Source organism: Oncorhynchus masou, chromosome 12 (assembly GCF_036934945.1).
Source record: "Oncorhynchus masou masou isolate Uvic2021 chromosome 12, UVic_Omas_1.1, whole genome shotgun sequence".
In the NCBI taxonomy this organism is placed as follows: domain Eukaryota; kingdom Metazoa; phylum Chordata; class Actinopteri; order Salmoniformes; family Salmonidae; genus Oncorhynchus; species Oncorhynchus masou.
Window position 1 is genome coordinate 27,681,236 of NC_088223.1, and position 105,886 is coordinate 27,787,121.

The following is a 105,886-nucleotide window of genomic DNA, read 5'->3' on the forward strand; positions in this document are numbered from 1 at the left end:
GTGTTGTTTTATAGAAAGTGGAAGGACTAAGGAAGGAAAGGGTGTGGTTGACACAGATCAGTTTAATTTTTCCCTGAGATGTGTTGTTTTTTCAAAAGCCGTAGAATGAGATCCTCAATTATGCTGTAGTGGTGTTTCGTAGTGATGTTTTAGCTTGATTTCAAAAAGGTCAGAGTTCAATTTAATAGAAATAAAAAACAAATGTTAAATTTACGTAAGTATTCAGACCCTTTACTCCATACCTTGTTGAAGCACCTTTGGCAGCGATCACAGCCTTGAGTCTTCTTGGGTATGACGCTACAAGCTTGGCACACCTGTTTTCACACCGGAATTTCTCCCATTCTTCTCTGCAGATCCTCTCAAGCTCTGTCAGGTTGGATGGCGAGCATCACTGCACAGCTTTATTCAGGTCTCTACAGAAATGTTTGATCTGGTTCACATCCGGGCTCTGGCTGGGCCACTCAAGGACATTCAGAGACTTGTGGTTGTCCTTCTGAAAGGTTCTCCCATCTCCACAGAGGAGCTCTGTCAGAGTGAACATCGGGTTCTTGGTCACCACCCTGACCAAGGCCCTTCTCCCCCGATTGCTCAGTTTGGCTGGGCGGCCAGCTCTAGGAAGAGTCTTGATGGTTCCAAAAATTATGGAGGCCACTGTGTTCTTGGGGACTTTCAATGCTGCAAAAATATTTTGGTACCCTTCCCCATATCTGTGCCTTGACACAATCCTGTCTCGGAGCTCTACGAACAATTCATTTGACCTCATGGCTTGGTATTTTCTCTGACATGAACAGTCAATAAAGCTACATTTTGTTCAGTGGTTAATTTTCTATAAAAGGACAGACACAGACAGCTACAGGATCAAAGATTCTCCTTGTATCTGCTGTCTGTAAAAAAAAAAACTATTCTGTCGGTTGGTTTTAAGAGCAACACTGCTCTCTGCTGGTGGAAGGTTGTACCAGGCCCAGGGACGATGGCGTCATTCTGGCGGGGTTGCATTAAATTATTAATTACGTTCAATTCAATAATTCGATTTTGTACTTGAATTGTTAAAAGCTAACTCTGCTAGTAAAGTAAGTGTGAGAATTGCTATCAAGAGAAGTGCAATAAAAAGTCTTGATTCCTTTTTATAGCTATAACCAGTTTTCCATCCAACATTGAAAGTAAAGTAGGCTACATGTCATGGCAGGCCTGATGGAAACATCTCATTTGTAGGTAAACTTTACAAATGTCAACAAAATACGCTAGACAATGTCTTTTTGTGTCAGTAAAATGTAATATACGCGAAATGGCGGTGGAAATGCTTATATGAAAGTAAACTTGGAGTCAGTTGCGCGGTCCTCCCACTACGACTCGTGAAAGCATGCAGTTTATTAGGCTACAGATTAAATAATGTATGAATTTCACAGGATGATGAAAAAGAAAGGTGATGAACTTGATGCTCCTTTCCAATATATAGCGTTTTATTATGGTGTTATTATGATCGATGCTTGGCTGCCATTTAATAAATAAAAATAATCTTGCTCTTTTGTCCATATTCATCTCATCCACTATATCTAAGAGTTGTTGGCTAAAGCGCATGTGCCAATACCAGATTGGGCACATTCGTTATATATCACAATTTTTGGGGTGACAAAACCACCAGCCGAGTAGAAAATGCGTTGGATAACCAAACTTGTACATTTGTTGATCTAACTCACTCCATAAAAGTTATTTTTTGTGCACTATGCCCCGAATTCCGATCCGGAGTTAAACGTTCGGGGTGGAGATCTAAGAAATTAAGGTGTGGCTAAGGTTTCATATTATGACCTTTCTTTAATTCCCTCATAATTCAACCACTTTATGCACGACAAAACCGTGAATAAGGTCTAGCGATCCTGCCTGTTGCAAGTGGGAAAAGCATCTTTTCCCCATAGAAATAACAGAATTCTCCATGCACTGTAATTTATAAATGGATAAGAGCTATTGATAAGGCGGAGGTAAATTACTAATCAGTTTATACACTACGCCCTCCGACGAACCATCAAACAGGCAAAGCGGAAATAAAGGACAAAGATTGAATCCTACTACACCGGCTCTGATGCTCGTTGGATGTGGCAGGGCTTAAAAAATTTACAAAAGGAAACCCCGCCGCTGCCCAGTAATGCGAGCCTACCAGACGAGGTAAATGCCTTTTATGCTCCCTTCGAGGCAAGCAACACTGAAGCATGCATGTGAGCACCAGCTGTTATGGACGACTGTGTGATCACGCTCTCCGTTGCCTATGTGAGCATTAACAAGGCCGCTGGGCCAGACGGATAACCAGGACGTGTACTCAGAACTTGCACAGACCAACTCCAAATTGCATACCGCCCCAACAGATTCACAGATGACGCAATCTCAATCGCACTCCACACTGCCGTTTTCCACCTGGACAAAAGGAACATCTATGTGAGAATGCTGTTTATTGAGTACAGCTCAGTGTTCAACACCATAGTGCCCATAAAGCTCATCAATAAGCTAAGGACCCTGGGACGAAACACCTCCCTCTGCAACTGGGATCCTGGACGGGCCGCCCCAAGGTGGTAAGGGTAGACATCAACACACCTGTCACGCTGATCCTCAACACTGGGTTCTCTCAGGGGTGCGTGCTTAGTCCCCCCCTGTACACCCTGTTCACCCATGACTGCATGGCCAAGCACGACTGGCTTCCCGGACTATTTGCATTGTGTGTGCCCCCCCCAACCCCTCTTTTTAAGCTGCTGCTACTCTGTTTATCATATGCATAGTCACTTTAACTATACATTCATGTACATACTACCTCAATTAGGCCGACCAACCAGTGCTCCTGCACATTGGCTAAGAGGGCTATCTGCATTGTGTCCCGCCACCCGCCAACCCCTCTTTTACACTACTGCTACTCTCTGTTCATCATATATGGGGCGGCAGTGTAGCCTAGTGGTTAGAGCATTGGACTAGTAACTGAAAGGTTGCAAGTTCAAATCCCCAAGCTGAGAAGGTACAAAATCTGTTGTTCTGCCCCTGAACAGGCAGTTAACCCACTGTTCCTAGGCCGTCATTGAAAATAAGAATTTGTTCTTAACTGACTTGCCTAGTAAAATATACATAGTCACTTTAACCATATCTACATGTACATACTACCTCAATCAGCCTGACTAACCAGTGTCTGTATGTAGCCTCGCTACTGTATATAGCATGTCTTCTTACAGTTTTATTTACTTACCTATTGTTCACCTAACACATTTTTTGCACTATTGGTTAGAGCCTGTAAGTAAGCATTTCACCGTAAGGTTGACACCTGTTGTATTCGGCGCAAATGACAAATAAACTTTGATTTGACTCCAACACCATCATTAAATTTGCTGATGACAGAACGCATCTCTTTCCTGAGCAGTAATGACAGCTGTGTGGTCCCATGGTGTTTATACTTGCGTACTATTGTTTGTACAGATGAACGTGGTACCTTCAGGCGTTTGAAAATTGCTCCCAAGGTTGAACCAGACTTGTGGATGTCTACAATTTTTTATTTCTTGGCTAATTTTTGATTTACCCATGATGTCAAGCGAAGAGGCACAGAGTTTGAAGGTAGGCCTTGAAATACATCCACAGGTACACCTCCAATTGACTAGTTTTAATGACTCCAACATAAGTGTATATAATCTTCCGACAGTATCTCATGTTTCCAGTAATGTCTTTCTCTCCCTGCTGAAAGTTGAACAAACTCAAAACTATTTTTCAATTATGGTTGAGTGTGTGTATCCTGAATAGAACTTCTAAGAATCAAGCTCTTCAAGTGAAAGTCAACGGAACTGGATCTGTGAAGGACTCACGCTTGTCAAGTTTCCTGATCATTCTTGGACTTTGGAGAAAAATCCACTGCAAAGGAATGACAACACTATACAGATATACATATAAATGCTTTCAGAGAGGAAAAACAGACTGACAGACCACAGGGCAGGTCAGCGATGAAACTTGATTGACAGAACAGAAGCCCTGAAGATGAAGAGCAGGCGAGTTGGTAGAGAAATTAGGGGTCCGAACTCAATCAACCTAATAAGGGGAATTCCTGCAAGTCAATTGATTACAGGCCGTGCAGACTCTTGCTGTTATTTACAGTCATACTGTATTTGAGTAGAATCCACCTATTTACATTACTTCATGACTATCTGTAGTTTGTGTGTACAGATTTGTAAAAGTATGGTAGAGGACAAAAGCATCAATCTATTCAAGTTTAGTGGTCCTCTGTTGAAACATTTGAGACAGTGGTATGTATAAGAATCCAACTGAATGACAAAAACATTCCTACAATGTTTCTCTCCCTTCTCACAACCACCGACTGACCCTGCAGCAACATGACAAGTCTGCATAGCCTCCATGTGTTTTTGTGTAATGATTGATTTGTTTTTCTTTCTAAGTCGTACACCAATTGGTGCCCAGCCTGAATGGGCTTCGAAGACACGATATCAAGTATGTGCGCACAAAACAACATTTTTACAGTAAACAAATTAAATGCATAATTAGCAATCAAAGTACAGTTTTCACCTGTAAAATCAAACCACATGTTTTGATTTAACAATTTGCACCAAAATGAAAAATATGAAATGGGTATAACAAGTGTAAAATAAAATGTCTCCTTTTGACATGGAAATAACACAAACGTCTCCAAGTGGAGATGCGTTGATAGGTTATACTGGTTAGCAACGTTAACCTTTGGCAGTTTGAATAACCTCCATGTATTTGACTTCCTGTCTGTTTGCTCCCCTATTCTTCAAATGGGAGGTCTATCACAATACACTATAATGATTAAGTGACGGGAACACGTCTGTCAATGATGGACTTCAGTTAGTTCATAACCCAACATCATTACCTACAAGAACATTTCATGATTTACAACATAACCCCCTCTGGAAAATGATAGCGTGTAAAACATATACACCAAAGGATGTTGCTGAGGGGAGGACAGTTCACAATAATGTCCAGAACGGGAGCGAATGGAATGGCATCAAACACATGGCCATCCTCCCCAATTAAGGTGCCACCAACTGTCTGTGATATACACACATACAACTGCTGCACCATCAACTCAAACTGTAAACTTGAAATAAGAGATTGCTCTCAACAACAAATAAAGACATTCAAAGCTCTTCCTCAGGTGACTAGCTAAGGTCACACAGACAGATGTGAAGTAGCAGCGTTTACCCTGATTACATAGGTCTACCTATGCTTTTACCACATTCCCCTTGTCTCAACACAGTTTAAATAGGAGACTTAACACTTCTCTGTGGTCATTCATTGTCAGTTTCCTTTGATTTAGAATCACCCTCTCTTTAGGCAGTAAGCACAACATCCTTTAGGATTAGTCTGCCTAAATAAACCACAGACATACACCCAAGGTGTAGAACGGGGCTCTCTAATCCTGTTCTTGGAGAACTAGCTTCCTGTAGGTTCTAACACCAACCCCAGTTGGATCTAACCTGATTCAGTTTATCAACCAGCTAATTGTTAGAATCAAGTGTGCTAGATAAGGGTTGGAGTTAAAACATACAGGAGGGTATCTCTCCGGGAACAGGGTTGGAGGGTATCTCTCCAGGAACAGGATTGGAGTGGCGCAGCGATCTAAGGCACTGCATCTCAGTGCTAGACGTGTCACTACAGACACCCTGAATCGAATCCAGGCTATATCACAACCAGCCGAGATTGGGAGTCCCATAGGGCGGCGCACAATTGGCCTAGCGTCGTCCGGGTTTGGCCGGTGTAGGCCGTCATTGTAAATAAGAATTTGTTCTTAACTGGCTTGACTAGTTAAATAAAGGTTCAATTAATAAAAACCTACAGAAGGTTAGCTCTTCGGGAACAGGGTTAGGGAGCCTGCTGTAGAAAAGCTAAACAAAAAGTCTAAATAGTCAGTCACATATAATGCACAAACGATGCAAAAATGCACATTACACAATGTTAATAAAAGGTTATTCTCTAAGAAGAGTTGTACAGTGGCAAATGTGTCCTGCACACACAGAAACAAGACAACATTACACATCCATCTTCTGCTTGCGTCTGAACGTTTGCGTTCATGGTTATTACTTCAACAATAAAGGCCTTTTAGCCTCACAGTACGATAACTTTTAAGTCTTAAGCCTCCCTCCCCTGTAACCGTGACACATTTGCCCACTAGTTCAACTTGTTTGTGAAGGAAAAAGATCACGTGAAGTGAGTGGCAGAATAAGAGGGTTCTCTTGGGAGGTCAGGGTTCATAGTTCATTGGGAAAGCTGGTCGAGTTGTGTCAGGGTGGGTGGATAAATGGGCTTTGTGGTCTTCAGGCCTAGTGTCCATGCTCATATTCATTAGGGTACACCTTAGCAAAAGGTTTTGCAATGGGGGGTGGGACGACGACAACGACAAGCATTTCTTATTGGACAAGTTCAGGTAGTACCTCCCCATTTCAGTAAATGTTCTTCCATTTGGTGCCTAATGAATACACCCCCGGTTCTGACCTTAGTTCTGGTCTAGGGATGGACCTTGAAGGCCAGCAGCTGCTCAGAGTGCATGTTATTGAGGGAGTGGAGGTCGGGCAGTCTGAGGAGCAGCTTGGTGAATATGGCCGACTCGCTAGGGTGGTTCTTAGTGATGAGGCCCCTCAGGTGCCGGATCAGAGTCTCCTGAAGAGCCTCCACAGAGTTTACGTTCTCAATCCCTGAGCGATCTAGAACACAAAAATCACAGTAGAGCGTTAGACTTGGTTCCTATACTTTTCTCTGATCACCATGCATCCTGTATGTCTCTATGACATGAAGCTCGACCAACTGATATGGATAGAAGATGTAAGTAAGGAAACACTCGCTATAATACAATGCATGCTTTCCAACACAACAAACATAGATAGTTACACTACTCTCTTGGTAGGAAGCCCTACACAGCACCATAACAACTCACAGTATTAAGTCCGTTTTTATGGGACCTATAAGAAAGTCTATAAAAGGGACAGGAAGTGCGAAACCTGTGAGTGGGGTCACAATGTCACAGTTCGTGAGCCTACCGGCAGAGATGAGGACGACAGCGGTGAACAGGCTCATTTCCTCCTCGCTGAGGCCGAGCGCCATCAGCTTGTCGCTGAAGTCCATCATGGAGGTCAGGAAGTCGCCGGCGCCCATAGCTTGTAACGTCTCCACGCTGTACTTGTTACCACCCAGAAACGTCACTGTGCGGTCTTTCACGTCAAACAGGGACGCAAAGCGAACCACTAGCACCTGGTGAAGTGACAGCAGACACTGGGATAAGTCTGGGTGAAGTGACTGCAGACACTGGGATAAGTCTGGGTGAAGTGACTGCAGACGCTGGGTAAGTCTGGGTGAAGTGACTGCAGACACTGGGATAAGTCTGGGTGAAGTGACTGCAGACGCTGGGTAAGTCTGGGTGAAGTGACTGCAGACGCTGGGTAAGTCTGGGTGAAGTGACTGCAGACGCTGGGTAAGTCTGGGTGAAGTGACTGCAGACGCTGGGTAAGTCTGGGTGAAGTGACTGCAGACGCTGGGTAAGTCTGGGTGAAGTGACTGCAGACGCTGGGTAAGTCTGGGTGAAGTGACTGCAGACGCTGGGTAAGTCTGGGTGAAGTGACTGCAGACGCTGGGTAAGTCTGGGTGAAGTGACTGCAGACGCTGGGTAAGTCTGGGTGAAGTGACTGCAGACGCTGGGTAAGTCTGGGTGAAGTGACTGCAGACGCTGGGTAAGTCTGGGTGAAGTGACTGCAGACGCTGGGTAAGTCTGGGTGAAGTGACTGCAGACGCTGGGTAAGTCTGGGTGAAGTGACTGCAGACGCTGGGTAAGTCTGGGTGAAGTGACTGCAGACGCTGGGTAAGTCTGGGTGAAGTGACTGCAGACGCTGGGTAAGTCTGGGTGAAGTGACTGCAGACGCTGGGTAGGTCTGGGTGAAGTGACTGCAGACGCTGGGTAGGTCTGGGTGAAGTGACTGCAGACACTGGGTAAGTCTGGGTGAAGTGACAGCAGACACTAAGTAAGTCAGTGGATCAACTGCATTTCAATGATGGCCTTATCAGTTCGGTTTTTCTACTGTTTTCATTCACATACACGTGAGACAAAGGGGTAGAGAAGAGAATACAATAAAATATTGCAAGTGAGTGTTCTGAGGGTGGTCTTTACCTCAAAGGTACCAGCCTTGAGCAGGCTGACCTGGTCAAGTTGGGAAAGGTCTCTGAAGCCTGGGATCCGCTTGGCAAATTCCACTACCTCCCTGACAGCTGGGCTGAAACTGTGGCTGAACTCCTCCCAGATCCCATGGCCTGAATTATGGGGGTTCACATGGGGAGACGTGTTCATGGGACACAGCTGAGGACGGAGAGAGAAGGGAAAGAAGGACTTGGGTTAGGAGGAGGCATACGCGACATATCATTCGCATACTTATTAAATGGTAGATAAGGCGAGTACCCCAAATACAATGTGTTTTGTTAACCCAATCTAAAAGGTGTGAACACGCCCCCTCTAGAGATCAACTGTGGTGTTCCACAGGGATCGACTCAGACTCTTATTTGATGTCAAATGCATCAACACTGCTTTCTCAAGTGCTTTGAGAATAAAGTGTTATATAAATCTAGTTGATCATTATATGACACATCATAACATGTATATTAAATTAATTATAATATATCATACACTCCTTCTCCATCTGTCTGTCTTGGACTCACCAGATGCATCCTGTTGCCCCTGTTCCACAGTAGTCCACTGAATCCTCCATGGGAATTGGAGGTGGCCTGGCAAGTGCTGTTGTTGCCTCCTCTCAGGCCATGTTGGGCGTAGGATGGGCAGTGGCTACTAGGGGAGCAGGTGGGCAGTCTGTCCCTGCTGTTGGAGCAGTGGTTCTCGCTAAGGCTGGTGGTGTGGTCCTCCTGGCGATGGTGGCTGTCAGTACCCTGAGGCCCAGTGTTGGTGGGCCTCTCCTGAGCCTGGTAATGTGCCTGAGCGACTGTGTATGAGGCCAGGTCATTTTGGTGGTTCTGGTTCTTAATCTGCTGGTTCCCGGCCTCCTGTTGGTTCCGGTTCCTCTCGTCTATCCTCTTTCCAGTGTCACTGACATGTTGCTCCGCCCCCGGGGAGGTCAGCTGGGCGTAGGCCTGGGACTGGGTGGAGGGGCTACCTTGCTCCTGGTTGTAAATTAAAGTCTCCTGGTGGGCTCGGGTCACTGAGCCAATCACCTCCTCTGACCCGCAGTCTGAAGCACTCGATGGAGACACAGAGTTGGGGCTGGGGCTTTTATTCTTGGTGACCGCAAGCTTGCGGTCAGAGCCGGTCTCCTCAGATTGGTTGGACCTGGGGGAAACGGCGGGAGAGGTGGAGGAGGGGACGGAGCCTAGGCCAGAATCAACATATTGGGGGCGGGGCTCCACGGGGCAGGCTGGCGACTGAAGCTGATTGGCCAGGGGGAAGGGTGTGTTGCAGTGGAACTGGCTGTGTAGCTGGCTGTTGTTCATCATGTTGTTCACGGCACTCTGCATCTCTAGCAGCATGCGCTGCTTCTCACGCTTTGGGATGCGGCCGAAACGCACAGCTAAGGAGAAGAGAACATTTCAAAAGGGTCCTTGCCAAAATATATGCTTGTCTACGGATGATCAAATACTGTAAATCCCTGTTTGACATTATCAAACCAACTCTTTTCTTCATCTACTTCTTTCTCAATCATATATTTATCTAACCCATGACAACCAACAATAACGGTAATACACCATGTATTATTGTAACTGAAGAGGGGATGTAGTTATAGAAGGTAATAGAAACATACAGTCCTTGGACATGCCGACAAGCAGACACTTCTTGAAGCGACACTGCTGGCAGCGGTTCCTGTTGATCCTCATGATGGCGCAGCTCTCGTTCTTCAGGCACTTCTTATACTGGATGTTCTGCTGGAAGTTCTGCTGGATGCTCCGACGGAAGAAGCCCTACCGACAGACAGACGGACACACTGGTTAAGTCAGAGTTTTCATAAATGTTTTACAAGTGGGCCTTTTTCTAGAGTTACATCTGTGTTGGGGGGTTTTTGCACTTTGTCGATTTGTATGCTGAAATCTAGAAGATATTATTTATATGAATTAATTATTTGACATCAAATTTGGCCAAAGAAAAACGAGCCCCCTAAAACAGAGTGTATTAGGGTGCATGACGCCTCAGCTTTAGAGGTAGAAGGGGAGTACATGTATTTTTTTAGTGGGTAGATCAGCTTTAATATTGCAGATTAGTTGTGGCTTCCATCAATGTAATTGTCTGCATAATTTCCAATCCTCCATATTTATTATTTTGTAAATAAATCATTTATTTTGTATGTATATATATATATATATATATATTCCTTTGTTATTTTCCCCAAACCCTACCACCCCTAATAGGAGTAAACTAATGGAAAACAATACTTAAGCTTCTACTTTTAGCTTATACATACTATAAACATTTTACGGACACAGTATATTTTACAATAGTTATATATTGTTTGTTTTTAGTCCCGTCCTTCAGCTCCACTCAAACCCTCCCATCTTTCTCTGAAGAACATGACTTTTTGATTTCTATTTGCCATATATTTTTCAACTGTGCTGTGATGTTTTACAAAAGTTATGAACCTCTCTCTTCTACAGATTGTAAATTAAAGATAAACATTTTTTGCTAAGAGTATTATTATATTATTGATCAATTGACTATAGCTGTGTTAAAATACCCATACTAACATACTGTATAATACATACTTAATGAGTATATACTACATACTATTAGTTAGTTTTAGTATACTGTAAACAAACTATCATTTCAGTTGAGTGTACTAGCGCCTCGCCTGTCTACTGGAAGTTGATGCTCTTGCTATGCTACCTCTTACTAGCTTAACAAATGACTAGATAGTCATAAAATGTCTTCGGAAGAAATTTCAACTAACTTTCTATGGCTTGTTTTAAAATTAGCAATATGAGATTATTTCATTTTCAAATAACCGAAAATGAGATGTTGTAATCAGAATAAAGGGAAAAAGACCATTCTAGAACATGGGTGAGACATTCATACTAATCTGCTACAGAACCAGTTCAGATTTAAGTACAACTTTTGTATGACTGAAGCCTTTAGTGAGAGGTCTAATGCTTTAATCATTTCTGCCCTCCAAAATCATATTCATTATATAAATAGGCTAGTTTAATTTAGTCTGGCTTGCTGTTCCAAATAAAATGTAATATATTTTCCTCATATAATTTGAAAAACAAATCTCTAGGTGTAGGTAAGGCCATAAGCAAATAGGTAAACTGGAATTTGACTAAAGAGTTAATAAGGGTGATTTTTCTACAAATAAACAGGTTTTATTTTCCTTTCCATGGCAGCAAGATCTTATCTATTTTTGCAAACTAGGGGTGACAGGGTAGCCTCGTGGTTAGAGAGTCGGACTAGTAACCAAAAGGTTGCAAGATCAAATCCCCGAGCTGACATGCTAAAAATCTGTCGTTCTTGGCCAACATTGAAAATAAGACTTTGTTCTTAACTGACATGCCTAGTTAAATAAAGGTAAAAATAATGTTAAAATGTATTGTAGCAAGATTGTGGTTTTTCTTTTGGATATGAATACTGAGTATATCCACTTCACCATTAGACCATTTTTAAAAGCTGTATATTTTTGTGATCCAATACGTAATATTGCATTTATCATAATTTGGTTGTATTCTAGAGAGGTTAGAAAAAGAATCTAGATCCGCTAGAGGAGGGGGTGGCAGGGAGACCTTTGCTTGTCCCAGTGCTCTGACAGCAGAACTAGGTCATTAAGAGAGGAAAGAGTTAGGGGCTATGGATAAAAATAAGACAGAACTACTTAAAGCTGTATGGGTTCGTTGAGGATGGCTGCTGTGATGATTTGACCCAGTTAGGCTACCATACCATTATGTCACCATGCCCTCTCTCTCACGTAACTATGATATTGAGGAACAACATGATGCAACATTGATTAGGTGTGTGTGTGTGTTCTCACCTTGCAGCCCTCACAGGCATGAACCCCATAGTGGAATCCAGATGCAATGTCTCCGCACACCTTACACAGCAGCACCAGGCCGTTGATTTCTGCAAAAACATCAGCACCCACTGAGGAATTACCTCTACAAAAATGTAATAGACTTTATTCATCCACAAATGATATAAGAAAATAGTAATTGAATAGACATTCAAGTTATTACACATCAGAGAAACCACTCACTAGTAATGTCGCATTTTGCAGTGGAGGCCGAGCGTCCGGTCTTTGCGATAGTGTGGGCCAGCGGGAGGGTGAGGCCTGCCATGTTTAGGGGCTTGTTCACCACGTTGTCCTGGCGACAGCTGTGGGAGGAGTTATAGCTGCAGTCATTTGAGTCACTATGACATGACTCAGGGCTAGAGGAGCTGATGTAGGCTATTACACCCCCTAAGTGGAGAGAGAGACATGAAGATTAGGCTAATAGTTTGACAGGATTAAATCTCTATGGACAGGGTTGCCTACTGGGGTAGCAGAGGTTCAAGTTACACAAAGAAAAAAGCATTTACATGATCTTATAAATAGAGTGAGTGTTTGAAAGGAATTGAATAAATGTGGTTTCTGAACATTTTTGCAGATCGAAGGATCTGGAAATGGTACAGTACAAAACTATTCTTAGCATTGTATTATTCCATCTATAAAATACTGCCGCCCCTATTCAATACAACTATCAGAACCACCTCACTCCAAACTATCATTAACAGCCCCCATTTTACAAGCACTCAGTTTCCCTGATTCACATATAGCAATCAAGTGACACTGATGTAACATGTTTCTCCTATAGAAACCAAATCTGATCCTGATTGAACCATAGCATAAAGAGTCTGTTTTATATTCGTAGCCTAGTGCCTACCCATAATTCCCTGGTGCTAGTAGCTCTGAGCCAGGAAGAGAGGCTGAGCACCCACCCAGTCAGACAGCCTTGTTTTTTTATTCCCCTTTTCCAGATCAGACTGACCTGGTTTCTCTCCCTCCATTCTGGTTAGATAACGCTCCTGTTACATATTGTCAGCAGGGTGTGTGGAGAATAGCCTGGCGATACGGCAATTGTTAGATTAATTGTTAGATATTGCTGCACTATCGGAACTAGAAGCACAACCATTTCGCTACACTCGCAATAACATCTGCTAACCATGTGTATGTGACCAATAACATCTGCTAACCATGTGTATGTGACCAATAAAATGTGATTTGTTTGAACACACACACGGCTCAAGATGGAAGCTCATCATCATTCAATCAAGAGGCAGGGCCAACATGGACGGATTGCGATTAATGCCTGACAAATATTGTGGTCTAATGGAAGTATAACCTAATGTGATGTGTTCATGAGTTGGTCCTCTGCATGTTCCTTGTTGATCGAATTGCATTACAGAAGTAGTTTAGGCAAAATTCTAAAACAATCTCAAAAGGCACAACTGCCCTATTTTCAACAACCAATGTAAAGTTGGTTTTATAGTAACACATTCGGACATTCGCCAAAAGCCATTTAAAAATGTAAAAATCAATAACTAAATCACTGTGTCACAGAAACATCAAACTATGTATGATTTATTCTATAAATGTCTAGCATACCTTTGTTTTGAGGTAAAATTCCAGTTGAATTGATTGAAATAAATAATACATACACTGCTCAAAAATATAAAGGGAACACTTAAACAACACAATGTAACTCCAAGTCAATCACTTCTGTGAAATCAAACTGTCCACTTAGGAAGCAACACTGATTGACAATAAATTGCACATGCTGTTGTGCAAATGGAATAGACAACAGGTGGAAATATGCAATTAGCAAGACACCCCCAATAAAGGAGTGGTTCTGCAGGTGGTGACCACAGACCACTTCACAGTTCCTATGCTTCCTGGCTGATGTTTTGGTCACTTTTGAATGCTGGCGGTGCTTTCACTCTAGTGGTAGCATGAGACGGAGTCTACAACCCACACAAGTGGCTCAGGTAGTGCAGCTCATCCAGGATGGCACATCAATGCGAGCTGTGGCAAGAAAGTTTGCTGTGTCTGTCAGCGTAGTGTCCAGAGCATGGAGGCGCTACCAGGAGACAGGCCAGTACATCAGGAGACGTGGAGGAGGCCGTAGGAGGGCAACAACCCAGCAGCAGGACCACTACCTCCACCTTTGTACAAGGAGGAGCACAAATGGGTTACCAGGTGCACATAGAAGCGCCAGGAGCCAGAGTCCAGAGAGAGAGTGGGCATTCGGACTAAGGAAGGTGGGTACCAGGCAGAAAAGTACCACTGGCACTTGGTAACCCAATGGCCCAAGAGAGAGTGGGCAACCCAGAGTCCGATAGCCCAAAAAGAGAGTGGGCAATCGAACTAAGGAAGGTGGGTACCAGGAGGAGCACTGCCAGAGCCCTGCAAAATGACCTCCAGCAGGCCACAAATGTGCATGTGTCTGCTCAAACGGTCAGAAACAGACTCTATAAGGGTGGTATGAGGGCCCGACGTTCACAGGTGGGGGTTGTGCTTACAGCCCAACACTGTGCAGGACGTTTGGCATTTGCCAGAGAACACCAAGATTGGCAAATTCGCCACTGGCGCCCTGTGCTCTTCACAGATGAAAGCAGGTTCACACTGAGCACATGTGACAGACTTGACAGTCTGGAGATGCCATGGAGAACGTTCTGCTGCCTGCAACATCCTCCAGCATGACTGGTTTGGCGGTGGGTCAGTCATGGTGTGGGGTGGCATTCCTTTGGGGGGGGGGGGGGGGGGCACACAGCCCTCCATGTGCTTGCCAGAGGTAGCCTGACTGCCATTAGGTACCGAGATGAGATGCTCAGACCCCTTGTGAAACCATATGCTGGTGCGGTTGGCCCTGGGTTCCTCCTAATGCAAGACAATGCTCATGTGGCTAGAGTGTGTCAGCAGTTCCTGCAAGAGGAAGGCATTGGTGCTACGGACTGGCCCGCCCGTTCCCCAGACCTGAATCCAATTGAGCACATCTGGGACATCATGTCTCGCTCAATCCACCAACGCCACGTTGCACCACAGACTGTCCAGGAGTTGGCGGATGCTTTAGTCCTGGTCTGGACTAAGGATCCCTCAGGAGACCATCCGCCACCTCATCAGGAGCATGCCCAGGAATTGTAGGGAGGTCATACAGGCACGTGGAGGCCACACACACTACTGAGCCTCATTTTGACTTGTTTTAAGGACAATACATCGAAGTTGGATCAGCCTGTAGTGTGGTTTGCCACTTTAATTTTGAGTGTGTGACTCCAAATCCAGACCTCCATGGGTTGATAAATTTGATTTCCATTGATAATTTGTGTGATTTTGTTGTCAGCACATTCAACTATGTAAAGAAAAAAGTATTTAATAAGAATATTTCATTCATTCAGATCTAGGATGTGTTATTTTAGTGTTCCCTTTATTTTTTTGAGCAGTGTAAAATGCCATTTAAAACTGTTTAATTAAATCAATAACTAATTTCCACTTGAAATTAACATATAAGAGTCACTTACATTTTCTTATTTTACTAGGTAAGTCAGTTAAGAACAAATTTTTATTTTCAATGTCGGCCTAGGAACAGTGGGCAGAACGACAGATTTGCACCTTGTCAGCTCGGGGTTTGAACTTGAAACCTTCTGGTTACTTGTCCAACGCTCTAACCACTAGGCTACCCTGCCACCCCATAGTGGATAGTTGATTAGGTTGTGAACGTTTTGGCCTAATGATCAACTATAATTAACTTGGCTCATTGATGACGTTTTTGGAACATCATTGGAACCCACCCCCACGTGGAACAGGCATTCTCGAAATACCTATGGTACGCCGTTTGGGTCTTTGCAAGTTAACACTATTTGACGTGTCAAAATAACGATATGCAAATGTTGGCCAATCACTGTATGAAAAACTTGTCATTCATCATCACCAACAAACTATGAAAAATGGGTCAGTTTACATTGCTGCAACCCTATAACTGCATGCAGTTTCACGTGTATCTACACCAGCTCCCAGGGCAGGATCTTAGGCAGAATTATGCAATGTTAACGTCACATCGCTTCTTCGCCAACCAGAGGACGCAAGGGGAGCGTACGTCACAGCGCTCCTCAACCAATCAAAGAAAGCGTATACAGAGTCGCACATGGCTAGCGACCGGTCCATGTGAGAAAAGGGACCTGCAACACTGTCCCAGCCTATTGATTCTGAAATAATACACTCACTGGCACTCCTAACCCACTTTAACCCCGTTTGCATTAAGGCTGATTACAGTAAGAAAGATCGGACATTAATGAGCAGGTTATTGCAAACCATTAGCTTATGTTTTGATTCAGAATATCACGCAACCCTTTAAAATCAGGATACTGACAAGTAGACTTGAAGTTGTAACATTCATATAGGTCACAAAAAAAGGCCTACAAATACATCTTTATAAATCTATTGAGCATAAAATGAAATGAAAATGAATAAAATGATCTTACCTGCTTTTGTAGATTCCATGTCCTCTGAATGAAATCCCCGTCTAGTAACCTGAAGTCTGATGACGTGTTAGCTTGTTTTCAGCAACTTTTTCGGTCGCTGGTTGATACTATGATCAATTCATTGAAGCGTTCAGAAAATAGTCCGCAAACGCATTTAGGCCTACTAGTTCCGCAACATCTATAGCGCAACAGCTGTTGCCAATCAGACTGATTTCGCACCGTGATATTTGACTACAACCATGTCAAAACTAATCACATAAATTCAAATGTATTCGTTTTTTTTTTTTTTTAAACGCCCCGAATCAAACTGAATTGTAGCCAATTCTTTCGTTTTCGAATGAATCAAACGTTCGGAATTCCGTATCTTTGTCTTTCCGTAGAGCGCTCCAAAAAGCTGTCCGTCTGGATGTTTTTTTCTGTAGGCTAAAGATAGGCCTAAGCGAATGAATGTCTATAGCATACAAAATATGTATTTTCTTGAAGGAAACGATAGCAAGGAGTAGAAAGTTATCCTCTGCCAGAGAGATTCGTTGGATGACTGTGTCGATGAGAGCTCTCGACTCAAACTGCTATGCTACCATGTGATCAATTACAGCGGCTCCTCCTTCCCTAGCCTCGCGCTGGTGTCAATGGGTAGATTAGTTTTGCATGGCCCGGTTCCCCGGGGGCCTGGCGATTTCGCTTAAGGGGAAATGGAATTGTCTCACCCGGGCACCGGACCATGCAAAATGAACAAGCCCAATGTAACCCACTGACACACTTTTTACAGTTCAAAGTGGGGTGTGGCTATCCCAGCTTTGATGCACCTGTACTGGCCTCGCCTTCTGGATGGAAGTGGGGTGAACAGGTAGTGTCTCGGGTGGCTATTGTCCTTGATTTACCTTCCTGTGATATCAGGAGTTGTAGGTGTCCTGGAGGGCAGGTAGTTTGGTCCCAGTGATGCGTTGTACAGAACGCACCACCCTCTGTGGTTGTGGGCGGTGCAGTTGCCTTACCAGGCGGCGATACAGCCCAATAGGATGCTCTCAATTGTGCACATGTAAAAGTTAAATGAGGATTTTCGGTGACAAGCCATATTATTTCAGCCTTCTGAGGGTGACAAGGCGCTATTGCGCCTTCTTCACCACACTGCACGTGTGCGTAGACCGTTTCAGTTTGTCGTTGATATGTACACGGAGGAACTTAAAACTTTCCACCTTCACCGCTGCTGTCCAGTTGATGTGGATATGGGGGTGCTCCCTTTGATGTTTCCTGAAGTCCACGATCATCTCTTTTGTTTTGCTGACATTAAGTGAGAGGTTATTTTCCTGACACCAACACTCCGAGGGGCCTCACCTCCTCCCCTTAGACTGTCTCCTCGTTGTTGGTAATCAAGCCTACCATTGCAGTGTCGTCTGCAAACGTAAATATTGAGTTGGCGCGATCATGACCATGCAGTCGTGGGTGAACATATATTGCTGATGGGTTCAAGTAGTATATCGTATAGCATCAAAACACATGATAACATTTCTCCAACATATTGAATGCACTGAGGCATAAAATCAGAAATGATTATAACAAGATTTTTCCCACATATATTGAGCTCTCAGGATTTTAAGAACGAATAAAAGAAGAATAAATATATCAAGCAGTTTATATTTATTCTAAATGGCATATATTATTATTATATTATAACATGCATTGGCATGGCAGCAAAGGCTTCTTCACACAGTCCAATATAAATATATATATATATTTTCATTATTAAAAAGAATTAAACAATTTAATGTGCGTAATAGAGCATGCCAGCTTGTAGTCCTAAAACCCGGAAATGAGTTACCTCTGGTTCGTTCAGCCTTTCCTATGGGAAAATTAGATGGGAAAGAATAGTTTGGGATAAATGGCGAAAATAAGGTTTGAGATTTTTTTATACGTTTTGTTCTTTGTGCTAATATCAGTCAGTTAACACGGCCTTTATTAATTATGAAGACTTTATGTGCTTTTTATTTTATTTTTTACATAAGTGCTTAAAAATTCACAGAAAGTGACATTAGCTGATGAAGATTATCTCATAGAACCACAGACCTTATTTTCAGTAAAGCTGTTTTGATACTGTAACAATTCTTCTAACAGTCTCTTCTGTAACCTACACTCTCACTGTGCCCCCAGATAGGGCATATTAGGATAAAAGTGGTCCTACTGTCCAAGAGGTGAGGCAGAGGCCACAGAGAGGGCGGACACATGCAGAATGACACACACAGGTAACAGCTTGGTTCTTTACTCAGGAACGAGGGCAAAATGTAGATATCTGGGTGTAGGTCTGCATGTGCATTCGAAACACATGCAGCAAAGTAGATGTCACATGTAGCAAAGCACAGCAATCACAGATAAGTACACCAGTGTTTTCACATAGCTAACCAAGGAGGAAAATAATTAAGTAGTTGTTTATCAGGATATTGAGTAGCTGGTTGACTTTACTGCAGCATCCTCTGGATATATTGGAGGTATTATGTTCAACCACGCAAGGGACAAATGGAACCCAAAAGGTTGTTGAAAACCTCTCATTTCTTCACACACTTTGTTCCTGAATCCATGCACCTTGGTTGAAATGGGATGAACCACATCATTTCTCCATCAGCACCCTCTGTCCCAGAACAGGTCAAACTGACTCTGACATGAGCTGTTTCACTAGATCTCCCACTTTCTTGTCATATTGTTCAACAAGAATAAGGTGTCTACCTTATCAACCAAGGTCAGCACAATAACGAGGAGCAAATTTGAAGATAAGTAAAACAAGGATTTTTCAACAACTCAGAGGACATTGGAAGTTCACTTCAAATACGACAGCTTTATAGAGTCCCTGCAACTCAGTTGCCTGACAGACATGCAAACCACCACCTCATGGTATCGAGCTTCCTTGATGGGTTTGGAAGTCCCATAGGGCAGCAGACAATTGGCCGAGCGTCGTACGGGTTTGGCCGTCATTGTAATTAAGAATTTGTTCTTAACTGACTTACCTAGTTAAATAAAGGTTAAAAAAGAGGCAGGGAGAAATGAGAAAGTTCTATAAATAACCACATTGTTCTCCAACTCAAGACCCTTGCTGCTCGAGCTTGAGTCCTTTCAAAGTGTCGTCTTTGAAGCTTGCGTCTTTACGTTGAACTGAGTAGTGATGCAACAGGTTAGGGGAAAGAGGGCAGTGCTTCACATCATGTTACTTTACCATTTATCTGAAAACCTGTGCTTAACGTTGAGCAATTTATGATATTAAGGCGTTATCTTAAAACGTGATTTTTTTTTTCCAGTTTAGATGAATTAAACTGACATTTAGCCCATATGTCAATTGAGCGAAAAATATATTTTATTCAATGAGAAGGCAACTATACTTTTTCATCTTTGAAAATACATTTTCCCTTCTGACCTGGGACTTGAACCAACCACCCTCCAGATGCTGTCCCACTTCTTTAACCTCTATATCAGGAATCTTCAACAGTTCCTGGAATGCTACCCTTCTGTAGGTTCACTCCAACCCGTTACCACCAACTTGATTCAGCTCAACCAGCTAATTATTAGTCAGTGTTAAAGAGAATCTATAGGACAGTAGCACCCCCGAATCGTGTTGAGTGCTCTGCTCTAGTACACTCACAGGGTCACTTACTATAATCCCTAAAAACGCTTTTAACCCATCCTGGGGATAACCTAGATGATGACAAAAATCCATGTGTGCACTGTAGATGCTGGTTCAAATCTGTTCCACTCAGTCATATTGGTCAATTGTTTTTACAGGGTGCCTTTTCATGAATCACATTTCACAAGTTTGTGAAAACGCTAGTATGTCAACGTTGCTTATCATAGTTACTAACCACTATATGTATCACTTCCTCACCTAAGACATCAAATAGCAGCTTCCACCCAAAATGAATAGCCCTTACAAATACAACACATCAGACCAACAATTTGTCACCATAAAAAGGCATATGTTTATTTCTTTAAATGTACAGACACCCTCTAGCGGTAGCGGTGCAGCTGCAGGGTATTGCGTCTCTTCCAGGCTGCCCGGCGGGAACCACCCATGGTCAGATGGAACTTGTGGCCCTTGCCCAGGCCGCGGCTCTTCTTGCCCGCGGACGTCAGGCCTCGCATCTCCCTGTGCTTGTGCACAGGCCTGGTGATCCATTGGGTGTCGGGGTTGCGTCTGATAGTCTTGTGGAAGGTGTCGATCAGGATCACCTCGAAGAACTTGTAGGTGGAGTCCTCTCCTACCCAGTAGGAGGCCAGCACCCTCAGGCCTCCACAGTGACGGCCAGCACGCTCCTGTTGGGGAGATCGAAGACCAAACAGGTCAGACAAGTCACATCCAGAAACATAGGTATAAATGTAAATCACTGATATGCAGAGATGTTACACAACCACAATAAAAGCAGGTCAAACCACTCAACAGATAGAACGTTATACCAGGGGCTGGTCTAATGATGACACTGCTGACCCCAGACTGCCCACGCCCCCTAGGGCGGTAGGGTTGTTATCCCCACTTACAGCACCTTCAAGTCTGTCTACCTCATCCATACTATACCATCCGTTGAGAAATTCTAGCTGTATGCTTTAATCTAAACTGCATGGGAAAGATCTGAAATTATGAAATCAGTGGCCAATGTCACATTAATTTGAGAGTGAGGCATATAAAAGATAAAGTCCAATGTGAAGAGAATATTATTCACTTAGTTCCCAATACAGTTTTAAATACAACCAATTTTTTTTTGTGAATGATGCATTATTTTCTGTGGTTTCAGACAAATTGGCTTATTTCAGACAGGTTTCACCATAGTCGATAAGATGGGGAAAAAAGTTGAGCATCATTAACCACATTGAGAGAATGCATTATTGGTGTTGAAGAAAGGGGTACCATTTGGAATATGAGCCTTGTTTCAGAAAAGAAACTAAGCAAAAAAATGGCAAATTCCAACATGCCTATCAGAGGGTAATAGGGCCAATATGAAATTACTTGTACTTATCCTATGAACTAATATCTGCACAAATGCCGAGAAGCAGGGGGAATGGTAGATTTGGAAATTAGCATAAATTTGTTAAAATGAAGACAGATCAGTGACATACTTATGCAGTTCTTAGTAACCTCCCCGAAGTGTGCAATCATTCACTACCCTCATGGATTTAAAATAAATACAGAGTAAAATTGTATAGAAAAATTAACTGTAGCCCAAGTTCACACCAATCCTATGCTTTAAGTCCTAGAACAAAGTGAGCAAGTACAACATTGGGGAGAGAGATGAGAATCAGACCACAACCTGGGAGATGCACCTGTACAGGAGCTCTTACCTCAGCAGTGGACTGGAGGCTGCGGGCGAACTTGATCTGATTGACACCATGGTGGACGGGCTTGCCGTAGGTGGCACCCTTGGGCACGGGGCGCTTGCGGCCTCCACGGCGAACGCGGACACGGTAGATGACGTAGCCTGTTATATGGAGAGAAGTCAGGAAGAGAACAATGATGTAAATAACAATCTGGCATAAGAGATCAGCAACATGTCAAAGAATAAAATACAATATAAATGGCACAACCACTTGGTCCACCTTTAATGTGAATAAACATTTATAAACAGATAAGTGACTCACAGGTAGTAATGAAATCATAAACAAGCGATCAGAATACCATTACTGCCTAATCATATCAATAGGGCTACAACACTTTACATATTTAACTTATCACACCATTGCATCTGACATCTTATGCCCTGCCTCAGACATGTGGCAAACTTTAAGAGCAAAGGTGACATGAGAAACGATCAACTATGAAGCACAAGCATGCAACAGATTTGAATGGAACTGACACCCACCTTGTTTGCACTTGTACCCTAGTCTGCGGGCCTTATCGGGTCTGGTGGGTCTAGGCGCACGGTGGAGACCAGAGAGCTGACGGTACTGCCAGCAACGGACGCGCAGGAGGAAGCGCATCACGTCGGACTGCTTCTTGCGCCATAGCTCCTGCATATATTTGTACGCTCCCATGTTAGACTAACTGTGAGAAAAGGCAAAGCGAAATATGTAACCAATGACCACCATTCAATGTTGCGATTTAGCAGTTAGTTGGAGAGAAATAAGGCACTGACAAGTAACATTTGGTAGTTAGCTAATCTTCATTAAAAGCCATGATTTGGCCAAGTTGGCTAGCCAGCCATCCAGCACGTTTAGTTTGTTTACAACGTACCTTGAACTATTCAAGTCATGAATGACATCTTCGGGATACATTTCATTTAGCGGGTATTAAATTGGAGTCTACGGGGAAGTGCTTTTGGGCTAATTTCTGTTAAATTCCAGACCCGCTGGAAATCTGTCTTCTGGAAGCAGGAGGCTCGCAGTAGGCCCCGATGCTAACAGTCCTACACACTGGATAGATGGCCAACACTACATAGTAGGCAATCACTTACCACAACAAAAACACACCAAATAGACACAAGAAAAACCTCTTAACGCACAAAATACACACATCTTAGAAACACAGAATGTCAATAACTATCAACTTTCTAACCTCGCTCCGTGGCAGTACATAGAAGACAGATAGGAGACCCGTGCACAATGCAATATTCAAATTTTCATCAATTCAAATGTAGAAATTGAGGTACTGTGTTATTAACGACGAACCCCACCAACTAAATCCACAACTATACAACCTGATGGTAATGATTTAATTCAGATTTTTGATGGATTGTACATTCTGAAAAACCACAAAAATACTCGCTTACATGATGGCGTACCAGCCGGAAAGAAAGAGAAAACGTACCCAGCATGCTTTATGAAAACGTCAGTGACACCGTTCAGGTCAGACACGCCTGGGTATTGTAGTTTATTCCAATGACGTTAATATTTTTCATATACATTTCACCTAACTTCATAACCTGGGATTTTGATGCTTTATACATTTTAGAATTGAAAATCACCATCAGATTGAAAGAAAATAAGCTACTTTTGTACATTGTGCGTTGAAATTTGGTCCACTACACTTTTATCAATTTTACCATTATCATTGGCAGCTGGTAATATACCCTTTTCTTTTACATGTATCTATGCATATTACAAATAACGTGTATATATTTTATTTATACCGTGCATTTTTTCCTCAAAGTTTGACCCCCACCCCTTGCCTCTGCACAAGCGCAGAGAATCATTGGGATTTCCTTGTTGTCAAAACACAGAATGGATGCTGTGATTTTAGCTAACGTTAGCTAGCTAAATCACTTCAAAGTTACGTAGATACTCAGTTTATTGCAATAATAATTGTAATCTCTCCATTTGTCCAACTCTGTCAGCTTTTAAACCAAGGTACTTATTTTATTGCATCAAGCTAACGTTAGCTAGGTAACTTTGGATGCGATGTTTACGAAGATGCTTCCATAGATAGAACAATGAGCAAATATTTTATGCTTCCCGCTAGTAGTTAGCCAGCTCATCTTCTAGCTATTTTACGTTTCATTTTCTGCTATTGCAGGTTTTTGCGTTATCGAAATGGGGAAAGGTTGCAAAGTTGTGGTGTGTGGTTTGGCATCTGTAGGAAAAACAGCCATTCTTGAACAGCTGTTGTATGGCAATCACGCTGTTGGTAAGTTGATGACTGTAAACTTGAACTTGCCTGTGGTTGTGAGAGATGAACACTGTAAAATGTGCTTGTAGTGTTCAAAGGGAATTAGCATTGTATTGGAAAATGTAGCCTGTAATGTCCAGTTATTTGGAGCAAGACAGCGTTCTACTTTTCTTTCACTATGCAACTTTAGCAGATTAAATCTGTGACTAAGTATATGCATGGCTTCATATGAAGGTGAATTGAAGACCATGATCTGGGGTGAAGCAAGATTTATAGCTAGCTAGCTATAACTGGCATGTTCACGTATCGCCAACCAGGATCAAACTGACCATGACCTAACCATTTCCACCATTATTTGCAAGTAAATTAATTAAAAATCCTACAATGTGATTTTCTGGATTTTTTTTTCTCATTTTGTCTGTCATAGTTGAAGTGTACCTATGATGAAAATTACAGGCCTCTCTCATCTTTTTAAGTGGTAGAATTTGCACAATTTGTGGCTGACTAAATACTTTTTTTGCCCCACTGTATGTGTATGCGACCAATACAATTTTATTTGGATTGGCCATGCAGCGCCTTTTAAGAGTTGAATAATCCTGCTATAGAATATAAATACTATATTTTACCGAGAGTTGAATGAGCACTGCCTACCTACACTACCTACTAGACTGTTGTGTTGAACACAACCATTGAATGATCCATTGTCTCCTGTCTGTTGCAGGTTCAGAGTCCACTGAGACCCAGGAGGATGTGTATGTGGCATCGGTGGAAACGGATCGTGGCGTAAAGGAACAGTTACGTCTCTATGACACCAGGGGGCTCCACGACGGCCTGGACCTTCCCAAGCACTACTACTCTGTGGCAGACGGCTTTGTGCTGGTCTACAGTGTGGACAGCCTGGAGTCCTTTAAGAGGGTGGACGTCCTCAAGAAGGAAATAGACAAGTCCAGAGACAAGAAAGAGGTACTAGGATTGTGAATGATTGAAACTCTCTGTACGGCAAGGATTGATAAGTGTGTGTGGTTTTAACATTTTAGTCAAATGAGCCAGGTTTCATTTATTGTTTTGGTCACAAACAGCTAATCAATCAAATGTATTCATAAAGCCCTATTTACATCAACAGTTGTCACAGTGGTTTTATTCTAACCCGGCGTAGCCTCCAAAAGGCAAGCAGGAGCACAATGTCCAGGAAACCCCCAACTGTAAACCAAAACACAAACCAGAACATCATACTATTGTTGTTGAGTTTAGTTGGAGTGTCCCCTCTTCCGCCGTCTTCCTCCAGGTGATGGTGATCGTGTTAGGGAACAAGACAGACCTGCGTGAGCGTCGTCAGGTGGAGCAGGAGGCAGCGCAGCAGTGGGCGCGGGGGGAGAAGGTCAAGCTCTGGGAGGTCAGCGTTACTGAGAGGAACTCTCTCATCGAACCCTTCACCATGCTCACCAGCCGCCTCACACAGCCTCAGAGCAAGTCTGCCTTCCCTCTTCCAGGACGCAAGAGCAAGGGCACGGCGTCCAACGACATATGAACTGAACTCAACCTCAAGAGCACCTAAGTTCCAAGTACTTCAGGGGGGAGATGTTACAGAGTAGGGTTGATGAGTTAGCCAGCCAACTTCAATTAATATTCTGACTTCATATCACCATTACATTCCATAGACAACCAACAACCCATATTAAGTGCTTTTTTTTTTTATTGACTAGCAAATCAAGAGATGTATCTTAATGTTTATCAAAGTGAGCTGGCTAAATGAGTGAGCCTGCTTTGTGGTGTCATACACCCCTCTGGTTTCAGTGTGTCCCATCCTATGGGATGGCTATAGTAGCCGCTGTACAGCAAGGTCTAGGCCCATCTAATGCACCTTTAGAGTGAGGCATATTACCTAGTGTATGGCCTTCTACCATATAGTGTACGGCATATTACTAGATACTACGCAGTGTATGGCCTACTACCATATAGTGTACGGCATATTACTAGATACTACCCAGTGTATGGCCTACTACCATATAGTGTACGGCATATTACTAGATACTACCCAGTGTATGGCCTACCACCATATAGTGTACGGCATATTACTAGATACTACCCAGTGTGTGGCCTACCACCATATAGTGTACGGCATATTACTAGATACTACCCAGTGTATGGCCTACCACCATATAGTGTACGGCATATTACTAGATACTACCTAATGTATGGTCTACTACCATCTAGTGTACGGCATATTACTAGATACTACCTAGTGTATGGCCTACTACCATCTAGTGTACGGCATATTACGAGATACTACCTAGTGTATGGCCTACTACCTAGTGTATGGCATATTACTAGATACTACCTAGTGTATGGCATATTACTAGATACTACCTAGTGTATGGCCCGGTAGCAATATAAAAAAAAATGGTACAACCTTAATCAGGTATGTTGCTCATGTCTGATTATTAAATGTCTGTAAATGGTTGTTTTTGTGTATTTGTTAATACAAAAGCTGTGTAGTTTATTAGCTTTGTACATGTTTTATTTACCTAATTTATTTGTCACTTTACTAAAAACTTCATTCCTAGCGGGTAGGAATGGGATGAAATGTGGCTTCTGTCATGTGCCCAAATAACATCCTCTCTCCTGAAGTGTACACTCGTTCAGTACTACAAACGTAGAAGCATTGGATTGGTTGAGGCATGGGCCAGGAGTTTCCACCATTTTTCTGAAAGTAATTTTCTTTAAATTCAGTGAATTGAAGTGAACACTGAGGATGGAGGGATAATTTGAACATTGCCTGTGTCCTTCATGTCTTGTGTGAGACCTAGCTAAATAAATGTAATATTTTATGCTGCTACTTAGTTGGTTTTGTTTGTTGCTGTCCATCTGCTTCCTGACATATGCACATTTCAGTTTGACCGCCATTGAACAATGACTATATCAGCAACACACCTAGACATTATGTGCTGTATAGGCTAAATACCAATGTTTCAGCAATATGTTATAGCAGATGAAATGATAGATATGCAAGAGCGCTTACACCAACGGTTACTTTATTATGTGAAATTCACGTTGACATGAGATTAGGAATTCTCCCAGAAAACCATTGTGTCACACCTTTATACAAGCAGTCCAACAATTTCAAATTAATTTCATTTCGTAGTACAATTAGCAAAAAAATCATTTACAGAACGTTAAGGAAACATTGAAAAGCATTATTACCAAAATCTTCATTATAATATACGGGCCGAGAACTTAAAGACCATGAACAAAATATCAGGAGATAAAACAAATTCCAAGAAAAATCCTTCCCCAGTCTCCAAGCTCCCGTTTCCCCCAACCTGACAGTCCCCGAGTCATCCCAGAAAGACGACACCTCACCCTCATGTTGCCCCGGACTGTAGTCATTAGGGCATGCAACAGAAAATGTTTTGCAATAGGAAACAGAAATGAAGGCTTCTTATTGGACAATTCCAAGTAGTTCCTCCCTGTTTCAGTCCCTAATGAATACGACCCAGTCCTGTGTGTCTATGTGGCGTATCTCTTGGTCCACTGTTTGGCTATCCTGTCGTGCTCTGGTCTGTTGGTTGTGTACTGGGTGGCGATGCTTCCTACCAGAGGGTCAGCTGTGAGGGGTGGAGATAACACAGAGTTATAGATAAGGCATCAACTATAGCTTTGACTAGCCAGCACTTACACACAGAATTCCACATATGACAATGTTTGAAATAAGACTACAATGCCCGTCAAATCAGCCACTGTAATTAATTCATTTCAATTGAACACGCATTACAGTAGTATATGGTGTCTTAAGTCTCACCAGGGTTGCAGTCAGTGAGCAGGGAGCAGATGGACAGCAGCACCTTGGAGATGGTGAGGGCGGGGCTCCAGTTGTCCTTCAGGATGTCCAGACAGATCACACCCTGACTGTTGATGTTACAGTGGTAGATCCTGGTACGGAACGTCACCTAGGAAACAACAATGTTTCTCTAGAAATCAATACACCCGACTGTCATTGATGTTACACTGGTAAATCCTGGTACGGAACGTCACCTCAGATACAACAAAGTTAATCTACAGTTGAAGTCAGAAGTTTACATACACATAGTCATTAAAACTCCTTTTTCATCCACTCCACAAATTTCTTGTTAACTATAGTTTTGGCAAGTGAGTTAGGACATCTACTTGACAAGTCATTTTTCCAACAATTGTTTACAGACAGATTATTTCACTGTATCACAATTCCAGTGGGTCAGAAGTTTACATATATTAAGTTGACTGTGCCTATAAACAGCTTGGAAAAGTCCAGAAAATTATGTCTGGCTTTAGAAGCTTCTGATAGGCTAATTGACATAATTTGAGTCAATTGGAGGTGTACCTGTGGATGTATTTCAAGGCCTACCTTCAAACTCAGTGCCTCTTTGCTTGACATCATGGGAAAGTCAAAAGAAATCAGCCAAAACCTCAGAAAAAAATTATAGACCTCCACAAGTCTGGTTCATTCTTGGGAGCAATTTCCAAATGCCTGAAGGTACCACGTTCATCTGTACAAACAATAGTACGCAAGCATAAACACCATGGGACCATGCAACCGTCATACCGCTCAGGAAGGAGACGTGTTCTGTCTCCTAGAGATGAACGTACTTAGGTGCGAAAAGTGCAAATCAATCCCAGAACAACAGCAAAGGACCTTGTGAAGATTCTGGAGGAAACAGGTACAAAAGTATCTATATCCACAGTAAAACGAGTCCTATGTCGACATAACCTGAAAGGCCGCTCAGCAAGGAAGATGCCACTGCTCCAAAACCGCCATAAAAAGCCAGACTACGGTTTGCAACTGCACATGGGGACAAAGATCAGACTTTTTGGAGAAATGTCCACTGGTCTGATGAAACAAAAATAGAAATGTTTGGACATAATGATCATCGTTACGTTTGGAGGAAATAGGGGGAGGCTTGCAAGCCGAAGAACATCATCCCAACAGTGAAACACGAGGGTGGCAGCATCATGTTGTGGGGGTGCTTTGCTGCAGGAGGGACTGGTGCACTTTACAAAATAGGATGGCATCATGAGGTAGAAATATTATGTGGATATATTGAAGCAACATCTTGACATCAGTCAGGAAGTTAAAGCTTGGTCGCAAATGGGTCTTCCAAATGGACAATGGCCCCAAGCATAATTCCAAAGTTGTGGCAAAATGGCTTAAGGACAACAAAGTCAAGGTATTGGAGTTGCCATCACAATGCCCTGACCTCAATCCCATAGAAAATGTGTGGGCAGAACTGAATAAGCGTGTGCAAACAAGGAGGGCTACAAACTTGACTCAGTTACACAAGCTCTGTCAGGAGGAATGGGACAAAATTCACCCAACTTATTGTGGGAAGCTTGTGGAAGGCTACCCGTAAGATTTGACCCAAGTTAAACAATTTAAAGGCAATGCTACCAAATACTAATTGAGTGTATGTAAACTTTTGACCCACTCGGAATGTGATGAAAGAAATAAAAGCTGAAATGAATCATTCTCTGTACTATTATTCTGACATTTCACATTCTTAAAATAAAGTGGTGATCCTAACTGACCTAAGACAGGAATTTTTACTAGGATTAAATGTCATGAATTGTGAAAAACTGAGTTTAAATGTATTTGGCTAAGGAGCATGTAAACCTCCGACTAACTGTAGATCAATGCACCCTGTGGTTTATGTGCTTTTTCCAGTCCTTCGGGAGCTGAGCATCTCTTTGTGCCAGTAACACAGAAGAAGAGGAGCGAAACATTAGGAAGACAAGAGACTAAACATCATTAGGGAGCCACCTCTGACCTCCGGGCTGCCTGCCTGAACAGTGGAGGGATCAGAGTGGGAGTGACATTGGAGACGCACCCTTTGACTCAATCACACTCTGCCCCTCTATTTCCCGAGCTGACTCACTCTCTCTCAATCACTTCACGAGTGACTAACCATGCTGGCCTGCTTGTGGAAACTGTGCTCCATAACTGTGCTCCCAGGCTATTCCAAGGTGTGGAGGGGATCTGCTAGTCTAGTCTGTGGTGTTTGTGTACCCTGTTCTCAGACAGCAGCTATAGGAGTGTGTGTGTGTCTGTCTGTCTGTCTGTCTGTCTGTATGAAGCCCTGTGCAAAGCCAGGCAGTAAAAAGAAGGAAACAACTAAGTTTCTCTCTACTGTTATTGATGTTACACTGGTAGATCCTGAAAGAAACACCAAAATAATCTGCTCAACAAAGCTTGGAGGATGGAAACTCAGTCTTATCATGGAAGCCACATTTCTATTCAAGCCTTTTGAGTCTGGTTTGGTTGGTTGGTTTGGTTAAATTGACCATTAACTGTTTGCAATTTGCAGAAAGAACTAGAGGCCCTGCATTTCAATAAAATCCAAGTGCAATCGCTCCCTCCAGCGGTCAACATTGCAATAACAAGTTCCCTTCTCTAGTGAGAAAGTGGTAGCCTACAAAGCTGTGTAATCGAGGAGTGTTCTATTCATTGTTTGAGTTGTTTTGACTGGAGTCTTTACCTTGGGTGGTTTGAAGGGATAGTCTGGTGTGAAGGCGATATCTAGGAAGAAGACTCCTCCCTCGTATACAGAGCCTGGTGGTCCCAGGATGGTGGATCTCCACTCATAGATGTTGTCTCCTTTTGGACCCGCACTGCAAACACACAAACAGGCAACATAGGTACATTGCACTGTTTCATGGCATTGGAGAAATGAAGGGTGAAAGACAAGATGACAGAATGTGATGAAGGAATGCAATAATATAGTGCTTTACACTTGGTTTCTCTGTAGAACATACAAACACACAGGCTATATGATTTATAGAGATTGAGGCTTTCTAAAATATCTGATCTCAAACTAATAACTAGCTCACAAAAGTGAAGGTTAACTAACACATTAAAATGCTAATACTTCTGTATCAGATAACAGAAATGTAGGCATCATTGTAATAATAATTCCGTATATATATATATATATATATACGGAATTATTATATATATAAAATTCACTATCATTCACAGCTTTATCGATGTAGCTCATTACTAGCGCAACCTGCCACGAGTCAGGTCATCGCCTCGTAGTAAAACCAAAACAAAGCTATAGTGCTCTGCAGTTTATTTGCTCAGTGACATAAGACAAGTTGACAGGGGTTGAATGGAGCTTCTGATAGTCCCCTGGATTAACGCCACCCACCAGTATTGAGTAATGTAAACACAGAAATGGTCTACGACGAAAAACGCCTTGTCATTACTCATCGACCAAAATGCATGCTTTGCATTGATGCTAACAGCAAAGCTAATTAGAAATCAATGTGAAAACATAACACTTAATTTTATGCCTATCACCCCCCAAAAAAATACTTTGATGCCAAAAACACAGGACAGTCTCTGTAGAAAATACAGTACTTAATTCTATGCCAAAAACACAGGATAGTGTCAGCCTAAAATACAGTTCCTAATTCTATGCCAAAAATCTGTATATAGAAGTATTGTATCATTTCACATGAAAACATCCAGCCTGTGTGGTTTCTCTGCCTGACAACAGATGTGTGCGATACACAGCAGAGCCACAGAAGAGAGTCTGTTCTCCACCCCAACAGACAAATGTCACGTCGTGTTCCCGGCAGGGGTGATATGGCATGCTGCAGTCAATGTAGTCGTTCAGTTCAATATGCCACACTCATAGTCACTGTTGTGTTGTCATTCAGTTCAATAACAGGCAGGGGCTTCTTTTCTGACCTCAGAAAGGATACAGACAGAGAGAAAGGAAAGGTGGGGCAAGATCAGTCAACATTTCAGCTGGGAGACTGTGTTTGTGAAGAAGAACCATCAAAATGTCTCCACTCAATGCATCAGTCAGGTAACAAGTGGAATAACAGATTTTTCTGTTTCTCCAAAACGCTTTTGTTTACTTCTGTGATACTGTTGCTTGTTTGTTTATTTTGAATCTTTTTGCAAACAACAGGGGATAATCTTCCAAGTGCAAATAGAAATGGTCATCCCTGTGAGAGTAGAGGCCAGTTGTATCAGGGGCCAGCATAATGCATGCAACTCCTGACTTCAGTCTATATCTCAACTCTCACTTGACACCTTGGCTTGCCAGGAATATGTCTAAGTGCAGATACTGTCCTCTTTGTGTCATCACATCATCTCGAACCCATTAGCAGCTGCTAGCACTACCTCTTTTTATAGCACTAACCAGAAACACAGTGTAATGTACACTAGGCTGTCATAACAAAATAGATGGCATAATGACGCCACTTCAACAGAGTGGCTGAAAGACTGAAGACACACTACCCATTCCAGATAATGGCAATCGCACAGAGATGCAGTATACATAGAATCATTTATCTCAGATTTTTTTGGGGGGGTAATCGGCCTGTGAGTGAACCTTCTTTTCAGTAACGTAAAGATAATATTTACCAAGCATTCCAGGAGTAATGGGAATGCTTCAAGGCTGTTTTCTTCATTCAGAGATTTTATAGGAATATGTCATGCATTTCATTAAATAGGAGAATATAAATCATTCAGTCGACATTCATATCATTATAGACTATGGGGATATTGTGTATAGGATTATGAATACAGCTGCCACTGTATTGAAGCCAATGGACAGTTTATCATAGCGCACTACATTTTATTACGGGCAATAGGCTGGCCCTCTTTGAAGTCTTGTAGATCGATGCATTGCACTCTAGTTTATAAAGCCCTCCTGCATAAACTTCCTCAGTATCTTACTTCATTGTTAACTTATAGAAGTATGAGATACAAGACCCGGCCTCAGGGATGGCCATCTCTGGAGATCCCTTCCAGTTCCACTGAGTTGGGTCCAACTGCTTTTAGGTTTTTTTGCACCTTACATGTGGAATGATCGCCAATGCCCTTTAAAATTGGAGGAATTGGTGCCTCGAGGGCAGGGGTATACAACTTGAGACTGAGGGCCCCCTATGGGTCTATATATATATATACTGAAGAAAAATATCAAATGCAACATCTAATGTGTTGGTCTCATGTTTCATGAGCTGAAGTAAAATATCCCAGATGCTTAAAAAGCTTATTTCTCTCAAATTGTGCATAAATGTGTTTACATCCCTGTTAGTGAGCATTTCTCATTTGCCAAAATCATCCATCCACCTGACAGGTGTGTCATATCAAGAAGCTGATTAAACAGCATGATCATCACACAGATGCACCTTGTGCTGGGTACAAAAAAAGTCCACTCTTAAAATGTGCAGATTTGTCACACTACACAATGCCACAGATATCTATATTGAGGGACTGCACAATGGCATGCTGACGACAGGAATGTTCATTAGCGCTGTTGCCAGAGAATTGAATGTTAATTTCTCTACAATAAGCCTCCAACGTTGTTTTAGAGAATTTGGCAGTACGTTCAACCGGCCTCACAACCCCAGACCACGTGTATGGTGTTGCGTGGGCGAGAGGTTTAATGATGTCAACGTTGTGAACGAGTGCCCCATGGTGGCGGTGGGGTTATGGTATGGGTAGGCATAAGCAACGGGCAACGAACACAATTGCATTTTATTGATGGACATTTTAATGGCAACTGTCGTGCCAGTCATCTGCCACCATCACCTTATGTTTCAGCATGATAATGCACGGCCCCATGTCACAAGGGTCGGTACACAATTCCTAGAAGCTAAAAATGTCACAGTTCTTCCATGGCCTGCATACATACTCACCAGACTTGTCACCCATTGATTATGTTTGGAATGCTCTGGATCGATGTGTACAACACCGTGTTCCAGTTACCGCCAATATCCAGCAACTTGGCACAGCCATTGAAGAGTTGGACAACATTCCACAGGCCACAATCAACAGCCTGATCAACTCTATGCGAAGGAGATGTGTCGCACTGCATGATGGTGGTCACACCAGATACTGACTGGTTTTCTAATCCATGCCCCTACCTTTTATTATTATTATTATTTTATTTTTTTTAATCTGTGACCAACAGATGCATATCTGTGTTACTAGTCATGTGAAATCCATAGATTGGGGCCGAATGAATTAATTTCAATTATCAGAGTTCCTTATATGAATTGTAACTCAGTAAAATATTTGAAATTGTTTCATGTAGCATTTATATTTTTTTCCAGTATTGTACTAAAGCGATTAAAAAACAACTAATGTGTATATTGTGTTTTAATGTGTTGTTGTGCTAAACAGGGCTCTTCTGGAAAACAGACCTTGGTCTTAGTATTGACTCCCTGTCAAAAAAAAAGGTTAACTAAATAAAATAAGGCAACACTTTCCCAACGGACCATGAACACAGCAAGCAAAACAGCCTCCATTATCCCAACACTGGGTCCCACTCCAATGATCACGACTCCCGAATAAACACAACTCCTTTCAGAAATACCAGCTCAGAGGTACAGTAGGTAGCAGCAGTACTTTGGGTTTTTAAACGCTCGCTAACAACACAGCATGGGCTAGACACTTCCTCCCCAGTGGGGAGTCCTTTTTATAGATATGAAAAGCTTTACAGAGACTTAAGAAAGCAGCCATCACAGTCACACATACAACAACTTCAACACTCTGGAACAGTAACACTCCATTTTGTGTCAAGAGGAGAAAAAAAATCCTTGGCTCGCAATCTCTCACTCTAAACATTAGCTCAGAGTACACTAGAGGGAGTAAACAAAGAATCACAAGCACCTCAGATGGCTTACAATAACTACTGGCACGCTTCCTGGAGTGAAAACACCTTTAGAAGCACAGACACAACACTCATTAGCCAGCAGTCAATGCTGGGGCTACACGGTGAGGGGGGTGAGAGTGAGGGGGGTGAGTAAGAGGCAGTAAGAACACAGTTGGAACCCACTGTTTTCCCTTCTCATCTGATCTAGGAAGGTAAACAGGGTCGGGACTGGTTAGTACTTGGATGGAAAACTGCCTGGGAATACCAGGTTCTGCAAGCTTAGGGCGGCAGGTAGCCTAGCGGTGAGAGCGTTGGGCCAGTAACCAAAAGGTCACTGGCTCAAATACCCGAGCCAACAAGGTGAAAAAGCTGTCTATGTGCCCTTGAGCAAGGCGCTTAACCCTAGTTTGCGCCAGGGGTGCCGTACTACTATGGCTGACCTTGTAAAACAACATTTCATATTTATTTTTTTGACCACTATCCCAGTCACAGAGCAGTTACACACACACACACACACACACACACACACACACACACACACACACACACACACACACACACACACACACACACACACACACACACACACACACACACACACACACACACACACACACACACACACACACACACCCCAAGCTTTAAATGTTCAATTACCATCATGAGCCTTAACTCTGAGAATGTCAAGAATCCAATGAGACGCCACCGCAAGGCCAGACACCCAGGGGCTACATCCTGAAGGGAGGGACAGGGAGGGAGGGGGAGTGTGTTTGTCAAAGAAATGAAAACAAGTGCTAGAAAAAAAAGTGCAAGGGAGTAGTAGCCAAAGAGCAGCTAAGGAAACGAATGAAGGTGATAGAGAACATGTGAGGGGGGGAGAACATGTGAGGGGGGAGAGAACATGTGAGGGGGAGGGAGAGAACATGTGAGGGGAGAACATGGGAGGGAGAGAGCACGTGAGGGGGAGGGAGAGAGCACGTGAGTGGGAGGGAGAGAGCACGTGAGGGGGAGGGAGAGAGCACGTGAGGGGAGGGAGAGAACACGTGAGGGGGAGGGAGAGAACACGTGAGGGGGAGGGGGAGAGAGAGAGCACGTGAGGGGGAGGGGGAGAGAGAGAGCACGTGAGGGGGAGGGAGAGAACACGTGAGGGGGAGGGGGAGAACACGTGAGGGGGAGGGAGAGAGCACGTGAGGAGGGAGAGAGCACGTGAGGAGGGAGAGAGCACGTGAGGAGGGAGAGAGCACGTGAGGAGGGAGAGAGCACGTGAGGAGGGAGAGAGCGAACACGTGAGGGGGAGAGAGCGAACACGTGAGGGGGAGAGAGCGAACACGTGAGGGGGAGAGAGCGAACACGTGAGGGGGAGAGAGCGAACACGTGAGGGGGAGAGAGCGAACACGTGAGGGGGAGAGAGCGAACACGTGAGGGGGAGAGAGAGCGAACACGTGAGGGGGAGAGAGAGCGAACACGTGAGGGGGAGAGAGAGCGAACACGTGAGGGGGAGAGAGAGCGAACACGTGAGGGGGAGAGAGAGCGAACACGTGAGGCGGAGAGAGAGCGAACACGTGAGGGGGAGAGAGAGCGAACACGTGAGGGGGAGAGAGAGCGAACACGTGAGGGGGAGAGAGAGCGAACACGTGAGGGGGAGAGAGAGCGAACACGTGAGGGGGAGAGAGAGCGAACACGTGAGGGGGAGAGAGAGCGAACACGTGAGGGGGAGAGAGAGCGAACACGTGAGGGGAGAGAGAGCGAACACGTGAGGGGGAGAGAGAGCGAACACGTGAGGGGGAGAGAGAGCGAACACGTGAGGGGGAGAGAGCGAACACGTGAGGGGGAGAGAGCGAACACGTGAGGGGGAGAGAGCGAACACGTGAGGGGGAGGGAGCGAGCACGTGAGGGGGAGGGAGCGAGCACGTGAGGGGGAGGGAGCGAACACGTGAGGGGGAGGGAGCGAGCACGTGAGGGGGAGGGAGAGAGCACGTGAGGGGGAGGGAGAGAGCACGTGAGGGGGAGGGAGAGAGAGCACGTGAGGGGGAGGGAGAGAGCACGTGAGGGGGAGGGAGAGAGCACGTGAGGGGGAGGGAGAGAGCACGTGAGGGGGAGGGAGAGAGCACGTGAGGGGGAGGGAGAGAGCACGTGAGGGGGAGGGAGAGAGCACGTGAGGGGGAGGGAGAGAGCACGTGAGGGGGAGGGAGAGAGCACGTGAGGGGGAGGGAGAGAACACGTGAGGGGAGAGAACACGTGAGGGGAGAGAACACGTGAGGGGGAGAGCACGTGAGGGGGAGAGCACGTGAGGGGGAGGGAGAGAGCACGTGAGGGGGAGGGAGAGAGCACGTGAGGGGGAGGGAGAGAGCACGTGAGGGGGAGGGAGAGAGCACGTGAGGGGGAGGGAGAGAGCACGTGAGGGGGAGGGAGAGAGCACGTGAGGGGGAGGGAGAGAGCACGTGAGGGGGAGGGAGAGAGCACGTGAGGGGGAGGGAGAGAGCACGTCAGGGGGAGGGAGAGAGCACGTGAGGGGGAGGGAGAGAGCACGTGAGGGGGAGGGAGAGAGCACGTGAGGGGGAGGGAGAGAGCACGTGAGGGGGAGGGAGAGAGCACGTGAGGGGGAGGGAGAGCACGTGAGGGGGAGGGAGAGAGCACGTGAGGGGGGGAGGGAGAGAGCACGTGAGGGGGAGGGAGAGAGCACGTGAGGGGGAGGGAGAGAACACGTGAGGGGGAGAGAGCGAACACGTGAGGGGGAGAGAGCGAACACGTGAGGGGGAGAGAGCGAACACGTGAGGGGGAGAGAGAGCACGTGAGGGGGAGGGAGAGCACGTGAGGGGGAGGGAGAGAGCACGTGAGGGGGAGGGAGAGAGCACGTGAGGGGGAGGGAGAGAGCACGTGAGGGGGAGGGAGAGAACACGTGAGGGGGAGAGAGCGAACACGTGAGGGGGAGAGAGCGAACACGTGAGGGGGAGAGAGCGAACACGTGAGGGGGAGAGAGCGAACACGTGAGGGGGAGAGAGCGAACACGTGAGGGGGAGGGAGCGAACACGTGAGGGGGAGGGAGAGAGCACGTGAGGGGGAGGGAGAGAACACGTGAGGGGGAGGGAGAGAACACGTGAGGGGGAGGGAGAGAACACGTGAGGGGGAGGGAGAGAACACGTGAGGGGGAGGGAGAGAACACGTGAGGGGGAGGGAGAGAACACGTGAGGGGGAGGGAGAGAACACGTGAGGGGGAGGGAGAGAACACGTGAGGGGGGAGGGAGAACACGTGAGGGGGAGGGAGAACACGTGAGGGGGAGGGAGAACACGTGAGCGGGGAGAACACGTGAGGGGGAGGGAGAGAGCATGTGAGGGGGAGGGAGAGAGCATGTGAGGGGGAGGGAGAGAGCATGTGAGGGGGAGGGAGAGAGCATGTGAGGGGGAGGGAGAGAGCATGTGAGGGGGAGGGAGAGAGCATGTGAGGGGGAGGGAGAGAGGGGGAAGGAAACGAGTGTGTGATGTTAGCATTATGACGACTACAAGACCATTTAAAAATAGAACAAGGCTGGAGTGTGTGTGTGGCATTCCCCGTGTCAAGTATAATTAGCTTTTGATGAATGTCATCTGAGGAACTTGCCATGTAGTGGCCAGAAAACATGACATGCTTGCTATGGCAGAAAACATCCAGTTCAGGAAAACCATCTGATAGATTAATGAAAACTACTGACTAAACCACTAAATAAATTGCCTCATGCAAAGAATGTATGGTGTATCTAAAGATAGGTCCAAGGCCACAAATACCCTTTTCACACTCACTACCTGCACTGTTGGCATACTGGGCTGGCTTGGATGTTTTCACATTGTCACTCCGAGCCATAAGACTGTACTAGTCTGATGAGCTAAAGCCTAGGCATTAGCTCAAGAAGCTAATGCATGTCTTCAGGTCTCAGGCAAGGCGACTCATCACACAAGCATGGTTCACTGAATTACTTCCATTCTATGACACAACCGTCAGGTCACTCAGGTGGCAGCAGAATGTCTGGTTGGAACATAGTTCACTGGGTCAGCCCCCCCAAAACCCCCTCTTTAGTTCACTGGGTTCCAAGCATCTGGACAACACGTGGTGATGTGGTTATAAACCCCCATAATCCCTTTGGATTAACCAGAGCTCCTTCCACTTTCCAATACCACAGCAGCACCATAGTAGCCCACTACACTAGAGCAGGCCACAAAACCCACCAACGGATGGAATGACTAGAGTCAGTCAAATAGGATTCCTTCCTTCATTGTCCTTTCCAGCTGCAGAGCACAAAGCTCCTTTCTCAAAACATGCCATTACTCTCTGACATGTTGAGTGAGCCAGCCTCTGCCAAATCCATAGCAGTCATATGCCAGGGTCATCAGCGAGCTAAATGTCTGTTTTGGAACTGGTTAGTGTGTGTGTCCAACTGGTGGTCTGGAGAGCTGCGCCAACATGTCATCAGCTCACTTCTCAGGGTCTAGACAGGATCATCATGACCCACAGTTCCCTAAGTGCGTGTAGACTGGCAAGCGTAGACTGACCGCAGCACAGCAGCTTGTCAGCAGGTGAGCGTAAATTCTGACCTCATTGAAGATATACATACAGAGATTAACTCCCTCAGTGGCCTTCAAGGTTCAATAACACACGACAAGGAACTGCTTGTACATCTCCTGTCTCTCTAGAGAGAGTGAGTGAGTGAGTGAGTGAGTGAGTGTGTGAGTGAGTGAGTGAGTGTGAGTGAGTGAGTGAGTGAGTGAGTGAATGAGTGAATGAGTGAATGAGTGTGTGTGTGTAGCACATCTCTTCTCTCCCACTTTACTGGCCTTCCAGGATGCATGTCAGAAGAACTGTGTGCATCATGCCTCTGAAAATACGGAGCGTAGGGGTTAGTAATGTTCTCTAATTGCACCGGGATTGGCTCAATGTTCTGTCACTCATGGGGACACTAAGTCACCGGCAAATATAAGGCCAGAGCTCGAAAAATTCAAGCCCCTTGGGTGCTGCCATAGAGTTACATTAGAAGTGCCCATCCAAGAAGGCTCAAGGTCATTGGCCACAGATAAAATTATGTCAAATCACATTATATCTACAGTAGCTTTGATTGGACTGTTAACATCATACCTATAAAATCTTAGCTAGCAGTCATCATCATGAATCAAGTCGACAATCTACTGGCAAATCCTTTTTGATCCTTGTCATATGAAGAGAAATTATAGATAAAACGTATCGGTGCTCCTCGGCCATTGGACATAAACATTACACAACAAGTTGGAAATAGCAAATTCAACAATGAGTGGTTTGGAAGGAATTAGTGGCTAACTGCAAGCATTTCAAAGCAATCACTAGCCTGCTCTTCAGTGGAGTGGGTTGAGTGGGTTTATGGTCCCAATTCTGGGTTTAAGGGTCTTCCAATGATAAACATTCAACATTGGCCATGCTGTCAAATGAGCATGATTTCTAAAAAACAACTTAACTCATAACTGGGAAATCTGACTTCAGTGAGTTCAAGACAACTGGGAACTCAGGAAACAAAACGGCTCCGACTGGCAAAATACGTTTTGTACGGTCATCCTACTCGGAAATGTAAGTCGGAAACTCAGACCTCTTTCTAGACCTGAAGATCACTGATGTCATTGTGATTCGACCTTGTTTTTTTCAGTGTTCCCAGTTGTCGTGAAAGCACCATAAATCCAGAGAATGCCAGACTTTGATGACAAAATTTGCCCATGAAGGACCGCCGAACCACCTTCCTGTCCAAGTGGGCCCAGCACATGGTGAGTCCAAAAATGTATTTTATACTGCTGTATAAATTATGTAATATGCTGGGGGGATATATATACTGTAGCTAAGAAAGTAATACTAAGTATGTTGTGTAGTAAGCTGTTAGTAACCCATATGCCTCACCCTAATAATTTGGTCTATTCTCCCCTCTTAATTTCGCCTCTTGTTCTGACTAGGTGGTGCACATGAAGCCTATAACCCGTTTTAAAGAAATGTAATCATCAAATATTTTAAGAGCTTTCAATGTCTGCTTATATGCCCCCTTTATTTATCCTACAGTTCTGACTTGGTGTACAGAGAGAACACTGTAAGAACGGCCCATGTTCTGAATTCTGGTACTGTACATTTCAAAAGTGCTGAACAAATAGTTATTTTGACCAGGTCCGTTCTAGCTCGCTCATTAATGTCTTAATCGAAAATTACGGATTGCCTCTTATACGCTTGTCATCACCTTATGCCATAGTTTGTGCATCTCAATTGACAGTAGAAACCACATTTGTTTAAGCAAATCAGCCATACCTGCTATGTTTTTAAAAAGGCAGTAAATGAGGCTGAATAAACTGTTTCGCTGTCAGACAAGGCTCCGCTGATAGCCAGGTGTAGCAGTGGAAAGGTGTTCGGACAGCTGTTGGGACAGCTTTATGTAGGCGCTAACAGTTTGTGTGCACAGTTATAGCGCAATTAATCTATTGTTCAGAGTTGTGTAGTGGCTTTACTAGCATGCACCCCCCCCCCCCAAAAAAAAATGTTGTTTTCCCCACCAACACTTACATGCTGAAATCGCACACACACACGCGCCTACCTGCAGTTCGGTGGCGGATCCAAAGTAATGTCAGCCAACTCCTTCTGAATTCTGAAATAATGCACAAAAATGAAAATGGTCACTCACATAGTCCTTCTTAATTCTAACAGAAGTTTAATAATAGGGAACAAGATACATTGTCACGGCAGACACTCAAAATATCCAGAATGCTAATTTTACCAAAGGATCAAGACAGACAGTAAATCAGGATGAGGACAAATATAACTATAGATTTAAAAAAATCTGGCACAGTGCAGTCTATTTTATTTCCTCTAGTCTTACCACAATAAACACTGAAAATAAATATGCAAATAAGTTAGTCATCTATTGAATCATAGGCTATTTACAGTTTGACAACAATGCACTAGGAAGGTTAAGAACATATTCAAAACGGTAAACAAAAAAAACATTATTCGGAAGTTCATATTTATATATACAGAACCGAATTCAGAAAATGGTCCACTGTAAATTAAACACTACAGTGACACGCGCCAGTCAATGACAAGACGATACATTGTAACAAAAGTGGCCGCGAGTGAGCTACGGTATTATAAAATATCAACTCAGTGAAACGTTGTATTTTTTTGACAGCCTTACCTTTTGGCGCTGGTGGAGAGGAGTTTGGAAGTCTTGCTCATGCTGGCTTTGCTTTCTTCTCGTTTCTTAGGCGCGTTTTTTTCTAACTGCTGATGAGTTGAGGAAGAAGAACTAATGCTGGCACGCGAATCCTCATCCGACATACCGATCTGTACAGACAAAACAAAAAAGCAACATTCAGGCCACAGAAAAACAACAAATACACCTAAGATCCAACCCCCCCCCCCCAATTTCAGCAGCACTGCACATATTCAATGTAGGCTATCAATACGACCTTTAGCCTATTGTTGTTAGGCTCCAACCAACGATGTGTTCATAGGTTTACAGACACAATTCAACATGAGTTTATCGTCAAACCATTACCCCCAGTCTTTCTTAACGCTCTAACAGATTAGCCTACTGACCTAAAGCTAATGTTTGCACTGAAGCGTTATTTTAGCTGAGTTGTGCTACAACAAAGGAGCCCACTCCGCTCTTATTGTGAAATGATTGCATTTCATTACAGCAAAATAACAACGACGAGGAGGTAGCCTGTAGCCTAATTTCCTCAACTGATCAAATAGCCCAATGTAGCCTAAAATGTATTGGGCGATGTCGCATTCGTTTGGGGAACCTTCCTCATTCTTCATTCCCACTGAGCATTCGTTGACTTGACGAAACTTTCACTTTGAAATCAGATGCTCTTCAATCACCCATAAGAGAATATGCCGAACATGTATGCCAAACTAGTTGAATCTGTAGACCGAAGCCAATGTGTTTTACAATTAGATTTTATATTGGCATCCCTCGATAGGCAGCTAAAGCTGATCTCAGTCCAGTCTTAAGGACGGACCGTTTTCCTCAATTTCAACCACAACGGCTATAACCTATCCACGGTGGAGATCCAAATGTCGATCCCTCAGACGCACCAAACAATACAATATAGATATGTATTTCTCGATTTAAAAAAAAAGCATTTAGTGTTAGATAGGCCCACCTTTCTTTGTGTCTGTGAGTGCCTCCGTCGCCTGGACGCGTGCCTTTTGCCTCTCGCGGAGCGGAAGTGTGGGTGCAGAGGCAGCAGCAGACGAAGCTAGAGTTATCCAGGGCAATGGATTCCGTCTCGGTTGGGCACACTCGATGACAATGTCAAATTGAGAGAGCTAGCTGAGCACTACCCTATAATTGGAATGGGGGGGGGGGGGGACAACAAAGAGGTGTGAGATGATTCTGACCATTGTGGATACCATAAGCCTATATATAATGTTATCAATGCATCATGTAAAAGTGAAGTCCACCTACACTCCAATTATCCGCAGAGGGTGACAGAAATATTAGATGTTCTTATCTCTTCTTTATGATGGTCATATTAGGCTACATGAAGTTTCCTGCATTTCAAAGCATTCCTGCTAAATTGGGCTACATTTTGGGACTGGAATGTCAGGAACTAAACTGCAATAGTTATACTAGTCGGGACTCAGAGTTGTAGAATTACAGAATGGAATCTCAGAAGCCAGAGTTTCATTCTAAGGGCATTTGTATATGGGAACTGTGTGTTTCAGTGTTTCTGTGTGCAGCAGATCCTTCAATAGAGCTCTGTATTTGAGGCAGCCAGCCAGCTATCAAGGAGCTTTTAAACTTCTCATAAAAATACACAGGACAAGATGAGAGTTTTGAACTTGAACAAACAGTAGCTTTAACTTTCATCACTGATCATAAAAAGGAAATGTTCTTGACAGTGGAGCTTTAAAATGTGACATGAGAAAATAACATAAATCATCTAAAATGGGTGTATAATATTCATATTTTAATGACCATTAAATATTATAGATTATGCATTGAAATCCCCCACTGTTAACCCAGTGAAGAAGACAAACAGTGAGCACATTAGCAACAGATTAGCCAAGCCAGAGTTAACATTACAACCAGTGTTTAATTGAGTATTCAATAAGTATGTATTCTCACAAGGCAAATGTACAGCAAACAACTGCCAGCTGACTAGTACCACAGGAGGTGAGCAGCAAGACCAGCTACCCACAGATCCAGACAGACTTACTGTCATGGCAATAACTTCTGGGGGCAGAAAAATAATAACAACAAGTGATTAAATCATAGAAAAATGTCCACTCTGCATCTGTAAACACTAATTCTGCAGACAGGCTCTAACTGAAGATGACCTCTTAAACAAAAACACTCAGCATGGACTGTATCAATAGAATGTATCTAGAATGCTCTAGAATAGAATGCATTTTTCATCAATCACATAAAAAGGGCCTAGGATGATAATGCAATAAACAATGTACTAATAATAACAACAACAAACAATAACAACAAGAATAACAGTATTAAAGCTTTTCGTGACCATATCAACATTCAGTGTATTGGGGAAAAAAATCCAATATACTCTTTGTATATAAAAAAAAGAAGCGATCAAGTTCATGTTCTCAGAGGAGGGGTAGTGTGTGTGTGTGGGGGGGGGGGGGTGACTGAAGGTGTGAGCACAGGAGGCTGGTGGGGGGAGGACGGCTTATAATAATATCTGGAATGGTGTAAATGGAATGGCATTAACACACATGGAACCCATGGGTTTGATGCATTTGATACATTTCTATTTACTCGTTCCAGTCATTACTATGAGCCCGTCCTCCCCAATAAAGGTGCCACCAGCCGCCTGTGATGAGGAGGGGGGGATCAGGTCAGGTGCTTTCACACATTTGGGGCTCAGAGAGAGGGGCAAGTAGCTTTGTCCCAAATCTGTTTGTGCTGTTTAGCCAACTACTATGGTCTAACTAAGTCGCTCTGGATAAGGGTGTCTACTAAATGACTAAAATCTAAATGTAAATGTCATTGTCATGCCAAACATGCCATTAATAATTCATTGTTTGGCATGCAATGACCACAGGAGTTGGCTATACAGCACAAACAGATTTGGGACCAGTCTAGGAGCGGAGGGGCGAGGGATGAGTGTGCTCAACAGATTTTGGGTGGCGGAGGTGGGTCAGAGAAGGGCGGTGGAACTCCTTGATGTCCGTCTATGTGGCGTATCTCTTGGTCCACTGTTTGGCTATCCTGTCGTGCTCTGGTCTGTTGGTCGTGTACTGGGTGGCGATGCTTCCTACCAGAGGGTCAGCTGTGAGGAGGGAGAACAACATGGATTAGAGTATTTTAACCACCATTAAATCACATTTCATCACATCCATTGGGTGTGTGTCTACAGTCAGAGAAACGGTCACTTCAACGGTCACCCCACCTACTTAGATACATTTCATACCATTAACTCTGATTTTTATAGCCTTTAACAACCCACATTTAAAAACCCATTAATTTGCCATGTCGTCAAGCCTTGTTTATCTGAAGTAGGATACTCCATAATTATATGACATTTAGAGATCTAAATCAAGTGTTCACAGCAGGTTTGTCTCGTAATACAGGACAGCAGTGCGAAGCACGATGACAGAGACAGGTTCCCTTTACAGCACATCATCACAGTACTCTGACCTGGGGTGTATTCAGGGAGGTGAAACACTCAGAATCACTCAAATGGCAGGCCCCCTGCCGAGCTCCTTGTGCAAGTTGAGTAAGCAGCAGTGGGGCCTCAGCCTCAGGAGAGCCAGGTTCAGGTCGGGAGTCTAAACCCACTAGTGCTGCAGAGCACCGTACAGGGTCTCCTTGTGGCACCCCGTCTCAGGCAGCCAGGAAATATACAATTATTAAGCCTGCGAGGGTTAATTAACTGTCATTCTGCTCTCTCCTTCTTTAATGAACTATATCCCATAATATCCCATTGATCCTCTAGACTACCGCATGAAAAAAGACACATTCAGGGGAGAGAAGGGGAGGAGGGGGAGTTGGTCGCGGGGAGGCAGTGGGAAGGGCATTTAGACTCATGGTTGGTCCACAGCGACAGCGCCAAACCCACTATGCAGTGTGGGAGGGAGCCTGGGGGGAGGGGCCTGGGGGATAAATAATGACCAGACTGATTATGAGAAGGTTTGAGCGACTGCCCTGTTATTAGATTTTTAAATGATCACATTATTGTTTTATCTATATTATGTGTACATGTAACATTTTGTGGGTCTGTGTGGTCTGTGGGAAATATGCATCTTTAATGTGGTCATACATTTAGCAGGAGGTTAGGAAGTGCAGCTCAGTTTCCACCTCATTTTGTGGGCAGAGGGCACATAGCCCGTCTTCTCTGCCTATGGCAGCCTCTCTAAATAGCAAGGCTATGCTCACTGAGTCTGTACATAGTCAAGCACTTTCTTAATTTGGGGTCAGTAACAGTGGTCAGAAATTCTGCAACTGTGTATTAACTGTTTAGGGCCAGATATCATTACAATTTGCTCTGTTTTCTGGTTGATTCTTTCCTGTGTGTAAAATAGTTTTCTTTTTGCTTTCTCAAAATTTGGTTGGGTCTAATTGTGTTGCTGTCCTAGGGTTCTGTGGGGTCTGTTTGTGTTTGTGAACAGAGCCCCAGAACCAGCTGGCTGAGGGGACTCTTCTCTAGGTTCATCTCTCCGTAAGTGAGGGTTCGTGGTGGAATGTGTGGATATCGCATCCTTTTAGGGAACTGTAGAATTTAACAGCTCTTTTCTGGATTTTGATAACTAGCGAGTATAGTCCTAATTATGCTCTGCATGCATTGTTTGGGGTTTTGCATTGCATAAAAAGTACATTTTTGCAGAATTCTGCATACAGAGTCTCAATTGGGTGTTTGTCCCATTGTGTACATTCTTTGTTGGTGAGCGGACCCCAGACCTCACAACCATAGAAGGCAATGGCCTCTATAACTGATTGAAGTATTTTCAGCCAGATCCTAATTGGGATGTTGAGTTTTATGTTCCTTTTGATTGCGTAGAAGGCCATTCTTGCCTTGTATCTTAGGTCGTTTACAGCCTTGTGCAAGTTACCTGTGGTGTTGATGTTTAGGCCGAGGTAGGTATAGTTCTTTGTGTGCTCTAGGGCAACAGTGTCTAGACAGAATGTGTATTTGTGGTCCTGGCTACTGGACCTTTTTTGGAACACCATTATGTTGGTCTTACTGAGATTCACTGTCAGGCCCCAAGTCTGACAGAATCTGTGTAGAACATCTAGGTGCTGCTGTAGGCCCTCTTTGGTTGGGTACAGAAGCACCAGTTCATCTGCAAACAGTAGCCAATAGATTTCAGAGTCTAGAAGGGTGAGGCCGGGTGCTGCAGACTGTTCTAGTGCCCTCGCTAATTCATTGATATAAAGTGAGCTCCAAAAGAAATGGAACAGTGACATTTTTTTGTTGTTGTTTTGGCCCTGTACTCCAGTACTTTGGATTTGAAATGATACAATGACTATGAGCTTAACGTGTAGACTGTCAGCTTTCATTTAAGAGGATGTTCATCCATATCGGGTGAAACGTTTAGAAATGACATGTTTGTGTGTGTAACTTTCTCACTCATCATTACTCACAATTCATTCAGGATTATTCATAATCATGGTAGCATCCACATTAATTAGAAGTATTCAGACATATTCTATTCTTATTTACAATAAAATTGACTACAAAATGACACAATACACTACTTACCATTCATTTATATTGGGCACAAAATAATATGTTACTGTCCCAATACTTTTGGAGTTCACTGTACTGTGTCACCCCACAGCCCGAAGGAAAGAAGTATGTATGTTTATTGCCCATTTTAACTGCACACTTGTTGCTTGTGTACATGTCCCCCCCCCAACACAGATTTCCATCCATTTGCATAGCAGACCCTCATGCCACATTGAGTCAAAAGCTTTTTTGAAATCAACAAAGCATGAAAAGACTGCTTTGGTTTTGGTTTGTTTGTTTGTCAATAACGGTGTGCAGGGTGTATACATGGTCTGTCGTACTGTATTTTGGTCAGAAGCCAATTTAACATTTGTTGATGATACTGCAAAGGATTATTTTTTCGATTTTTCAGAGAGAATCTCTCTCTCTCTCTGAATGGGTGATAGGGGTGTCACTCACCAGGGTTGCAGTCAGTGAGCAGGGAGCAGATGGACAGCAGCACCTTGGAGATGGTGAGGGCGGGGCTCCAGTTGTCCTTCAGGATGTCCAGACAGATCACACCCTGACTGTTGATGTTACAGTGGTAGATCCTGGTACGGAACGTCACCTAGGAAACAACAATGTTTCTCTAGAAATCAATACCCCGACTGTCATTGATGTTACACTGGTAAATCCTGGTACGGAACGTCACCTAGGATACAACAAAGATTCTCTAGATCAATGCACCCTGTGGTTTATGTGCTTTTTTCAGTCCTTCGGGAGCTGAGCATCTCTTTGTGCCAGTAACACAGAAGAAGAGGAGCGAAACATTAGGAAGACAAGAGACTAAACATCATTAGGGAGCCACCTCTGACCTCCGGGCTGCCTGCCTGAACAGTGGAGGGATCAGAGTGGGAGTGACATTGGAGACGCACCCTTTGACTCAATCACACTCTGCCCCTCTATTTCCCGAGCTGACTCACTCTCTCTCAATCACTTCACGAGTGACTAACAATGCTGGCCTGCTTGTGGAAACGGTGCTCCATAACTGTGCTCCCAGGCTATTCCAAGGTGTGGAGGGGATCTGCTAGTCTAGTCTGTGGTGTTTGTGTACCCTGTTCTCAGACAGCAGCTATAGGAGTGTGTGTGTGTGTGTGTGTCTGTCTGTCTGTCTGCCTGCCTGTATGTCTGCCTATATGTCTGCAGCCCTGTTCACAGCCTAAACCCAGCCGGAGGCCTGGCTCTCAGAGCAGCAGATATGTTTCCGTTCATCCTCAGTCAGCAGAGGAAAGAGAGAGAGAGAAGAAAGGAAGAGACAGATGGAGAGAGAGAGAGAGGAAAGGAAGAGAGAGGGAGACAAGGAAAGGAAGAGAGAGAGGGAGACAGACAAGGAAAGGAAGAGACAGATGAGAGAGAGAGAGAGAGAGAGAGAGAGAGAGAGAGACAAGGAAAGGAAGAGACAGACAGAGAGAGAGAGAGAGACAAGGAAAGGAAGAGACAGATGGAGAGAGAGAGAGAGAGACAAGGAAAGGAAGAGACAGATGAGAGAGAGAGAGAGACAAGGAAAGTAAGAGACAGATGGAGAGAGAGAGAGAGAGAGAGAGAGAGGGGGGAGAGAGAGAGAGACAAGGAAAGTAAGAGACAGATGGAGAGAGAGAGACAAGGAAAGTAAGAGACAGATGGAGAGAGAGAGGGAGACAAGGGAAGTAAGAGAGATGGAGAGAGAGACAAGGAAAGGAAGAGACAGATGGAGAGAGAGAGACAAGGAAAGGAAGAGACAGATGGAGAGAGAGAGAAAGAGAGAAAGAGAGAGAGACAAGGAAAGGAAGAGACAGGTGGAAAGAGAGAGAGAGAGACAAGGAAAGGAAGAGAGATGGAGAGAGAGAGAGAGACCAGGAAAGTAAGAGACAGATGGAGAGAGAGAGATAGAGAGACAAGGAAAGGAAGAGACAGATGGAGAGAGAGAGAGAGAGACAAGGAAGAGACAGATGGAGAGAGAGAGAAAGAGAGAGAGAGAGAGAGAGAGACAATGAAAGGAAGAGACAGATGGAGAGAGAGTGAGAGAGACAAGGAAAGGAAGAGACAGATGGAAAGAGAGAGAGAGACAAGGAAAGGAAGAGAGATGGAGAGAGAGAGAGAGAGACCAGGAAAGTAAGAGACAGATGGAGAGAGAGAGAGAGAAGGAAAGTAAGAGACAGATGGAGAGAGAGAGAGAGAGAGACAAGGAAAGTAAGAGACAGATGGAGAGAGAGAGACAGGGAAAGTAAGAGAGATGGAGAGAGAGAGAGAGAGAGACAAGGAAAGGAAGAGACAGATGGAGAGAGAGAGAGACAAGGAAAGTAAGAGACAGATGGAGAGAGAGAGAGACAAGGAAAGTAAGAGAAATGGAGAGAGAGAGACAAGGAAAGGAAGAGACAGATGAGAGAGAGAGAGACAAGGAAAGGAAGAGACAGATGGAGAGAGAGAGAGAGACAAGGAAGAGACAGATGGAGAGAGAGAGAGACAAGGAAGAGACAGATGGAGAGAGAGAGAAAGAGAGAGAGAGACAAGGAAAGGAAGAGACAGGTGGAGAGAGAGAGACAAGGAAAGGAAGAGACAGATGGAGAGAGAGACAGACAAGGAAAGGAAGAGACAGATGGAGAGAGAGAGACAAGGAAAGGAAGAGACAGATGAGAGAGAGAGAGAGAGAGAGAGACAATGAAAAGAAGAGAGATGGAGAGAGAGACAAGGAAAGGAAGAGACAGACAGAGAGAGAGAGAGACAAGGGAAGGAAGAGACAGATGGAGAGACAAGGAAAGGAAGAGACAGTTGGAGAGAGAGAAAGAGAGAGACAAGGAAAAGAAGAGAGATGGAGAGAGAGACAAGGAAAGGAAGAGACAGATGGAGAGAGAGAGACAAGGAAAGGAAGAGACAGATGGAGAGAGAGAGAGAGACAAGGAAAGGAAGAGACAGATGGAGAGAGAGAGAGAGAGAGAGAGAGACAAGGAAAGGAAGAGACAGATGGAAAGAGAGAGAGAGACAAGGAAAGGAAGAGATATGGAGAGAGAGAGAGACCAGGAAAGTAAGAGACAGATGGAGAGAGAGAGAGAGAGAGACAAGGAAAGGAAGAGACAGATGGAAAGAGAGAGAGAGACAAGGAAAGGAAGAGATATGGAGAGAGAGAGAGAGAGACCAGGAAAGTAAGAGACAGATGGAGAGAGAGAGAGAGAGAGAGACAAGGAAAGGAAGAGACAGATGGAAAGAGAGAGAGAGAGACAAGGAAAGGAAGAGATATGGAGAGAGAGAGAGAGAGAGAGAGAGAGAGACCAGGAAAGTAAGAGACAGATGGAGAGAGAGAGAGACAAGGAAAGGAAGAGACAGATGGAGAGAGAAAGACAAGGAAAGGAAGAGACAGATGGAGAGAGAGAGACAAGGAAAGGAAGAGACAGATGGAGAGAGAGAGAAAGAGAGAGAGACAAGGAAAGGAAGAGACAGGTGGAAAGAGAGAGAGAGAGACAAGGAAAGGAAGAGAGATGGAGAGAGAGAGACCAGGAAAGTAAGAGACAGATGGAGAGAGAGCGAGAGAGAGAGAGACAAGGAAGAGACAGATGGAGAGAGAGAGAAAGAGAGAGAGATAGAGAGACAATGAAAGGAAGAGACAGATGGAGAGAGAGAGAGAGAGACAAGGAAAGGAAGAGACAGATGGAAAGAGAGAGAGAGACAAGGAAAGGAAGAGAGATGGAGAGAGAGAGAGAGAGAGACAAGGAAAGTAAGAGACAGATGGAGAGAGAGAGAGACAAGGAAAGTAAGAAATGGAGAGAGAGAGAGACAAGGAAAGGAAGAGACAGATGAGAGAGAGAGAGAGAGAGACCAGGAAAGTAAGAGACAGATGGAGAGAGAGAGAGAGAGAGAGAGAGAGAGAGAAGGAAAGTAAGAGACAGATGGAGAGAGAGAGAGACAGGGAAAGTAAGAGAGATGGAGAGAGAGAGAGAGACAAGGAAAGGAAGAGACAGATGGAGAGAGAGAGAGAGAGACAAGGAAAGTAAGAGAGATGGAGAGAGAGAGAGACAAGGAAAGTAAGATACAGATGGAGAGAGAGAGAAGGAAAGTAAGAGAGATGGAGAGAGAGAGAGACAAGGAAAGGAAGAGACAGATGAGAGAGAGAGAGAGACAAGGAAAGGAAGAGACAGATGAGAGAGAGAGAGAGACAAGGAAGAGACAGATGGAGAGAGAGAGAGAGAGATAGAATGAAAGGAAGAGACAGGTGGAGAGAGAGAGACAAGGAAAGGAAGAGACAGATGGAGAGAGAGAGAGACAAGGAAATGAAGAGACAGAGAGAGAGAGAGAGACAAGGAAAGGAAGAGACAGATGGAGAAAGAGAGAGAGAGACAAGGAAAGGAAGAGAGATGGAGAGAGAGAGAGAGAGACAAGGAAAGGAAGAGACAGATGGAGAAAGAGAGCGAGAGAGAGAGAGGGAGAGACAAGGAAAGGAAGCGAGAGAGAGAGACAAGGAAAGGAAGAGACAGATGGAGAAAGAGAGAGAGAAAGAGAGAGAGACAAGGAAAGGAAGAGACAGATGGAGAGAGAGAGAGAGAGAGAGAGACAAGGAAAGGAAGAGGGAGAGAGACAAGGAAAGGAAGAGGGAGAGAGACAAGGAAAGGAAGAGACAGATAGAGAGAGAGAGACAAAGAGAGAGAGAGACAAGGAAAGGAAGAGAGAGAGAGAGAGACAAGGAAAGGAAGAGACGGAGAGAGAGAGACAAGGAAAGGAAGAGACAGAGAGAGAGAGAGACAAGGAAAGGTAGAGACAGATGGAGAGAGAAAGAGAGAGAGAGACAAGGAAAGGAAGAGACATGTAGAGAGAGAGAGAGACAAGGAAAGGAAGAGAGAGAGAGAGACAAGGAAAGGAAGAGACAGATGGAGAGAGAAAGAGAGAGAGAGACAAGGAAAGGAAGAGACATGTAGAGAGAGAGAGAGACAAGGAAAGGAAGAGAGAGAGAGAGACAAGGAAAGGAAGAGACAAGGAAAGGAAGAGAGATGGAGAGAGAGAGAGACAAGGAAAGGAAGAGACAGATGGAGAAAGAGAGAGAGAAAGAGAGAGAGACAAGGAAAGGAAGAGACCGATGGAGAAAGAGAGAGAGAGAAAGAGAGAGAGAGACAAGGAAGAGACAGATGGAGAAAGAGAGAGAGAGAAAGAGAGAGAGAGACAAGGAAGAGAGATGAAGAAAGAGAGAGAGAGAAGGAAAGGAAGAGACAGATGGAGAGCAAGAGAGAGAGAGAGAGAGAGAGAGAGAGAGAAGGAAAGGAAGAGAGATGGAGAGAGAGAGAGAGAGACAAGGAAAGGAAGAGACAGATGGAGAGAGAGAGAGACAAGGAAAGGAAGAGACAGAGAGAGAAAGAGAGAGAGATGAGGGAGAGAAGGAAAGGAAGAGACAGATGGAGAGAAAGACAGAGAGAGAAAGAAGAGAAAAGGTGGCAGATAGATAGAGACAGACAGAGTGAGAGGCCCCACATCCTGAGGCAATCACTAAACTAAACTCTCTCAGGGTCGACCCCTAACCAACGCACCTGCATAGAGTATTTTCTCAACAATAACCCTGAACATAGCCACTCGCGTAACGCATATTCTCTGGCCCCCCCATAAGGTCGGAGTCCAGGCCCCTACGACCAGTAGGTCCAGGTTGCGGGCCCGACTATTTTCTATACTGAGTACTGCTAACCCAGAGTCTTTCCTGAGACATTGTACATTATATGTCCATTGCGCTGCACACAATTTAAATTTAGTCTTGAATGATGGTTGCCAAGATACAGTATACCAGAGAAAAGGGACTGTTGATATTGCAACCACATAACTCTTAACGCTGGTTAACCAGTATGAAAGAAATTGCAAATAACTTTTTTTATTCATGTCCTCAAGAACTGTTGTCTGCTGAAGATAACAATCTGTTTGCATCTGCCAATTGATTGACTGTCCAGTAGATCTGTCCCCAGAGCTTCCTATACAGTTAGCCTCTTTCCATATCATGTTGAGTCCGGCAATTAAAGAGAATGAGAGGCTCAAGGACGTTACAGAACTGCTGAAGAACTCCCTGAAGGTGCAATCAAACTGTTTCCATCATCCCTGTAACTGTTGTTTCTGCAGACAGATCGTTTTCTAAACCATAACTCAGAAAGAACTACCTACGAAGCATTAGACTCTCAGTCTGATATGAGCTTTAGAACACCTGAGTAAACTCCATGTATTCATAGCCTTGACCACGGCATTTGTTCACTGATATTCCCTCATACTTTCAATCAGCTGTGCTTCCCTTTGTAGTCTGTGATAGTTTGCAAGCCCTGCCACAGATGATGCAATCTCTATTGCACTCCACACTGCCCTTTCCCACCTGGACAAAAGGAACACTTATGTGAGAATGCTATTCATTGACTACAGCTCAGCGTTCAACACCATAGTGCCCTCAAAGCTCATCACTAAGTTAAGGATCCTTGGACTAAACACCTCCCTCTGCAACTGGATCCTGGACTTCCTGACGGGCCGCCCCCGGTTGTGAGGGTAGGTAGCAACACATCTGCCACGCTGATCCTCAACACTGGAGCTCCCCAGGGGTGCGTGCTCAGTCCCCTCCTGTACTTCCTGTTCACCCACGACTGAATGGCCAGGCACGACTCCAACACCATCATTAAGTTTGCAGACGACACAACAGTGGTAGGCCTGATCACCGACAATGACGAGACAGCCTATAGGGAGGAGGTCAGAGACCTGGCCGGGTGGTACCAGAATAACAATCTATCCCTCAATGTAACCAAGACGAAGGAGATGATTGTGGACTACAAGAAAAGGAGGATCGAGCACGCCCCCATTCTCATCGATGGGGCTGTAGTGGAGCAGGTTGAGAGCTTCAAGTTCCTTGGTGTCCACATCAACAACAAACTAGAATGGTCCAAACACACCAAGGCAGTCGTGTAGAGGGCACGACAAAGCCTATTCCCCCTCAGGAAACTAAAAAGTTTTGGCATGGGTCCCGAGATCCTCAAAAGGTTCTACAGCTGCAACCTCGAGAGCCTGGTTGCATCACTGCCTGGTACGGCAATTGCTTGGCCTTTGACCGCAAGGCACTACAGAGAGTAGTGCGTACGGCCCAGTACATCACTGGGGCTAAGTTGCCTGCCATCCAGTACCTCAACACCAGGCAGTGTCAGAGGAAGGCCCTAAAAATTGTCAAAGACCCCAGCCACCCCAGTCATAGACTGTTCTCTCTAATAACGGCAAGCGGTACCGGAGTGCCAAGTCTCGGACAAAAAGGCTTCTCAACAGTTTTTACCCCCAAGCCATAAGACTCCTGAACAGGTAATCAAATGGCTACCCGGACTATTTGCATTGTATTCCCCCCCCCCAACCCCTCTTTTACGCTGCTGCTACTATCTGTTTATCATATATGCATAGTCACTTTAACTATACATTCATGTACATACTACCTCAATTGGGCCGACCAACCAGTGATCCCGCACATTGGCTAACCGGGCCATCTGCATTGTGTCCCGCCACCCACCACCCGCCACCCCCTCTTTTACGCTACTGCTACTCTCTGTTCATCATATATGCATCGTCACCTTAACCATATCTACATGTACATACTACCTCAATCAGCCTGACTAACCGGTGTCTGTATGTAGCCTCGCTACTTTTATAGCCTCGCTACTTTTATAGCCTCGCTACTGTATATAGCCTGTCTTTATACAGTTGTTTTATTTCTTTACTTACCTATTGTTCGTTCACCTAATACCCTTTTTGGACGTTTGGTTAGAGCCTGTAAGTAAGCATTTCACTGTAAGGGGTACACCTGTTGTATTCGGCGCAGGTGACAAATAAACTTTGATTTGATTTTTTTTTTAAGTCCCATTCCTGAAGCCCAAGAAACAAACATCCTAGCACATATTGACATTAAAAAGGTTGATGAAGGCCTTTTTGGAGGGTTACTGTCAAAATTATTTATAGACATCAATGACAGGCGTATGGGCTTCCAGAGCTGGTGGACCTCCCAGCTTTACGGGGGCTGCAGGGGTGTCCAGTACTCCAGTGAACAGAGCTGAGAGACTGCATTTACCAGCTTTTCTCTCAGTCAGTTGTTATTTTCTTCTATTCAAATCGTTGTTTTGTTGCTCAACATGCTCTTTGTCCAAAGTTATTTCAAAACCTTCCAGCTCTCAAAATATCTTCTCCAAGGCAAGCCATATATCTTCTTAGAGCAGGGCTGCCCAATCCTCTTCCTGGAGATCTACCGTCCTGTGGGTTTTCAGTCCAACCCTCTTCCTGGAGATCTACTGTCCTATGGGTTTTCAGTCCAACCCTCCTCCTGGAGATCTACCGTCCTATGGGTTTGCAGTCCAATCCTCTTACTGGAGATCTACCGTCCTATGGGTTTTCAGTCCAACCCGCTTCCTGGAAATCTACCGTCCTGTGGGTTTTCAGTCCAACCCTCTTCCTGGAGATCTACTGTCCTGTGGATTGTCAGTCCAACCCTCTTCCTGGAGATCTACCGTCCTGTGGGTTTTCAGTCCAACCCGCTTCCTGGAAATCTACCGTCCTGTGGGTTTTCAGTCCAACCCTCTTCCTGGAGATCTACCGTCCTGTGGGTTGTCAGTCCAACCCTCTTCCTGGAGAACTACCGTCCTGTGGGTTTTCAGTCCAACCATCTTCCTGGAGATCTACCGTCCTGTGGGTTTTTAGTCCAACCCTAATTTAACACACCTGATTCTACTAATTAGCTGCTCAACAAGACCTTAGCTAGCTGAATCAGATACGCTAAATTAGGGTTGGACTGAAAACCTACAGGACAGTAGATCTCCACGAAGAGGGTTGGACAACCCTATTTTAGAGTAATCCTGTTATCATGATTTAAAAAAATAGAACGGAACACATGGGAAACATCCTTAAATACGTGCTAAAAATAAAGATGTACTTGTCTATTTGTGTTTCAGAGGCGCCATTGATGCACCTGTAACTGTTTGTCTCTAAAATAGCCGGTATTTCAAGCCCTGAAAGCCTAACCCAAGGCCCAAATAAAAAAAAACAAATAAACAGAATCCGTCAACATGGGCTCCTGAGAAAGCACCAGTCTAGCATACATACCAGTGTGTGTGTGTGTGTGTGTGTGTGTGTGTGTGTGTGTGTGTGTGTGTGCGCGTCTGAGCATGCATGCATGCATATGTCTGTGTGTGTGTGTGTATATGTGTATACCTTGGGTGGTTTGAAGGGATAGTCTGGTGTGAAGGCGATATCTAGGAAGAAGACTCCTCCCTCGTATACAGAGCCTGGTGGTCCCAGGATGGTGGATCTCCACTCATAGATGTTGTCTCCTTTTGGACCCGCACTGCAATGGCACAGTAGAAAAAAGAAAGAAATTCAGTGTATAGAATGTATATAGAAAGCAGGAAATTACATTTTAATCATGTTACTCAATTCCTGATTCAGCCGTGTGTCACGCCCTGACCTTAGAGATCCTTTTTATGTCTCTATTTTGGTTTGGTCAGGGCATGAGTTGGAGTGGGCATTCTATGTTTTTGTGTTCTATGTTTTCTATTTCTGTGTGTTTGGCTGTGTGTGGTTCTCAATCACAGGCAGCTGTCTATTGTTGTCTCTGATTGAGAACCATACTTAGGTAGCTTTTTCCCACATGGTTTTGTGGGTAGTTGTTTTCTGTTTTGTGTCTTTCTGCACCAGACAGAACTCTTTTGGTTTTTGTTCATTCTCTTTGTTATTTTGGTTAATCAGTGTTCAGTTCTAATAATAAAGATGAACACGTACCACGCTGCACCTTGGTCCTCACCTTCTTCCACCAACAGCCGTTACAGAACTACCCACCACCAACGGACCAAGCAGAGTGGTAAAAAGGAGGAATGGACATGGGAGGACATACTGGACGGCAAGGGATCCTACACATGGGAGGAGATCCTGTCTGGAAGGGATCGCCTCCCATGGGAACAGGTGGAGGCAGCCAGGAGAGCAGAGGCAGCAGGAAAAGGGAACCAGCGATTTGAGGGAACATGACTGGTAAGGAAGCCCGAGAGGCAGCCCCCCCCCAAAAAAAATTGGGGGGGGGGGGGCACACGGGGAGTGTGGCAGAGTCAGGTTGGAGACCTGAGCCCTCTCCCTGTGCTTACCGTGGCAAGCATGGGATTGGTCAGGCCCCATGCTAAGGGGTGATGCGCATGGTGTCTCGGCCGAGTATTCACAGGCCTGTGTGCTTGGTGCCAGGGTCCCGCATTTGCCGGGTGGAAGCTGGCATCCAGCCAGAATGGGTGGGGCCAGCTCTGCGCCTGAGACCGCCAGTGCGCCTCCAAGGCCCAGTGTATCCAGTGCCTCGGCCAAGGAAGAGGCCTCCTGGATGTCTCCCCAGCCTGGGGAGTCCTGTGCCTGCTCCCAGAGCCAGGTCTTGTGTGTCTCCCCAGCCCGGTGGGTCCTGTCTGTGCCTCCCTCCAGCCCGGAGCTGCCAGAGTCTCCTTCCTGTCCGGGGCCCGGCGAGGGTCCCCAGTCCGGGGTCGGCGACGAGGGTCCCCGCTCCAGAGGCACCACCTAAGTGGGTCAAGCCTAAGGTGGAGCGGGGTCCACGTCCCACACCAGAGCCGCCACCGCAGATAGATGCCCACCCATACAGGTTTTGTGGCCGGAGTCCGCACCTTTCGGGGGGGGGGTGTCACGCCCTGACCCTAGATCCTTTTTATGTCTCTATTTTGGTTTGGTCAGGGCGTGAGTTGGGGTGGGCATTCTATGTTTTCTATTTCTGTGTATTTGGCCGGGTGTGGTTCTCAGAGGCAGCTGTCTATTGTTGTCTCTGATTGAGAACCATACTTAGATAGCTTTTTCCCACATGGTTTTGTGGGTAGTTGTTTTGTGTCTTTCTGCACCAGAAAGAACTGTTTATGTTTTTGTTAATTCTCTTTGTAATTTTGGTTAATCAGTGTTCAGTTCCAATAATAAAGATGAACACGTACCACGCTGCACCTTGGTCCTCACCTTCTTCCACCAACAGCCGTTACACCGTTTGTGTGTTGTGAAAGATAGAGTTAGGTAGAAGCCAGAAGGGGGTCTCTCTTATCAACCATCCAATCTGCTATTCAATATATTCTGTATAACTCCATATTCATTACCAGATATGTGCCCAGGTAAATAAGAGATTGCATCTGTAAGCAGTTATCTACAAGATCAATTTCAATTCACAGATAACTGAATTGAAGTAGATTATAAACAAAAGTGAAATAAACAATACAAATGAACAGTAAAACATTACACTCACAGAAGTTCCAAAAGAATAAAGACTTTTATGCCATATGTCTATATACAGTCTCTCTCTCTTGCCGCACACAGTGGCAGATTGCCCTCCCTGTAGTACATGACAACTACAGTGTAGACGAGAGCAGCTGGCTGCTGCTGAGCTTAATTGTTCCATTGCCTCCTACTACACACAGTGGAGAAAACAGATAATCTAATCCTATTTTCCCAACGGAATCAGGCCAGACACACCTCTGTCTTATACCACTCTTACTTTCATCACTTAGAGAAGTGTGGGAGCGAGCGAGGCAGAGACAAGTAGAGAGTGAGAGAAGGGTTAAAGGAGAGAGAGCGCCTGGAAGAGAGAAAGGGAGAGACGGGGGGAGAGAGAGGGGGGCAAAGCAGTAGAAAGCGAGAAAGAGATCGAGAGGGGAGGCATTAATGCAACGCGAGTGAGAGTATCACTAAAGCCATTCATGTGAAATAGTAGCCTGCAGTAAAGAGGTAGGCCTCTGTATTTTCTGTCTAGCTCAGTTTGGACAGTGAGGAATTGTGGGAAACAAGCTTAGAAAGGAGAATTCTCTCTTTTGCCAGAGATGACACATTGTGGTCCATGTACTGTAAATAGTCTGAGGCGGGGAGGAGGGAACGAGAGAGAGGGCAAGGGGGAGAGAGAGAGCAGGGGGTGAGAGGGGGAGGGGCGAATGAGAGAGAAAGAGGCAGAGGAGAGAATGAGAGGGAGAGAGAGGGGAGAATGAGAGTGAGCGAGAGAGAGAGAGGCGGAGGGGAGAATGAGGGAGAAAGAGGCAGAGGAGAGAATGAGGGAGAGAGAGGGGAGAATGAGAGTGAGCGAGAGAGGCGGAGGGGAGAATGAGAGGGAGAGAGAGGGGCGAGAGAGAGGCGGAGGGGAGAATGAGAGGGAGAGAGAGGGGAGAATGAGATTGAGCGAGAAAGGCAGAGGGGAGAATGAGAAGGAGAGAGAGGGGAGAATGAGAGTGAGCGAGAGGGGCGGAGGGGAGAATGAGAGGGAGAGAGAGGGGGAGGAGAATGAGAGAGGTGTGCCTCCATGAGACAAACAGTTTGGCTGTAGTAAATAGTTCTGGACCTCGTTACGCTCGAGCCTGTTGTTGCCCAACATGACTGAATGATTAAGGAGAGATCTATGTTTGTGGGTCAAATCAACCCATCACTGTCAGTGGTTGAGACAGACGTTTTACATGGCACTCTCTACTAGTCATCTTATGGTTGGCCAAAATAGTTATTTTCTCCCCTCTCTTCCCACAGTAAGTCTATATATAGGCTACAGACCGCATCTGGATATGTTTAGAGCACCACCAGCGACACACATTTCTAACCCCGGCTTGTGGAACTACTGGTTTCCCTATCCAGTAGCATAACAAACTACTGTACTGCATCAATGTGTTTAATCACCGGTCCTCACTCTGCCACTGTGGTGGGTAGTAAAAGCCTAACCACACATAAAAGCATAATTGTGGAGAAACAGGCCTCAGTGACATCGGAGACGGTTGATGATGTAATATTAGTGTCATTAAGACACAGTCTTTTCCCTCTCTGTTCATCAACTCCCTCTACCAAGGCTTCCTCATTCCTCACTCCTGCCCCTGCCCCTCTCTTCCCCACACCCACACCATCACACAGTCTCCCCCTAACCATAACCCCCCCCCAAGATTCTTCCTCCCTCACCCATCCTTCCTCATCTCCCACGGCTTTTCCTGAAAACTATTTTTACTCAGGCGGCAGCTGGGCATCACATGCAAAGAAACAGGAACTATCACAGACATCTCGAGAGTTTAGACACTTACACTGGTAGCAGTGTGAATAGAGGAGATGTCCCAGACTGACAATGATAGCAGTGTGGATAGAGGAGATGTCCCAGTCTGACACCGGTAGCAGTGTGGATAGAAGAGATGTCCCAGTCTGACACCGGTAGCAGTGTGGATAGAAGAGATGTCCCAGTCTGACACCGGTAGCAGTGTGGATAGAAGAGATGTCCCAGTCTGACACCGGTAGCAGTGTGGATAGAAGAGATGTCCCAGTCTGACACCGGTAGCAGTGTGGATAGAAGAGATGTCCCAGTCTGACACCGGTAGCAGTGTGGATAGAAGAGATGTCCCAGTCTGACACCGGTAGCAGTGTGGATAGAAGAGATGTCCCAGTCTGACACCGGTAGCAGTGTGGATAGAAGAGATGTCCCAGTCTGACACCGGTAGCAGTGTGGATAGAAGAGATGTCCCAGTCTGACACCGGTAGCAGTGTGGATAGAAGAGATGTCTCAGTCTGACACCGGTAGCAGTGTGGATAGAAGAGATGTCCCAGTCTGACACCGGTAGCAGTGTGGATAGAAGAGATGTCCCAGTCTGACACCGGTAGCAGTGTGGATAGAAGAGATGTCCCAGTCTGACACCGGTAGCAGTGTGGCTAGAAGAGATGTCCCAGTCTGACACCGGTAGCAGTGTGGATAGAAGAGATGTCCCAGTCTGAAACCGGTAGCAGTGTGGATAGAAGAGATGTCCCAGTCTGACACCGGTAGCAGTGTGGATAGAAGAGATGTCCCAGTCTGACACCGGTAGCAGTGTGGATAGAAGAGATGTCCCAGTCTGACACCGGTAGCAGTGTGGATAGAAGAGATGTCCCAGTCTGACACCGGTAGCAGTGTGGATAGAAGAGATGTCCCAGTCTGACACCGGTAGCAGTGTGGATAGAAGAGATGTCCCAGTCTGACACCGGTAGCAGTGTGGATAGAAGAGATGTCCCAGTCTGACACCGGTAGCAGTGTGGATAGAAGAGATGTCCCAGTCTGACACCGGTAGCAGTGTGGATAGAAGAGATGTCCCAGTCTGACACCGGTAGCAGTGTGGATAGAAGAGATGTCCCAGTCTGACACCGGTAGCAGTGTGGATAGAAGAGATGTCCCAGTCTGACACCGGTAGCAGTGTGGATAGAAGAGATGTCCCAGTCTGACACCGGTAGCAGTGTGGATAGAAGAGATGTCCCAGTCTGACACCGGTAGCAGTGTGGATAGAAGAGATGTCCCAGTCTGACACCGGTAGCAGTGTGGATAGAAGAGATGTCCCAGTCTGACACCGGTAGCAGTGTGGATAGAAGAGATGTCCCAGTCTGACACCGGTAGCAGTGTGGATAGAAGAGATGTCCCAGTCTGACACCGGTAGCAGTGTGGATAGAAGAGATGTCCCAGTCTGACACCGGTAGCAGTGTGGATAGAAGAGATGTCCCAGTCTGACACCGGTAGCAGTGTGGATAGAAGAGATGTCCCAGTCTGACACCGGTAGCAGTGTGGATAGAAGAGATGTCCCAGTCTGACACCGGTAGCAGTGTGGATAGAAGAGATGTCCCAGTCTGACACCGGTAGCAGTGTGGATAGAAGAGATGTCCCAGTCTGACACCGGTAGCAGTGTGGATAGAAGAGATGTCCCAGTCTGACACCGGTAGCAGTGTGGATAGAAGAGATGTCCCAGTCTGACACTGGTAGCAGTGTGGATAGAAGAGATGTCTCAGTCTGACACTGGTAGCAGTGTGGATAGAAGAGATGTCCCAGTCTGACACTGGTAGCAGTGTGGATAGAAGAGATGTCCCAGTCTGACACCGGTAGCAGTGTGGATAGAAGAGATGTCTCAGTCTGACACTGGTAGCAGTGTGGATAGAGGAAATATCCCACTCTGTCAGAGGGAGGTATTATATGACAGAGGATATCCCTGACACCACTTCCTCACCTGTTGAACACATACCACACGCACGCACAAACACCCTTATACACAAAATACACACACGAAAAACACACACACACACACACACACACACACACACACACACACACACACACACACACACACACACACACACACACACACACAGAAGCATTTAATTGGGCTGCAATTTCTGAGGCTGGTAACGCTAATGAATTTATCCTCTGCTTTTCATCAATCCAGATGCCCAGATATTTATAAGCGGGTGTAACGTGTGCGCTGGGAGTTGGGACGCAAGTTCAGGGAGTGAATACATTTAATGAATGAACTAAACATAATACAATAAAAGAAACATGATCAAAGCACAGACAAACGGAAACACAAACAACACCTGGGGAAGGAACCAACGGGAATGACATAAATAGGGCAGGTAGTCAAGGAGGTGATGGAGTTGAAGAGGTTAAACCAAGGCCTCATACCTTTTAACGGGTTAATAAATGATGTTATGATAAACTGTGTGTGTGTTAACACCTGTTTTGAGTGTTGTGCCCTTCAGACATGATCAGATTCATACATACTCATCCTGTCTGGGCCCCACCTGGCTATCTGAGGTTCTGAGAATACGACTGGTTTTCTGAGAACACAAGGCTGCCGCAGGCCTGATGAAAACAGCCACCTGTCAGAAGATGCTTGGACTCGTTCACCTTGTTATGACCCTATACTTGTGATGAAAGGTCAAGTTTCGGTCAAACCCACTTCTGAGCTTTTAATTGCTGACAAGATGGTTGCTGATGTCAGGGAGAGGTTCAATTTATTAAAATGCTGTTGCCAGGGAAACTCACGCAAGGAGGACTGGGAGAGGCTATAAGAATTACAGGATGTCTTAGACATTGTGCAGAACCTGGGGAGAGCTATCATATACTGTACTCTGTACCAACTTCTGCCTACAATTGTATTACTAAAGGAGAATTTAAATAATTCAACAAAGAGTGTGTTTCCTTTCCATTACTAATGTATGTTTGATAATTATATAGACCTGATCATTTGTTGAAGAAATTGACCAATGGAGTCCAGGTGAGTGTCATGAGGCGCTGATGTGCGTGACAATGGTGACAAGTGTGCGCAATAATCAGCAGCCTGGTGACCTAGAGGCTGGAGAGGGGGCACACGTGACAGCTGGGATACGATCAATGAGGGCACCATCCGATGTACAGTACTAGTGAAAAAGGTTTAGACACACCTACTTATTCCAGGGTTTTTCTTTATTTTTTACTATTTTCTACATTGTAGAATAATAGTAAAGACATCAAAACTATGAAATAGCACATATGGAATCATGTAGTAACCAAAAAAGTGTTAAACAAATTTTATTATTTATTAGATTCTTCAATGTAGCCACCCTTTGCCTTGATGACAGCTTTGGACACTCTTGGCATTGTCTCAACCAGCTTTACCTGGAATGTTTTCCAACAGTTGTGAAGGAGTTCCCACATATGCTGAGCACTTGTTGGCTGCTTTTCCTTCACTCTGCAGTCCAACTCATCCCAAACCATCTCAATTGGGTTGAGGCCGGGTGATTGTGGAGGCCAGGTCATCTGATTCAGCACTCCATCACTCTCCTTCTTGGTCAAATAGCCCTTACACCGCTTGGAGGGGTGTTGGGTCATTATCCTGTTGAAAAACAAATGATAGCCCCACTATGCGCAAACCAGATGGGATGGCATATCACTGCAGAATGCTATGGTAGCCATACTGGTTAAGTGTGCCTTGAATTCTAAATAAATCACTGACAGTGTCACCAGCAAAGCACCCCCACAACATCACCGGTCCAATGTCCATTGCTCATGCTCACCGGTCCAATGTCCATTGCTCATGCTCACCGGTCCAATGTCCATTGCTCATGCTCACCGGTCCAATGTCCATTGCTCATGCTCACCGGTCCAATGCCCATTGCTCATGCTCACCTGTCCAATGCCCATTGCTCATGCTCACCGGTCCAATGTCCATTGCTCATGCTCACCGGTCCAATGCCCATTGCTCATGCTCACCGGTCCAATGCCCAAACAAGTATTTTCTTCTTATTGGTGTCCTTTAGTAGTGGTTTCTTTGCAGCCATTCGACCACAAGGCCTGATTCACTCAGTCTCCCCTGAACAGTTGATGTTGAGATGTGTCTGTTACTGGAACTCTGTGAAGCATTTATATGGGCTCCAGTCTGAGGTGCAGTCAACTCTAATGAACTTATCCTCTGCAGCAAAGGTAACTTTGGGTCTTTCTTTCCTGTGGCGGTCCTCATGAGAGCCAGTTTCATCATAGCGCTTGATTGGTTTTGTGACTGCACTTGAAGAAACGTTAAAGGTTCTTGAAATTTTCCACATTGTCTGACCTTCATGTCTTAAGGTAATGATGGACTGTCGTTTCTCTTCGCTTGTTTGAGCTGTTCTTGCCATAATATGAACTTGGTCATTTCCCCTTTCATGGAGTGACTCATTATATAAGTGAAGTGTTGTATGTTTTCAGGCCCAAGGGTACTGCATGGTAGTCAACAAATCACTAGGGAATAACAACTCTCTAAGGAGCATATCCTGAGTGCTTCCCCTGCATAACTCCACACTAGAGATCAAGGGAGAGAGAGAGAAAAGATGACGGACAGGCAGACAGGCAGGCAGACAGACAATGGGAGTACAGTAGTATTACCATGTACTTATACTCCACCATGTAAAGCTAATCCCTCCCATTCCAGATTATGGGCTAACTGGATTATACCTGCCTGTGGAAAGATGATACTGCACCAGCTAGCTACTGCCGCACAGAGACACATTGCCAAATCCATCCATACAGTGACCACTCTCCTCTCCTCTGCCCCCCCACACACACACTCATCTCCTCTTCTCTCACCTTGTTTCACTAACACATTGATTCATGGATATTAACCTTAATATTAACCGTGACCTGATCAGTTGTGATTCAACCACAATCATCCCTGTGGTCACCATATGACCTTTGATCTGGTTTATCCTATTAAATGTCAATTCAGATTGGAATTGTGATGTCAATCATCATCAAAGAGAGAACCACCAATGTAACCAGTCGCGCGCACGCACGCACGCACGCACGCACGCACGCACGCACGCACGCACGCACACACACACACACACACACACACACACACAGGATCGTTATAGTGAACAATCAGCAACACAGTCATTGAGTCTCATTGAGGTCTCGTGGAATACTCCACTGTTAAAGGCTCAGAAAGAGGGGAAAATACCCAAATCCCTCAGACAGAAAAGCTCTTTTCAGTGTTTTGTTCCTTCCAGCTAAAAGGCCTGTGTCTGCTTGGTACTGGTCTTTGTGTGTCCTCGTTTGGCCAGCTAAATGCTCACAATGCACACTTTCATCAGGAGCAACATACAGGCTGGGAGGAGGGAGAAAGAAAGATCCGATGCCCTCTGACCTTTCAATGAGCGGTAAACCAATTGTGTTCCCATTGTCTTCGGCTCCATCGCCTAGCAACCCATCCCTGGAGTATGTGTGTGACTGTGTGTGTTCCATGACTGGAATAAATACTGAATTGCTAATAGTCACGCATCAATGGTTTGTAATTTGGTTCATAACTTCCACTTACATGACATCCATCAATTGAATTATTATGAACAGATCATGTGGAAATCAAGTGACAACTTTATTAGGTACATATTGCAGACAGTATCAGCCAGACAGCAAGCAATGCATTAGGCCTACATGCCACTCACGCTTACTCAACTTACCCAATGCATTAGGCCTACGTGCCACTCACGCTTACTCAACTTACCCAATGCATTAGGCCTACATGCCACTCACGCTTACTCAACTTACCCAATGCATTAGGCCTACATGCCACTCACGCTTACTCAACTTACCCAATGCATTAGGCCTACATGCCACTCACGCTTACTCAACTTACCCAATGCATTAGGCCTACATGCCACTCACGCTTACTCAACTTACCCAATGCATTAGGCCTACATGCCACTCACGCTTACTCAACTTACCCAATGCATTAGGCCTACATGCCACTCACGCTTACTCAACTTACCCAATGCATTAGGCCTACATGCCACTCACGCTTACTCAACTTACCCAATGCATTAGGCCTACATGCCACTCACGCTTACTCAACTTACCCAATGCATTAGGCCTACATGCCACTCACGCTTACTCAACTTAACCAATGCATTAGGCCTACATGCCACTCACGCTTACTCAACTTACCCAATGCATTAGGCCTACATGCCACTCACGCTTACTCAACTTACCCAATGCATTAGGCCTACATGCCACTCACACTTACTCAACTTACTCCCTTATGAAGAGAATATTATCAACTTCAATCATCAGAAGGGGATGAAATCCGCTATTTTGGTTTGTGAATTATTTGGTATGACAAGATCTAGACATTTAAAAGGTAATTTCCCATTGAGCCGACATATACAGGGTTTACAATGAATGTGGTCTTTGCGAACATGGGAACATTGCATTTCGTCCGCTATGTACGTTTTAAAAGCAATCGGGTTGAATCTAGCCCCTAATCAGGATTTCAGCTTTCTCTCACAGTGCAGAAGTCACAAGCTTCATAACCATCAACCTTCGTATTCTCCTCCTGCTTCTTCCCTGAATGACATGGAAAGAAAGTCTGTCTACGTCTCTCCACTTCTGTCTCTGTCATCTGTGTTATGTTCACAAACATGCAGCAACAACTCCCTAGCTACAGTAACCTATTACCACTCTCCGAATACTTCACTGCCCTGTAAATAAATGGACAAGACACAACGGTCTCAGTCCAGTCCAGGTTAATACCCTGCTTCCCAAGCTTCCCCAGTGATCACTTGAGTGATGATAACCTCTCATGTTGCCATTACTGCACCTTACAGGTAATTCATTAACATGACTTGTGTAGGTGTTGAAACACTAACAGTGAGCCATAAAACAGAGTGCAGAGAGAGGAGAGGACAGCGGTAGTCAGAGGAAGATGGAGAGAGAGAGAGAGAAGAAAGAGAGGCGAGCAGGGGATTATGTCAACACACACAAGTGCGCACGCAAGTATGCACACACACGCACTCACGCAGTCTGAGAGGAAGAGAGATCAATTGGAGCAGAACTGTGTGTCTGACCTCCAATTTAACTATATAGAGGGAGGATCAGTTATAGGCTGAGAGGGGCAGACAGGGTGGACCAGGGTCACTAGGGTTTAGAGCTGAGAGGACCGTGGAGACAGACACATTGGTCTGAGGAGTACATCAAATCAAACAGCCTGTGAAAGTAGAGTACAGTATTATAAACTATTTATGTTGGATCCACAACTACCATTGTTCTGTAAGGAGACTGCCAGGAGACTCAATAGCAATCCATATCTTTTTCAATTTTACACACACACTTCCAAAAACAGCCATTGTAAAAACTACATAGAAGTGTTCCTTGGCAGCATCACATCAGTGAGAGCAAAGCCAGCCTTGTGAGCCCATAGCCAGAGTCATGTTTCCTGCTAAGTTCTGCTCCTGTTTTTGTCCCAAATCAGACCAGTCCTGGTGGTATCTGTCATGGCTTTTATCTTAACGTCTTTTCATCTTCTTCAAAAACTGAGAGCGATAGATTGAATCTTCTTTGAGGGAGAGACTAGATCCTTATCTCACAGAGAGATAAAGAGGAGGGTAGCAGTCAGTCAGCAACAATACATCAAGTAACTCTGCAGTTTACACCAGTGGGGGCTGGTGGGAGGAGCTTTAGGAGGACGGTATCAAACACATCCAACATATGGAAACAAGGTTTGACTCGGTTCCATTTATTCCATTTCAGCAATTACAATGAGCCCGTCCTCCTATAGCTCCTCCCACCATCCTCCACTGGTTTACACCTTCTGTGTACATAGAAGAAACCTTTCCTCACCTCTAAAAACTGCTATCCCTTGCAGTCCAGTCAGCAGGCAAAGCACTTTGGGGCGAGGGAGGTAACATTAAATTAAGGGAAGCAGTGAAATCTCTGTCTTAAATTTTATGCTACAAGCAATGAATGGCTTTAACTGCAACACTTAAGGAGTGATACAGCCAGGCAAGACAAAATAAATAGGAGTGCATGAAACAAAGCAATAATGTGCAAGAACTGGCCCCTCTGGTTGTTCACAGATCCCAAGGAGAAGGACTGGGAGAAAGGGTGTTTTTTTATCTCTTATCTCCACACTGCACACACAGCAATGTGTGTGTGTGTGTGTGTGTGTGTGTGTGTGTGTGTGTGTGTGTGTGTGTGTGTGTGTGTGTGTGTGTGTGTGTGTGTGTGTGTGTGTGTGTGTGTGTGTGTGTGTGTGTGTGTGTGTGTGTGTGTGTGTGTGAGGGGCGAGAGATGGCAGCATAAGACCTGCCGACTCAGTGGTTGTGAGAATTTCCAGAGGAGCTTGTTACCTCTCACTAATTAGTCAACAAGGACTTAGCTTCTGATTACGGTCCTTTTCTAGCCAAATAAATAAACAAATACATAATAAACATGTAAAAAAATGGTGGCTTAGCTTTGATTAGATTAGGTTTCCCCAGTGACTGAAAAATAGGGTAGGTTTCGAGATGCACACAAAAAGTAGACTCCAATATCTTCCTTTAACAAAGACAGTTCATGTATTTTTTGTTGCTGCAGCAGGATATATCATTTTCACATAGATGTTTTGGACAAAGCCGCCTTCTGTGTGTGCATGAATCAGTTTCCACAGGCAAAACCCCGCAACTGTAAAAAATAAATGTTTTTAAAGGACCTTTGGGCTTGAGGATATCCTCTTGGTCTAATGGCTTGGCTTACCAGAAGTCTGTGGCAAGAATCCCACCAGTTACACTTGTTATGGTATAAATAAACCATCTCTCTCTTGCCTATAGTGATCATGGCTGTATTGATTACACTGCACTGAGAGTATTGATTTCACAACAGTGCTATTGAGATACCTGCCTGCAAATGACACACAGTCTCTGTCCTGTGACGCCTGACCATCCGCTCTTCCGACACCCTTTCTTTCTCAAATCTGTACCAGATTGAGTTTGAAGACCTCCGCTCACTCTCATCTAGATTGAGTTGTCCTGTATTCCTTTAACCCTCTTGCCATTCCACTTATTTGAGCTATTGCAGGGCTTGATGATAAGTTGACAAGTTGAATTAGGTATGCTGGCACTGAAATAGATTAAATATGTGAAATGGCTGCTGGTCCCTGAGGAGACGGGGTTGGGAGAACCTGAACACAGAGATTCCCCACGTTTCCTCTGTTCTCCTGTTCTCCCTCTCAGTGGCAGCTGTGAAAGGGCAGGAGGAGAGCCCCCTGAAAGAGCCCCCTGAAAGCCCTGGCAGGAATCTGATATCCTGTCTTTGTGAGGGGAGCAAGGCCATGGGCATGTGTGTGTCTACGCTGGACTCCGTGCCAGAATTGTAATAGAATTCCACCCTTGCCAGTGTTTGCATTGGAAGCCATTTGTCCGGGTGACAACATTTCACTGTTTACAGTTAATACAAAGGAGCAGCAGATACAACCTGAGCCTCTCAGTGACAGGAGGACCCAGGCCACAAACATTTGACAATACAGTATATGTGCTTGTACATGCTTATAATGCATAATGCTTCAAAACAATTCACACCTGTCAGCTTTAAGTAGTGTTACCACTTTTATTAACAAAGCGGAGGAGCGGAGGAGATGGACAGGAGGAAAGAAGGAAAGGAGGAAAGAAGGAGAGGTGGAAAGAAGGAAAGAAGGAGAGGTGGAAAGAAGGAGAGGTGGAAAGAAGGAGAGGAGGAAAGAAGGAGAGGAGGAAAGAAGGAGAGGAGGAAAGAAGGAGAGGTGGAAAGAAGGAGAGGAGGAAAGAAGGAGAGGTGGAAAGAAGGAGAGGTGGAAAGAAGGAGAGGTGGAAAGAAGGAGAGGTGGAAAGAAGGAGAGGTGGAAAGAAGGAGAGGTGGAAAGAAGGAGGAAAGGAGGAAATAAGGAGAGGTAGAAAGAAGGAAAGGAGGAAAGAAGGAGAGGTGGAAAGAAGGAGAGGAGGAAGGAAGGAGATGAGGAAGGAAGAAGGACAGGAGGAAGAAAGGAGATGAGGAAGGAGAGGAGGAAGAAAGAATCAGAGGTTGAAAGAAGGAGAGGAGGAAGGAAGGAGAGGAGCACTTTAAGAAAGAGTAACCCACCACTGATTTACACTGCTCTTAAAACAGTATTACACCTGTCCCCCCTCCCCTCCTCCTCCTCCTGAAACAGCCCAGAGATAAAAGGAGAGATAGGCCCACTAAGGGTGACTGGGGTTTAAAGGGGAAGTGTAGCAGCATAAAGGGCACATTACGAATTCAACAGCCCGGGTATTGAATCCTGTTACAGCGACGTCAGCTGGAAAGCTAAACCTAGGCAGGCATGGATACAATGAAACAGCCATTTACAGTGTGGAGGAGGGCGGTCTCATGAGAATGAGACCTGAGACAAGAGAGGATCCTAGCATTTTCCACCCTGGTGTGTGTGTGTCCTGGTAGGAATGTCTCCCATAGGTTGAATACAGCTGCAGCTGGTGGGAAAGTGACCTCTGTCTGGAGTCCGGACACTCAGCAATGCAGAACTACAGTGCCTTGAAACATTGCTCTCCCTTCAAATGAGTGTCTTTCTTCATGTTAGAGGGCAAAGCAGCCCGAGAGCCTGGAGCAGCCAGTAGTATCTCAGAGGAAGAGATCAGATACTGTAGTGCAATAAGAACATCATCATCATTTCCACTGATTCTCTGGCATTATGTCTGCTGACTGGAGCACATTACAGGGTGATCTGGAGAATGCTGTTTAGTCTATTTCTACAGTACGACTGAGTAACACTGTGAAGTCTATTTCTACAGTACGACTGAGTAACACTGTGAAGTCTATTTCGACAGTACGACTGAGTAACACTGAAGTCTATTTCTACAGTACGACTGAGTAACACTGTGAAGTCTATTTCTACAGTAAGACTGAGTAACACTGTGAAGTCTATTTCTACAGTACGACTGAGTAACACTGTGAAGTCTATTTCTACAGTACGACTGAGTAACACTGTGAAGTCTATTTCTACAGTACGACTGAGTAACACTGTGAAGTCTATTTCTACAGTACGACTGAGTAACACTGTGAAGTCTATTTCTACAGTATGACTGAGTAACACTGTGAAGTCTATTTCGACAGTACGACTGAGTAACACTGAAGTCTATTTCTACAGTACGACTGAGTAACACTGTGAAGTCTATTTCTACAGTAAGACTGAGTAACACTGTGAAGTCTATTTCTACAGTACGACTGAGTAACACTGTGAAGTCTATTTCTACAGTACGACTGAGTAACACTGTGAAGTCTATTTCTACAGTAGACTGAGTAACACTGTGAAGTCTATTTCTACAGTATGACTGAGTAACATTGTGAAGTCTATTTCTACAGTAAGACTGAGTAACACTGTGAAGTCTATTTCTACAGTACGACTGAGTAACACTGTGAAGTCTATTTCTACAGTACGACTGAGTAACACTGTGAAGTCTATTTCTACAGTACGACTGAGTAACACTGTGAAGTCTATTTCTACAGTAAGACTGAGTAACACTGTGAAGTCTATTTCTACTGTCACTCCTGCTCCCGCTCTCCCTCTCTGGTGCTTGAGGGTGCCAGGCAGACCTTCATTATGCACACCTGTCACCATCATTATGCGCAGCAGCGCTTATTGGACTCACCTGGACTCCTTCCCTTTGTTGATTGCCCCGTCTGTAACTGTCTGCTCCCCCATTTGTTCCCTGTGTCAGCATTGATGTCGTTATGTGTTCTTGTCCAGACGCTGTCCTGTCCTTTTCCATGTCCGACGCTATTAAATGTTCACTCCCTGTACCTGCTTCTCATCTCTACCAGCCACGATCCTTACATCTACAGTATGACTGAGTAACACTGTGAAGTCCATTTCTACAGTATGACTGAGTAACACTGTGAAGTCTATTTCTACAGTATGAGTAACACTGTGAAGTCTATTTCTCCAGTATGACTGAGTAACACTGTGAAGTCTATTTCTACAGTACGACTGAGTAACACTGTGAGGTTTATTACTATGCAGCAGTTGTATTTGTATTTATTATGTCAGTGGGAACATTAAGGCATTTACAGTGCCTTGTGAAAGTATTCGGCCCCTTGAACTTTGAGACCTTTTGCCACATTTCAGGCTTCAAACATAAAGATATAAAACTGTATTTTTTTGTGAAGAATCAACAACAAGTGGGACACAATCATCATTTCAAACTTTTTTAACAAATCAAAAACTGAAAAATTGTGCGTGCAAAATTATTCAGCCCCCTTAAGTTAATACTTTGTAGCGCCACCTTTTGCTCTGATTACAGCTGTAAGTCGCTTGGGGTATGTCTCTATCAGTTTTGCACATCGAGAGACTGAATTTCTTCCCCATTCCTCCTTGCAAAACAGCTCGAGCTCAGTGAGGTTGGATGGAGAGCATTTGTGAACAGCAGTTTTCAGTTCTTTCCACAGATTCTCGATTGGATTCAGGTCTGGACTTTGACTTGGCCATTCTAACACCTGGATATGTTTATTTTTGAACCATTCCATTGTAGATTTTGCTTTATGTTTTGGATCATTGTCTTGTTGGAAGACAAATCTCCGTCCCAGTCTCAGGTCTTTTGCAGACTCCATCAGGTTTTCTTCCAGAATGGTCCTGTATTTGGCTCCATCCATCTTCCCATCAATTTTAACCATCTTCCCTGTCCCTGCTGAAGAAAAGCAGGCCCAAACCATGATGCTGCCACCACCATGTTTGACAGTGGAGATGGTGTGTTCAGGGTGATGAGCTGTTTTGCTTTTACGCCAAACATAACGTTTTGCATTGTTGTCAAGAAGTTCAATTTTGGTTTCATCTGACCAGAGCACCTTCCTCCACATGTTTGGTGTGTCTCCCAGGTGGCTTGTGGCAAACTTTAAACAACACTTTTTATGGATATCTTTAAGAAATGGCTTTCTTCTTGCCACTCTTCCATAAAGGCCAGATTTGTGCAATATACGACTGATTGTTGTCCTATGGACAGAGTCTCCCACCTCAGCTGTAGATCTCTGCAGTTCATCCAGAGTGATCATGGGCCTCTTGGCTGCATCTCTGATCAGTCTTCTCCGTGTATGAGCTGAAAGTTTAGAGGGACGGCCAGGTCTTGGTAGATTTGCAGTGGTCTGTACTCCTTCCATTTCAATATTATCGCTTGCACAGTGCTCCTTGGGATGTTTAAAGCTTGGGAAATCTTTTTGTATCCAAATCCGGCTTTAAACTTCTTCACAACAGTATCTCGGACCTGCCTGGTGTGTTCCTTGTTCTTCATGATGCTCTCTGCGCTTTTAACGGACCTCTGAGACTATCACAGTGCAGGTGCATTTATACGGAGACTTGATTACACACAGGTGGATTGTATTTATCATCATTAATCATTTAGGTCAACATTGGATCATTCAGAGATCCTCACTAAACTTCTGGAGAGAGTTTGCTGCACTGAAAGTAAAGGGGATAAATAATTTTGCACGCACAATTTTTCAGTTTTTGATTTGTTAAAAAAGTTTGAAATATCCAATAAATGTTGTTCCACTTCATGATTGTGTCCCACTTGTTGTTGATTCTTCACAAAAAAATACAGTTTTATATCTTTATGTTTGAAGCCTGAAATGTGGCAAAAGGTCGCCAAAGTTCAAGGGGGCCGAATACTTTCGCAAGGCACTGTATATACAACATGACATGACCTTTCATAACACTTTTCACAACACATTAAGTGTATTCCCTCAGGCCACTACTCTACTATCACACATCTACAATACAAAATCCACGTGTACGTGTGTGTAGAGTGTGTGTCTTATCATGTGTATGTGTGCATGTGCATGTGTGTGTGTCTCTTCACAGTCCCTGCTGTTCCATAAGGTGTATTGTTATCTGTTTTTTAACTCTGATTCTACCGCTTGCATCAGTTACCTGATGTGGAATAGAGTTCCATGTAGCCATGGCTCTATGTAGTACTGTGTGCCTCCCATAGTCTGTTCTGGACTCTGGGATCGTGAAGAGACCTCTGGTGGCATGTCTTGTGGGGTTTACATGGATACAGGTAGCCTGGGTGCATTCAGAACCTCTGAGCACTACTGCTGAAACCACATGTCAGTTTTGACCTCAATCCACTAAGAAAACAGACCTGACCATTTTATCACCATCATTTTATCACATGGACTCGGTACTGGTACTGCCTGTATATAGCCATGTTATTTTTACTCTTTATTTTTTTCTTCGTTATTCACTCTTTTATTTATTCCTTGTGTCACTACTTCCATTTATTTACTTTGATCTTTCTCTGCATTGTTTGAAAGGACCCGTAACTAAGCGTTTCACTGTTAGTCTACACCTGTTGTTTACGAAGCATGTGACAGGTACAGTTTTATATATTACATCCATCCATACCCTGCCTTCCCTCCAGCTTGCTCTGCCCTCCAGGAGCCATGTATCATGTCAATAACATTAGCAGGTATGTACACAGTACAGGGACGTTGCTGGCATTGCTCGGGCGGAAGGCAGCACGCCTCTGTCCATTTCCCCTCACAACTGGTTAGTTGAGTACTGCAGTAACACCAACAGAGGCAGATATAGAGAGAGACAACCAGCCAGAACAGCCTTAGTCCTCTTGCTGTGTGTTTGTCGCTGTGTTGAGATATTGGCTGTTAAAGCCAGTGGGGAAGCCAGATAGTTGACAACCATGGCTCTACACATTTACTGACATTTGTGGCTGCTTTGCGTGATGTATTGTTGTCTCTAACTTCTTTGTCCTTTGTGCTGCTGTCTGTGCTCAATAATATTTGTAGCTTGTTTTGTGTTGCTACCATGTTGTGCTGCTGCCATGTTGTATTGCTACCATATTGTTGTCATGTTGTGTTGCTACCATGCGGTGTTCTCATGTGTTGCTGTCATGCTATGTTGTTGTCTTAGGTCTCTCTTTATGTAGTGTTGTGGTGTCTCTCTTGTCATGACATCAAAACTATGAAATAACACTCATGTAGTAACCAAACAAGTGTTAAACAAATCTAAATAGGTTTTAGATTATTCAAAGTAGCCACCATTTGCCTTGATGACAGCTTTGCACACCAATGAGATCAGATCAGGGTTGGGTTATAAAAAAATATCTGAAACTTTGAACATCCCACAGAGCACCATTAAATCCATTATTAAAAAATGGAAAGAATATGGCACCACAACAAACCTGCCAAGAGAGGGCCACCCACCAAAACTCACAGATCAGGCAAGGAGGGCATTAATCAGAGAAACCTGTTTCAGTCTTCCAGGGTTTTGAGACTGGGACGGAGGTTCACCTTCCAGCAGGACATACTGCTAAAGCAACACTTAAGTGGTTTAAGGGGAAACATTTTTAAATGTCTTGGAATGGCCTTGTCAAAGCCCAGACCTCAATCCAATTGAGAATCGAGAATCTGTGGTATGACTTAAAGATTGCTGAACCCATCCAACTTGAAGGACCTGGAGCAGTTTTGCCCTGAAGAATGGGCAAAAATCACAGTGGCTAGATGTACCAAGCTTATAGAGACATACACAAAGAGACTTGCAGCTCTTTTGGGGGAGGAGGGGGGGGGTGAATAGTTATGCACGCTCAAGTTCTGTTTTTTTTTGTCTTATTTCTTGTTTATTTCACAAAAAATTATTTTGCAACTTCAAAGTGTTGTGTAAATCAAATGTTACAAACCCCCCAAAAGTCTATTTTAATTCCTGGTTGAAAAGCAACAAAATAGGAAAAATCCCAGCCCCTGTCCCCGCAGGAGGCCTTTTGGTAGGCGGTCTTTGTAAGGATTCGCCACTTTTTTTCAATTTTCGCCTAAAATTACATACCCAAATGTAGTTCAGGCCCTGAAACAAGGATATGCATATTCTTGGTACCATTTGAAAGGAAACTATTTGAAGTTTGTGAAAATGTGAAAGGAATGTAGGAGAATATAACACAATAGATCTGGTAAAAGATCATACAGAGAAAAAACCAACCGTTCTTTTGTATTTTTTTTGTACCATCATATTTGAAATGCAAGGGAAAGGCCAAAATGTATTACTCCAGCGTAGGTGCAGTTTAGATTTTGACCAATAGATGGCAGAGTTGTATTTGCAAAGTATTAGACTGATCCAACAAACCATTGCATTTCTGTTCAAAATGTTGTATCAAGACTGCCCAAATGTGCCTAATTTGTTTATTAACTAACATGCCAACTTAAATAAAGGTTAAATAAAAATATATATTTTTAAATGTAGACTATTATCAACAAGTGTGCTCTGTTATGTTACCTTCTTCCTCTACCTCAGCAGGTTCTCCTTTCCTCAATACAAACACTTACACAAGACAGTATAAGCCAAACATGAGTCTGTGGGTAATAAAATGATGAGGATGATGATGATGTCTGTGTCCATGGACTACCAGAGGATACTGCAGGCAGCATGTTAATGAGGGGCTAATCACTCACCCAACACAGAGACCCGATGAGCATCTCTCACAATAACACTGGTGACATCAGTCACATAACTCCACTTCGCCAGAGCCTTTAAACAGCTGTGTCTAACGGCAGAGCAGACAGACAAAAAAGCAAGTAAGGAGATTGGTGAATTGGAAATTATAATGGTGAAATGAGGATCTGTAGTGTGTGAGAAGAAGCATAGCGAGGGAGTGAAGAGCGGGAGAGAAGATAAAGACATGTAGAGTGTCTGTGAAAAGAGAACAGAAGAGCAAAGAAGAGAAAGGCCCTCCACCCAGCTGAGGGTAATTAGATCCATAGTGTGAGGTCACAGCAAGTGGAGGAATCTTCCTGGGCCTCTCTTAGCTTCTGTGGACCAGATGGGACTATGACTATATTCTCTCCCTCTCCCCTCCCCTCACCTCCCCTTCAAATTCAAATAAAAGAGACTACTACAGCCGAAAGGAGAGGCTAGACTCCAAACATCCCCTTGAACTCGTAAAAAACATTTAAAGCATGTTGCTTATTCATGGATTTCTGGTGACATATTACTCCCTCTGATGGAATTCTATTAGAATTCTCTGGCAATAACATCCGACCCTCCGAGCTGAGAGATCATAATGATGTGGAACATGGAATGCTAAGCATATCATAACAATAGCAGTTGCACGCCAATGCTTCCAAATTGACTGTTTAATTCATCTCTCTTTCTCTCAGAGTAATTTTTACAATTATGTTCTTCTCTTGTTAAAAACAACTAAGTGCTTGAACTTTTAGTCTCCCTGTGGACTCTGGGATTGCCTGTTTGGCTTCTGCTGCTGGTTTGTCGGTAAAAACGAAATTAATATGAGTTGACCTGAATAAATCACTCACTCACTATCTGCCAAGTAAACACTCTTCATATTAAATTATTATATTGACTTGATCATGTTGATATGTGAGTGTGTGCTGTTTATACATTTATACTTTTCACATGAGAGCAGTTCAAATGACTGCTTGGTATGTATGATGATTGTCAGAGACATGGGATGTGACACATTACTACAACACCACACCAATCAGAACCCGCCTTCTAATACCACCGCGTTAATCAAAACGCTGTCTTGTTCTCTCCTCCCCCTGTCCTCTCCTCACTAATCTCCACCCTCCTCTCCTCTCCTTCCTCCCTCTGTCCCGTCCACCCTCCTCTACTCCCTCTGTTCTTTCCTTTATGTCCTCTCCGCCCTCCTCTCATCCCTCTGTCCTTTTTACCCTCCTATGCCTCTAACCCCCTGTACTATCCTCCTCTCCTTCCCCCGTCTGTCCTCTCCTCCCCCGTCTGTCCTCTCCTCCCCCCGTCTGTCCTCTCCTCCCCCGTCTGTCCTCGCCTCCCGCCGTCTGTCCTCTCCTCCCTCCGTCTGTCCTCGCCTCCCCCGTATGTCCTCGCCTCCCCCGTCTGTCCTCGCCTCCCCCGTCTGTCCTCGCCTCCCCCCGTCTGTCCTATCCTCCTCTCCTCCCCCCGTCTGTCCTCGCCTCCCCCATCTGTCCTCTCCTCCCCCCGTCTGTCCTATCCTCCTCTCCTCCCGCCGCCTGTCCTCGCCTCCCGCCGCCTGTCCTCGCCTCCCGCCGCCTGTCCTCGCCTCCCCCCGCCTGTCCTCGCCTCCCCCCGCCTGTCCTCGCCTCCCCCCGTCTGTCCTCGCCTCCCCCCGTCTGTCCTCGACTCCCCCGTCTGTCCTCGACTCCCCGTCTGTCCTCGACTCCCCCCGTCTGTCCTCGCCTCCCGCCGCCTGTCCTCTCCCCCCCGTCTGTCCTATCCTCCTCTCCTCCCCCGTCTGTCCTCGCCTCCCCGCCGTCTGTCCTCGCCTCCCCCGTCTGTCCTCGCCTCCCCCCGTCTGTCCTCGCCTCCCCCGTCTGTCCTCGCCTCCCCCGTCTGTCCTCGCCTCCCCGCGTCTGTCCTCTCCTCCCCTGTCTGTCCTCGTCTCCCCCGTCTGTCCTATCCTCCTCTCCTCCCCCGTCTGTCCTCTCCTCCCCCCGTCTGTCCTCTCCTCCCCCCGTCTGTCCTCTCCTCCCCCCGTCTGTCCTCTCCTCCCCCGTCTGTCCTCTCCTCCCCCCGTCTGTCCTCTCCTCCCCCGTCTGTCCTCTCCTCCCCCGTCTGTCCTCGCCTCCCCCCGTCTGTCCTCGCCTCCCCCGTCTGTCCTCGCCTCCCCCTTCTCCTCTCCTTCCTCTGTCCTCCTTTCCTCCCTCAAGGCGCCAGCATGCTTCAGTTGGGCTGGCGGCTACCTTATGTCGGCTAGGCAAACAAAACGAGTGTGCTCGCATAAAAAGCGGCAAAAGTACTGTATGTGAGTCTGAATTTATATACGATAACTCCAAGAAATCTGTCATACATTTTTATGCATTTTTATTCTGAGGAGATCTTATTCGCACAATTTTACATTTATTGAAGAATCCTTACAGTCATTACAGTTGACCAATCACGGACGAAGGGGCATAGACTTCAGCTATCGAACTTTGGCTGGTCTCAAGATAGAAATTGTGCGCCGAACAGCCGAAAACCCCTCACCAAAGTCCAAAACAGCATGCAGATACTTCTAGTAGAAGCACTAAAAGGACAGCCATCTACTCAGCCTAGACAAAGATTGGTTAACCATCTCTTACCAGAAAACACAGGTGACCTCACATCACTCAGACCCAGAAACAGGAGGGCTCCACTTCACATCACGCAGACCCAGAAACAGGAGGGCTCCACCTCACATCACTCAGACCCAGAAACAGGAGGGCTCCACCTCACATCACTCAGACCCAGAAACAGGAGGGCTCCACCTCACATCACTCAGACCCAGAAACAGGAGGGCTCCACCTCACATCACTCAGACCCAGAAACAGGAGGGCTCCACCTCACATCACTCAGACCCAGAAACAGGAGGGCTCCACTTCACATCACGCAGACCCAGAAACAGGAGGGCTCCACCTCACATCACTCAGACCCAGAAACAGGAGGGCTCCACCTCACATCACTCAGACCCAGAAACAGGAGGGCTCCACCTCACATCACTCAGACCCAGAAACAGGAGGGCTCCACTTCACATCACGCAGACCCAGAAACAGGAGGGCTCCACCTCACATCACTCAGACCCAGAAACAGGAGGGCTCCACCTCACATCACTCAGACCCAGAAACAGGAGGGCTCCACAGCAGCCTCTGTTCATGTTATGCATGAAATCTGTGTGTCTCTGAAAAAGCTCTGCAAAGGGTTAAATAGACTCTGCACACTGTGATGTATGCTACCTCCCTCCCCTGTGCATCAATGTTTCCAGCCTTAGGTCTTAGTCAAGTCTTTGACTATCTCTGAAAGAGCTAACCCAGACGTTTCCAGCCTCCTGTATCATCTTCATCTACAGTATATATACAAGATGATAATAATCAGATCTGAATGCTCATATCGGAGTATGTCTGAAACTGGGAGAGAGACTGCTGCAAGTCAATTACATTGCAAAGCTAATTGAGGCATATATTAGTCAATCACACAGCACCACCGCCCTGATAATCATAGTGTGGAATTAGATATTTTCTCCTTCTGCAGTTCCCCGTTACGATACGCATCAATACTTTCTATTTCACTTCATCACTTCATCAGTCATCACTGTGATGTCTGGAGATGATTACTGGTCTTCATTTAGAATGGATTACTCTGGAACAACACGCTAACACACAATGTTCCTGGGATTATGGAGGAAGGGAGGGAAGGAGAGATAGAGAGAAAGAGGGGGGAGTAGTGGCAGAGAGTGGGAGAAAGAAAGAAAGAAAGAAAGAAAGAAAGAAAGAAAGAAAGAAAGAAAGAAAGAAAGAAAGAAAGAAAGAAAGAAAGAAAGAAAGAAAGAAAGAAAGAAAGAAAGAAAGAAAGAAAGAAAGAAAGAAAGAAAGAAAGAAAGAAAGAAAGAAAGAAAGAAAGAAAGCAAGCATGGCCAATCCTCCAAGATATCCACATTGTTTCATTCTGCCAATGGGGGTTTCTTATCAAAACGCTGCCAGGACCATCATGAAAGGATATGGTAATTAACAAAAACACACACACACACACACACACACACTGAGGTAAAAAAGGCGTGTTGAGCAGTAAGGCAATATAATGTGTCTGTTGAGGGGGTATTTACATAGCCTTGCAGAGCACTTCTCACATTCAACGAATTAACTCTCTGCTCAGGTGACAAAGATGATTAAAAAAGAGAAAATATCCCCTTAGCATCCCATAATATATACTCCACATCCTGTCTGCTTGGCCTGCTTCCTTTCAACATGTTGAGAAATATGTTCTTCAAATGAGACACGTTGATGAAAGTTGGATGTGTTTTATTTTCCCAAGGGGAAAGTATCACGACTCCCTCTGCTCTCTTTAAAATAGGGATAAAAACAGACAGAGAGGAAGGGCGAGAGAAAAAGAAAGGGAGAGAGAGTGAGAGAATGTTTATGAGGTGTTCTGTGATCATGAGGAGTGGAGTTGGGTTTTATTGAAATGAGGAGGAAGAGCAGAAGCGGTTCGCTGCAGACGTGAGAAGAAAGGATGGAGAAAAATAAAGAGAAGCTAATGAGCTGTGTGTATTACAGTGTCCGCTCCCTCACATCTGACGCCTCTCACCCACCCCGTCCTCCTCGACAGAGACTATTAACACTGTTGTCACGTCAATTAGTCGGTGAGGACAGGCAGAACACACGCAGCATTTGATAAACAGATGGTGGATTTTTCTACTCGTAGCACTATTAAAGGAATACAGTTCAAAACAAGAGGAAATTAGCCTCATAAACTTCTACTGTACTGTGTAGGCTACCATAAACGGTTTATAAACGGTTTATTACATCCATATATGAACATTTTTATTCATGCTCATTGCTTTTATCTCACAAAATACATGTTGAAATGTTATATTGTTGTGTCAACATTTGCAAACCAAACACTAGAAAACTACACATGGGTTTATAGAAGACTTAGAGGGGAGCTTGGGCCTGTTTCTGTAAGAATGAACCAAACAAAACCAAGAATGAACCAAACACCCCAAGGGGATTCAATACAGAGTTCTACACTTCTACGAAGTGTGTCAGAGCTCCCTCACATTGCATTGTACTTAAAGATACTCCAGCAGACTATGGCCAATTATTCACTCATCTCTCTCTCTCTCTCTCTCACACACACACACACACACACACCTCTCTGAGGTGACCAAACTGCCGCTGCCTGGCGCCGAAGTGAATCCACTCGCCATGAAACTGCTTCATAATGGACATTCTTCAAATAACAGGTTTTCATACAAATGTCATTTTCAATACAAATGTCTGAAATCTATCTCCCTTTAGCTCTTTGTCAGTGAATATGATTGTATGCTTCATTGAGATTCACTGTATCACTCCGGCGGAAATGGTTTTAGAACTGCCGCGGGGGTGTTTTTAGTGATTTTCTCTGAATCACCCACACCTTTTTCAGATCACACAAATTCATAGTATCTCTCTCTCTCCTCAGATAGTGTGTTTGTGCATTGAAAAGTTGAAAGAGTGCCTTTCCCAGTCGCAAGAGTCAGAGCAAATGCGGTAGCGGCAAGCAACATAACTAGAGTGATCCCAGTAGTGAACTTACTGGCCAATCAGGTCAATCACTTCTCTTTCTTCTTTTGCTGTGACTCACCATGCACACAGCTCTGATAGGTCTATTCATCTCACAGTCAGCCCAACAGACTGACAAACTGCATTGTAAATGCAGGCGGCACTGCAGTAATGTATACCTGTATACCATTCATCTGAGTGACTCAGCCAGCACAGCACAAGCTCTTCACAATCCCCATTCCTTCTCCGCCATGCACAGCACAGACTGACAAAGTGCCTCAGGTGTCACAGATACATAAAACAGGCGGATCAGACAATTAACACGCTTACGCATAAACACATGTGCAGACACACACACACATACAGTGCCTTTGGAAAGTATTCAGACCTCTTGAATTTTGCCAAACTTTGTTATGTTACAGCCTTATTCTAAAATGGATTAAATAAATAAAAATCCTCAGCTATCTACACACAATACCCCATAATGACAAAGTAAAAACAGTTTTTTTATACAGTTTTGCAAATGTATTAAAAGTTTAAAACAGAAATACCTTATTTACATAAGTATTCAGACCCTTTGCTATGAGACTTGAAATTGAGCTCAGGTGCATTCTGGACACAGGATCGTGTTGAGGCACAGATCTGGCAAAGGGTACCAAAACAATTCTGCAGCATTGAAGGTCGCCAACAACACGGTTGCCTCCATCATTCTAAATTGGAAGAAGTTTAGAACTACCCAAGACTCTTCCTAGAGCTGGCCGCCCAGCCAAACTGAGCAATCAGGGGAGAAGGGAATTTGGTCAGGGAGGTGACCAAGAACCCGATGGTCACTCTGACAGAGCTCCAGAGTTCCTCTGCGGGGATGGGAGAACCTTCCAGAAGGGTAACCATCTCTACAGCATTCCGCCAATCAGGCCTTTATGGTAGAGTGGCCAGACAGAAGCCGCTCCTCAGTAAAAAGCACATGACAGCCTGCTTGGAGTTTGCCAAAAGGAACATAAAGACTCTCATTGTGAGGTATTGTGTGTCGATTGATGAGGGAAAAAATGATTTAATCTATTTTAGAATAAGGCTGTAACCTAACAAAATGTGGAAAAAGTCAAGGGGTCTGAATATGTTCCGAAGGCACTGTACACACACTGAAGTACAGACAGTCATAAAACAGACAATGAACAGGCTCCTACCTGCAGTTAGGTGGTGGGTCCAAGGTTATCTCAGCCAGCTCCTTCTGAATCCTGGGGAATGAGGAGGAACACACATTACACACACACTTTATATACATTACACACAAACATCACATACAGATTATATATACATAATGCTAAACCCACACAGACACACGCGACATACTAGCAAGCCGGTGTGTTATAAAAATCCTTTCTACACACTGAATAACTTATTGATTTCCTAATGAGCTCCTAGCATTGTGATTGAATGCAGGAATACATCCTGTCAAGCGATATCAATATAGGGACGCACTGTTGAATTCCTCATCTTATTTCAAGGGCCTGTGCAAATTGACATTGACTACAGACAGGCCTTGCTTTGTAAAAAGTCATATTTGCTTTCTGGACAAATCAACTATGAATCTGATATTGAGATGAGGATTTTAATGACTCGGGGTGGAATAAATCTGACTGATTTAGTCTCTCTCTCTCCTCCCCTACTCTCCCCTCCCTCTTTCTATCCTTCCCTCTCTCTTACTTTCTCCCTACATGTTGGAATCCTTTCCACAGCTAACAGCTAGACTAAATAAAGGTTTAGTTTAGTGAGTAGACGGGATCAAGACAGGGTTCAAATTACACTGTCTTACACAGCACTGCTCATTACATAACTATGCTAATGATTTGCTCTGAGGATTCTAACAGCCAGGTGCTGTTTTTATTTAATTTTTTACAATCAATGACTTCACCATCCATTAAGGCTGCAATATTCCACTCACACTAAGACAACCCTGACAACAAGCTACTCTCCAGGGTTTGGAACTGGTTCAGGGAACAAAACCAAAAAAACAGAAAAGAATGAGAACTGGGAACGAAAGTGATCTATACTGTTCCGGAACAGAACTGTTATTTTAAAAGCACGGGAACTGGTTAATACTGTTCTTTTACATTCCTGATTTTTTTCCCCCCAGTGCCACAAAAAAATGCAACAAAGTGCCTATGCTAAGTACTCTCTCTGTCACTCAGAAACTTATTCCAGTGTCTGCCTGCCAGCTGAAAATCTTTAGCAGTGGGTGTGCATGTATAGGCTACATACCCCTCCGAAGCATAAGCTACTGTAGCCTACTTACATTACAAGTGTGATTCAGAAATTAGGGAGAGAGATTTTTAATTGGTCCCGCATTAAGCCAACTCTTTCTTGGAAGTTCAAAGACATTCAAAGTTCCCTCATAGAAGTCGCTCCTCCGTAAGTATAATTCTGTGGGCCTAATTCAGATAATGCATGTCATAACAAGATGCCCAGTGCTTCAAGCCTCCTCCACCCTCTCTCGCTTTCCCCCCACCCGCAAAATTTTAGTCGTACCTCGCGCCCTACACTTGTCTGTCCAATGCATGTAAACAACTAACTATAGCTTGCTGCTCTATCTGCACTGATTGGTGAATTAATTTAATGTTGATTTCAGAGGTTTAAAAAGGAGCCGAAAGGAACGATATAAAACATCACTTTTTTGGTGTTTGAACTGGTTCAGATATTTATTTTCCTGGTTGGAACAGTGGAACAGAACAAAAAAAAAATGGTTATGTTTACTCAACGATTGGAAAATAATTTTGCTTCAAACCCCTGCTACTCTCATGAATAATCATAAACCTAAAGATTTTGAGATATAAGCCTTGTTCCGAATGTATAAAGCGTCTCAGAGTAGGGGTGATGATGTAAATTAGGTCCTCTCTGTCTATAACAATTTGATTCATTACGATCTAAAAGGCTAAACTGATCCTAGTCTGAGACACTTCATGTGGCCCCTGGCCCTAAATCATCTATGCACAATGCTCACAACAACTGTTGTTACTATCTGTCATTGTAAATAAGAATTTGTTATTAACTGACTTGCCGAGTTAAATAAAGGTAAAAATAAATAAATAAAATAGATATAAAAATAATAATAATCCAAAAAAACAAACAACATATGAACATATAAATATGGTTTAAAAATGCACAAAAAATAATAAATATTAAAAAATACAAATTTAAAAAGATACTTTCAAAATAATATATACATCTGCTAGATGAGCTAAACAAATATACAGCTGCAGCCATGGGGGAGGACAACGACAAGCAGCCTTCCAATATCAGGAGACAGGGAAGCGTCACAACATCAGTTGAAATGGCACACCTCCGCTCACCACCACTCCCACCACCGCCGCCGCCACCACCACCACGGCTCAGAACAGGAGAGAACCTAAGGTGGTCCTTTTGTTAATTTAACCTGTCATCCCTGTCGACTCATTCCCTCGTTTCTCTCCAAATGTCACGCCATGGAGGAATGTGCACACATACACACACACATGGACACACACAGAGGAGTGCTGACAGGTAGGCACCACGCCTCAAAGAGCGAGTGAGCGATGGCAGAACAAACGACAGCAGATCCCCTCATCTCCTCTGTGTGCTTGTATTGATAATAAACTCTCTGGTTCATGATGAGAGGAGACTGAGGGTAAATCATTGTGCAGTGGGAAAAGACGTCTTTCTGCAAGGGGCTGTATAACTGTAATACAATCACCACGGTTATGGAGTAAGTCGTTCCCAGGCTTGAATGCACAGTACACTCTGTAATTTCATCTACAGTATTTTCTCCTGAAGTGGCAAACTTTACCTGGTGAGGCTGCAGGCTGTTAAGAGAGGATGGAGGGAGGAATAAATGAGAAAATGAACGAGGGACTCCATGGGGAAATGGACTAATTACAGAACATACAGGCCTCCCTTGTTCATGTTCACGCATCCATGGGCTCTCTCTCTGTGACACAAACACTTTGTTTTTCTCTAATGTCCCACAGACCATTGAATTTCATTATAACCCATTGATGGTTATAATAAATCCACTGCTTCAAGGTGCATCTGAGTCAATATCATCTCCGTATTATACTGTTTATGAAGTACTTTTGAACAAGACCATTAAGGACACTTCCTTACACAACCTACATGGACAGAATGGAATAGAGAGAATTGCAGCTATACCTCTTGGCGCTGGTGGAGAGCTTGGCAGCGGTCTTGCTGGATATCTTGGCCTCTTTCTTCTTGGGCGTTGTCTGATCTCGCTCCTGACCCGGAGGGGCCACCTCTCTCTGTTCCGCGTCCCAGCTGCCTCCACTTGTGTTGGGACTGTCTTCTGGCCTCGAGCTGGGCTGCACCTCACTGGACATCCTGGCACTGGGACACACATTCATTCGGGGGCACACACACACACACACACACACACACACACACACACACAGATAAGTCGAAGGTTTGGGGTTTCCCTAGACACCTTACAAAGCAGGCTTATCACCTGACTAAAGATATAGCAATCAAAGGTTTGAATCCTATTGGTTCGGTGGTTGTCTCAGTCAGTGGCTATTCTGTTAGAAGTACAGTATTAAAAACCAAACCACCAGAGACGGCCAGCCAGCCAGCCAGCCAGCCAGCCACAGCCAGCCAGCCAGCCAGCCAGCCACAGCCAACAGAATTAAATACTGTTCCCCTCCGAGGTCTCAGGTCTTTTAAAGGTCATTATAGTAAGGCAGGCAGGTTCCATGTCCCCACAGACCAGCTCACACTACAGCCTCTATAATCAAAGCTCCTTCTACAAGGTCGCATTGAGGAAATGTAATTTCCCAACATACCATATGAGCCTTCAAGGTGAAGCTGTGCATTTTAAACATTCACAGAATGAGAAGTAGTTATTTGAGTAAATGGGGGCTGTGTGCAGTGTGTGTGTGTGTGTGTGTGTGTGTGTGTGTGTGTGTGTGTGTGTGTGTGTGTGTGTGTGTGTGTGTGTGTGTGTGTGCAGTGTGTGTAGGGCTACTGTAAAGGAGCAGATGGTTGCTGAAATGAGCATCACATTCCAGAATGAGCATGACGACAGACAGCAGATCTTCAATCAATGGAAAGTGCAGCTATACCACACACACTTTGGTCATGAACACTCAGAATCCGTTGGGCAACATTCTGCACAGACAGTAATTGGATGCATTAACACATTTTTCTCTTGATGCAGTGATTGGTGATTTCTACTGAGGCAACTGATGAGTGTTGTTAATAGGCTAAGCATACAATAACAATGCATGATCTTCTAGGAAACATTATGTTTCTGTTTGATTTTCTTGATTCTACTCTATGACTCATATCTATTTGAAAAGTTAAATACTTATGATCAATTGAAATACTGTGAGATTTGGCTATCAAAGACCTTGACGCACATACATGTAACAATAACATAACACCATCAATGCAACCCCCCAAATGAGGATATCGTTCTTCTCCCAGGTCATCGGCTCTTTAAACACTTTCAGTGTTCTCCTTTTGAAAAGGACCGGTGATGATAAAAACAGCTGAAAAGTAACAAATCCCGTGCTGCATTGGTCTCACAGTCATTCATACAACAACAGATAAGGATGAGCACATTTTTCTTTTGTTGTGTAAATAATCCCTGTTGTCACGCGGGACTGTCACAATAACTGAGCCAGTAGGTCTACTGCTGGGGGAGCAGCCCTCACATCGCGTGCACCCCACGCAATTGAGGAGGCCTAAAAATGAACACCCCAACAGTAATAGGAGAACCCTCATGTTCCCTCATTGCCTAAAGATACGCTGCCACACAAAACAAATCGTTCGCAGCAGCATGAGTGAAATATTAGCTGAGAAGCTTTTTAGTGCCCACATCAAGAAGAGTCATCTAGAAACCAAAGACACCGCCCCCCCATATGAGGATATTGTTCTTCTCCCGGGCCATCGGGTCTTTAAACATTACTTTCAATGTGCAGTTGTTTCAGAAAGAGATTACCTTCCAAGTAGTTGACGCACAGACGGTCGACGCAAACAATGTTCTATCAACACCTGAAGTAGGCTATATCCCGTGTGTTGCTCGACCGTTCTATTCGATCTTGGTCTCCGCTTTCGTTATCCGCTCTGGCTGTGAGAGAATGAGACAACCGGACCGCCTCTGAGCGCGCGCTCTCCTTTTTTTCTTACACAGTGGGTACACGAGTACGCGCAACCAAGTGTGTGTGTATTGCGCTGTTCTAATGGGGTAACAAGCATTGGCTGTAGAGGAATTACGGTAAATCCTAACAATATATAATGAATAGGTTACTGTCCTTTTGCTATATTAGGGCATTTTTCCTTCTACTTTTTCTGTATTTGCAAAGTTCAAAAAAAGTACACATTACCATCATCTTCAAATCAGACAAGCTGCAGCACCCCCTGAAAAACCTGATTTAAAAAAGTATTATCACAAAAGTAGTGCGCTGAGCTTTTATTAGTACTGTTTTAGTGGACCGATATAACGCGAACATATTTTTTAGCACCCCCGCCTGAAAACAATAAAAAACAAAGAAAATATGCAGCACCCCCACCCCCAAACTACTCCATGCGGCTATGCATACAAGCATATTGAACAACTGGAAATATTCGTTTTTCACAGTGAAAAGGTTTCAAATACATTACTCACAACAACAAAAAAACAGGAGAAAAAAACGGACAATCTCTTCCATACTCAGAAATTCACCGAGCGTGGCGGAACCAAAGTTTTGGGAATGTCTCCTCACGCGGTGTATAAACTATGAAACTACTTCCTCTCTATCGCAACATGCGCCATTGAAAATCAACGTAGGCCAAGTTTTATGGCATTCATTGTTCAAGTCCGTCTTATTTCTGTAATTTGTGGTTAAGGAAATAACAATGGAGACGATTTTAGAACAACAACGTCGCTACCATGAGGAGAAGGAAAGGCTGTTGGATGCCAAAACAAAGGAAATGATGCATAAGAAAACCACGGTACGTGTTGCATCAATGATAATGCTATTTAATGCTAATGAAGACGTTAATTGATCCAAAGTCAAAGCAAATCAATGTTAGAGCATTAAACAAATTCATATGAGCTAACGTTATTGATGAGGATAGTAGCTTATGTGTTATTATTTTGTTTATTTGTGGTCGACTATTTTGTTTATTTGTGGTCAGCTAACAATTGTATCAGTTACAATTTAGCTGGCAACAATTGTATTGTCAGCCAGCTAACGTTAGTTGTATTAGCTATTTGGCTAACTTGCTATCCAACTAGCTAACGCTAGTAGTGCTAACTAGTAAATACAACCCAATGGGATGGAGTTTGGTCCCGTTTCTGTCTCTGCCAGCTAACTAATATTTATGCATGTTTCTTCTCAAACAGTTACGCGAACAAATAAACTCAGACCATCGAACAAGAGCAATGTTGGATGTGAGTATTCTGTGATTTTGAAACATCACAAGTTGCACCTGTATTTTCATATTAACTTGTCTTGTGGCTAACAGTTAGCCTACTTATTTACCTTGCCAAGGACATGAATGATATGACAGTTTTTTTAAATGACAAGCTTCGTCGTCTTTCAGAGATACATGGATGTGAGTTCTACTGTCAGGGAAGCATATGAAGACAAAGATGGGTAAGTGTGTGTGTGTAATGTTTCAAGCTCTCATGCATGATTAGCCTTGCTATGTGGAGTAAGTCAGAGGTGTAATATTGTTGTGTTCTCTTTCTACAGTATGAGGAAGGATGAACTGAACGCCATCTCAGGACCAAATGAGTTTGCAGAGTTCTACAACAGACTTAAACAGATCAAGGAGTTCCACAGGAAGCATCCTAATGAGGTAATTTTGTCAGCTGCTTCCTGTCTGTCCTAGCTATAAACTGAAGAAGTCATGCCTGAAGTGTATCTTCTCTATTGAGAAGGTTCTCAAAAACAATATGTAGTTCTAGACACAGATCTGTTTTAAAGTAGCAATCTGCCATTGTTTTGGTAAAAAGGTGAGGGGATGGGGCAGGAGAAATGTAACCACTCTCAAATTCAGAGAGTTTAGACTGACCATCCATGATATCAAGTATAGTTTGAAATATATTTTGAGGCTATTGGGGCATAACATGTACCTTTTGGTAAACCAGTCACAGTAGCAGGTAGTTTTTCCTGCTGCAATTAAACCAACAAAACAACAAAAATTGCTAAGCATATTTTGTAATGTTTCTAAAACAATAAATGTATTACAAGTAAGAAGTAATTTGGTACACACAAACAGAATACAGGCACTTATCCTCTCCCGCCTGGACTACTGCAACTTGCTGTTGGCCGGGCTCGCCACTTGTGCCATCAAACCCATGCAACTTATCCAGAATGCTGCAGCCCGCATTGTTTTCAACCTTCCCAACTTATCTGTCACCCCCCCCACACACTCCACTGGATTCCGGTCGAAGCTAGCATCCACTACAAAACCATGGTTCTAACCTACGGAACAGCAAGAGGAACTGTCCCTCCCGACCTTCAGGCTATGCGCAAACCCTACACCTCAACCCAAGCAGTCCTTTCTGCCACCTCAGGTCTCTTGGCCCTCCCAACCCTACGGGAGGGCATCACCCACTAAGCCAAGTCCATGCTCTTCTCTGTCCTGGCACCTCAATGGTGGAACCAGCTTCCCCCTGAAGCTAGGACAGCAGAGTCCCTGCCCATCTTCTGAAAACATCTGAAACCCTACCTCTTCAAACAGTATCTTAAATAGTCCCCCTCAACAACTAAAAATTAAATGTGAACCAGCACTTTCACTTGACACCCCTCCCCCTAGCTGCTTTATTGAGGAAAAATGTACTTTTTCTGCCTTGATATGTGGTTGTCCCACCTAGCTATCTTAAGAAGAATGCACTAGCTTTAAGTTGCTCTGGATAAGAGCGTCTGATAAATTACTAAATTGTGAACAATGTACATTGTTTAATTACATTTTTTAAATAAAAATATCACGAGACATGTTCACCCGCCCATTTAAGGGCAGGAGGTTACAGTGGTAATGTGACTCGAGTCATGTTTGCATGTGAGATTGGGTGACTTTTACTTGAGTCATTTTCTATTAAGGTATCTTTACTTTTACTCAAGTATGACAATTGGGTACTTTTTCCACCACTGGTAGTAGGAGCGTTGTCTTCTCTTCCCTAGCAGTAGAAAAACCTAGTTTGTGGACTAAACAATGTAAATAGCCAAGAAACACAAGGACAAAGTCTCACTTCAGTAGATGTTGGTTTCAAGTAAATTAAACCAACTTTTATGCCTGTGCGCAGCGCTTCTAAAAAATAGTTTTTTTCACTCAGCTCGTCACTTGAGCACAGCTCCCAGCCACGCAGTGTTGCAGCGCGGGGTGGAATAGGCTATACAGGGTTATTTGACTGTGTGCTTTAATTTACCAGCTATGAAACGAAATGGAAGAAATATTTAAACAGCTACTCCTGCATTTATTTTACTATGAATGTGATCATACTTGGCTATTTTTAGTCAAGTGCAAGTGACATGCTTGCACTGTGGAGCCCTGACCACCCACCAATGTGGCAGGTGAAATGGACATTTTACCCACCAAAACCTATCTACATTTGGCGGGTGTTAAGTTTAGGCCCTGGAGGTTGTACTCTACAGTGTTTGTTTACAAACAATGGAGTAAAACAAGCTTATATTTTGGTTTCTGGTGGGGTATGACAGTTAAACTAAGCACATGAGGCGTTTTTAAGTTATTCTTCAAGAACCAATGGCGTTATGTAATTAATTTATAAGTCCAATAGATACACCATTGCAGATTTCTCCTTTTAAATTACTATTATAATTCTGTCTATTGATTCTGTATGTAATTCTACAGTTCCACGTGCATGAAAAGAAAAAGGTCCTCGTGTTATTGCTTGTTCCACAATCAATGTCTTAAACCAAATCTTGAACAAAAGTTTGGGTCAACCAACCTTCATCCAGGTTTATCATGTCTCCTGCTGTGGCTAAATCTGTATGTTATTGTTGTTTCAGATATGTGTGCCCATGTCCATGGAGTTTGACGAGCTGGTCAAGGCTAGAGAGAACCCAACTGAAGAAACACAGAGTGAGCGTTTACACTATGGTGATGGTATCCATGTCAGACTCTGTGTAGGTATTAATGTAATGATTTATGTGGTCTTTCCCCAGACATGGTGGAATTCAGTGATGAGGAGGCCTACGGACGCTACCTGGATCTCCATGACTGCTATCGGAAGTTTGTCAACCTAAAAGGGGCCGAGGTAAGGTGCCCACTCTCCATATCCACCATAATCTTCATAGTCTATTGTAAAACTATACTAAAACCTTCTGGCATCTCTGTTTCAGAAACTGGAGTACATCAGCTACCTGTCCTCGTTTGACCAGCTGTTTGATATCTCCAAAGACAGAAAGAACGCTGAATACAAAAAGTAAACATATCTAACTGTTTTTATCATGCAGATATTTTCTTTGTGAATGTACTATACTAAACACAACATGCAACAATGTCAATGATTTTACTGAGTTACATTTCATATAAGGAAATCGGTCAATTGAAATAAATTCATTAGGCCTTAATCTATGGATTTCACATGACTGGGAATACAGATATGCCTCTGTTGGTCACAGATATATATATTTCTTAAAGTAGGGGTGTGGATCAGAAAACCACTCAGGATCTGGTATGACCACCATTTGCCTCATGCAGAGTGACACTTCTCCTTCCCATAGAGTTGATCAGGGTGTTGATTGTGGAATGTTGTCCCACTCCTCTTCAATGGCTGTGCGAAGTTGCTGGATATTTGCGGGAACTGGAACACACTGTTGTACACGTAAATCCAGAGCATCCCAAACATGCTCAATAAGTGACATGTCTGGTGAGTATGCAGGCCATGGAAGAACTGGGACCTTTTCAGCTTACAGGAATTATGTACCGATCCTTGCAACATGGGGCCCGTGCATTATCATGCTGAAACGTGAGGTGATCGTGGCAGATGAATGGCACAACAATGGGCCTCTGGATCTTGTCATGGTATCTCTGTGTATTTAAATTGCCATTGATAAAATGGAATTGTTTGTTGTCCGTAGCTTATACCTGCTCATACATACCACCACCATGGGGCACTCTGTTCACAACGTTGATATCAGCAAAACGCTTGCCCACACGACGCAATACAAGCCATCTGCCCAGTACAGTTGAGACCAGGATTTATCAATGAAGAACACTTCTCCAGCGTGCCAGTGGTCATCGAAGGTGAGCGTTTTCCTACTGAAGTCGTTTACGATGCTGAACTGCAGTCATGTGAAGACCCTGGTGAGGATGACGAGGACACAGATGAGCTTCCCTGGCAGTTTGTGCAGAAATTCTTCAGGTGTACAAACTTGGTTTCATCAGCTGTTCAGGTGGTTCGTCTCAGACCATCCCATAGGTGAATATGCCGGATGTGGAGGTCCTGGGCTGGCATGGCCGGTTGGGTTAAAGGACAGTGGAGGAGGCTTATGGTCGAGAAATTAACATTTAATTGTCTGGCAACAGTTCTGGTGGCCATTCCTGCAGTCAGCATGCCAATTGCACGCTCCTTCAACTTCAGACATTCATGGCGTTGTGTGACACAACTGCACGTTTTTAGTGGCCTTTTATTGTCCCAGCACAAGGCGCACCTGTGTAATAATCATGCTGTTTAATCAGCTTCATGATATGTCACACTTATTGGGTGGATGGATTATCTTGGCAAAGGAAAAATGCTCACTAACAGGGATGTAATCAAATTTGTGAACAACTTGAGTGAAATATGCTTTTTGTGCGTCTGGAACATTTCTGGGATCTGTTATTTCAGCTCATGAAACATGGAACCAACACTTGATGTTGTATTCATATTTTTGTTCAGTATAAATGTTATTCCTATATAATTGTAGTACCTTTTGAATTTGTTTGTTTTTCCATCAGGTTGTGTGACACCTGTGTTATGTTATAACAGGTACTTAGAGATGCTACTGGAGTACCTTCAGGACTATACAGAGAGAGTCAAACCTCTGCTTGACCAGAATGATCTCTACGGCAAGATCCTGGGAGAGTTTGAGAAGAAGTGGGAGATGGGGACCTTCCCTGGCTGGCCAGTGAGTGCCCAAGATGGGGAGGACGTCTACTATAGCGACAGTAGTGTGATGGTCTAGATGGGTGTTTTAATTATTATTATTTTTTAAAATTCTCTTATAGAAAGAGACGAGCAGTGCTCTGACCCATGCAGGAGCCCACCTGGACCTTTCTGCTTTCTCCTCTTGGGAGGAGTTGGCTTCCCTGGGTCTGGATAGGTTGAAGTCTGCCCTTATGGCCCTGGGCCTGAAATGTGGAGGGTAAGCAATTAACATGCTCTTCTGTGGCTGGGAGGTTGTCTATGGACATGCAATCAATCTGGAATATAGTAATAACAGTATTGTAATTGCAATGTTATAACAGTAACTGGAATAATGTAATATCAAATTCCATCTGTACACTATGAGTATATGTAGACGGTGTAATGATTAGGGCTGTTGAGACTGTATTACCGCCACCCTGCTGGTCACGAAGGCAGTCAAAGTGCATGTTTTAAGAAAAAAGTTTTATTTGACCTTTATTTAACTAGGCAAGTCAGTTAAGAACAAATTCTTATTTTCAATGACGGCCTAGGAACACTGGGTTAACCTCTTGGGTACGTGGGACGGTAGCGTCCCACCTTGTCAACAGCCAGTGAAACTGCAGGGCGCCAAATTCAAAACAACAGAAATCCCATAATTCAAATTCCTCAAACATACATGTATTTTAGACCATTTTTAAAGATACACTTGTTGTAAATCCAGCCACAGTGTTGATTTCAAAAAGGCTTTACGACAAAAGCAAACCAAACGATTGTTAGGTCAGAGCCAAGTCACAGAAAAACCCAGCCATTTTTCCAGCCAAAGAGAAGAGTCACAAAAAGCAGAAATATAGAGAAAATGAATCACTAGCCTTTGATCTTCATCAGATGACACTCATAACTCATATGCTACACAATACCTGTATGTTTTGTTCGGTAAAGTGCATATTTATATCCAAAAATCAGAGTTTACATTGGCACGTTACGTTCAGTAATGTTTTGCTTCCAAAACATCCAGTGATTTTTGCAGAGAGTCACATGAATTTACAGAAATACTCATAAGAAACTTTGATAAAACATACAAGTGTTATTCACAGAATTAAAGATAGACTTCTCCTTAATGCAACCGCTGTGTCAGATTTCAAAATAACTTTACGGAAAAAGCACACCATGCTATAATCTGAGTACAGTGCTCAGAGACCAAAACAACCCAAACAGATATCCGCCATGTTGTGTAGTCAACAGAAGTCAGAAATAGCATTATAAGTATTCCCTTTGATCTTCATCAGAATGCACTACCCGGAATCCCAGTTCCACAGCAAATGTTTTATTTGTTCGATAATGTCCATAATTTATGTCCAAATGCCTCATTGTTGTTCGCGCGTTCAGTACACAATCCAAACTCACAATGTGCAATCACTGGGAGCAGACGAGAAGACAAGAAGTTCCGCTACAGTCCGTAGAAACATGTGAAACGAAGTATAGAATCAATCTTTAGGATATTTTTAACATAAATCTTCAATAATGTTCCAACCGGAGATTTCCTTTGTCTTCAGAATTGCAATGGAACAGAGCTCACGTGAGACTGAGCTCGTGGCTCTCAGCAGACCTGACTCAGTCCCATCTCATTCGCCCCCACTTCACAGTAGAAGCATCAAACAAGGTTCTAAAGACTGGTGACATCTAGTGGAAGCCGTAGGATGTGCAATATGACCCCATAGACACTGTTGTCGATAGGCCAAGAGTTGAATAACTACAAACCTCAGATTTCCCACTTCCTGGTTGGATTTTTTTCTTGGGTTTTTGCCTGCCATATGAGTTCTGTTATACTCAGACATTATTCAAACAGTTTTAGAAACTTCAGTGTGTTCTATCCAAATCTACTAATTATATGCATATTCTAGCTTTTATGGCTGAGGAGCAGGCAGTTTCATTTGGGCTTGCTTTTCATCCAAAATTCCCAATGCTGCCCCCTACCCTAGAGAAGTTAACTGTCTTGTTGAAGGGTAGAACGGCAGATTTTTACCTTGTCAGCTCGGGGATTCGATCTTGCTACCTTTCGGTGACTAGTCCAACACTCTAATAAATAGTTTTAACATTTTAAGCAAAATCGTTCTGATCTGTTACGTCAGCCACATTTGCGTAAAAAAAGTTTGTTAGTGGTTGTATTAATTTGATCTCTCACATCCCACAACTGTCCGACTATGTTTGGAATATTTATTTCTTGCACCAAATAGGTCAACTTTTGTACTATAGAGGATAGTAGACTGACATAAGCTAGTGCTTTTGCTGTTTGTTAGAGAAAGGGGGATACCTAGTCAGTTGTACAACTGTAATGTGTCTTCTGTATTTAACCCAATCCCTCTGAATCAGAGGGACATCCACGTAATCGACATCCACGTCTTTGACACCCGGGGAACAGTGGGTTAACCTTCTTGCTCAGTCAGAACGACAGATTTTTACCTTGTCAGCTCAGGGATTAGATCCAGCAACATTTCTGCTACTGGCACAACGCTTTAACCACTAGGCTGCCGTCAGGCCTACTCGTCTTGTTGGCTCAGGAAAAATAAATGTGGACATTTCTTCTAATATCTTCAACTTGCACCTCGGAATTGCATCCCCCGTCTTCACTTGTAGCCTGTGAGAAAGACCAGAACACGTGAGTGAGAGGTGCTTCGGAGCAGGCAGCACTAGGCATGTAATATTTTCGAGTGCATTATGGCCACGCAAAGGGGATGCTGCCGGGAAATTCAAACCATTATCAAGTGCTTCTCAAATTGTGAATGAGACTGACTGTGTGTACAGCCTGTGCAAAAAACAAAGCAGAGCTCATGCCTTTTCAAGTGACTTTTTTTTCATTATGCAGCCTTACAATTTATTACAAATCAAAACATATAGCCCTGCGTTTGTAGAACAATTAGTTTTATTAATAACTTTGAATTGAGCATGTAGGAGTACCTATTTTTGTTAACCGCTCAACACAGTATAGCCGCATGTGCGCACTCCCTCATCGTTCGGAGAAAATATCCTTTCTATTTTATTCAGCTTTGTTAAATCGTATTCTTCATACTATTAAAATAATGCCACGGAATTCTAAGCAAATCTTGTCTGCTAAATGAACTAGTGTAGCCCACAGCCATTTAGCATAGCCAGATTAGGACCAAACATAAGGACAACTCAGAGTATGCTGCTATTTTCTTCTGAAATAGACTGCTTTTGCTTCATTATGTTTCTTTAGACCGATCTAAAATAAATAATGGATTTATTGTGAAGGTATAGGCTATATTACATGGATTTCTTACACTTTTAAAATGTAGATGTTCCAAAGGTCCGCATCAGTGGCTTGTAGGCTGTGTGTTGGAGCCAGAAGATGCTGAATTTGTTTGTTAATTAACGGTCAATTACCGTGAGACACAGTTATTTGATTGACAATCATTGGCTGATGAAATTTCGTGACCACCACAACCCTAGTAATGATGAATTTAATATCGGATTGGGTGTGTCAGATGAAAGGTTGCTAAATGGGTGTATGTGGCTAAATGTGTGTGATCCCACAGAACCCTGGAGGAGAGAGCCCAGAGGCTGTTTAGCACCAAAGGCAAATCTCTGGAATCTCTGGATCCCTCCCTATTCGCCAAGAACCCCAAGTCTAAAGGACCCAAGAAGTATGTGATCGTCAGTTAAACATTTGCATGGTTGTGTTTTTCTGCACCTGGTGGCATGATGTAGCCCTGTTATTGACCAATCTAATCTCTCTGCAGAGACACGGAGCGTAACAAAGAAATTGCCTTCCTGGAGTCTCAGATTTATGAGTATGTGGAAATCCTGGGGGTATGTAAAAGCTGCCAAGGATGATGACTCTTATATATTTTCACAATCGTATTCAATCAATGTCAGTAGTTGTGAGGATGACTTTTGAAATGGGCCTTTATAAAATGGTTAGTTCCGGCCATTCTATAGGTGTGTGTTACTCCCGATAATCCACACAAACACCTGTTCACAGTTCCATCTGATTGTCTATGGCACTGTAGGAGCAGAGACAGCTGACCCATGAGAATGTGCAGAGGAAGCAGGCCCGGACAGGAGAGGAGAGAGAGGATGAAGAAGAGGAGCAGCTCAGTGAGAGTGAGAGTGAAGATGAGGACAACGAGATCATCTACAACCCCAAGAACCTGCCTCTCGGCTGGGATGGAAAGGTCAGGACCTCCTTCCATACATCAGACCTGTGTACTAGCTGTGAAAAAGTTCTACAATGGCAATCAAATAAGAGGTATTATTTAATCAGACTTTATTGTACAGCGGTTGCATGCCACCACGCTAACCTTGTTTATCTGTTCTAGCCCATTCCATACTGGCTGTATAAACTCCATGGGCTGAACATCAACTATAACTGTGAGATCTGTGGAAACTACACATACAGGGGACCCAAGGCCTTCCAGAGGCACTTTGCAGTATGTTCAAATTTCTCATAATTATTAGCTTATGTCATTACAATATCATACTGGGTTATTACATTGTTATATCAATGCCCTCCTTTCATTTTTTTAATGTGCATAATGAGTGAAACTGAAGAGGATTCGATTTTGGAAAGTGTACTAATTCTGTTCTCCGCTAATATTGTTGCTAGCTAATATGTTGCCTTGCCCACCCCCCAGGAGTGGCGTCACGCCCATGGCATGCGCTGCCTGGGAATCCCCAACACTGCTCACTTTGCCAATGTCACCCAGATCGAGGACGCTGTCTCTCGTAAGTAGTTCTGTTAAAGCCCCGATAGAGGCTGATGAGGCAGATGACAAGTGAAAAGAATGAGTATTGTTATTTGGGTTGAATAGAATCATGTTAGAAAAGTGTTACCAGACCAATAATTATTGGTCAGTGTAGTTGTGCATCCAGATTGCCCTTGCAAAAATGTTTCTGACCACAAAGGGCTTTACTGGTTAAATAAAGAATGAAAAATGACTGGTCACGGCCACCCGAGTGGCACAGTGGTCTGAGGCACTGCAGTGCTTGAGGCATCACTAAAGACCCGGGTTCGTCACGGCCGGCCGTGACCGGGAGGCGGCACACAATTGGCCCAGCATCGTCTGGGTTAGGGGAGGGTTTGGCCAGATGGGATTTCCTTGTCCAATTGCGCACTTGTAACTTCTTGTGGCCATCCTGGCACCTGCAAGCTGACTTCGGTCGCTGGCTTCCGGGTTAGGCTGGCTTCCGGGTTAGGCTGGCTTCCGGGTTAGGCTGGCTTCCGGGTTAGGCTGGCTTCCGGGTTAGGCTGGCTTCCGGGTTAGGCTGGCTTCCGGGTTAGGCTGGCTTCCGGGTTAGGCTGGCTTCCGGGTTAGGCTGGCTTCCGGGTTAGGCTGGCTTCCGGGTTAGGCTGGCTTCCGGGTTAGGCGAGCAGTGTGTCAAGAAGCAGTGCCGCTTCGAATTGCAGAGATGGGATAAGACTGTAACTACCAATTAGATATCATGAAATTGGGGGGGGATCATGATGGATGATAATACTAATATGTATTTTTAACCCAGTGTGGTCAAAGCTGAAGTCCCAGAAGTCATCAGAGCGTTGGCAACCAGATACAGAGGAGGAGTACGAGGACTCCAGTGGAAACGTGGTCAACAAGAAGACCTACGAGGATCTGAAGAGACAGGGTCTGCTGTAGAGCGTTGAGACGCGCAACGTGATGCCCACAGAAAAATGTCTTTATTTGACCACCTAATTTGTTGTACCTTTAACTGTAACTTGTAATGTTGTTTTTAGTAATTCCTCCCTTTGACAACCATTTTGAAATGAAACGGCCATTGATTTTAATAATAAATTTGAGTACCATTTGTCACCATTATTGTTTGAGTTGTTAGTTCTAGTAGAAAGCAATTGTAATGTCTTATCAAGTTGCTTAGGGCGAGGGTATTCAACTCCTTAAGAGGTCCAGAGCTTGCTGGTTTTCTGTTCAACTTTATATTTAATTGCACCCACCTGGTTTCTACACTCAGTTCCTGATTAGAGGGGAACAATGAAAAAATGCTTTGAAGTTGAGTTTGAGGGGCTGAACGACTGCCTCTTCCCTTGTGATTAAACATTTTTGGGATAAATGTACCTCTTCTACATCCAATGGTGCTTTGACAGGACCCATGGTTTGTAAGAATCTCGCCTTGTCACGTGGACAGTCTCTTTTTAAGGGAGTGTAGTAGTGGAAGAGCGAGGGGAGTCTACCTATATCTTTACACTTGCTCATTGATTCCTCTGTTTGCCTGGTATGGAAAATGTAATTTCTCATACATTTATTAAAATATAAGGCTTGCTCAGCTGTCTTTTTGGCATTACACAAATAAGACTTGTACTATATTTGAGTGAGTTAATTAGTCAATATTCTTGAAACATGCCTTGCAGTGACATGCAAATTGTCTTACAGGATCAGTTTGACAAGAAAGATGCCTGAATATTACTAAAAGAGTTGATCTGATGAGGAATTTGGTCTGTGTTTAATTGTAATATACACCATCTGACAGTCAAATAGTGATACTGTATAGAAACATGTATTAAGCAGAGATATGGACATAGTATTTCATTGTTTACCAATCTAGTTGGGCACTAATTCACATAACCACATTATCAGTCTCCAGGCTGCACCCGTTAAAGGCTGCCTCTCATTTAAAGAGAACTAGGAGCTAAGCCTTTCCTTGGCTGATGGGTTGAGATGGCAGTTCTGGCTCTTGATCTCGGCTGTGTCCTGAGGGCATCCTAAAACAACTACAGTGTGTTCTTCAAGTGCTCCTGGACCCTAGGGACAACACTCACGAGATGTGTTTGTGTTTATCTCTCATTGAGGAATACTGAGCTCACCAAAATAATGCCCATGCCACCACATGACAGAATCTGAAACCTTCATGAATAAACACCTTTGCTAGCATGAGTGCCAGTTCTGTTTGTACTGTGACTCAGGCTACACTTTTGCAGTCGAATTCCCCGCACGTTATTATTTAGTGCTTTTGAATGTAACTATTAGGAAAACTGGGAGATGGAGACCAACTTCCACAAATGACCTCAAACCAACCAACCCACCACAACCATGAGCAAACTGTATCCCATATACACAACCAAGTCAAAGACTGAGAACAGCCAAACCATTCACACCACCATGGTTCCACCGGGAAGAGACTTCTACAATACAGAATGTAAAAAAGTCTTCCCTACATCTCAGACTGGGGGATAACACACCAAAACTTAAGATTTCATCACGAACATCTCTACACTCAAGACTGAGAGAAACAATACAGAAAAAGATAGAATGAAAGTCACCCCTTCTTTGGGGCTCCTGAGTGGTGCAGCAGTCTAAGACACTGCATCTCAGTGCTAGAGGTGTCACTACAGACACCCTGGTTCAAATCCAGGTTATCACAACCAGCCGTGATTGGGAATCCCTCAATTGGCCCAGTGTCGTCCGGGTTTGGCCGGTGTAGGCCGTCATTGTAAATAAGAATTTGTTCTTAACTGACTTGCCTAGTTACATTAAAAAAATAAAAAATACATCCTTCAAGAATGAGATAGTGAACTATAGTGAGGATGATTCCCAACCCCTCCTGTCTCAGACTCCAGTATTTACAGTGCTTTGCAACAGTAATCATCCCCCTTGGCATTTCTCCTATTTTGTTACATTACAACCTGTAATTTAAATTGATTTTTATTTGGATTTCATATAATGGACATATAATGGATATACACAAAATATGTTGGTGAAATGAAATTTTAAAAATTACTTGTTTCAAAATATTCACCCCTTTGCTATGAAGCCCCTAAATAAGATCTGGTGCAAACAATTACTTTCAGAAGTCCACCTGTGTGCAATCTTTAAGTGTCACATGATCGGTCACTTGATCTCATTATATATACACCTGTTCTGAAAAACCCCAGAATCTGCAAAACCACTAAGCAAGTGGCACCATGAAGACCAAGGCGCGCTACAAACAGATCAGAGACTCATATCTCCCTCACTAGCTTTAAGCACCAGCTGTCAGAGCAGTTCACAGATCACTGCACCTGTACGTAGCCCATCTGTAAATAGCCCATCCAACTACCTCATCCCCATAGTGTATTTATTTATCTTGCTCCTATGCACCCCAGTATCTCTACTTGCACATTTGTCTTCTGCACATCTACCATTCCAGTGTTTAATTGCTATATTGTAATTACTTTGCCACCATGGCCTATTTATTGCCTTACCTCCCTTATCCAACCTTATTTGCACATACTGTATATAGACTTTTCTACTGTATTATTGACTTTGTTTGTTCCATGTGTAACTGGAATAAAAAGACAAAATACTCATCTCTTCAGTAGGTCATATGATTGAGTGTAGTCTGGCTCAGGAGATTGAACGGAAAGGCTCTGGCGCAACAAACTGCCCTTGCTGTCTCTGCCTGGCCGGTTCCCCTCTTTCCACTGGGATTCTCTGCCTCTAACCCTATTACAGGGGCTGAGTCACTGGCTTACTGGTGCTCTTCCATGCTGTCCCTAGGAGGGGTGGGTCGGTTGAGTCACTGACATGATCTTCCTGTCTGGGCCCCCCATTGGGTTGTGCCGTGGCGGAGATCTTTGTGGGCTATACTCGGCCTTGTCTCAGGATGGTAAGTTTGGTGGTTGAAGATATTCCTCTAGTGGTGTGGGGGCTGTGCTTTGGCAAAGTGGGTGGGGTTATATCCTGCCTGTTTGTACCTGTCTGGGGGTATCATCGAATGGGGCCAGAGTGTCTCCTGACCCCACCTGTCCCAGACTTGCTGTTTTCAACTCTCTAGAGACAGCAGGAGCGGTAGAGATACTCTTAATGATCGGTTATGAAAAGCCAACTGACATTTACTCCTGAGGTGCTGACTTGCTGCACTGTCGACAACTACTGTGATTATTATTATTTGACTGCTGGTCATTTCAGAACATTTGAACATCTTGGCCATGTACTGTTATAATCTCAACCCGGCAGCCAGAAGAGGACTGGCCACCTCTCAGAGCCTGGTTCCTCTCTAGGTTTCTTCTAAGGTTCCTGCCTTTCCAGGGAGTTTTCCTAGCCACTGTGCTACTACATCTGCATTGTTTGGGGTTTTAAGCTGGGTTTCTGTATAGCACTTTGACATCGGCTGATGTAAAAAGGGCTTTATAAATATATTTGATTACAGAGTGAGAGTAGCTTGATTTACCACGACATTACATATGTCCTACCAACATCTCAGAACAACGGAAACAGTAATGAAGATGTCAGTAACGTAGAATTCCCCAAAGTCAAGACTGACAAAGACTCTAAGGACCATCACAAAAACAACATCCCTATCGTCTATTCAGGGCTATGATGCAGATGATGTCTTCCCCACAACAGAGAAGGGGAACAGTTACTCTGACGTCAACATCCTGGCACAGGCCGACAGTCATGACCCCAATGACTTTCAAGCCACTGTTTCTTACTCAGGACTAGACGATGGCAAAGACATTGATGATCAAGGCGTCACTGCCTCCAATATGAACCAAACTGAGTACTAAACTAACTTCATGCTCTTAGGCAAAGATAAAGGTGAATCAATTTACACACATTTGTAAAAAAAAAATGTGGGGCCAAATGTTCACTGTTTGCATATTGCTGATCCTTGTGTCTTTTTTTCTTCATCAGTTATTATTGTTTATAATACACAGTCTACTACAGCTGCTGCCCGGTCCACCATATCTAACATGGGAAGCGTGACTGTAAATGCTGCTTTGACAGGAATAAGGTACAAGAACAATTGTGTTCTGTATTTTAGAGTGTTCAAGCTGCATAGCACTCTCTAAGATCCTTTGAATTACTTTGCAGGTGAGGTATTGTAAAACATTTAGCTGCATTGGCATAAAATGCCAAATGCATAAGAAGTCCGTGGAGGATGTGTTTGACGAGGGCATGGACTTCTGTGAGATGAGGAAAGACCCATTCCTATTATGGCTTTCAAAACAAATGTGTCTTTAACATGCAATGTCAATATACTTGGTTATCACCATGTCAGTAGTCTGAAACTAAACTGTTAATGGATGAAGTATTGTTGATGATTAGTCTGCTGCTGCTGATGATCACTGTTATTGATGTGGATAATGATGATGATTCAACTACTGCTGTTATTGATGATGATTCTACTGCTGCTGCTTGTTAACACAACTGATACACCATCCCACAGCTCAAGAAATCCCCAAGCCAGGTCACCTGGAATATATACAGTGCCTTCGGAAAGTTTTCAGATCCCTTGACTTTTTCCTCATTTTGTTACATTACAGTCTTGTTCTAAAATGGATTAAATAGAACATGTTCCTCAGCAATCTACACACAATGGTGGTGTGGCATGCTGGATGCTTCAGAGACTGCAGACAGAGTACTAAGTGCTCTCCCTTTAACTCGTACCAATGCCACCAGGAGTGCTGTGAGGCCTGGTCTATCTCCTGTCTCAGACTTGACGGTTCTCTAAACATGCCTGTCAACTCTGCCTGCTTTGGCCTGGAGACTCTCTCCCTACTGGCCCTGAGTGTAACTCGACTGGACAGTCTACTCGTTAATCTACTAACCTTCCTGTGCCAGTATAATCACTTTCCAATATGCATATTTCAGGTTTGTCAGATCCACTGCTTGACTGTCATTATTTCTTTCATGTTTTCTTGACCTGTGAATATTAGGTGTTGTGAAAATAAAACATGTTTTTCCTTTATGGGGGGGGGGTCATGGGTTTGAGTGGGCTGTTCAGTTGTGGGGGTTACTGCCAGGGGATAGATAGGCCTGAAACTAACTATCTATGGACCAACTACTGTTCACAATTATTTCTACTCAGACAATTAAACTCATACCTCAACTATGTTGATCCTTATATTTCTACGTATTTCATATTTCATCAGGATTATATCACTGTCAGGTTTACAAAAATAGGTATTTCAGAAGGTGTGCAGTGTAGCTTTGGCTAACCCTTTAAAAGCCTGTTAGAGTAGTGGTCAGAAATAATTAATATTCACAAGATGGCGCTGTAGCACACTTCTATCACAGAGCTATGGCTGTACATGTAACTGCCAGAATAATAGAAACACTTGAGTAAATGAGGGATACAAAGTATATTGAAACCAGGCGCTTCCACACCGTTGTGGTTCGTGAGTTAATTAAGCAAGTCACATCCCATCATGCTTAGGGTCATGTATATATTGCTGGGCAGGCAATTATTTTGGCTACCATGGCTATGCCACCGGCTTTAGGTTGACAATGCACCGATCCACGGGGCACAAGTGGTCACTGAATGGTTTGATGAGCATAAAAACGACGTAAACCATTTGCCATGGCCATCTCAGTCACCAGATCTCAACCCAATTGAACACTTACGGGAGATTATGGAGCGTTGCCTGAGACAGGGGTTTCCATTA

The 105,886-nt window shown here is 44.2% G+C and overlaps 6 protein-coding genes and 1 non-coding gene across 10 annotated transcripts; 2 read left to right on the top strand and 5 right to left on the bottom strand.

Moving 5' to 3' along the window:
• Positions 1-4,213: 4,213 nt before the first annotated feature.
• On the bottom strand, positions 4,214-17,045 carry LOC135549789 (nuclear receptor subfamily 1 group D member 2-like). Of its 2 annotated transcripts, XM_064980084.1 has the most exons (8): positions 16,472-17,045; positions 12,213-12,416; positions 11,991-12,079; positions 9,783-9,939; positions 8,692-9,551; positions 8,150-8,335; positions 7,029-7,239; positions 4,214-6,695 (listed from the first exon to the last, which is right to left on the bottom strand). In XM_064980084.1, the coding sequence occupies exons 1-8, from the start codon at positions 16,488-16,490 to the stop codon at positions 6,499-6,501; spliced, it is 1,923 nt and encodes a 640-aa protein (XP_064836156.1). In that variant the 5' UTR covers positions 16,491-17,045; the 3' UTR covers positions 4,214-6,498. The 2 variants fall into 2 exon arrangements, with proteins under 2 accessions (XP_064836156.1, XP_064836157.1); XM_064980085.1 differs by lacking the exon at positions 7,029-7,239 and having other exon boundaries at positions 6,560-6,695.
• Positions 17,046-20,404: 3,359 nt separating this feature from the next.
• On the bottom strand, positions 20,405-23,272 carry LOC135549792 (large ribosomal subunit protein eL15). 2 transcript variants are annotated; one of them, XM_064980095.1, is made up of 4 exons: positions 23,209-23,272; positions 22,303-22,484; positions 21,785-21,921; positions 20,405-20,764 (listed from the first exon to the last, which is right to left on the bottom strand). In XM_064980095.1, the coding sequence occupies exons 2-4, from the start codon at positions 22,472-22,474 to the stop codon at positions 20,459-20,461; spliced, it is 615 nt and encodes a 204-aa protein (XP_064836167.1). In that variant the 5' UTR covers positions 22,475-22,484; positions 23,209-23,272; the 3' UTR covers positions 20,405-20,458. The 2 variants fall into 2 exon arrangements, with proteins under 2 accessions (XP_064836167.1, XP_064836168.1); XM_064980096.1 differs by lacking the exon at positions 23,209-23,272 and adding an exon at positions 22,995-23,143.
• On the bottom strand, positions 21,228-21,317 carry LOC135551201 (small nucleolar SNORD12/SNORD106). The gene has a single exon (XR_010457245.1). It is a non-coding gene; the product is annotated as a small nucleolar SNORD12/SNORD106 (small nucleolar RNA).
• Positions 23,273-23,625: 353 nt separating the features above from the next.
• LOC135549793 (NF-kappa-B inhibitor-interacting Ras-like protein 1) lies at positions 23,626-26,877 on the top strand. Its single transcript, XM_064980097.1, has 4 exons — positions 23,626-23,785; positions 23,952-24,062; positions 24,766-25,007; positions 25,330-26,877. Exons 2-4 carry the CDS (start codon positions 23,969-23,971, stop codon positions 25,570-25,572), a joined length of 579 nt encoding a protein of 192 aa, XP_064836169.1. The 5' UTR covers positions 23,626-23,785; positions 23,952-23,968; the 3' UTR covers positions 25,573-26,877.
• A 182-nt stretch (positions 26,878-27,059) lies between these two features.
• On the bottom strand, positions 27,060-42,966 carry LOC135549794 (ubiquitin-conjugating enzyme E2 E1-like). The gene is made up of 6 exons (XM_064980098.1): positions 42,830-42,966; positions 41,854-42,002; positions 41,257-41,307; positions 30,551-30,683; positions 27,844-27,991; positions 27,060-27,649 (listed from the first exon to the last, which is right to left on the bottom strand). Exons 2-6 carry the CDS (start codon positions 41,994-41,996, stop codon positions 27,552-27,554), a joined length of 573 nt encoding a protein of 190 aa, XP_064836170.1. The 5' UTR covers positions 41,997-42,002; positions 42,830-42,966; the 3' UTR covers positions 27,060-27,551.
• A 779-nt stretch (positions 42,967-43,745) lies between these two features.
• Positions 43,746-89,104, bottom strand: LOC135549796 (ubiquitin-conjugating enzyme E2 E2-like). 2 transcript variants are annotated; one of them, XM_064980102.1, is made up of 6 exons: positions 89,038-89,104; positions 86,568-86,759; positions 83,570-83,620; positions 56,555-56,687; positions 47,819-47,966; positions 43,746-44,962 (listed from the first exon to the last, which is right to left on the bottom strand). In XM_064980102.1, exons 2-6 carry the CDS (start codon positions 86,750-86,752, stop codon positions 44,865-44,867), a joined length of 615 nt encoding a protein of 204 aa, XP_064836174.1. In that variant the 5' UTR covers positions 86,753-86,759; positions 89,038-89,104; the 3' UTR covers positions 43,746-44,864. The 2 variants fall into 2 exon arrangements, with proteins under 2 accessions (XP_064836174.1, XP_064836172.1); XM_064980100.1 differs by lacking the exon at positions 89,038-89,104 and adding an exon at positions 88,372-88,527.
• Positions 89,105-89,163: 59 nt separating this feature from the next.
• LOC135549795 (splicing factor 3A subunit 3-like) lies at positions 89,164-100,319 on the top strand. The gene is made up of 15 exons (XM_064980099.1): positions 89,164-89,363; positions 89,758-89,805; positions 89,958-90,010; positions 90,110-90,215; positions 92,390-92,462; positions 92,546-92,637; positions 92,723-92,805; positions 94,354-94,492; positions 94,593-94,729; positions 98,046-98,153; positions 98,250-98,319; positions 98,520-98,684; positions 98,829-98,939; positions 99,144-99,234; positions 100,009-100,319. Exons 1-15 carry the CDS (start codon positions 89,268-89,270, stop codon positions 100,140-100,142), a joined length of 1,506 nt encoding a protein of 501 aa, XP_064836171.1. The 5' UTR covers positions 89,164-89,267; the 3' UTR covers positions 100,143-100,319.
• Positions 100,320-105,886: the final 5,567 nt, after the last annotated feature.

Coding starts and splice junctions, on each gene's coding strand:
- LOC135549796 (XM_064980102.1), bottom strand. CDS start 86,752: ATGTCCAGTGAGGTGCAGCCCAGCTCGAGGCCAGAAGACAGTCCCAAC. Junction 83,621..86,567: donor CTCTCCACCAGCGCCAAGAG/GTATAGCTGCAA, acceptor CTCATTCCCCAG/GATTCAGAAGGAGCTGGCTG. Junction 44,963..47,818: donor GCTCACTGACTGCAACCCTG/GTGAGTGACACC, acceptor CCCTCCTCACAG/CTGACCCTCTGGTAGGAAGC.
- LOC135549792 (XM_064980095.1), bottom strand. CDS start 22,474: ATGGGAGCGTACAAATATATGCAGGAGCTATGGCGCAAGAAGCAGTCC. Junction 21,922..22,302: donor AGGGTACAAGTGCAAACAAG/GTGGGTGTCAGT, acceptor TCCATATAACAG/GCTACGTCATCTACCGTGTC. Junction 20,765..21,784: donor GCCTCCAGTCCACTGCTGAG/GTAAGAGCTCCT, acceptor TCTCCCCAACAG/GAGCGTGCTGGCCGTCACTG.
- LOC135549789 (XM_064980084.1), bottom strand. Junction 12,080..12,212: donor TGCAAAATGCGACATTACTA/GTGAGTGGTTTC, acceptor ATGTTTTTGCAG/AAATCAACGGCCTGGTGCTG. Junction 9,552..9,782: donor TGTCGGCATGTCCAAGGACT/GTATGTTTCTAT, acceptor TCTTCTCCTTAG/CTGTGCGTTTCGGCCGCATC.
- LOC135549793 (XM_064980097.1), top strand. CDS start 23,969: ATGGGGAAAGGTTGCAAAGTTGTGGTGTGTGGTTTGGCATCTGTAGGA. Junction 24,063..24,765: donor GTATGGCAATCACGCTGTTG/GTAAGTTGATGA, acceptor TGTCTGTTGCAG/GTTCAGAGTCCACTGAGACC. Junction 25,008..25,329: donor AGTCCAGAGACAAGAAAGAG/GTACTAGGATTG, acceptor GTCTTCCTCCAG/GTGATGGTGATCGTGTTAGG.
- LOC135549795 (XM_064980099.1), top strand. CDS start 89,268: ATGGAGACGATTTTAGAACAACAACGTCGCTACCATGAGGAGAAGGAA. Junction 90,011..90,109: donor GCATATGAAGACAAAGATGG/GTAAGTGTGTGT, acceptor CTCTTTCTACAG/TATGAGGAAGGATGAACTGA. Junction 94,730..98,045: donor CTGGGCCTGAAATGTGGAGG/GTAAGCAATTAA, acceptor GTGATCCCACAG/AACCCTGGAGGAGAGAGCCC.
- LOC135549794 (XM_064980098.1), bottom strand. CDS start 41,996: ATGTCGGATGAGGATTCGCGTGCCAGCATTAGTTCTTCTTCCTCAACT. Junction 41,308..41,853: donor CTCTCCACCAGCGCCAAAAG/GTAAGGCTGTCA, acceptor GCATTATTTCAG/AATTCAGAAGGAGTTGGCTG. Junction 30,684..41,256: donor GATCCGCCACCGAACTGCAG/GTAGGCGCGTGT, acceptor GTGTGTTTGCAG/TGCGGGTCCAAAAGGAGACA.